The 137,831-nt window shown below is 50.0% G+C and overlaps 10 protein-coding genes and 1 pseudogene across 16 annotated transcripts; 8 read left to right on the forward strand and 3 right to left on the reverse strand.

Annotated features, from left to right (window-relative positions):
* The first annotated feature begins 1,040 nt into the window (after positions 1-1,040).
* On the forward strand, positions 1,041-34,551 carry ankrd44 (ankyrin repeat domain 44). 3 transcript variants are annotated; one of them, XM_088930017.1, is made up of 28 exons: positions 1,041-1,321; positions 10,703-10,786; positions 13,340-13,418; positions 14,083-14,153; positions 14,653-14,853; positions 15,236-15,323; positions 15,459-15,601; positions 15,683-15,895; positions 16,041-16,119; positions 16,737-16,851; positions 17,823-17,905; positions 20,430-20,493; positions 20,686-20,754; positions 20,837-20,977; positions 22,641-22,706; positions 24,446-24,557; positions 25,333-25,404; positions 25,495-25,696; positions 26,446-26,533; positions 26,832-26,949; positions 28,420-28,636; positions 28,914-29,001; positions 29,731-29,814; positions 30,034-30,179; positions 30,499-30,581; positions 30,886-30,968; positions 31,098-31,189; positions 31,670-34,551. In XM_088930017.1, exons 1-28 carry the CDS (start codon positions 1,295-1,297, stop codon positions 31,927-31,929), a joined length of 3,168 nt encoding a protein of 1,055 aa, XP_088786143.1. In that variant the 5' UTR covers positions 1,041-1,294; the 3' UTR covers positions 31,930-34,551. The 3 variants fall into 3 exon arrangements, with proteins under 3 accessions (XP_088786143.1, XP_088786144.1, XP_088786142.1); XM_088930018.1 differs by having other exon boundaries at positions 31,767-34,551; XM_088930016.1 differs by having other exon boundaries at positions 1,043-1,321; positions 20,376-20,493.
* An 844-nt stretch (positions 34,552-35,395) lies between these two features.
* pikfyve (phosphoinositide kinase, FYVE finger containing) lies at positions 35,396-67,642 on the reverse strand. Of its 3 annotated transcripts, none has more exons than XM_088930787.1 (41): positions 67,566-67,642; positions 62,539-62,729; positions 60,192-60,356; positions 59,640-59,749; positions 58,756-58,927; positions 57,804-58,011; positions 57,535-57,624; positions 56,959-57,097; positions 56,383-56,540; positions 56,047-56,158; positions 55,043-55,190; positions 54,691-54,858; positions 54,118-54,183; positions 53,447-53,576; positions 52,414-52,594; positions 52,067-52,141; positions 51,545-51,652; positions 51,104-51,244; positions 50,579-50,705; positions 49,117-50,273; positions 48,607-48,707; positions 48,357-48,428; positions 47,883-48,054; positions 46,910-47,088; positions 46,541-46,654; positions 46,164-46,272; positions 44,622-44,776; positions 44,249-44,339; positions 43,819-43,879; positions 43,300-43,458; positions 43,107-43,227; positions 42,771-42,866; positions 42,486-42,569; positions 41,722-41,816; positions 41,447-41,506; positions 41,161-41,337; positions 40,395-40,498; positions 40,082-40,210; positions 39,718-39,979; positions 39,167-39,241; positions 35,396-38,379 (listed from the first exon to the last, which is right to left on the reverse strand). In XM_088930787.1, the coding sequence occupies exons 2-41, from the start codon at positions 62,717-62,719 to the stop codon at positions 38,264-38,266; spliced, it is 6,168 nt and encodes a 2,055-aa protein (XP_088786913.1). In that variant the 5' UTR covers positions 62,720-62,729; positions 67,566-67,642; the 3' UTR covers positions 35,396-38,263. The 3 variants fall into 3 exon arrangements, with proteins under 3 accessions (XP_088786913.1, XP_088786915.1, XP_088786912.1); XM_088930789.1 differs by having other exon boundaries at positions 41,447-41,503; positions 47,883-48,057; XM_088930786.1 differs by having other exon boundaries at positions 47,883-48,057.
* Positions 67,643-71,225: 3,583 nt separating this feature from the next.
* On the reverse strand, positions 71,226-76,025 carry LOC148822319 (lectin-like). 2 transcript variants are annotated; one of them, XM_088930464.1, is made up of 7 exons: positions 75,997-76,025; positions 75,693-75,749; positions 74,956-75,024; positions 73,562-73,719; positions 72,951-73,088; positions 72,593-72,698; positions 71,226-71,956 (listed from the first exon to the last, which is right to left on the reverse strand). In XM_088930464.1, the coding sequence occupies exons 3-7, from the start codon at positions 75,011-75,013 to the stop codon at positions 71,889-71,891; spliced, it is 528 nt and encodes a 175-aa protein (XP_088786590.1). In that variant the 5' UTR covers positions 75,014-75,024; positions 75,693-75,749; positions 75,997-76,025; the 3' UTR covers positions 71,226-71,888. The 2 variants fall into 2 exon arrangements, with proteins under 2 accessions (XP_088786590.1, XP_088786591.1); XM_088930465.1 differs by having other exon boundaries at positions 75,656-75,749.
* A 7,156-nt stretch (positions 76,026-83,181) lies between these two features.
* On the reverse strand, positions 83,182-88,794 carry LOC148822320 (lectin-like). Its single transcript, XM_088929850.1, has 6 exons — positions 88,747-88,794; positions 88,280-88,348; positions 86,181-86,338; positions 84,475-84,612; positions 83,963-84,068; positions 83,182-83,256 (listed from the first exon to the last, which is right to left on the reverse strand). Exons 2-6 carry the CDS (start codon positions 88,335-88,337, stop codon positions 83,189-83,191), a joined length of 528 nt encoding a protein of 175 aa, XP_088785976.1. The 5' UTR covers positions 88,338-88,348; positions 88,747-88,794; the 3' UTR covers positions 83,182-83,188.
* A 9,621-nt stretch (positions 88,795-98,415) lies between these two features.
* On the forward strand, positions 98,416-105,813 carry sgo2 (shugoshin 2). Its single transcript, XM_088930629.1, has 9 exons — positions 98,416-98,525; positions 99,982-100,121; positions 100,480-100,655; positions 101,253-101,330; positions 101,723-101,799; positions 101,923-102,089; positions 103,277-104,926; positions 105,101-105,215; positions 105,566-105,813. Exons 2-9 carry the CDS (start codon positions 99,995-99,997, stop codon positions 105,687-105,689), a joined length of 2,514 nt encoding a protein of 837 aa, XP_088786755.1. The 5' UTR covers positions 98,416-98,525; positions 99,982-99,994; the 3' UTR covers positions 105,690-105,813.
* A 2,462-nt stretch (positions 105,814-108,275) lies between these two features.
* On the forward strand, positions 108,276-114,518 carry c9h2orf80 (chromosome 9 C2orf80 homolog). Its single transcript, XM_088930002.1, has 8 exons — positions 108,276-108,316; positions 108,767-108,848; positions 110,605-110,687; positions 111,397-111,484; positions 112,138-112,215; positions 112,304-112,391; positions 113,011-113,120; positions 113,851-114,518. Exons 1-8 carry the CDS (start codon positions 108,276-108,278, stop codon positions 113,932-113,934), a joined length of 654 nt encoding a protein of 217 aa, XP_088786128.1. The 3' UTR covers positions 113,935-114,518.
* Positions 114,519-115,027: 509 nt separating this feature from the next.
* LOC148822323 (gamma-crystallin M2-like) lies at positions 115,028-117,110 on the forward strand. Its single transcript, XM_088930610.1, has 3 exons — positions 115,028-115,051; positions 115,704-115,946; positions 116,761-117,110. The coding sequence occupies exons 1-3, from the start codon at positions 115,043-115,045 to the stop codon at positions 117,034-117,036; spliced, it is 528 nt and encodes a 175-aa protein (XP_088786736.1). The 5' UTR covers positions 115,028-115,042; the 3' UTR covers positions 117,037-117,110.
* Positions 117,111-119,376: 2,266 nt separating this feature from the next.
* LOC148822324 (gamma-crystallin M2-like) lies at positions 119,377-120,790 on the forward strand (annotated as a pseudogene).
* A 3,885-nt stretch (positions 120,791-124,675) lies between these two features.
* LOC148822325 (gamma-crystallin M2-like) lies at positions 124,676-125,489 on the forward strand. 2 transcript variants are annotated; one of them, XM_088930612.1, is made up of 3 exons: positions 124,676-124,684; positions 124,784-125,026; positions 125,214-125,489. In XM_088930612.1, exons 1-3 carry the CDS (start codon positions 124,676-124,678, stop codon positions 125,487-125,489), a joined length of 528 nt encoding a protein of 175 aa, XP_088786738.1. The 2 variants fall into 2 exon arrangements, with proteins under 2 accessions (XP_088786738.1, XP_088786737.1); XM_088930611.1 differs by lacking the exon at positions 124,676-124,684 and having other exon boundaries at positions 124,763-125,026.
* A 3,703-nt stretch (positions 125,490-129,192) lies between these two features.
* LOC148822326 (gamma-crystallin M2-like) lies at positions 129,193-130,310 on the forward strand. Its single transcript, XM_088930606.1, has 3 exons — positions 129,193-129,300; positions 129,435-129,677; positions 130,032-130,310. The coding sequence occupies exons 1-3, from the start codon at positions 129,193-129,195 to the stop codon at positions 130,308-130,310; spliced, it is 630 nt and encodes a 209-aa protein (XP_088786732.1).
* A 3,417-nt stretch (positions 130,311-133,727) lies between these two features.
* Positions 133,728-135,443, forward strand: LOC148822327 (gamma-crystallin M2-like). Its single transcript, XM_088930618.1, has 3 exons — positions 133,728-133,736; positions 133,912-134,154; positions 135,168-135,443. The coding sequence occupies exons 1-3, from the start codon at positions 133,728-133,730 to the stop codon at positions 135,441-135,443; spliced, it is 528 nt and encodes a 175-aa protein (XP_088786744.1).
* Positions 135,444-137,831: the final 2,388 nt, after the last annotated feature.

A 137,831-nucleotide genomic window follows, 5' to 3' on the forward strand; every position in this document is an offset into this window, starting at 1 on the left:
ACACAGATTTCACAGCAAGTTCAAAATGCCACATATAGTATATGAATAAAACACAATGTACACAATAATTACAATTCACAAAAACAATTAAAGCACCCATTAAACACACAGAATTGTATTAGTGTATTAAGAGAATCTATTCACGTACAGTAGTAAACACTATACATTCAGGTGGGGATCTGCGTCAGCTTGCATAGGCTGCAAAGGAACAAGTAATAGGTTTATTTTTGCTATTTTAGTTTACCACTTTTATTTTAGGTGGAGTGGTGGCTCTGTGGTTAAGGATCTGCACCTGTGACTGGAAGATTGCTGGTTCCAATCCCGCAATTGGAAGAGGAATCCTACTCCGTTGGGCCCCTGAGCAAGGCCCTTAACCCCAGCTGCTCCAGGGGTGCTGTACAATGGCTGACCCTGCGCTCTGACCCCCAGCTTCTCTCCCTGTCTGTGTGTCTCTGTCTCATGGAGAGCAAGTCGGGGTATGCGAAAAGACGAATTCCTAATGCAAGAAATTGTATAGGGCTAGTGATGTGATGTGATGTTATTTTACAAGGGAGAATCAAAATCAGGCCAGCTTGGTGCGAAGTTATTTACAGTGGGGATGCAGGAGGCTGCTGTTCCCCGCTCTGGCCACCGGAGGGAGCCAAAGCGGCGGCGCTGCGAGCCTGTCAGGCGGGCTGTCAGTCAGGTAGGCGTGATGCCAGGGCCGACTCTGTGCCGACGAGTGGCGGAGTGATTGAGGGAGGCAAGGACTTCCTGTACCGAGGGCCAGTCTGCAAGCCTGTGCACACACACACAGGCTCCTGCTCCGAGCTCACAGCGAGACCGACAGACCGAGAGGGAGGGATCGAGTGTGTGTGTGTGTGAGATTGCATGACAGAGGAAGAGATCGGCTGGACGCCTGGTGTTGAATGCGGACTGTTCACACCGCACGGAGCGGCCGTCTCTTCCTCCCGCGGCGTGGCAGCGGCTACAGCGAGCGCGGCTCTCCGCCGACTGCGTGTGCACCGCCGGCTAGCGCGGGGGACGGAGCCCGGGCCCTGCAGCGACGGCTCTCCGGGGACGGAGGCGCATCGGCAGCGCACGGCATACTGTACGCGCAGAGCGGGGTGGACAAGACAATAATTCCGGTGTCGGAAGAATAAAAAAAAAAAACCCCAAGAAGATCAAAAAAAAAAAAAAAGAGGGAGGAGAGGAAAACATCATCATCGGACCAGTGGGGTTTGTCATCGTTTATCTGTGGATCTTGGTGCATCTTGGTCCCGGGAGTGGATGTGGCGTTCAAGCTGATTCCGTTATGGCTGTGTTAAAACTCGTCGACCAGGTAAAGACCATTTTAACGTGAGAGCGCTGCGCGGCGAGAGGTTATGACCGCGGGTTTTACATCTGCAGGAGCGATGCGGCGCCGAAAGGCAGAAATTGTCGCGAAAGAGAGAAGAGGAAGGAGGGAGGCAGAGAGAAGAAGGAGGAGGAGGAGGAGGAGAAGGGGGGTAGAGACGGAGGGGGAGAGCGATTCGCTCCCAGACCTGTTTGCACGGCGTAATAAAAGCCGGCGATAATGATGAAAGCAAGTGAATAATACTGTGGACTGGGCGCTCGCTGCCCGGGGGCTCCGGCCGGTCCGCTATCCGGGCGAGCGGGCAGGGCTGAGCAGATTTTGCGATGTTTGTCATTTTCTCTCTCTCTCCGTAAACTGTATTTTTAGTTCTGTGCGTGGTTCCGCTCACTTCCTTTAAAAATAGGACAGCGGATTCCGGGTTGGCTCTTCAGTCTTTTTGTCTCCCTCTCTGAGAGAGTACTCGCGGTGTAACTTTCTTTCTTTTTTTTTTTTACTTCGTGAGTGGCAAAAGCCCTGCTCGTATCACAGCTTGAAGCTTTTCTTGCCGGCGAACACTTCTTCATCTTGAGGTCTGTCGGACTGTGGCCCTGAGATGAAGTGGAAAAGAAGCTGTTTTAGAGATCCGCTCCGGCGATCTCGCTTCAAACTACTTTTTTCAGCGCTTTGTCGTGATCAAACTTCCTAACCCACTCGCGTCCCGTAATTAGTGACAGAAGGGTGTTATGAAAGTATTTCACATTTTAAAGTTTTAATTTCTTAATTTTCACCGTTTCCGTCTTGTTCCTCTTTTTCAATTTCGCTTCTCTTCCCCTTTTTATTTTTTTTGCAAGAGTCGAGCTGCTCGCGAGCTTCGCAATCTTTTTGCCAACATTCAGATCGAAACTGCAGCTTGATTCACAGACACTGGTACTGAAGTGGCGACAGGGAGAGGAGAGACTCAGCGGGAAGGGCTGAAAGACCCAGTGCATCACAGCTCTGATACAGGACAGGACTGAGGGCACCAGGGCACCACTGATACAGGACAGCACTGTGGGCACCACTGATACAGGACAGCACTGAGGGCACCAGGACACTGATACAGGACAGCACTGAGGGCACCACTGATACAGGACAGCACTGAGGGCACCAGGGCACCACTGATACAGGACAGCACTGAGGCCACCACTGATACAGGACAGCACTGAGGGCACCAGGACACTGATACAGGACAGCACTGAGGGCACCACTGATACAGGACAGCACTGAGGGCACCAGAACACTGATACAGGACAGCACTGAGGGCACCACTGATACAGGACAGCACTGAGGGCACTACTGATACAGGACAGCACTGAGGGCACCAGGGCACCACTGATACAGGACAGCACTGAGGGCACCACTGATACAGGACAGCACTGAGGGCACCAGGGCACTGATACAGGACAGCACTGAGGGCACCACTGATGCAGGACAGCACTGAGGGCACCAGGGCACTGATACAGGACAGCACTGAGGGCACCACTGATACAGGACAGCACTGAGGGCACCAGGGCACCACTGATATAGGACAGCACTGAGGGCACCAGGGCACCACTGATGCAGGACAGCACTGAGGGCACCAGGGCACTGATACAGGACAGCACTGAGGGCACCACTGATACAGGACAGCACTGAGGGCACCAGGGCACCACTGATATAGGACAGCACTGAGGGCACCAGGGCACCACTGATACAGGACAGCACTGAGGGCACCAGGACACTGATACAGGATGGCACTGAGGGCACCACTGATACAGGACAGCACTGAGGGCACCAGGACACTGATACAGGACAGCACTGAGGGCACCACTGATACAGGACAGCACTGAGGGCACCACTGATACAGAACGGCACTGAGGGCACCAGGACACTGATATAGGACGGCACTGAGGGCAATACTACACAACCAACAGAGTCTCTAAAGTACAATCTCTTGTATTTAATGTGATACTAGGGGTGATAGTGAGAGCTATCCCAGTAGTGGATGAATCTCCTAGTGTGTGGTGAAAGGACAGAGTGCACTGGGCTGGCATGCCCCTCTCACACCCTGCAATGTCGGTTGCCTGTCCTCTGTCATTTCCTCCCTTCTCTTGACCGCCCTGTTTTTAACCCACCTGTCTGTCTCCACCATAATCCCTCCAGAGTGCCCTGCGCCTGTCTGTCTCCCTGTCCCACTTTCTGTCTGAGGCTCTGCCTGTCCGTCCTGTTCCCCCTTCCCAGCTCCCCCCCCCCCCCGAGTTCTGCTTCCTCCTGTGATTGGCCGAGAGGAGCGCAGATGGCGGATCTTTATTGCGGTTGCCATGGTGCTGTGTGTGCGTTGGCTGGGGGAGGGGTGGGGAGGAAGTGAGAAGGTGTGTGGTTCTGGTGAAGCCGGATTCTGGGAGGAGAACTTCGTCGCTTTGTTGCCTTATAAGGCTGTGCTGCAGCCTGGCACTGCATGGGTTAAGGACCCGTGGCTGAGACGGATCGCAGCCAAACCCAGTGGCATGCGGGTTCGTGAGTGTGAGAGGGGAGAGCGTCTGTCCAACGTGAACTGGAGTGATGCTGGTTTCGGTGTCTGCGTGTAGCTCATGCCTTGCTGTAGTGGAGCAGTGCACGCCAGAGAGGAAGAGATCAGGAAGTTGTTGGTTGTGCTGTCAGGTCTCTCTCTCTCTTCCTCTTCCTCTATCGCCCCCTGCGGGATGTTCCCCTCCCACTGAGCTCCCTTCTGCTCTCTCACAGTACGCCGGTGTCTCTGTGTGCGAGTGTGAATGTGTGCGAAGGAGAGAAAGTGTGTGAGTGTGAATGTGTGTGAGGAGGGAGAGACAGTGTGAGTGTGAATGTGTGTGAGGGAGGGAGAGAGAGTGTGTGAGGGTGGGAGAGGGCGTGTCTGAGTGTGAATGTGTGTGCGAGGGAGGGGGAGAGACAGTGTGAGTGTGTGTGAGGGAGGGGGAGAGTGTGTGCGAGTGTGAGTGTGTGTGCGAGGGAGGGGGAGAGCGTGCGAGTGTGAGTGTGAGTGTGTGCGAGGGAGGGGGAAAGCGTGTGCGAGTGTGAGTGTGTGTGCGAGGGAGGGGGAGAGCGTGTGCGAGTGTGAGTGTGTGTGCGAGGGAGGCGGAGAGCGTATGCGAGTGTGAATGTGTGTGAGGGAGGGAGAGAGCGTGTGCGAGTGCGAGTGTGTGTGCGAGGGAGGGGGAGAGCTCGTGCGAGTGTGAGTGTGTGTGCGAGGGAGGGGGAGAGCGTGTGCGAGTGTGAGTGTGAGGGAGGGAGAGAGCGTACCAGTGTGAGTGTGTGTGCGAGGGAGGGAGAGAGCGTGCGAGTGTGAGTGTGTGTGCAAGGGAGGGGGAGAGCGTGTGTGAGTGTGTGTGCGAGGGAGGGAGAGAGCGTACGAGTGTGAGTGTGTGTGCAAGGGAGGGGGAAAGTGTGTGCGAGTGTGAGTGTGTGCGAGGGAGGGAGAGAGCATGCGAGTGTGAGTGTGTGTGCGAGGGAGGGGGAGAGCGTGTGCGAGTGTGAGTGTGTGTGCGAGGGAGGGGGAGAGCGTGTGCGAGTGTGAGTGTGTGTGCGAGGGAGGGGAAGAGAGTGTGCGAGTGTGAGTGTGTGTGCGAGGGAGGGGGAGAGTGTGTGTGAGTGTGAGTGTGTGCGAGGGGGGGGAGAGTGTGAGTGTGTGTGCGAGGGGGGGGGAGAGTGTGAGTGTGTGTGCGAGGGAGGGGGAGAGTGTGTGCGAGTGTGAGTGTGTGCGAGGGAGGGGGAGAGCGTGTGCGAGTGTGAGTGTGTGCGAGGGAGGGGGAGAGCGTGTGCGAGTGTGAGTGTGTGTGAGGGAGGGGGAGAGCGTGTGCGAGTGTGAGTGTGTGTGAGGGAGGGGGAGAGCGTGTGCGAGTGTGAGTGTGTGCGCGAGGGAGGGGGAGAGCGTGTGCGAGTGTGAGTGTGTGCGAGGGAGGGAGAGAGCATGCGAGTGTGAGTGTGTGTGCGAGGGACGGGGAGAGCGCATGCGAGTGTGAGTGTGTGTGCGAGGGAGGGAGAGAGCGTGTGAGTGTGTGTGCGAGGGAGGGGGAGAGCGTGTGCGAGTGTGAGTGTGTGTGCGAGGGAGGGAGAGAGCGTGTGCGAGTGTGAGTGTGTGTGCGAGGGAGGGAGAGAGCGTGTGCAAGTGTGAGTGTGTGTGCGAGGGAGGGAGAGAGCGTGTGCGAGTGTGAGTGTGTGTGCGAGGGAGGGGGAGAGCGTGTGCGAGTGTGAGTGTGTGTGCGAGGGAGGGGGAGAGCGTGTGCGAGTGTGAGTGTGTGTGCGAGGGAGGGAGAGAGCGTACGAGTGTGTGTGTGCGAGGGAGGGGGAGAGTGTGTGCGAGTGTGAGTGTGTGTGCGAGGGAGGGGGAGAGTGTGTGCGAGTGTGAGTGTGTGTGCGAGGGAGGGGGAGAGCGTGTGCGAGTGTGAGTGTGTGTGCGAGGGAGGGGGAGAGCGTGTGCGAGTGTGAGTGTGTGTGAGGGAGGGGGAGAGCGTGTGCGAGTGTGAGTGTGTGTGCGAGGGAGGGGGAGCGTGTGCGAGTGTGAGTGTGTGTGCGAGGGAGGGGGAGAGTGTGCGAGGGAGGGCGAGTGTGTGCGAGGGAGGGGAAGAGAGTGTGTGAGGGCGAGTGTGTGCGAGGGAGGGGGGGAGAGAGTGCGAGTGTGTGCGAGGGAGGGGGGGAGAGAGTGCAAGTGTGAGTGTGTGTGCGAGGGAGGGGGAGAGACTGTGATTATTTTTTTGGAGCAATACTACTGAAGTGACTTGGAGGAGATTGAAGTCTGGTTAATCAGAGCTTCCTGTTCTTGTTTTTCATTATCCTAGTTAGAAAAAGACACGTCCTTTACCCATAAGCACTGAAGTGCGCTGCTTTGCTGATAGACACTCATCCTGCACGCCCACTCACGCTGATTTCGAGACGCGTCACGAGAACCGCGGCTGAGCTCGAGACGTGCGCCTCTGCGCAGCGAGGAAATTCAGCCGCTGCTGCAGCCTAGATGCAGTCTGGCCCTGAAGTGACAGCTCCTGGCCTGCTGGTGGGCCCAGGCAGGAGGCGTGTGTCAAAACCACACTCCCTGCTTCTGAAGAAATGTGGTCACCCCTGCTCGCTTCTTAACCTGGTGTGTAATCTCAGGAGGTTAGCTGAGTTTCCTCCTGCGCTTTTATAGTGTGTTCAGTGTTGCGAACGCCAGAGACGTCTTTCCTTTGACGTGCTGTTATCCCCTCGATTAGGACTTCTGCTTTGCCAGGAGGATCACCGGCACTGGGTGTTACAAGCAGGTGAACATTTTTTGAGATTCTTCATTTGTTTTTTGTTTTTTTTTGGTCATTAATCATTTCGGCCACTGAAGTCCGGAGTGTCAAGGCTGTGGTGCATTGCAAAGAACTGACGATTTGAAAGAAATCCACTGTTGGAATCTGTGACTTTTTAAAAGGCTGTGTCGTGGGCAAGAAATGAGACAGGGGCCTGACATTGTAATTGTGCTAGTATCCCAGCAGTCTGTGGGTCAGGAGATCTGAGAGTGCGGCAGCTGTGTGGTCTTGGGCAGAGCGCTACTCACGTCTTAATTACAGGAACCTCCCCCCCCCCCACCACCACCAGAAACGCCAGTTCCACTTTGAGGAAGTTGGCTTGTACTGAATGGATAAAGAAAATGAAACATCACGTGAACATCTGATTTAACACGTCTGCTTTAAACATCAGGAGAATCGAGGGTAGTGGGGACGCGCTCTGGAAAGCCTGTGCTCTCAACACGTCGCGAGTAGAGGAGAGCAGGTCTTGCGCGTGTCTCTGCTAGCTTTGCTGGAAGCAGCAGCTGGAGGAGAGAAAAGGAGAGTTGGCGCACTAATAAGTGAATGGGGCAGGACACCATTGTTATAGAGCAAAAATGAATGGATCCAGAATGGCCGGAGACTGAAGGGGTGTGCTTTGTGCTGAGTGGGTGAACGGCTGCAGGGTGCACGTACAGATTTGGTGACGGGGAGGATGCTCACCAAACCAATAGGTTGTAAGACAAGGTGGTAGGTTGGTCACTCGGTAATAGGGGAAGGCACTCTTCATTGACTGGGTGGGAGGCAGGATGCTGAGCTGTGATTGGACAGTAGGTAGATGCTGAGCCTTGACTGGACGGTAGGTTAATGCTGAGCTGTGATTGGGCAGAAGGTAGAATGGTGAGCCATGATTGAGCAGAAGGTAGGATGAGGAGCCGTGATTGCGCGGTAGGTAGGATGAGGAGCCGTGATTGGGCGAAAAGTAGGATGAGGAGCCGTGATTGGGCGGAAGGTAGGATGGCGAGCCGTGATTGGGCGGAAGGTAGGATGGCGAGCCGTGATTGGGCGGAAGGTAGAATGGCGAGCTGTGATTGGGCGGAAGGTAGGATGGCGAGCCGTGATTGGATGAGAGTGTAAAGGTTCCGTGTGTAACAATAGGCTCGGTGTTTGGCAGGAACTGGGTATGTGTGGTCAGTGACATTCTGTTGTGATGCCCTGTCTCGACTTCCACCCCATCCTACACACACAAGCACTGGCATTGTGTTGTGGGGGGAAAACAGGCCTGTGTTACATCATGGGTAGCGTTTAGTCCTGGGAGTGTTGGTATTCGTTGTAAGGGCAGTTTCTGGAACATGAATGGGCCATTCAGCTCATTAAAGCTCACATTGTTCTGCAGCGGGCATCTGCAGAAGCCTCTGACTGCTTGTCTCTGGAACCGGCCCCCTGCCCGCCCAGCAGTGCCGCGCTCTGGCGGTGCGTGGGGCGTGTCCCCTGCGTGTCAGGGGCTCCTCTGGTGCCCGCTGTCCGTGCTCCGTGGCGTGTCCTGTGACGGGCCCTTTCCCAAGCGTGGAGAGACCTGGCACGCGACTCGCAGCTCTTCCTGCCCGCGGAGGAATCCGATCCCTGACGCGGGAGCTCTTCCTACAGCGGTCTCCTGCTGCGCAGGGGGAGAGGCCAGGCAGCAGAGATGCACAGAGATCGGACAGACAGATACATTCTTCTCAGCAAGGTTATCTCTCTGTACGCGCACGTGTTTGTGTGCGCTGAGCGAGTGGATCCTTTTTGTGGTGTGTGTGTGTGCTGAGCGAGTGGATCCTGTTTGTGGTGCGTGTGTGTGCGTGTTTGTGTGTGCTGAGCGAGTGGATCCTGTTTGTGGTGTGTTTGTGTGTGCTGAGTGAGTGGATCCTGTTTGTGGTGCGTGTGCGCGTGTTTGTGTGTGCTGAGTGAGTGAATCCTGTTTGTGGTGTGTGTGCGTGTGCTGAGCGAGTGGATCCTGTTTGTGGTGCGTGTGTGTGCGTGTTTGTGTGTGCTGAGCGAGTGGATCCTGTTTGTGGTGTGTTTGTGTGTGCTGAGTGAGTGGATCCTGTTTGTGGTGCGTGTGCGCGTGTTTGTGTGTGCTGAGCGAGTGGATCCTGTTTGTGGTGTGTTTGTGTGTGCTGAGCAAGTGGATCCTGTTTGTGGTGTGTTTGTGTGTGCTGAGTGAGTGGATCCTGTTTGTGGTGTGTTTGTGTGTGCTGAGCAAGTGGATCCTGTTTGTGGTGTGTTTGTGTGTGCTGAGCAAGTGGATCCTGTTTGTGGTGTGTTTGTGTGTGCTGAGTGAGTGGATCCTGTTTGTGGTGTGTTTGTGTGTGCTGAGCAAGTGGATCCTGTTTGTGGTGTGTTTGTGTGTGCTGAGTGAGTGGATCCTGTTTGTGGTGCGTGTGCGCGTGTTTGTGTGTGCTGAGCGAGTGGATCCTGTTTGTGGTGTGTTTGTGTGTGCTGAGCAAGTGGATCCTGTTTGTGGTGTGTTTGTGTGTGCTGAGCAAGTGGATCCTGTTTGTGGTGTATGTGTGTGTGTGCGTGTGTGTGTGCACTTCTCTCGGAGCGGAAGTGCAAGGGCTCACGCTGCAGCTGTCAGCTTCTCGCTCAGTCCTGAGACAGAGGGAGGGGAGGGCCAGGAAGAGGAGGGCGGGGATGGCGAGCAGCGGTTCGTCTCTGGGCTGGGCGGAAATTCCTGTGCGCTACACGGTCAAGTCAAGCCAGCGGGTTTAAATACAATCCCCCTTTTCATTTCCACACGTAGGAGGGCCAGTTACTGACATACCCACCCAGCTGTGGCTGTTGGTCAGGGCCACAGGGGGAGCGGAGGGGCTCCTCCTGCTGCAGGAGAGGCGCACCCCTCACTGACGCCCAGGAAGTCACCCGACTGTCCAGGAGCTGAGAGAGCTGAGCACTGGCTGACTGCTCCCACCCCCCCACCAGCAGTGCTGAGTCATGAGTGACTCTTCCTTGGGCCTCGTTAGGGTGCGACCGACCCTGTCTGGCCTCGTTAGGGCGCGAGGGTCTCACCCCGGGCTCGTTAGGGCGCGAGGGTCTCACCACTGGCTCGTTAGGGCCCGAGGGTCTCACCCCGGGCTCGTTAGGGCGCGAGGGTCTCACCCTGGGCTCGTTAGGGCGCGAGGGTCTCACCACTGGCTCGTTAGGGCGCGAGGGTCTCACCCTGGGCTCGTTAGGGCGCGAGGGTCTCACCCCAGGTCGTTAGGGCGCGAGGGTCTCACCCCGGGTCGTTAGGGCGTGAGGGTCTCACCCCTGGCTCGTTAGGGCGTGAGGGTCTCACCCCTGGCTCGTTAGGGTGCGAGGGTCTCACCACTGGCTCGTTAGGGCGTGAGGGTCTCACCCCGGGTCGTTAGGGCGCGAGGGTCTCACCCCGGGTCGTTAGGGCGTGAGGGTCTCACCCCTGGCTCGTTAGGGCGTGAGGGTCTCACCCCTGGCTCGTTAGGGCGTGAGGGTCTCACCACTGGCTCGTTAGGGCGCGAGGGTCTCACCCCGGGTCGTTAGGGTGCGAGGGTCTCACCCTGGGCTCATTAGGGCACGTTGATTGAGTGATCGGAGCTATTGACTGGATGGAAGGATGTACTGGTCTGTGTCCAGACTGATCAACAGCTGAGAGAAAGACTTGCAGTGATTCTTTGAGTACTGATTAGATAAGAGGCTGTTGACAGGTTGACTTGAATATATTGATTAGGCTTGTTAATGATTGGTGATTGAATTATTTACATTTGACAGGGTTGATAGTAGACTTTATTTTTATGGCTCTATTGGCGAATATATTGTGTTCATCAGTGTTCAGGTTATTGATAAACAAATTTCTCAAGACTAGATGCATATTATATTGATTTGGGTGTATTGAGTATTACATTTTCATCTTATTTGTTTGTATGAATGAATTTCTTTCTAATTGGGTCCTCACTTGTGTCTTTCGATGACTAATGTTTGCTCTACATACAATGGTATTGATTATTGATGAGGTATATTGATGAATTTTATACAGATTGTGCGCCTGTCTGGGTGATGGGCAGTGTATAGGGTTGCAGACCGTGTGTATTGATGATCGGTGTGTATTGATTTGCAGCCCCCGCTGGTCCAGGCCATATTCAATGGAGACCCAGAGGAGATCCGCATGCTCATCTATAAGTCGGAGGATATCAATGCACAGGTGGGCATTCTGCCTCGCTTCCACTGCTCCTGCTTTTAGAGCTGTGTGTCTCAATACCAAAGCACTGTCACTGCTCCTGGAAATACAGTGTCAGTGTGCCTTAATGCTAAAGCACTGTCACTGCTCCTGGAAATACAGTGTCAGTGTGCCTTAACGCTAAAGCACTGTCACTGCTCCTGGAAATACAGTGTCAGTGTGCCTTAACGCTAAAGCACTGTCACTGCTCCTGGAAATACAGTGTCAGTGTGCCTTAATGCTAAAGCACTGTCACTGCTCCTGGAAATACAGTGTCAGTGTGCCTTAATGCTAAAGCACTGTCACTGCTCCTGGAAATACAGTGTCAGTGTGCCTTAATGCTAAAGCACTGTCACTGCTCCTGGAAATACAGTGTCAGTGTGCCTTAATGCTAAAGCACTGTCACTGCTCCTGGAAATACAGTGTCAGTGTGCCTTAATGCTAAAGCACTGTCACTGCTCCTGGAAATACAGTGTCAGTGTGCCTTAATGCTAAAGCACTGTCACTGCTCCTGGAAATACAGTGTCAGTGTGCCTTAATGCTAAAGCACTGTCACTGCTCCTGGAAATACAGTGTCAGTGTGCCTTAATGCTAAAGCGCTGTCACTGCTCCTGGAAATACAGTGTCAGTGTGCCTTAATGCTAAAGCACTGTCACTGCTCCTGGAAATACAGTGTCAGTGTGCCTTAACGCTAAAGCACTGTCACTGCTCCTGGAAATACAGTGTCAGTGTGCCTTAATGCTAAAGCACTGTCACTGCTCCTGGAAATACAGTGTCAGTGTGCCTTAATGCTAAAGCACTGTCACTGCTCCTGGAAATACAGTGTCAGTGTGCCTTAATGCTAAAGCACTGTCACTGCTCCTGGAAATACAGTGTCAGTGTGCCTTAACGCTAAAGCACTGTCACTGCTCCTGGAAATACAGTGTCAGTGTGTCTCAATACCAAAGCACTGTCACTGCTCCTGGAAATACAGTGTCAGTGTGCCTTAATGCTAAAGCACTGTCACTGCTCCTGGAAATACAGTGTCAGTGTGCCTTAATGCTAAAGCGCTGTCACTGCTCCTGGAAATACAGTGTCAGTGTGCCTTAATGCTAAAGCACTGTCACTGCTCCTGGAAATACAGTGTCAGTGTGTCTCAATACCAAAGCACTGTCACTGCTCCTGGAAATACAGTGTCAGTGTGCCTTAATGCTAAAGCACTGTCACTGCTCCTGGAAATACAGTGTCAGTGTGCCTTAATGCTAAAGCGCTGTCACTGCTCCTGGAAATACAGTGTCAGTGTGCCTTAATGCTAAAGCACTGTCACTGCTCCTGGAAATACAGTGTCAGTGTGCCTTAATGCTAAAGCGCTGTCACTGCTCCTGGAAATACAGTGTCAGTGTGCCTTAATGCTAAAGCACTGTCACTGCTCCTGGAAATACAGTGTCAGTGTGCCTTAATGCTAAAGCACTGTCACTGCTCCTGGAAATACAGTGTCAGTGTGCCTTAATGCTAAAGCACTGTCACTGCTCCTGGAAATACAGTGTCAGTGTGCCTTAACGCTAAAGCACTGTCACTGCTCCTGGAAATACAGTGTCAGTGTGTCTCAATACCAAAGCGCTGTCACTGCTCCTGGAAATACAGTGTCAGTGTGCCTTAATGCTAAAGCACTGTCACTGCTCCTGGAAATACAGTGTCAGTGTGCCTTAATGCTAAAGCGCTGTCACTGCTCCTGGAAATACAGTGTCAGTGTGCCTTAATGCTAAAGCACTGTCACTGCTCCTGGAAATACAGTGTCAGTGTGTCTCAATACCAAAGCACTGTCACTGCTCCTGGAAATACAGTGTCAGTGTGCCTTAATGCTAAAGCACTGTCACTGCTCCTGGAAATACAGTGTCAGTGTGCCTTAATGCTAAAGCGCTGTCACTGCTCCTGGAAATACAGTGTCAGTGTGCCTTAATGCTAAAGCACTGTCACTGCTCCTGGAAATACAGTGTCAGTGTGCCTTAATGCTAAAGCACTGTCACTGCTCCTGGAAATACAGTGTCAGTGTGCCTTAATGCTAAAGCACTGTCACTGCTCCTGGAAATACAGTGTCAGTGTGCCTTAACGCTAAAGCACTGTCACTGCTCCTGGAAATACAGTGTCAGTGTGCCTTAACGCTAAAGCGCTGTCACCGCTCCTGGAAATACAGTGTCAGTGTGCCTTAATGCTAAAGCACTGTCACTGCTCCTGGAAATACAGTGTCAGTATGTCTTAATGCTTAAGCACTGTCACTGCTCCTGGAAATACAGTGTCAGTGTGCCTTAATGCTAAAGCACTGTCACTGCTCCTGGAAATACAGTGTCAGTATGTCTTAATGCTAAAGCACTGTCACTGCTCCCACTGTCACTGCTCCTGGGGATACAGTTACAGCATCATTGTGTCTTAATGCTGATACAACACATGTGATACTGTGCTTTGCCACAGAATTTAAGAATTCTGTTATTAGCACATAATCCTGTCTACCATATTGTTGGGTAGCTGTGTAATATGTTGGGGTCTTTCTGTGCCTTTCAGGACACAGAGAAGCGTACCCCCCTCCATGCTGCAGCTTTCTTGGGAGATGCAGAGATCACTGAGCTTCTCATCCTCTCAGGTCTGTCTCTCTCCCTCCATCACCTGACGCTCCTCTTTCTCTCTCTCTCACCAGCTCGACAGATTCTGTCTCCTTATCTTTATCCATCTTTCCCTCTCTCTTCCCTTGTTCACAATCCTTCCTCCCTCTCTCCTCATTCACAAGCCTCCCTCTCTCCTCCCCTCGTTCACAAGCCACCTTCTCTCTCTCCTCGCCTCGTTCACAAGACTCCTTCTCTCTCCTCCCCTCGTTAACAAGACTCCTTCTCTCTCTCCTCCCCTCGTTCACAAGCCTCCCTCTCCTCCCCTCATTCACAATCCCCCCCACTCCCCTCATTCACAATCCCCCCCTCTCTCCCCTCGTTCACAAGCCTCCTTCTCTCTCTCCTCCCCTCGTTCACAAGCGCCCCTCTCTCTCCCCTCGTTCACAAGCCTCCCTCTCCTCCCCTCATTCACAATCCCCCCCCTCTCTCCCCTCGTTCACAAGCCTCCTTTTCTCTCTCCTCCCCTCGTTCACAAGCGCCCCTCTCTCTCCCCTCGTTCACAAGCCTCCCTCTCCTCCCCTCATTCACAATCCCCCCCCCTCTCCCCTCGTTCACAAGCCTCCTTCTCTCTCTCCTCCTCTCATTCACAAGCCTCCCGCTCTCTCTCCTGCCCTCGTTCACAAGCCTCCTTCTCTCCTGCAGGAGCGCGTGTCAATGCGAAGGACAACATGTGGCTGACCCCCCTGCACCGGGCAGTGGCATCTCGCAGTGAGGTCAGTGTCTCCTAGCCAGCCTAGTGAACCCTCCACAGGGACCGCTATAGTGTTAACACTGAAACGAGCTCTCCTAAGAAGGGTCAGTGCTCACTGGTTTGAGCCCAGACATTTCCGATTTTAGTTTTGTTTGATGAATTAAAAATTGTCAGGTATTTTTGTCTCACACCCACGTGATTTGGAATAGCCAAATCAGATAAACCTTCATCGACAAACCCCGCAGTCGCACACGGGGGGAATGTAGGAAGTGTAGACAGAATCCTCCCATGTGTGCTGATCGGTGTCCCGTGTGCTTCCTGTGTGTGTGTTGATGGGTGTCCTGTGTGAATCCCCAGTTTTGATCGGTGTCCCGTGTGCTTCCTGTGTGTGTGTTGATGGGTGTCCTGTGTGAATCCCCAGTTTTGATCGGTGTCCCGTGTGCTTCCTGTGTGTGTGTTGATGGGTGTCCTGTGTGAATCCCCAGTTTTGATCGGTGTCCCGTGTGCTTCCCGTGCTGTAGGAGGCGGTGCGTGTGCTGATCCGTCACTCAGCTGATGTCAATGCCCGTGACAAGAACTGGCAGACACCACTGCATCTGGCTGCTGCCAATAAGGCCCTGCGCTGCGCTGAGGTCATCATCCCGCTTCTGAGCAGCGTCAACGTGTCGGATCGGGGAGGCCGAACTGCCCTGCACCACGCTGCCCTCAATGGACACACAGAGGTACTGCAGCCCTGTTTGCCGACACCCCAACACACTGAGTCACTGCGCCCCTGTCCACTGACACCCCAACACACTGAGACACTGCGCCCCTGTCCGCTGACACCCCAACACACTGAGACACTGCGCCTCTGTCCACTGACACCCCAACACACTGAGACACTGCGCCCCTCTTTCTGTGGATGAGAGTTCTTTAGAACGTACTGTATGGAAAAGCACTGGGTTATAACAGGGTTATATTTTTTACTCTTAGTATGAGAGAAGAAATAATATGAATGTAAGGTGGAGTATTTGATCTTGTCTCTCCTCCTGTCTTCCACATTCCCCCACTCTCCTCTTCCTCTCGCCCTTGCTCTTTTCCTCCCTCCTCCTCCTCCTCCTCCAGATGGTCCGGCTGCTCCTGGCCAAGGGTGCCAACATCAACGCCTTTGACAAGAAGGATGGCCGGGCACTGCACTGGGCAGCCTACATGGGTAAGATCTGGGGGTGAAGGGGACCGAGGGGTCAGGAGGAGGCGCAGTCCCTCCTCTGTTGTTCAGCCCACGTGTCGTGGCGCACAGCGCGTGGCTCTGGGCTCTGTCCGACGGTAACGCGGCTCTGCCTCGCAGGTCACCTGGAGGTGGTGTGCCTGCTGGTCAGCCAGGGGGCAGAGGTCAGCTGCAAGGACAAGCGGGGGTACACCCCGCTGCACGCGGCGGCCTCCAACGGGCAGATCGCCGTGGTCAAGCACCTGCTCAACCTGTCTGTCGAGGTCGGTACCGCTCGCTTGCGCCCCGCCGCGGACGGGCGCGGGATGGGGGCCCCCCCTGACCGCCTGCCCGTCCGCCCGCAGATCGACGAGGCCAACACGTTCGGGAACACGGCGCTGCACGTGGCGTGCTTCAACGGGCAGGACGCGGTGGTGAGCGAGCTGATCGACTACGGCGCCAACGTCAACCAGCCCAACGGCAAGGGCTTCACCCCGCTGCACTTCGCCGCCGCGTCCACGCACGGCGCACTCTGCCTGGAGTTCCTGGTCAACAACGGCGCCGACGTCAACGTGCAGGTGCGCCCGCGGTCCCGGGGGTCCGGCTCCGGAGGGGTGGACATGACCGAAGCATTGCCAACTCGTTCTTTCCTGCTCTCTCTCTCTCTCCCCCTCTCCTCCCGCCCCGATCCCTGGATCCCTGTCGCGCCCGTGTGTCTCCCAGAGCTGGGACGGGAAGAGTCCCCTCCACATGACCGCGGTGCACGGCCGCTTCACGCGCTCGCAGACGCTCATCCAGAACGGTGAGGCCCTGCCGTCACACACACACACTCTCTGTGCCCTGTGTCCCTGTGTGTGTGTGTGTGTGTGTCAGTGTGGGCTCTGAGCCTGTCACACACACACACACACACTCTCTGTGCCCTGTGTCCCTGTGTGTGTGTGTCAGTGTGGGCTCTGAGCCTGTCACTCACACACACTCACACACACACACACACACACACACACTCTCTGTGCCCTCTGTGTGTCAGTGTGGGCTCTGAGCCTGTCACACACACACACTCTCTGTGCCCTCTGTGGGTCAGTGTGGGCTCTGAGCCTGTCACACACACACACACACACACACACACTCTCTGTGCCCTGTGTCCCTGTGTGTGTGTGTCAGTGTGGGCTCTGAGCCTGTCACACACACACTCTCTGTGCCCTGTGTCCCTGTGTGTGTCAGTGTGGGCTCTGAGCCTGTCACACACACACTCTCTGTGCCCTGTGTCCCTGTGTGTGTCAGTGTGGGCTCTGAGCCTGTCACACACACACACTCTCTGTGCCCTCTGTGGGTCAGTGTGGGCTCTGAGCCTGTCACACACACACACATACTGTACATACACACGCGCTGAGACCCGTGTCCCTGTGGTGTGTGTTGCAGGAGGGGAGATCGACAGTGTGGACAAGGACGGGAACACCCCTCTCCATGTGGCGGCGCGCTACGGCCACGAGCTGCTCATCAACACCCTCATCACCAGCGGGGCCGACTGCACCAGGTCTGTCGCTGACGGCCGCCGGGCCGGCCCGCGCTGGGCGGGCGAGTCCCAGAGAGCCAGCAACGCCCTGCGCTGGGTGTGGTACCTGTCCTGCACCTCGTGCTGCCAGGACAGGGTTCTGGGCTTACAGGAACCCTCACCTGGGGTTCTGGGCTCAGTCTGTCACAGCAGCAGAGGAAGCGGGGCCCGGTTCCTCACCCTCCCTGTCCTCTGCTTCTCCCACTGTAACTCGGAGTGAAGCTTATTGGCAGGACGTGTTGTGCAGGTTTCGCTGAAGCATTTGTACAGAATAGCAGCTCTGCACACAATGTATTGTAGCACAGTGTGATACAGCAAAGGTGACAATATGTTGTACAGTGCAGTATAATACAGTATAGTGCAGTGCACCGCAGTGTAATACAGTACAGAAATGACAACGCAGCACAGTGTGATACAGTAGAATAGATCATACTGATACAGAACAGTGATACAGTACAATAGATCACAGGGTGGTACAATCAAATAGGTCACAGTACTACAGTACAGTGTGCTACAGTACAGTACAATGTGATGCAGTAGAATAGACCACAGTGTGCTACAGTACAGTGCAGTGTGATGCAGTACAGTACAGTGTGCTACAGTACAGTATGATGCAGTAGAATAGACCACAGTGTGCTACAGTACAGTGCAGTGTGATGCAGTACAGTACAGTGTGCTACAGTACAGTGTGATGCAGTAGAATAGACCACAGTGTGCTACAGTACAGTGCAGTGTGCTACAGTACAGTGTGATGCAGTAGAATAGACCACAGTGTGCTACAGTACAGTGCAGTGTGATGCAGTACAGTACAGTGTGCTACAGTACAGTATGATGCAGTAGAATAGACCACAGTGTGCTACAGTACAGTGCAGTGTGATGCAGTACAGGACAGTGTGCTACAGTACACAATGCATTATGCTGTATTACAGTGCAGTTTTGTACCCCCTCTCCAGGCGTGGGGTCCATGGTATGTTCCCTCTGCACCTGGCAGCGCTGAACGCCCACTCTGACTGCTGTCGCAAGCTGCTGTCCTCAGGTACAAGCGAGGGGGGGCGAAGAGGGGTGGGGTTTTAGATTGTGAACTGGGGGGTGAAGAACCCCTGGAAAGTGTCTACATTGCGCTTTGGGCTTGTTGGGTTAGTTGTGAGTGCTGGCGGAGGTTTGGGGGTTATTTGTAGTCGTGAGCAGGGCAGAAGGGGGTGTTGGGGTGAGGAGGGGAGTGGGGTTCCAGGTTCGCTGTGTCTGTCAGCAGAGCCTGGGCTGGCGCTGTTTCTCTGAGATCGTGTTGGTGAAAACCAGCCTGCAGTGGCAGTAGGTATGGAGTTATGTGACTGTACAGTGTGTGCCTGGTGTGTGTGTGCCTGACTGTGTCCGTGCCTGGTGCGTGGCAGTGTGTGTGCGTGCCTGGTGTGTGGCAGCGAGTATGTGTGGCTGTGGGTGTGTACCTGTTGTGTGGCTGTGGCGTGTGTTTCTGCAGTGGCGAGAGTCCTCGCTGTGCTTCTGGTGGAGTTCCAGCTGGGGTGTCTCCAGTTGAGCGCATGTATTTGCTGTAAGGCTGCTGTGTGCTCTCTTCGTTAAGGCTACCTCTGTGCGTGAGCCCAGGGATTGCGGCAGGGGAGATGGGTGGTGGGCAGGTGTCTGGGGAGCAGGAGAACGAGCCGATGAGAATAGACAGTCATGTGGATTTATCACAGTATCAGGCCTAGGCTTGATGTACCCACTGTCTCCACCTCCTCTGTGTCCTAGTAATGCGGTCCGTGCATTAATGGCACTGTTTATGAAAGACGTCTAATACTAGCGCAGAATCTGCGTTTAACCATTTTCCAGTTGACTCCGTGTTCTGCTCTCTAAATGAAATTTGAAACGGTTACTGACGGGTATATGCGGGAGTCCCGTTGTCTGCCCATAATGCATCGAACAGTTTCATCATAACCCCTCTTGAGTTACTGTGCGTTCAGCGCTCTGTGCTGTGTGCCCGAGCACTGTTGGCTTTTTAATGACTTCTTTGCGTGACCCAGGTGCTGAAAGCAGTGAACCCACTGCAGTCCCCAGGTCCTTTTGTCACTGCGTGATTCCGACTTCTGCACCTCCTGCGGTGTCATTCTGTCCCGTGCTGTTCTTACCTGAACACAAAGGCTCCGTGTTTACTAACAGTGAGGTTTATATGCCACACATCTGCCCAGGGCTGTGTCTTGGCACTTGGCCATTCCTCCAAGCTTCGTGTAATTGGCACATTTGCCCAGCGGGTTCCAGACACCTGCAGCTGTGTATCTGTATGTGTGGACCCAGCATGGAGCCCTGAGGGACGCTAACCAACACTCAGCCCAGATCTTTCCCTCCTGCCTGTGCCTGTTCCTGCACTGGAGATAGTGTTGAATCCAACTACACGGGGAGGAAGGGTGAGATGCTGGTGGGGATCCTTTTCAAAGGCGTTGGGGGGGCTGTAGGCTGTGCGTCCAGAAGAGTCATATGGAAGTTATTTCTATTTCTGTATCCAGCCATTGGTCTGCTTGTAACTCGCGGTAAGACACATAAGGAGTTAAGCACTGTATGTTTTAGAAAAATGCACTTGTTAATCTATTACATTAATCTTGATTTACTTGTGTATATATACCACTGATGTTTAAAGTCTGTCTCACTCATGGAACTTTCTAAAAGCCTCTTGTCATTTGCTTAATGATATAGTTTATCTCAAAGGAATATCCAATTAGACTTGGGGCTGGGTGTATGGATATAAATTATGAATTCAAGAGCTTAACTAACTTAGTTAACGAGACCCATACGAGTGCCCACACAGAGACCTGTAAAGTTTATTGGAGAGGCAGGGGAAGTCGGCGGCCGTTTTTGAAATCGGCTGCTGGCCATCAGCGCAGTAGCTGAAGTCATACTACATTACCTCTGCCGCTGAAGCAGAAAAGTGGCGCTCTCGAAAGAACAGTTAAACAGGCCGTCTGAGGCAGCCGGCAAGTCGAATGAAATAAAACACATTCCCTGGCTGCAGCCTCTTAGACTGGCGGGCGCATGGAACCACAGAGCCAGGAAATCGGACAGCACAGTGCCTGTAGGAAAACTGTAGGGCCGGGAGGGTGAATTTCAAGTGAGCAAGTCGGACCTTTATTTTATCCACCCCTGACCAAAGGCCCTGTGAAAACGCACTTGCCCAGGGCCCCAAACACTACAGGTGACTGTCATGCTGGCGGTTTCCTCACATACAGGATCTCCCTCGGAATCCCACGCTGCCTGTCCCAGGAAGAGCGACTCTGGCCTGGCCTTCATGCCGGAGAGCGGAGGACACTTAACCAGACTCGGCTCCTCTCCATCAGCCTGTCTGTCTGCTTCCGTACTACTAACACCATCTCTCTCCACCTCTCTCCCTTCTCCCCTGTCTTCTCCTCCCTGTCCTGCTCTTCCTCCCTGCCTCTTTCCTTCCCTTTCTCCTCCTCCTCCTCCCTGTCTGCTGCTCCTATCTGCCTGTCCGTCTGCCGGCGTGTCTGCCTCTGCCCCAGGCCGGAAGTATAGCATAGTGTGCTCCTTCAGTAACGAGTTGGTCCTGTCTGCAGGCTTTGAGATAGACACCCCTGACGCCTTCGGGAGGACCTGTCTGCACGCGGCTGCCGCAGGGGGGTGAGTCTGCCCGGCTCGGCACTGGCACCCTGCCGGAGAGTCTGTCTCCTCCTGTGCCCGCCCAGCCCTCCTCGCCGTCGTCTTGTTCCTGTGTCTGTCGCTCGCGGCGACTTCCTGTCTGTCTGCCCAGCCCCCTTCCTCGCGCCCCCTCCGGAGCTGTGCCGGTGACGCCCCCCTGCCTGTTTCCCGCAGGAACGTGGAGTGCGTCAAGCTGCTGCTGAGCAGTGGGGCGGACTGCAGCAGGAAGGACAAGTGTGGCAGGTGAGGGCGGGCAACAGGGAGTGAGCGTGTGCGTGTGTGCGTGAGAGAGAGAAAGACTCACGGGAGCCTCTGTGCGCTGCAGGACGCCTCTGCACTACGCCGCCGCCAGCCGCCACTATCAGTGCCTGGAGCTGCTGGTGTCCTCGGGGACCTGCGTGAACGCCACCGACCAGTGGGGGCGCTCTGCCCTGCATTACGCTGCTGCCTCCGACCTCGACAGAAGGTAAGAGGGGCACCCCAGTGTCCCAGGGGTGCAGTGTCTTCTGTGGGCCTAAAATCCAGTGCTTAATTACTGATCTCCTCGCCGTGCCAGGCAGGTCCTGTCTAAACTGCATGCTGTAGTTCTGGACTCTGTCATGGACGCGGGTTTGCCCATGGAGGTTCAGTTGCCCTCTTGCTCGGTGGGGTTGAAAAGCACGTGTGCACTTGGTAAGACCCAGAACATCTTGAGGTTGTAATCCTTGAAGAGGTCTGGGAGTCTCTGATCGTACCATCGCAGGGCTTCACTGTAATACTGCATAGGATCTTAAAATACTGAACCAACAGATGCTGCTGGCGCAGAAAACGTTTCTAATGAGAGTTTAGCTGGAACCATGGAAGCAAAAAGCCCAAGTTGCCTGCCCCTGCCCTACAGCCTGGTGGTCACAGATTCACATCCAGGCTGGGATGCCCGCCCAACATACAGTACCCCCTTCCCCGAGCCTCAGACTGTGTCAGACTCTTATCTGGAGCACCAAGCATATCTGTGTTTCTTCGTGAGCTTCACAGCGCGTGCAGACTCTTGCCCTTGACCGTGCAGCTTGTGCTGGTGCTCGATCAAACCGCCACTTTCGGGCTGAGCGCTAGGCATTCAGGTCAATCGTGCAGCAGGCGCTGAGCCGGTCTGCTCTTTTCGCTCACGAGCCACGAGTCATCAATAAAAACAGCGACGTCGCGCTGCCGACTCAGAGCAGAAACTGCGGTTTTGTCAGCGCGCTCTGCGCGATCATGTCGCGCCCAGAGCTGGGCTGTAAATAGCAAGTTGAAGGTAACGTCGGCGCAGCCACCCGGCCACGCTGTAAACTGCATCTGCCTGTGTGTGAAGACACTGCTGTTGACCTGCAGGGAATGCATGTACCACAGGAGATTAGGAAGGCGGGATTAAGATTTAAAAACCAGCAGGGCACTACATGTAGGGATGGGACTGGACACACTGGATTAGGAGACAGGAAACAAGGAGAGGGGAGGGCAGTCCGTCCCCAGCATGTGCTTGACAGCACATATTCCCATAATATGTGATTCACACTGCCCACTGGGTCAGTATGGGTACAACTTACTTGATGGTGCATTGGCACTAGTGCCAGTAGGTTCTGCATTTAGTTACTGTAAAAAATAGGATAGAGTATCAGAACTGGGAATTAAGAGGGGAAAAGTGGGTATTTATTTTGCTGTCTGCGTACGGGGTGTGTGCAGTACATATGCACAGTTCGTAATCACGGCCCCCTTGAAAATGCACAACTTGTTTTTCCTCATGGGAAAACAGCGCAGACAGGCACATCTGCCCTTCAGGAGGCCCATGTAAATGTTCCAGAGTTGGGCCTTCGGATGTTCTAGCACAGGGAGCCTTGTTCCTCCCCCTTCCCAAAGAAAGTGCCCTGAATTTGGGGGGAACAGTCCGTGACGCCTGCAGAGGAGAAATTCGGCGCGAGAGGCCAAAAGGTCCCCCTGTGTGGACCCCTCCACAGAGGCGGTGCCCTGAATCTGGGAGGACCCCAGTGTTGGAGCTGGGGCAGAGGGCTGGGGGGTCAGGACGGAGGCCTTGACTCCAGGAAGGAGCAGGAGAAGAGCTGTAGCGCATAGTAGGGCGACGGGAGTGGGCTCAGCTCTGTCATGTGATTGGTCTAAAGGAGGCGCGTGGTCCTGGAGCCGGAGAGCGAGGGAGTTCAGGCGGAGAGGGAGAAGGAGGCCGCGCTGTGAGTGAACCGGGGGGTCCGCCCCTCCCAGAACTAACCCCCATCGCCGCCGAGCCGCCCGTCACTCTCTCTGCCTGTCTGTCTGTCTGCTGGCTGCGTGGTGCCAGGGGTCGTTCATTAACACTGCATGGCCAACACCTGAATACTGCTGCATACAGACTCACCCGCACACTCCCGGACTGAGCACTGCTGACACTGAGGCCACACATCCCCATACTCCTGGACTGAACACTGCTGACACTGAGGCCACACATCCCCATACTCCTGGACTGAACACTGCTGAGCCTGAGGCCACACATCCCCACACTCCCAGACTGAGTACTGCTGGCCCTGAGGCCACACATCCCCACACTCCCGGACTGAACACTGCTGACACTGAGGCCACACATCCCCATACTCCTGGACTGAACACCGCTGAGCCTGAAGCCACACATCCCCACACTCCCAGACTGAGCACTGCTGACCCTGAGGCCACACATCCCTACACTCCTGAACACTGCTGACCCTGAGGCCACACACCCCCATACTCCTGAACACTGCTGACCCTGAGGCCACACATCCCCATACTCCTGAACACTGCTGACCCTGAGGCCACACATCCCCATACTCCTGGACTGAACACTGCTGACCCTGAGGCCACACATACCTACACTCCTGAACACTGCTGACCCTGAGGCCACACATCCCCATACTCCTGGACTGAACACTGCTGACCCTGAGGCCACACATCCCCATACTCCTGGACTGAACACCGCTGACCCTGAGGCCACACATCCCCCACACTCCTGGACTGAACACTGCTGACCCTGAGGCTACACATCCCCACACTCCCGGACTGAACACTGCTGACCCTGAGGCCACACATCCCCCACACTCCTGGACTGAACACTGCTGACCCTGAGGCTACACATCCCCACACTCCCGGACTGAACACTACTGTCTCTGAGGCCACATATCCCCACACTCCTGAACACTGCTGACTCTGAGGCCACACATCCCCATACTCCTGGACTATTACTTATTAATATCTGTTGCAGTGCAATAAACCGCTAGCAGAATGACAGTGATGACTTCCTATTCTCCCATTCCTAGCTGGATTTCCTACCTGTGGCTCTGGATCATCCTGGCTCCTCCAGGGTGAATAACCCCCTTGTGTCTCTGTGTGCTCATGTGACTCATACAGTTTCTCAGGTGTCTGAATCTTCTTCCTGTGGTCCACATTCCTTAGCTCATGGGGCGTTCTGTCCTGAGCACTTGTATCGAATGATGTTGATTTCTCCTTCTTTGCTGTCTGTTTTATGGGTTTCAGTTTGCTGATTGCTGTATCATCAGAATTACAAGACAGAGCTCTGACATGTTGCTCTTGCAATTCAGATTTTTAGCCCTGAGGGGAGCCTGTTTACTGTGAGAGTGTTTTAAAACGCTTGTTTCAGTCTGTGTTTCCAGGATGAATCCTCTCCCTTCTTCAGCCCCAGTTTCTGTGCCTGTGAGCCTCTGTCCGCGCAGGCTGCGCGCGTGTGCTCCGAGTGTACTAACACCCACGCCTGGCGCTGTCTTGCAGTGATCTGGTGTAAACGCTACCCGCTCTCTCTCAACACGCTTGCACCCTGGCCGTTGTCCCCGGTGCGGCCTGGCGATCCGACACAGCGCGTGTGCTCCCCCTGCCGACGCCGGCGCGCTGGTGTCCGAGACCCCCCCGAGGCTCCGCTGCCTCACCGGCTGTCTGTCTCCGCATGCAGGTGCCTGGAGTTCCTGCTGCAGAGCGAGGCGGAGGCGACGCTGCGAGACCGGCAGGGCTACAGCGCCGTGCACTACGCCGCGGCCTACGGACACCGGCACTGCCTGGAGCTGGTGAGACGCTTTCCACAGGGCCTTCTGTCGTTCTCCTCAAGCATCATCTCGTTTTTTATTTCATGAAATAAACACTTACACCGATCTAGAACTATGATCAAATTAACCAGATCCCATTTGCAGGTCTGGAAGATGGTTCAGTTCATGACTTGCGGCCTGTCCTCCTGGGGCTGTGTGGCTCTGTGTGGCTCAGACCCCCAAGCAGGGATAGGAGGCCCCCTGATCACAGATGAACAATAGCTGCCCTTCACATCTCTAGCCTGAGCGCAGAGAGGGCAGCGAGACCCAGCAGCTGTGCAAGTCTCTGGCAGCTGGGTTAAGGAGTCATGAGCTCCTCTGTGTGGAGGAGGAGGGTCTTTCTAGTGTGTCACTCTGGACATGTGTGCCTCCCGTGTCCGGTTTCTCGTCTGGCTGTACTTCCTGCAGGGAGCCATGTGTTTCTGACAGCCCTGCAGTGCTGCACAGAGATGGATTTCTCTCTCCCCCCTGCGGTGCATCTTCTGTGCCCTGTAGAGATTCCCGAGAGACTGAGATCTGCAAGCTGCCTGTCGCAAAGCTCGTGTGCAAACCGGTGTCGGCAGCTAGACGTTATAGGCATGTTACCCTATTGTGACAGATTTGCATAGATATGAATTTGATCTGATAGTCAGTGTGTTTTCACTGGCGCGATTTGCATACGAGCCTGTAGCCGAGGCTGGTGTTGTGGCAGGTAGAGTTTGTCCGTGTCCTTGCTGCCTGCTGTTGGCTCTGACGGCGCTGTGTGCTTGTTTTCCAGCTCCTGGACCGAGAGGAGACCCGGCTGGAAGACCTGGGCTCCCCTGGATTCAGGGGCCCCCTGCATCTGGCGGTGGGTGTGAGCGGGTGTCCCCCTTAGACGGAGCGGTGTAGCCGTGCCTGACCTGCACGGCGCTCAACGCTGCCCCCTGTTGTTCCCTAGGCGTACCACGGGCAGTCCCAGGCGGTGGAGGTGCTGCTGCAGGGGGGCTGTGAGGTCGAGCGGGTGGACGAGGGGGGCCGGACCCCCCTGGCCCTGGCGGCACTGAGGGGTCACGTGGAGTGTGTGCACACCTTGCTGAGCCAGGGCGCCTCGCCCAGCACCCGAGACACCGTGTGTGGCAGGACACCGCTGCACCTTGCTGGTAATGCTCTCTCCCCCGCTGGCTCTCGGTGCAGGGGGGCCAGGGTTTCTGTCTGCTCTGTCCCACGAGCCCACCTGTCAGAGCTGGCTGTCGCGAGACGTGCTGCCAGCTCAGCGAGCTCCACAAGCACTGCGGCCTTGACTGGGCGGACCAGAGCCCACCAGAGCCCACCAGAGCCCACCAGAGCCCACCAGAGCCCAGCACGTCCTGGGGAACCCCAGTCACAGTCAGCTCATGACATGGCCCAGACATCTGGGATACAGGGCTCACCTTCTGCTCAGTTCAAGTGCTTTTGGAGAACACTATTAGTACCGAGGTAGTTCAAGCAGGGAGCTGCGTCAGCATGCATAGGCTGCAAAGGAACAAGTAAAGGTTTATTCCTCGCTGAAAAGAGAAGAAACACAGCGTTTCGGTTGTGGAGCCTTCTTCAGGTGTTGAGAAGCCTTCAGGTGACACCCGAGGAAGGCTCCACAGCCGAAACGTTGTGTTTCTTTCCTTCTCTTTTCAGCCTGGAATAAACCTTTACTTGTTCCTTATCAGTACAGACTTCAACATGCACAATAAGTCTGACTGTGCCGTCTTGAAAGCTGCTCCTGAGCCCAGGGCTGCAGTTCTGCAGTGTCTTGGTGTGTCCTACAGTGTGAGAAAAAGCAGCACTCAGTCTTTTCCTGCTGTTCTCTCTCCCCCCCCCTTCTCGATTCCCTCTCCCTCCTCCTCCCCCTCTCCCTCACTCTGCCTCCCACCCTCAGCGATGAACGGCCACACGTCATGCCTGCGACTGCTGATAGAGGCCGCTGACAGCACAGATGTGGTAGATGCCGTGGACTCTCAGGGACAGTGAGTCTCTCCACCACCACCCTCGGCTCTCTTTTATCAACTGTGTTCGTACTGTACATGTGGGAAGGAAATGGCTATTTTATGCACGCCATGAAAAATGTATTGCATTGCATTGTTGTCATTAATGGTATTTTAGTAGCAGAATTAGTAGCTGTTAAAGAGTATAATGAATAATGGTCTCATAATTGCTGGTAGTGTTCACAGCAAAAGTAGAGTCTTTGCCATTGGACGCATTATTTTCAGTATAGAGGATCTGCAGAGAGAGGCTGAGCCCTGACCTTTGCCCTCTGACCCTCAGGACACCCCTGATGCTGGCAGTCGCGGGTGGTCATGGTGATGCTGTGTCTGTGCTGTTGGAGAGAGAGGCCAGTGTGGACATAGCGGATTCACAAGGCCGCACTGCGTTGCACATTGGGGTTAGTGATAAGGCACAGTACACTGTACTGGACAGGACTGTAGTGCACTAACACTGCTCTATACTGTAGAAGACCAGACAGGACTGTAGTGCACTAACACTGCTCTGTACTGTAGAAGACCAGACTGGGGTGTAGTGCACTAACACTGCTCTATACTGTAGAAGACCGGACAGGACTGTAGTGCACTAACACTGCTCTGTACTGTAGAAGACCAGACTGGGGTGTAGTGCACTAACACTGCTCTGTACTGTAGAAGACCGGACAGGACTGTAGTGCACTAACACTGCTCTGTACTGTAGAAGACCAGACAGGACTGTAGTGCACTAACACTGCTCTGTACTGTAGAAGACCAGACTGGACTGTAGTGCACTAACACTGCTCTGTACTGTAGAAGACCAGACAGGACTGTAGTGCACTAACACTGCTCTGTACTGTAGAAGACCAGACAGGACTGTAGTGCACTATCACTGCTCTATACTGTAGAAGACCAGACAGGACTGTAGTGCACTATCACTGCTCTATACTGTAGAAGACCAGACTGTGGTGTAGTGCACTAACACTGCTCTGTACTGTAGAAGACCAGACAGGACTGTAGTGCACTATCACTGCTCTATACTGTAGAAGACCAGACTGGGGTGTAGTGCACTAACACTGCTCTGTACTGTAGAAGACCAGACTGGACTGTAGTGCACTATCACTGCTCTATACTGTAGAAGACCAGACTGGACTGTGGTGCACTATCACTGCTCTATACTGTAGAGGTCCAGACTGGACTGTAGTGCACTATCACTGCTCTATACTGTAGAAGACCAGACTGGACTGTAGTGCACTATCACTGCTCTGTACTGTAGAAGACCAGACTGGACTGTGGTGCACTATCACTGCTCTATACTGTAGAAGACCAGACTGGACTGTGGTGCACTAACACTGCTCTGTACTGTAGAAGACCAGACTGGACTGTAGTGCACTATCACTGCTCTTTACTGTAGAAGACCAGACAGGACTGTAGTGCACTATCACTGCTCTTTACTGTAGAAGACCAGACAGGACTGTAGTGCACTATCACTGCTCTATACTGTAGAAGACCAGACTGGACTGTAGTGCACTATCACTGCTCTATACTGTAGAAGACCAGACAGGACTGTGGTGCACTAACACTGCTCTATACTGTAGAAGACCGGACAGGACTGTAGTGCACTATCACTGCTCTATACTGTAGAAGACCAGACAGGACTGTAGTGCACCAACACTGCTCTATACTGTAGAAGACCAGACAGGACTGTAGTGCACCAACACTGCTCTGTTCTGGAAGTGACTGGACCGAACTGTCAGCAGTGCATCTCTGGGTGAGTGACTGGTCTGGACTGCTGTTCTGCTGTCCTGACGCAGCGGCGAGAGGTTCCGTACTGTCCCAGCGGCTGTGTGGCTGGGCCCCGTGCAGCAGAGTCACTGTTCCTCCCTCTCCTCCAGCTGCTGTGCGGACAGGAGGAGTGCGTGCAGTGCCTGCTGGAGCAGGAGGCGGCCGTGTGTGTGGGGGACGCTGCCGGACGAACCCCCTTGCACCTGGCAGCCGCTGGGGGACACGCTTCCTGCCTGAACGAACTGCTGAACATCGCTCTGTCTGAGGGCTCGCCCCCCTTCCGAGACAACAGGGGCTACACCCCACTGCACTGGGCCTGCTACAGCGGTACTGCACTGAACACACTCTGAACACACCGAGACACTGGCTTTACACTGGGCAAAGCTGTACTGCACTGAACACACTGACACACTGTCTTTATACTGGGTACAACTGTACTACACTGGACACGCACTGAACAAACTGATAGACTGGCTTTACACTGAGTACAGCTGTACTGCACTGAACACACACTGATACACTGACTTTACACTGGGCTACAGCTGTACTACACTGGACACACAGCTTCACAGACACAGTCTGACTGGTGTCCACATTTCCTCAGGTCATGAGAGCTGTGTCGAGGTGCTTCTGGAGCAGAAGGCCTGTCGTCGTTTCGAGGGGAACCCCTTCACCCCACTGCACTGTGCAGTGTGAGTGTCACTCACGCGACTTCGGCTGAATTCACTGCTGTTGTGTGATCCTGTAGCTACAGTATGAGTGTGTGTAGTGTACAATCGTGTTGTTGTGTGATCATGTAGCTATGAGTGTATGTTGTGTGAGTGTTTGTAGTGTACAGTTGTGTTGTTGTGAGATCCAGTAGCTGTGAGTGTGTATATGAGTATTGCATTGTTTATATACAGCATATATGTGTGTTGGACCCTGTACTCAGTGCCGTGCTGTGTATAATACTGTACTGGGCATTGCTGCATGTTCAGCGCTGTGTGCTGTGTGTATAATAGTACAGTACTGTACTGGACACTGCTGTTTGCTGTGTGTATAATGGTACAGTACTGTACTGGACATTGCTGTGTGTTCAGCGCTGTGTGCTGTGTGTATAATGGTACAGTACTGTACTGGACATAGCTGTGTGTTCAGCGCTGTGTGCTGTGTTTATAATGGTACAGTACTGTACTGGACATAGCTGTGTGTTCAGCGCTGTGTGCTGTGTTTATAATGGTACAGTACTGTACTGGACATTGCTGTGTGTTCAGCGCTGTGTGCTGTGTGTATAATGGTACAGTGCTGTACTGGACATTGCTGTGTGTTCAGCGCTGTGTGTATAATGGTACAGTACTGTACTGGACATTGCTGTGTGTTCAGCGCTGTGTGTATAATGGTACAGTACTGTACTGGACATTGCTGTGTGCTGTGCCCTACAGGATGAATAACCATGAGGCCTGTGCCTCTATGCTGCTGGATGCTCTGGGGTCTGACATTGTTAACTGCAGTGATGCCAAGGGAAGGTAAGGGAGGTGTCTGAGAAAAACACTGACCAATAAATAAATCAAGTGTTGCCAAAGCACATACAATTAATATATAATCTACAGACATTTACAATACAGACACGTCATAAGACATTTACATGCAAACATATGGAGCATTACTGGGAGACAGGTCGCTGTTCCTCAGGCTGGGACAGGAGATCACATGCTGGGCTGTCTCCCCCCTCCCTCTCCCTGCAGGACCCCTCTCCATGCAGCAGCCTTCACGGACCATGTGGACTGCCTGCAGCTGCTGCTGTCCCATGGGGCATCTGGGAACGCCGTGGACCAATCAGGGCGCAGCGCGGTGATGATGGGGGCGGAGCAGGGCAGCGTCGGGGCTGTAGGTACGAGTCCCGCCCTGCTGTGTATTCTACGGCCTGCCTCGATCTGTAACTCCCTCTTTCTGAGTGTTTCAGTCTGGCTCCTTGTGACGTGGTGGTTCTCACTATCTGGAACTGCCTGACTGTTTCTACATGCTGAGCTGTCCAGCGGTCTCCCGCTGTCACATTCTGCCTGCCTCTCAAACTGTGTCTGACTGCCTGTTTGAGCCTGTGCCGTCAGTCTCACCATCTTTCTTGATGAATTCCCATCGCTGTGTCTCACCAGCACTGTGTTCGTTGTTGTGTCAAATTGTGTTACAGTGTTGTACCGTTGTTGTTTCAGGGGAGCTGGTAGGTAGTGCAAAGGCCAACCTGAGCCTCACAGACCACAAGAAGAACACAGCGCTTCACCTGGCCTGCAGTAATGTGAGTCACCACCAAGGGGCGCAGTTTTTAATAATGATCATGGCTGTCTCAGTGCAGTTCACTTTCAAGTGCCTCTGCATCATTTCCTTCTCGTCTCAGGCACGTTGCTGAGAGCATTACAGACGCTTAAGATCCATCGAGTGACTGCACACACCTGTCACAGCTCGGGCCCAAGGGGCAGGAGCAGTGTGCATTAACCCCTCTGTCTCTCTGTGAAGGGGCAGGAGCAGTGTGCATTAACCCCTCTGTCTCTCTGTGAAGGGGCAGGAGCAGTGTGCATTAACCCCTCTGTCTCTCTGTGAAGGGGCAGGAGCAGTGTGCTCTGTTAATTCTGGAGAAGCTGACAGACCCAAACCTCATCAACGCCGCCAATGCAGCGCTGCAGACGTGAGTATTCGAGGCGCGTTTGTGTCCGTCTTTCTGCTGTGCATCTTCTTTCCGGCTCTACTCTCGTCTCTGTGGTCTGTTTCTGTGTACACTGCAGTGCAGTGAAGCCTCTCCGTCTCTCTCTCCCAGTCCTCTCCACCTGGCTGCCCGCAGTGGACTGAAGCACGTTGTCCAGGAGCTGCTGTCCCGAGGGGCCAGTGTCCAGCTTCAGGATGAGAACGGTACGTGAGACGCCGGCCCGTTTAAACGCCGTCGTGCAACATACAGCCGCACTGTCACGCAGCAGCACAGCTTCTCACCCTCACAGTAAAACACGACAGCGAGACAGGCCGACCCCTCAGAAGCAGACCGCTTGCCGTCTTCCCACGCCAATATTCCTCAGTACAAGTTATGGCGTCTGCATGCAGTGTCGTTGTGTAGCGCCCTGTCTAACCACAGCATGGCAGCAGGCCTGCCTCCCTGTGTCCGATTGTCTGAGGGAGAGAAAAAGCTGCTCTTGTGTCTCCCGTCTCTGTCCCACTCTGACCCGTCTTCTGTGCACGTGTCCAGTTCTGCTCCTTTCACCTCGGCTCTGTCACTCCCTCTCTCTCTCTCGTTCCGTGTCCGTCTGTGTCTGTCTCCCTGGGCCGGCTGTGTCTCTCACTAACGGGATGCTGCTTTGTCCCCCCCGCCCCCGCCCCCTCCCTGTCTCTCTCCCCCAGGTCTCACTCCTGCTCTGGCTTGTGCTCCTAACAGAGAGGTGGCTGACTGCCTGGCGCTCATTCTGGCTACCATGATGCCTTTCTGCTCCCCTTGCAGCTCTGGAGTGCCCTCCCCTGGCTCCCTCCTGAAGGCGCCGATAGCCGGGAGGGGGGGCGGCAGGGGTGCTCGGTCCCCTCCAAGCCCTGCCGGCGCCTCTGGCCCCCCCAGCGAGGGCCAGGGGGACACCACCGAGAACGACTCCGATTCCGAGACCTTCTGAGCCCACGGCCCCCCCCCCCCCGGGACAGGCGAACTGCGGCGCCGCGGGTGGCGCCCCCTGCAGGTGGCCGTGGAGGGCAGGGGCCTTTGCGGACGAGCGAGGGTTGTGGGCACGGACAGGCGTGTGTGTCTGGAAGCGGGAGGGGGGCTGGAGACGAGCGCGGAGACACCGCCCGCCCCCAGCCCCCAGCGTCCCCTTGTCCACTCGTCCCCTCGTCCCCGTGGCCGGGGCTGAAGCAGATGGACTGGCGAGAGAATCGATGAGCACTTATCTTGCTATCCCCATCAGGCGCCGGGCGCTGCCTGACGGGGTCGCTCCTCCGCTGGAGGGTGGGTGGGGCAGCGCCACCCATTTTAACTCGATTCAGATTTTAGGACTTAAAAGATGTGCCCTGCCTTGCCTCGTAGAAAGGACACGACACCAAGCCCGGAACGGCAGCAGACACGGACACACCCTCCCCTTGGAAGCGCTGGCCTGGAGCAGGCCTGACGCAGACGCTCTTGCGGTCAGGCTGTGCTGCAGAGGGAGAGTTAGGGCCAGGCCCGTGTCCTTCGGTGAGCGTGCTCTTTCTACTACCGCAGTGCTGTGTCCTGTGTATTTATATACAGCATCTTCACACGTTTCTAGAGATTTTTAGGTTATTTTTTAGCGCAGGGAGGGTGTTTTTAATCCCACTGGTGTTCTAAGAATATGTGAAATGAGTGGAAGTCAGGCCCAGTCCCAGGGAGGGCCCCCTCCTGCACAGCTCCGGGGATGGTACTGCGCTGCACACGCCTTCCGCCAGGGGGGCCGCAGCTTCCCGATTCAATCCCGTTTTTCCCACTGGCCATTGATCTTTCCGTTCTTTCCTCTCTCCTGCGTGCAGTCGCGGGGAGACTTCGGTCTTGGGTTACCGCAGCCCCTTTGGGGTGACTCTTCCCGAGGGGTGACCGTGGCCTCTGCTGTGGCCAGACGTTATGAGTACAAAAAACAAACCGCTGGAAGCTCTCCCCTTGTGCCAGCACGGTGTCAGACTGGGGCTGTATCCCCGTCTCCTGTGCCATTCACTCCTGGAGCAGGAGACCCACAGGCTCCCGACTCCCAGCCCTCCAAGAGTAAAGACCAGGAAACCGCGATCAAGGAGACCGGTTCACTCAGGTCTTGTTAAAAGTCTGGAGTGGAATGAAAATCACAGGACAGTGTGCCCTCCAGGGCCAGGGGTGGATAGAGGCCCCCTGAAAATACAGCAGGCTCTGTTAGGGGCCGTATCTGGCCCCCCTGGTACTTAGTGGTTAATTGATCCACGAATCTCACCCAGCTGTTTTTTGAATGAAATGGTTGCAAGCTTTAGCCACAGGGCTGGGCAGCTTGTTCCATGCTCCCACCACACTGTGTGTAAAGAAGTGCCTCTTGTCCTGACTGGAGGACCTCAGCCAGCCGTTGCCTGAAGGAAGCCGGGGTATCGGCTTCAGCAACGTGGCAGGGCAGCTTGTGCCCCCCCGCCCCCGGCTCCTACACAATACTGAATATACTAGAGGGAAAGGGGAAGGCTTGGTTTCAGCCGTGAGGCCTGTCAGGAGAGAACGCGCCTCCTGTAATGGAGCAGCAGGTGTTGCTGGCAGGTGTTCAGCAGTGGAGCTGGAGGCCTGCAGTGTGTCGGGGGATCAGGCTGCTGTGAGAGGGGTCACATGTGACACTGAGCTGTTAGGCGGGGGTCTCGGTACGGTTTCAGAAAAACGCCCCCCCCCAAATCCTGTAGGACAAGAAGGGTGTACCCCAGCAGGATCAGTTCACCACCTGTGCGCACAGAGGTTCGAATCGAGTACAGAAAGACCTATAAAAAAGAACCACACTGTCCATTCGTGGAAAACCCCCTTGGACCAACAGACTTGACAGGGGTAGGTGCCGGCATGACCCCCCCCCCCCTGGGATATCTGCTTCAGCTGCAGCCAGTGTCGTGCCAGTCTTTTTCAAACGTGTCCAGTGCCTTGTACATCTCTTTGTATTTTTTTTGACACATGTTTAACGTGTATTTTTCTGTGCGAGAGCGAGAGTGTCCGTGTTCGTGTGTGACAAAGCAGTCTCATCCGTCTGTTTCTCTAGAGCCATTCCGGTTGGGAGGGAGAGGGGGTAGAGGACCAGTTCACAGTCTTTTAACCTCCCGTCTCCTCTCCCCCTCTCTCTCCCTGAGGATTGTTAGCCAGCCTCTGGTGAAAACTTGGTCATTTGCACAAGTGCGTGTGTGTGTGTGTGTATATGTATATGTGTTTGGGGGTGTGTCAATTTGAATTAACGAGGATGAAATTAAATCTTGTTTTGTAATACCTGTTTTAATGTGCAGCGGAGACTAAAAGCAAATAATATTAAAATTAAACTTCAAGAATATATGAAACTTAAAAAAAAAAATGAAACAACCTTCGCAGTTATTTTGAGAGCGCTGCAGGCGGAAGTAGAACTTCTGAAGCAGCAGCGGGCCCGGCCCATCCGTATCGCACGAGAGCTGGCAGTGGAAACCTGTGACAATCTGACGAGCTTGTGCGCGCCTCTCGCCGGAGGCCCTGCTGCAGCAGTTCAAGCCAGATCTCCGCTCAGCCCTGCGGCTTGTGTTTTCTATAAATCGAATAATTATAATATAAAACTCTGGCTCACTGTGTCCGCCGTCTCATTCTTGCTCCTGCGAGGAGACCCCCCGTACTCTCGCAGGCGCGCAGTCACATGGCAGCTGGGGCGGACTGGAGCTGCGTGGCCGAGTGTCCGTTTTCGCTGCGCGCACAGTTCCCACGCCCTGCGCCGGGGCTGGCCTCTGGGCTGGGGTGTGTGTGTGTGTGTCTATATATAGGGTATAGGTGGTAGCCTGAGACCCTTTCTATGCATCAGCAGATTTCAGTGACAGAGGGAATGGGTGTGCACAGCTTCCAGCCTCAGCTGGAGGGGCGGCTGTGCTAGGGGAAGGGTGGGAGGCACATGCCACACGGTCCTTTCCCATGGCCAATTAATAATACTTTCGTGACAAGGCAGCGCCCCCTGCTGGAACAAACCATCCCAGCCTGGGGTGTCGCTTTCTTTAAAAATCTCACTCCACGCTTCCTCACCTACTTGATCATAATTGGGAACCTATCATTCTAGCAACAGTCTAGAGTTTTTTTCTCCTTTTTTGTAAGGAATCCTGTTTCTAACAGGAAACACACTCATCTTATTATACTCCATATCTTAAGATGTGTCTGTACCTATACGTGGTACGTGCATACACATGCACACATGTAGGACACTATGGAGTGAAGGAACAGGTAATGGGTTTATTCTATGCTGAAAAGAGAAGAAAGAAAACGCAGCGCTTCGGCTGTGGAGCCCTCGCACCTGAAGAAGGCTCCACAGCCGAAACATTGTTTTCTTTCTTCTCTTTTCAGCATGGAATAAACCTACAACCTGTTCCTTTGCAGCCTACACATGCTGACGCAGCTACCAACCCAAAAAAAGAACAATACTGTTTTTCGTCACCTTGTTTTTATTGTAAGTATAAATTCACGACTCGATTCAGGCTTAGTCTACGCTACTCTTGTGCTTCAGGATAAGTCGAAGACCAGTCCTCAGTATCTCCACAACTCCAAGCACATTAAAAATAACACTTAAACAAAGTTAAAATACATCAAATATTATACTTTTCTTTAATAAGAGCAATTTTATCAATAACACTCATTTTTGGAATAATTTACGTTGGAGGTGTGGAATACAGGCAAGATACTTTATAATTTAACCAGTGTACCAACTGCAGCAGTCGTGTGAACTCGGAGGGCAGGAAGGCAGGGGGTGCGACTCATACGGACATGGGCTGGGGGGTCATGGGGCAACACAGGACGCCCCGGAGCACAGAGAACCATGCCAATCAGGAACAGGGCGTCTCTTTCAGGAGCTCAGGAGGAGAACAGGAAGCAGTGCCTGAAAGCTACTCTTGTGGGTATAGTGCCTATGGGACAGTAAGGTGTATGACAGTATGATGCCTATGGGACAGTAAGGTGTAAAGTGTAGTGCTGTGTGGGACAGCAAGGTTTAAGACAGTATAGGGCTATAAGGGACAATGTGACGTATAGTATAGCACTGGGACTGGGTAGGTGGGATATAGGTGGGAAAGCAAGGTGTATGACAGTATAGTGCTTATAAGGGGCAATATGCTGTAAATTATAGTGCTTGTGGGACAGTACGGTATAAAGTGTAGTGCTGTGTGGGATAGTATGGTGTAAGACAGTATAGTGCTAGGAAAATATGATGTATGATATAAGACTGGGACAGGATGCCGTGCTGGACAGCGCATGAGACAGTACGGGGCTGCTGGGACAGGATGCCGTGCTGGACAGCGCATGAGACAGTATGGGGCTGCTGGGACAGGATGCCGTGCTGGACAGCGCATGAGACAGTACGGGGCTGCTGGGACAGGATGCCGTGCTGGACAGCGCATGAGACAGTACGGGGCTGCTGGGACAGGATGTATAGTATGGTGCCACATGCAACAGTACAAACTGTATGACAGAATAGCAGCTTGCATTTGGGCCGCTTTTTTAAAGTTATTTTAACTTTTTATTTTAATATTCATAAATCCACACAGACTATACATGCAAGAGCTCACGCCTATATGAGCTCTGACACGCAGGGTCTAAATGTAAATCCCTATTCTTCTTTCATTTATAAATCGAATTAAAAAATATCTATTTTTTTGCTCGAGAAGATATCCCTCCTTGTTCTTCAGGTGCAGCTTAACCTGGATTGCAAACCCAGCAGCACCTTCGTAAAATCTGTGTATGGGCAAGATCTGGCCCATGTGGGGCAGGAGGCACAGCCATGACCCCCGAATCTGTGTGTCCGTTTAGAGGGAGACACACTGTCGAGCCTTACTGTACCCATTTTCACACGCCCTGATACACAGTGAATATAAATTAGACTGTAAATACATACACACACATTACGTGCAGTATAGCACCAAAGTTACTGGCATCGTTACAGACACACCTTTTCCTCGTGCGCTCACTGTGGGCAGCACGGCAGAGATCCCCTCCGCTCACAGATGGACCGGCTTCTGCGATGCTCAAGCATCGGAGTAAGGACGAGCCGAACTCTCCCGGGGACACAGGAGTACACTCCCGAGTCGTTAATGGCCGGCCCTGCTCTATATTCCTACTGGATCACTTCATTACTCAGGGCGATCGTTTTACTCAACGAACTGTTTAAGGCGATCTGCCGCAGCTCTTCAGCCTGGGCCATCCCTGCTGCAGAACTGCTTCCTCCGCACGGCGAGGGAAGGCGAGCTGGTGGCACTTTGTTCTGTCCAGACGTTTTCAGCAGCTGCGTCTCGCTCGGGGAGTGATGCCAGAGGAATCCCGCGGTTCTAAATCCACGCTGCGCCACGGCCTGCCCGCGATGGCGGGCTCCCAGGGGCTGGCGCACCACAGGCCGAGCGTCGCCGGAGCCGGGAAGGTGTGTCCCGCAGGAGTCTGGCTCTGGTGCGTGCAGCAGTAAGGGACTGTGAACTGGAGCCGATCCTCTATCCCCCTCAGTGGGGCGCAGCAGCAGCGAGGTTCAGGTCCACTTGGCTGGTAGGAATGAGTCAGTCTGAGGACGATGGGAACCGCCCATCGTGAAAGAAACAATTCTCAGAAACCGGGCCGAGATCGCGGCAAACGTGCCACCGCAACATCCCGGATGCAAGCATTTTTTAATACAACCTATTATTTTAATACACAACGTGTACAAGCTCTGTACATATATATTTGTTTTAAAAGACAGGTTTCAATCATGTCTTACCAGTTGAGGATTTACAGAGTGAAGGGCAGCTGAACTGGGGCACTGCCAGGCTAGCAGCCCCAGGGCACTCCTGGTGAAGGCAGGCGACGTCATCATTCTGCCATGCACCAGTGTCTTCTGGGATTTGCTCTCCCCCGAGCACGTGATCACCCAGTGAGCCTGATCCGCCGGCCAGCCGTCCCAGCGAGGTCTCCAGCAGTGCATTTAATAAAAAAAAAAGAGGTGTGCTCCAGGAATGATAGGCCATGCTGCTCCTGGTGCGAGAAAGACAGCTTCCAGCAAACCTTTGTCCTTTGCAAGGTCATATTTCCCATGACTTCCAAATAAGGATTCTTCAGATCCCGGCAGGACAAAGCAGACCTTGAGGAACGGTGCTCCATTCACCTCCCCAGTGAGCCACAACACGGTGGCAAATTAAAACACAAACTCTCTGCTTCATTTGTGCTTTTCCAGCTTCCGACAAGGAGCACACCATTTCCGATGCAGAACCGAAGTCTAGCTTTCTGTCCGAGTGAAATTTCAAGTGAATTCAGTTGCCTCCTTCCTGTGGCGTCCCTCGTGTTCAGCAGTTCACGCCGAGTCCGGTCCAGTGGTCTGGAACCATGAGAAAGTACTTATCCATGGCTTCACAGAACCTGGCCCTGTAGAGTTCAGGGGAGACCACCGTCGGCATTTTGCCTGGTAACAAAACAGAAGCACCTCTTTAATGTCAGAACAGGTTACGTCCATTCTTTTTCGAGACGGAGCCTATCCCAGCAAGCAATGAGCGCAAGGCAGGATAAACCCTGGACGGGACGCCAGTCCATCTTGTCCATCACACAGGCACACACACCAGGGCCAATTTTACACAAGCCACTTCACACACCCTCTGCAAACTGCACAGTGACCAATTCAGTACCCGCACAGTGGCGCCATCTAGTGCGCAGCTTTATACTTTAAGTCCTAATTTGAAGGAGTAAGAGCACATCTATTTCACAGACACCATGAGAAAAAAAAAGATGAAATACAAAAAGGTAAGACATCTATGTCCTGGGGTTTGTAATCCTCAGGAAATCGAGTAAAACGGTCAAGAAGAGATACAATCCAAAATGGGTGATGGTAGAGACAGATACAAAAGCAGAAGTATTTAAAATGGTACTTTTCCCTGGCTGCCTTTTCCCCTGGTTGGAAAGACAACTCCAGTGTGATCTGCACACGTCTGTGTGGCACCGATATTAACAAACACACACAAAGTATCACTGGGTCAATGGCTAAGGCCTCTTCTAAATTCAAATCTCCAAGACTGATTAATTCATACCTAGAAAAACAAAAAATAACTTCCAAAGCCAGGGAACTGAAGCAGACAAACCTGCCTAAGTCTGGCACCCTGATTAGCTTTAAAAAAGGATAACGACAGTGAAAGTGATTTAAAATCAGGTGACTTCTGGACATTGAAACAGACAAGGAATGAGACAGAACCAGTTACCTTGGCCCCCCAGGATTCCTGTGGATTTTACAACCATTTCCAGTTTCTTGTCCCATGTGAATGTCCGGATATAATCTTTGGAATGAAAAAGCAAACGAGTCAGTCAGGGTTTAGAAACAAGTGTGCCTGGGAGCTGCAGTTAACTTGATGTGAACACCCCTCTCCCCAAGGAATGGGACGACCCATTTCCCCCTGATGCGCTGTGTAGGTGAGAGCTAAACAGACACGAGAAAACAACAACAGTTACAAACGAGACGGGGCCATGCAGCCCGCCCATTCTCTTTCTCGTAGCTAGAAAAAACTTTACCCGAAAAACTCATCCAGCTCTCTCTCGAAAGAAACCAGGGCTTTGGCTTCAATGACATGGCTGGATTGCTTGTTCCACTCCCCAACAACCCTTTGTGTGAAGAGATATACTCTGGGCAGGGGGGGGGGGGGGGGGGGCAGGTGAAGTTCAGAGGGGGCAGCAGTAAAGGAAATGGGCGCCTAGTGGCAGGGCGTGTGTGCAGGCGGGTCACGGGGCACCAGGGCGCGGCGGGTCGTCGGCATACCGATGATGCCCACGACGAGCTCGTCCGTGGTGTCGTCGCGGCCCACCAGCAGCGAGTAGTCGATGATGAGGTGGCTGGACAGGAAGTAGGCGTCGCTGTGGATGGAGGCGCGCAGGATGGCCTTGCAGTGCGAGCGGATGTACAGCGGGCTGTCGTGCACCAGCTTGAGCAGGTTCTCGTCCAGCAGCACCACCTCGCAGCTCTCCTTCCCCGAGTCCGTCTTCACGTTGCGGTTCCGCAGCGAGCCCTTCAGGTCGAATACCTGGGGGCAAAGGTCAGAGGTCAGCGCAGGGAGGTACCGTCAACTGACCTCACGGTGGCGGCAGAGCGGCCGAGGTGCACCGAGCAGGCGCCGCGTGCTCACCTGAGCCATTTTCCGCCCGTAGAAAAGGTTCTCCATGACCAGCAGATCCAGCTTCTTCTCCGTGTTGTTCTGGGAGTTTTTGTAGCCAATCCGATAGACACCTAGGATCTTGGCAAGGGCAGTCGGTCTCTGAAACACATTATAAACGATCACCATTGGCCGATACGGAAGACTATCAACACTGCAGTGTTCCAGATGTCTTTGGGGTCAGTGGGTGATGCAATGGTTTGAGCTCTGGCTGCAACAGCTCGTTCCTACTGCACAATGACAGCACTAAACCACCGAGCAGAAAGGAAAGGTGAGAGCGAAATACCTTCTGCTGCACGGCGCCTGTAATGTAGGTAAAATAGTGGGGAGCGAAGTCCAGGAAGGACTGCACTTCCAACCGGGGCATCTGCTTCAGGATAAACCGGTCGTCTAGATAGAGCAGAGGAGAGAGCGTCAGGGCGGCCCACACAGGTCACCGAGGGGAGTTTCAATGTGAAACGTTACCTACTGTACCGCAGCGTTCGTGTGTGCAATCTGGCTAAGCACCCACATCATCCGACACATTCACTTTCTTCATCTGGCGCCTCTCGTTCCTGTTGTACTGTTACTGAAGTCCAGCCAGCGTCACATCACCGGCCCCACACTGTGCCAGAACTAAAAATCCCAGAAGAATACATTGGCCGGCCGAGCTGCCGGGCAAGGAGCCTTTTTTTAAGTTTAGACGGGGCCAATCCTGTGTTTTTCACAACTCGGCTCATGGCTTCAAACCTCGCCCCCGCACACGGGGAGGAAGAGGCCGTGACGCCGCCTGTGTTCGAGCCACTTGTCTTGTGTCGCGTCACAGGAAACGCAGCTCCGTGCAGGGGCACGACAATGATCTGACTGGAGGAGAGGCGTTTCTCAAGCGTACGGGAGGCTGCAGGGCTGTCCTGAACGACTCGCCCCCACACCTCTGCGGCGCCAGTCGGAACCGCGCCGCCGCGTCTGCCGTCGCTGTGACAGTCGGCTGGGGACGCGACCCGAACCCAAACCGGCAATCACAATCACACAGGGCAGCACGAGCCACGCAGGATGCCATGGGTGGTCCTTACCTTCGGTGGCGTAGAAGACGGCCCCCGACTTGCCCCCGCGGGCCTGCCAGTTGACGCAGCGCGAGAGCGAGCGCACAAAGTCCTCCTTGCTGCTCTGCATGACCTCCGCCCTCATGGCGTGGAACTCCTCAGCGAAGTAGATGCGGCAGTAGAACTTGGCGTTGGCGTCCGAGAACTCTGGGAGGAGAAGCGCGTCACAGGGAAGTTTTAAGGCGGGGGATTTGTACCTGAGCAGCGAGGACGATCTGATCGGGAGGGGTGGAGCAGGCGGGGGTCAGACACTCACGAAGCTCGATGTGTGGGTTCCCTGCTTGCTTCTTCTGCTTGTCTCCTGCATCGCCGTCTTCTGAAACCGAGGGCAAGAAGCCAAAAGAAAGAATCGGCAACAGGCAAGAGCTCTGGTCTTTATAGCTGTAGAATGAGCTTCTGATTTACCAACTAGAAGAGTAACACTCTGCCTGGAGCTCTCCCAGGTAGCTGGGGTTGTTCACAGTGAGAGGGGTCACTGACTGTGTAGAAGCACTCAGGAGAGGTCACACAGGGGGCAGGGGTCACACTCACTGAGGGTGTCTGTCTCCACGTTGCGGCCAGGCTGGGCTGCAGCTGTGTCATTCTGTTTGGCAGGGCTGCTCATCTTCAGTCGGCCCTCTCCAGCACTGCAGTCCAACACAAACAGAGTCAAGCGCCTCGCGCTGTTAGTCTACAAACACTTTTGTAGTCATTGCAGAACCGTAATCCACTTCATTACGTATTTTATTATGAAATACTGAAAATGACTTGATCATAATTGCGTTTATTGTGAGCTTTCCGCCCCGGAGAATCCCCTGTGTAGTTTGGGGAGTCCTTTGTGGGAGGGTACCGATCCATCCATTTCTGAAGAGCAGTATGACCTGTGGGACACACAGCAGTCACTGTGCATCAGCGGCCCCCGCTGAACAGCAGATGAGGGGAGGAGTGAGGAACTGCTGCACCAGGTGATTGAAGGAGGAACTTTAGGAAGAACAGGCTGTTAAATTCTTTCCTGGGTTTACACATCAACACTGGGGTTAACACCCCTTCTGTAGTTATTGCACCATGGGACCTCTAAGAGCCAAGTAGTCAGGACCTCATTTTAATGTCCACACGCAGGGCAGCCCCTTCTACAGCCCACTGGGACGCTGATGTGGAAATTCTGCTCCAGAGGGAACCAACAGTAGCAGCAGCCTGGCTTCCCTTGCAGGTGTCCCAGCCCAGCGCTGGCCAGGCCCTGCTTTGCTGAGCTGCTGAGACCTGGCCAGAAAGGCGTAATGAAAACCAGGCAGGGCTGGAGGTGCCGCGAGCCCTACCTGCCGGGAGGCGCTGGCTCCTCTGCTGTGGTCTTCGCGGCGGGTTTGGCGAGCTCCTCCAGGGCCACCTTGTACTCTTTACAGCTGAGGAGACAGAGCATCATCAGGATGGCAAACAAGGCACTACTGCACCCTCTCAGGCCCTCAGACCCAAACTCACGCCCTCCCCCGGGCTCTCAGGTCCCCGGCCCCCCACTCAGGCCAGGCAAACTGAGGGACAGGGGAGACGGGCTCTAGCCCCGACAGGGGGACGAGTGCACGAGAGCGGGCAGTGCAGGTCCATACCTGAGAGCGAAGGCGATGATGGAGCTGGGCTCTCTCTCGCACACGGCGATGGGCACCCTCTCGTGCTCGTACATCAGGTAGTGCTTGTCCGGGTCACTGCCACAAACACGACAAAACACAGGCAGGCACGCCGCTGAGCACGCCGGCCCTCTGGCAAGCCCACAGCGCGCGCGAGCCCCGAAGACAGCGCTCGGGCAGCCCAGCGAGGTCGGCCCGAGGGAAGGGATATCTGCGGGCGTCGTCCGCCATGTAAACACAGCTTATCAGACGTTCCAAGGTTCCTATGCAGAGTCTGTTAGAGCACTAACAATAGGACATGAGAGTAAAATAACTTACAAGGGGAAAGGAATGGGGTTGTAGCTGTTTCCTGGGAGCAGGTTTGCAAGGATCGCTTTCATGGTGGACCTCTCCTTCAGCTGGCTGTCGCCAGAGCCCAGCAGGTGCCCGTCGAACACGTCTAGAGAGGACAGACCGTTCGTCAGAGACGGCACACCAGCGGGCAGAGCCCAGTGCCAGGCACGGTACGCACCCTCTGTCAAGCTGGTGGAGTCCTGGTCGCCGGCGCCAGCCGCGCCGGGGAAGGAGGGGCCAGCTGACGGAGGCTCGGAGACGGAGTCCCCCGGCGACGGCAGCTGGAGCGCGGAGGACGCGGTCACGCTGGAGGACATGTTGGTCAGGTGGCGGTCCTCTGACGCACACGACACACAGAGACACAAAAGAAGAATGATTCATCTGGCATGGAGCCTGGGAAGGGAGGGGGGGGGGGGGCGGTTTGCACGAGTTCAGCTGACACCAGTCGTGACCAGTGGAGCGGCTGACCCAAGCAGAGCTGGCTGTCCTACAGATTTTGGAATCAGTCAGCCAGCTGCATATTCAAAGGCCACTTAGGTCCAATAACGTCTCTCGAGGCCCTTGGCCTGGGGGGGTCTTGGCGGGAGCCTGGGGAGAGCGGCAGACAGCGGGGAAACGAAGCCAGTTGACCTGAAACCAAGACAACCGCCGAACCGGGGCGCCCGGCTGCCCTCGCCACGCCGAGACCTGCCCTCACCTTTCTCTTCCTTCTGCACGACGGGGGAGGGGTTGCGCGGGGACGACTCCAGGACGCTCGTCTGCGAAGACACGAGAGAGTTGTGTTATCACTCTCTACAGGAAGGTGACCAGTGTTCCCAGAAGCCCGAAAGTCAGACGAAAGAGGACACGGTCACCTGGACGCTGCCCGTTCCACTGGGCACACGATGCCTCTTCCCTGCTGGAAGAGCAGCGGACGGGCACACCTGCCCGTTTTTCGACCTTTACGAGCCAAGCTCTGGAACGCAACCAATGTCAGCAAGAGGGACCAGAAGAAGCTAACGTAAGCGTATGTGTTTGCAAGACATACATCCTGAAAGGGAGACCGTAAGACCATTAAGATCTGGCCTGCGGCCACCGCTCGTGCCTCTCGGACCCCCCTGGCCCTCGCCCAGACGACCCCTGCTGACCTTGCTCTCCTCGGTCTGCCGGTGTTTCCCCGGGCTGGGCGGGACCGACGGCCGCTTCCTGCCCTTCTCCTGCTGGAACAGGTCCTGCAGCCTGCAAGGGAAACAGCGCCGTGACGGAGGGTAGAGGAGGACATCAGGGTCTTGACGCGTACCCTGATAACTAACTAGAGGCATCATCAGGTGAGTGACTGGGAGACAGTATCTAATGAAGAGATTTTCTTCTTTACCGTCATGGGATGGGGGGGGAAGAGAGCACGGGGCCCGACTTTAGGTAAAGCCAGGAAACCTCATTCGGGAAGTATTTCAGCAGACGGTTTTTCGTCTTAAGCAAGGGCTGCTCCGGGGAGTGATCTGCCCTCCTGCTCCTCCTCACCGGGTGTTCCAGGACTGCAGCATCTCGCACAGGCCCTGCTTCTTCGCCACCACGGACTCCAGCCCGGCCTGCAGCTGCTGGGGGGAGTCCAGGCCGCAGGACAGCAGGCGCGCCTGCAGTTTCTCGATCCAGTTGCGCAGCTCCGCCTCCTCCATCTGCGGACGCAGAACAGAGCATCAGCCCACTGCGATTCGCAACAGACACGGGCCGGGAGCCAGCTCGCTAGCCCCAGCACGTTCACGTCCCGGTTCCTCAAGAGCCAGAGGGTAAAAATTTACCAATCTGGTGTTTTTTTTTTTAAGATACCATGGTGTATGAAATGGAAATAAAATAAAAATCTGTGCATAAAATAGTAATGTGTACCCCAGTTTACTTAGCACAATAAAGGAAATAATTAGAACCAGGTGATTAAAGGTCAAATTATTAATACAAGCAGGGAGCTGCGTCAGCATGCGTAGGCTGCAAAGGAACAAGTAAGGGTTATTTTCATGCTGAAAAGAGAAGAAAGGAAACACAACGTTTCAGCTGTGTGTTACACCTGAAGAAGGCTCCACAGCCGAAACGTTGCGTTTCCTTTCTTCTCTTTTCAGCATGAAATAAACCTTTACTTGTTCCAAATTTATTAATTATGTATATGCTGTAGGGTCTCGACATGTGCAAATTTAACATTTAAAACTTCAGTCTGGCCAACAGGGTCTATGGGAAAAAAAGAGCAGAACTGGGTTAAACCAAGCTGACGGCTGTTAACCACAATTTTCACGTTAGCGACTGAGACTGCGATTGTGAGGGGAATATAGCTGGTGAGAGAGCCTCTCCCGGCCCCCTGCCCAGATACCCTCTACCCAGCATCTGCATGCCAGCCTGCTCTTGTTCCTGCATGGTAGTGACCGCTCCTGGCTCCGTGGCAGCAGCGTGGGGATTAATAGACCGGAGACAGCATTACAAGCCCTCTGACAGCTTTATTGCCCGTTTCTTTACGGTGGGGCGTGCTGATCACAGAGCCAGAGAGAGAGTGCAGGCTGGATGCAGAGGAGGAACTCATGTTTATCTGACTAATTCATGAAATTATCATGATTGATGTAAGTTTGTGATTACTTTTAGTTGATCAATGTTATTTAAATTAACAGAAAGCCAAGGCATTAATACCTTATCATGTCAAGGAGGGTTACTTACGTTCTATATATGCACGCTGTAGTACATTATGTAACAGCACAGACTTGATAACGTGCAAATGTGGCTGTTCTTGACAGCTCTCTACATTCACAAGGGTTCGGTGCAGAGACCCTACTTCATAATGGTTTCATAACGCAAAAATCAAAATTAATTTGGTTGATGTTTTTATCCTAATTAACTTACACTTGCTGTGTATCACCATTTCTACAGCTGTCTATTGTACCGGAGCTCCAGTATGTGGGTGAAGTTCTTGCTCAGGAGTACCACAGCAGTACCTCAACTCTGATTCAATCGCACAAGCCTGACCACTGCTCCACACGGCCCAACACTTAAAAAAAAAAATCACAAACGTCTAGAAAAGGAAATTACGTCTTTCTGGGCGAACAAGTCTTCCATCTTTTCCTCCCGTGTCTTGCTGAAAGTGTCGGTCTTCAAGGACGTGAGGCGGTCGTCTATGACCAGATAGACCTGGGACACCCTGGGGACAGAGCACAGGGCCAGTGAGGGACACAAGCGAAAAAACATGACAAAGCCACATCCAACGTCATCACTTCCTCCTCAGAGCTGGTTTCACAGCGTTAACAGGAAGTGTGGCCTCAGAGCTGCTTCTGAGAACAGAGCAGAAAACGGCAGACAGTTCCTCTGAGCTTTCAAGGGAACCAAGGAACGCCAGCCTGGTCTGTGGGATGTTTCTTAAAGGATGACCAAGCAATCTAGAAAGTAAAACTAAACAAGAAAGCACGTACTTCTGGGAGAAGTCTTTGAGATCCTGCAGCAGCGTGGTCTTGGAGGGGCCCTGGTGTTTGATGTAGATCTTGGGCGGAGGAAGGCAGATCTCCAGTAGTCTCACGGGGGTGTAGCTAAGAGTCACACAGGGCAGGAAGGAAACCACAGCAGGACACAAAAACATGAGCATCCCACAGCTACTACATTAAAGCAAGCTCTGCGGCTCTATAAAGGCTTCAAACTTAAGTAACTCAAATCATTATGCATGAACCCTCCATAATTAAGAAATTACAGAGCTGCAACACACTGATCGATCTGGAGTTGATCTTTATATGGTGGTTAGTATTGATGTAATAATATGTGGCTGGGGAAGATGGGAGGAGGCTGACCTGAAGGAGGCCACCATCTGGTTGTAGGAGAAGTACTGGTGGTAATCCTTGTGCATGGAGTGGCCGCAGGGTTCGGCGTTGGCGCGGCGTGTGTACTGGTGACCGTAGAAGCGCAGCTCCAGGTATTTGGCGAAGGACATGGACCACGAGTCATTTGACAGGGGAACCACCGGAGTCACCTAGAAAGAAGGAGTTGCAAACTCTGCTGTACTCATGGGCTCTCTGTGGCAGCCGTCAGCATTTATTCATAATGTCTTCGCTTAAGATGGGTTTGTCTGCCGTCACCTGCTGTTATTCACCTCCTCCTTCCCAACCCGCCCACTCCTCTGCCGCCCTCTGCCTTTGCACCTCCCACTGCTCTGCCCTGCCCACTCCTGTACTGCCCTCTGCCCCACCCACTCCTGTACTGCCCTCTGCCCTTGCCCCGCCCACCCACTCCTCTGCCCCGCCCACTCCTGCACTGCCCTCTGCCCTTGCCCCGCCCACTCCTGTACTGCCCTCTGCCCTTGCCCCGCCCACTCCTGCACTGCCCTCTGCCCTTGCCCCGCCCACTCCTGCACTGCCCTCTGCCCTTGCCCCGCCCACTCCTGCACTGCCCTCTGCCCCGCCCACTCCTGCACTGCCCTCTGCCCCGCCCACTCCTGCACTGCCCTCTGCCCTTGCCCCGCCCACTCCTGCACTGCCCTCTGCCCTTGCCCCGCCCACTCCTGCACTGCCCTCTGCCCCACCCACTCCTGTACTGCCCTCTGCCCTTGCCCCGCCCACTCCTCTGCCCCGCCCACTCCTGCACTGCCCTCTGCCCTTGTCCCGCCCACTCATGTACTGCCCTCTGCCCTTGCCCCACCCACTTCTCTGCCCCGCCTACTTTCCTGCTCCACCCCAGCCTCAACTTTATCTCCCACTGCCCTGCCCTGTGCACTTCTGTACTGCCTTTCCCTTTGCACCCTGTCCACTCCCCCCCCCACCCCCGTACCTGCTTGCAGACCCTGCACCAGGAGTAGTTGAGGATGGTGTGCTGGTAGCCCGGCACGGGGGAGTCCAGCTCCTTCAGCACGATCTGAACGCAGCCGCTGCCGTGCACGAAGCGCCGGATGTGGTGCACCATGGGAGTGTCGCAGAACGCGCTGGGGCACTGGTACGAGGGCCTGCTTCACACACAGGAGACAGACGACAGCTGCTGGTTACCCTCGACAGCCGCCTCGCACCTGGCTGCAACTGCATTCCTCTGCAGCTGTGGCTGCACACCATCCTAGGGGGCTTGTAAACTGAACCCCAGAAATGCACACCTGCCGACGGGCTTAGACATGGAAACGCTTTTAAACATGGTCACTTTGGAAGACGATCTAAATGTGTCAGAATAAAGCAGTCATCACCGAACGCTTTTTAAACTTTTCCCTGTTCTGGCAATCCTCTCGCCCATGGCTCATTTTTCTTGTGTTTGTATTACCTGAAACAGTATCTTTCCAAAAACACCCCAAGGGTCAAGTCGTTCTTTCCGTAGAATTCCATGGTAACGATCCTGGGGAGAAGGAAGGGAGAGGGAATAAAGTGATCCATATCTGACGTCGCCGCAACCCCAAAATTATCCGGTTGTTTTCTTGTGGCAACTAACCCCTCCCTCCACCGGATGCCCCCCCGACACCGAGAGCCACTATTCTCGAGCGCTACCACCGAAGCGAGAGGGCGGAGGCATGTACCAGGGGCTGACGCAGGGGTGGGGAGCGTTGATGGACTGCGCCGAGGAGCTGCTGAAGAGGACGCACAGGCGCTGGTGGTTGACAGGGTTCAGGCAGTCCATCTGCAGGACCGAAGCACATGGTTACCCCTGAGACACCAACAGCGCTCGTGCTGACAGGCCGGTGGCACCGGTGCGCTAGGCTTAAACAGTCCGTCTCGTACAAGCGAACACAAGAGCTCGCTTCATTTCCTAAAAGGGGCACTAAATGCACAACCACAGCAACACTATCCCTGCAAAACTCTGCTAATCAGTGACCATCACTGATCTCCATTTATTCAACACCTGCTGTGCATCCCCGGATCGGCACACAACCGAGTTAAGAGCTTCCAGCCGGTCTCTGCAAAGAAATAAAAGCTGCGATAACAAAATAAATAAACGAGGCCGAAATTAGTTATTTTTTTTTCTCAAACATGCAATACATCCGCCAGTGCCCAGGTGGCCGCAGAGCGACCGGGGCCGCCGGCCTTACCTTCGCCGCCCAGACCATCTCGTTCTGCGCCTGCCCGCGGTCCTCCTCGCCCTCGCCCTTCGGGCCCGCCCTCGCCGTCTGCACGAAGGGGTCCACGTCCCTCTGCCGGATCCGGCCGCCCCGGGCCCGGAAGTCCGCCAGCATCTTGGCCAGGTCCTGGCTGCTGCCCAGGTGCTCTGCGATGCGGGTGCTGGTCAGCTGATGGGAGGGCAGCACTTCGATGGCCCGGGAGGCCGCGCTGCCGTTGGCGGCCTGGGCGGGGGCCGTGTCCTTCAGCAGCTGCCTCTTCCTGCGGCTGTCCAGCTCCTTGAAGTCCTTGTTGAGCAGAGGGGAGAGGTAGACCAGCTCGGGGAAGTAGTCCCTGCTGGGGCACCTCATGCCCCTGGGGGTGAGCAGGAAGGGCTCCCGGAAGGAGATGAAGGGCGAGATGCAGAGGATGACGTCCTTCAGCTCCTGCTTGAAGGCCGCGGAGTGTGACTTGAGCCGGTCGTCCGCCGAGGCCACGTGCTCCGTCACGTACAGCCCCGTGTCGTCCTGCAGGGGGTCCCGGAAGAGCCGGGGCCGCGCCTCCGAGTCGGGGGCCCCCCCAGAGCCGCCCCCCACATCCGGGACGGCGTCCTTGCCGTCAGTCTCGTCCTGTGGGTCAGCGATGAGGAAAGGCAGCGACGTGCCGGACAGCGGCACAGGGGAGATGGACACCAATGTCCGGTGGGGGGATGCGGTGTCCACTTCGGGGTCCCCCGGTCTGGGGGAGGGTGTGGCCTCGGCCCCAAAAGCAGGCACCCCTTCCTGGGTGAGGCTGCCGTCTTTCGGGGAGCCCTCCAGTTCGGGGATGGCAGGCAGTTTCTCGGGGCCACACTCCTGCTCCTTTGGGGCGCCCCCCCCGTCTCCGGCCTGGAACAAGTCGGGGCGCTCGGCCCCGGGCCCCTCGCCCTCGATCAGCGAGTGGAAAGAGCCGCTCTTGGCCAGGCTGGGGGGCATGGCGAACTCGTCCATGAGGAAGGAGATCTCCAGCTGGGAGTGGTACGCCACGCACACCATGAAGACCAGGATCTCCTTGACCCGCGCCAGCTCGTACTCCGAGGCGCCCCGCAGCTTGATGGTGCAGCCCAGCTGAGGGGGGCAGCCCTCGAAGAACATGAGCGTCTTCGACTCATCTGGAGATGGGGAAACCGGGGCGAGAGACACACAATTAAAAACCACGTGATTCTCATAATCCTGTCGTCCATGACACGACATGTCAGATACTACCTGAAACAGTACACAAAGGCAGAGCAGAAAGGCCTGCAAGAGCTCGTCATTCACATCACTACAAATAATGAGGTTATCTGCATTAGGAGTCCGACCATCCATCGGTTCTGCTCCTGAATCTCACAGCCAGGCCTGCAGCGCAAACGCGCTCTCCCCAGGTGCTGGCTGCCCGCGTGAAGGCCGCGGGGGGCCCGTGCGTGCCGGTCCTTACCGTTGGCCAGCTGGAAGGAGTGCAGGTAGAACTTGTGGCAGGTGCCCAGGTGCGGCTTGGTGAGCAGCTGGTCCATGGACATCACCAGGTCTCCCTGGGTCATCCGGCTCACTCGGTCCAGCACTTGCTGTGGAAAGAGCACAAGTCCACGTGCGTCACCGGCCAACCGCTTCACCCACCCGGCGGCTGTGTGCCAGCTGCGTACTGAGCTACACGATGAGCGCCAGCAGGGAATCGTCCCCATCAAGCATCAAGATCGATTAACATAAAAATCTAATTCTTAGATAAGAATCTCACATCGGAGCAAACGTGCCACCATCCCCATTTTAAATAAATGAAGGTGCACGAGACTGTCCATTTCCACTACACTCAGCAAAGAGCGTTAGAATGCGCAGACCCACTGACAGCTGGGCAGGCAGGCAGGCAGCAGCTGCGCCCCTCCAGCAGAACACACAACAGCAGTGAAAGGAAAGGGGCTGATCAGCTGCAGCTCCTTCCTGGTCCCCACCCTCGGGCGTTACGTACAGGCTTGACATTGATGACCAGGGTGATCCCATGTTCAAGAAGCATATCCTGGGCTATCCTGGACACCGTCTTCTCCACCAGCACCAGGTTGGGTCGCACATCCACGATCCGCTGGACGTAGTTCTTCAGGAACTCTCGCTCCTGCCAGGAACATTTTAAGGTCACCCCACAACTTTAAGTGACTTTAAGTTCCCGCTTCTTAGACACTATCAGACCTCTAGAATACAGTCGTCAGGCACACAAAGACACACAGTGCGATGGTCATTACTCACAGAGCACACATCAACAACCCGCGTACTGACGTGCAAGGATCTACTTGCTCCAGGTGCTGCTGTAACACCTTCCCAGAGCAGCCTGTGCTGCTGGCATGCGATCGACCCCTTGCATACTCCCGGCTCCCGCTGCAGGGCACTCCAGCCCGGACACAGCGGGAGGACTGACCTGCAGCACGATGGGATCGATGCAGGTGAACTTCGTCTCCTCCCTGTACAGGTACTCGATGGAGCACTTCAGCAGCAGGATCTTGGGGTTCTTAATGTGGGAGTTCATCTGCAGGCAACAACAAGAGACATCACCAGTGCGCTACTGCTCTTCCATTACTCCTGCAGCCCTTTTTAACATGCAGAGGATCGTTTCCCCCCCCCCCCCAAAAAAAATATTCAAGCCTCTACTGCTCTGCTACATCCCTGTAGAAAGGTTTATAGATATTCCAAATATTCCAGTATGGGAATGACATTGGAGACTGGGCAGGAAGAGTTAAAGCCTCCCTTTCCCCCAGAGTCTAAGCCAACTGCTTGAAATCCTAAGAATGTCTTGAGGTACAAAACTAACAAGCCAGCCGTCCCTAAGGCAAATGATTAACTCTTCGATTAAAATAGCCGGCCTGTGCAAGTGACCTTAGCTTTCGGAACAGCACTACCAGACACAACCAATGGTTTCCAAATGGTCAATGACTCTCCTTACCTTTTTATGGGCTATGTTCTTGGTGCAAACAAAGCCATTCACAACAGCCGAATCAAACTTCTTCCCTCCGGGAATCTGTGCAAAAAAAAACAACAACAACCGAACACGTTGCACTTAAACTTGAACTCAAGAGTAGCGCTTTGATAAGACCCAAGAACACACTAATCCTCCAGGAGCAGGACTGAAGATCCCTGCACCAAGGGGACTGGGAAACGTCAGGAGAAGGAGAAGGAAGTAAAAGATAGCCGACTCAACGTTTAATCTGACATTCCCAACCCAAGAAGAGAGACTCATACCGCAGGTCGGTCTCATCTTCCCGCCCCACAGTGGGTCAGCGCCGGCCTCACCTTCTTGACGTGCACGAACTGCCGGATGTCCATGTCGTCGTCGTTGCCGCGCACGTCGGGCCGCACGGTCTGCACCACCTGCCTGACCACGGGCACGATGACGTCGCGCCAGGACAGCGACAGGGACTCGCTGTACAGCAGCTGCTGCAGGAGCGCCATCATGTGGTTGTGGTTGGCAGAGCTGCATGCGACAGAGCAGGCAGAGCAATCAGAGGACATTTCAGAGGACCCAGACGCGAGGTATAATTTTAAAATGATATCTTTAATGCACTAACACCCAAAGAGGGCGGCACGATATCGCAGTGGTCAGCACTGTGTTCAATTCCAGACCTGGGCTGCTGTCTGTGTGGAGTTTGTATGTTCTCCCTGTGCTGCTGTTGGTTTCCTCCAGGTGCCACAGCTTCCTTCCACAGTCCAGAGACATACTGGTAGATTAACTGGTTTCTGGGAAAACTGGCCCTGGAGCGTGTGCATGTTTGTGGATATGTGCCCTGCGATGGACTAGCGTCCTGTCCAGGGTGGACCCTGCCTTGCGCCCGCTGCTTGCAGGGATGGGTTCCAGCATCCCAGATGACCCCCGAATTGGAAGAAGTGGTCAGGAAATGGATGGATGCTACTCCACTGGCCACTTAACACTGGCTTCCAATGGAATGGAGCAATGCTAAATAGTAAATTACGCTAATTTACTAATTACTACTGATTCGGCTGATGATACAGGCCAAAGCAACTTCCATTTGAACAGCAGGGTGGTGATACTGTATGAGTGCAGCACCTCAGCGGTACGACAGCAGCACCCCACCCGGGATTCGAACCCACAACCTGCCAGTTTCAGCACACACCCCCCAGGGTGCAGAGGATGACGTCCTTCAGCTGAGGAATGGGAAGGGAAGAGGAGAGGACTGGTGTCGCAGCAGACACCTGCAATAAGATGAGCTCTGAGGAGGTACAGCACTCCAGTTTGTGTCTACCCTATGAAAAGGTTAAAAGAGCTAGAAGAAGCGCAGGGACAGCGGGGGACACACGGCGTGCTCACAGCAGCCTCTCCATGGCTTTCTTCTCCCCGTTCTCCTCCCTCAGCTGCTCCAGGGAGCTGTGATGCCAGCCCAGAGGGGTGAACAGCAGCTCCTTGGCCTTCTCCTCCACCCGCCGGTTAAACAGGGACTCTGGCAGAGACACACACACAGAGAGAGAGAGAGAGGGCACCGTAAGAGAGACACGCACGCACACACGCACGCACGGAGAGAGAGAGAGAGAGAGAGAGAGAGAGAGAGAGAGAGAGAGAGAGGCACCGTAAGAGAGACGCACACACAAAGAGAGAGGGCACCGTAAGAGAGAGACACACACACAGAGAGAGAGAGAGAGGGCACTGTAAGAGAGACACACACACACAGAGAGAGAGAGAGGGCCTTGTAAGAGAGACACACACACACACAAAGAGAGAGGGCCTTGTAAGAGAGACACACACACAGAGAGAGAGAGAGAGAGGCACCGTAAGAGAGACACACACACAAAGAGAGAGGGCACCGTAAGAGAGAGACACACACAGAGAGAGAGAGAGAGAGGGCACCGTCAGAGAGACACACGCGCACGCGCACACGCACAGAGAGAGAGAACGCCACTGGAGATGCACACAGACAATCCAGGGGGAGGACAAGGAAGTGGAATGAGAGCGAATGAGGCTTTAACATAGACAAGTGCCGGTACCTTTAATGAAAGCATCACTAATGGAGATCGTCTGCTGCCCTCGGTCTTCAGATACCAAAAACTCAGCTGGAATTGGAAAGGAAATGATGTCAGAGGGAGGCGGGACATGTGTCTGCTGCAGGGCAACAGGTGGCACACCAGTCTGAGCTCAGACAGCCTTATCACATGCCACCGGCTTGCAAAGGAAACAGCCTTTGGGTTTTAAAAGGGAAAACTCCCTCCCCTCCAGCAGCTCCAGAAGCTCAGTCCCACCTCGTACAAAGAGATGTGGGATCACAGCACCAGCTACTCAGCCATGCTCATGAAGCCGATACCCTGCTTCTTTCAAGACACAACTGGATGAGATTCTTGATTCAATTAGCTATGAACAACCCAACAGAATGGCCGAACGGTTCCTCTCTTAAACCTTCCTTATGGAAGGGAGCCTGTAGGACATATAGCACATGCAGTGCTCCCTAAATGACACCAGTGAAAGATTTTAGAAAGAGCAATGTGGTTTCTGTAAAATGTCAAGCAGTGTGACTCAGAGTTATGAGCTGGACTGGGCAGCACACCGACATCGGGGTACAGTACCTTTCGGCTCCGCAGGGTGGGGGGGGACGTGGGGGTACTTGGAGTGCTTCTTTATGTGGAAGTTGACGTTGTCCAGCTCCACGTTGAGGTTGATGGAGGCAGCAGAGTCACTGTCCACCGCAGAGTGGAAACTGCTGACAGAAGTGCGCTTACTGGGGCTGGCGGAGTCTGAGAGAGAGAGGGGCCGGGAGTGAGAGGGAGGAGATGGGCCCTCGGGCACCGGGGCCGAGAGTCAGAGTGACACACTCGGGATGAGAATGACGTTTTTTCTTAAGAGATGGCTCATGCCAATCTAGTCTAGAAATATATATATTTTTAGAGATCTGCCACATAGCAGGCCAACACCACGTACTGGGCAAGATGTCTTCGCCCTCGTCGGCGATCTGCTCCGTGTCGCTGTCGTCGAACTTGATGTCCTTGAACCAGGAGGGCTCGGAGTGGCCTTCCAGGGAGTTCACCGAGTCGCTGTCGGGGGACGGCGTCTCCGAGAACTCCGTGCTCTGGGCGGGAGAGAGGAGGAGCAGTTCAGCGCGAGCCCACAGACGGCCACTGCCAGAGGGGAAGTTCACACTGGGGCCTGGCTGCTCAAGGACTCTCAGCGGTTTGCTTTCAGAGCAACATAAGAAGCAGTCAGAATTCTCCCTTGGTATAAATGCTCTCAGTTTCAGTTAGCCGAACCCGATTAAGAAAAGCCCGTGCAAATTGTATTTTTCTCTGCTTCAGCACGTCACCTGAGCCTTGCACGCTGCTCAGCTTGTCCCTTCCCCTTATCTCTCCCCGACGGGCTCATCCCAGTTCCTCATGTGGATTTTCCCCTTGGCTCTGTAAGTCGTGCAGACAAACTGCCTGCATTCTGCATTCAGGGGCGTGGCTGTTCCACTGATCCCGAGTCAAAAACACAGAATAGAGAGACGACTTCACGCTCATCTTGGCCAAACTAACACCTCCTCGTTGAAGCACCCCTGCGACCGAGTGCTCACTGGCACAGGACTGCTCCGCCTCACACTTGACCCCTGGTCCACCTCCCGGGGGGACGAGGAGGGCAGTGAGGAACGAGAGTGGGAACAGCTGCACATGGTGTGTGGAGGGACACCAGTGGCGACAAATCCCATTCCTCGGGGACAAAGCACTTTAATACCTCTAACCTGCTGCTTGCTGTTCAAATCCCAGCAGGTCAGGCGAAAAATCTCTGAACACAGGAGCTGCAACTCCGACGATAAATTTTTAGTTGTGCAAAAACTGGAAAAGCGGAAAAACTTCCACAGGAACGGATATCAGATATAGTCCTGATTCAGGTGAAGATGCTGTAATAAAGAGCTTCTGAAATCGTGAGCAAGCCGCTCGGCCAACCCTCACCTGCAGGGGGCGGTAGAGTGCGTATTCATCTCTGAAGAGCTGGTCGTGGTGGGTGACGCAGTCCAGCCAGCGGCCGTCCACCAGGGCCTGTCCGATAGCGATGGCCTGGGCCCTGCAGACACAGAGACGGAGGCTGAGACACAGCCACCACACCTCACCGTCTGAAACCGCCCGCCTGAATCCTGACCCCAGTTCAGCAGGAATCCGTTTAACTAACGGGCTCTTCAATATTTCTTGCCTTAGTTTTTTAGGCTTCTAGTTTGAAGCACTCTTATTCCGGAGCCAAGGAAGAAAAAAACAAAAAAGCCCACCCAAGCACAGCACATCGCTACTGACCTGGTGGAGATGTGGCCGTTTCTGAGCAGCCAGTTAACCAGCTCCTTTCCCACGATGCAGTTGGGGTAGGTGCGCAGCCAGTAGCGGTGATCCTGGAACTCCATGCCCGTGCTGTGGTGGCAGATCTTCTTCCACAGGTCTTTCAGCTGAGAGGAGTCCTGAGCGAGACACCAGGCCATCAGACTTTCCCCCTCCGCTGCAAAACCCCGCGCAGGAGGGACAACCAGCACTTCCGACGCTTTCCGGAGCGGGATATTCGAAAAACTGCCCGGGTTTAGTCTGATCTCTGCTTAGAGCTCAACACTGCAGCGGAGGTTCTGGGACATGGTACAGTGTCATAATTAGGGGCATTTACACACCAGACAAGCTTCATCAAGGAGTGAACGTTCATGATATTTAGTCTGCCTGGCACGGTCGGCACAGAACAATTTGTTTTAGGCTCGTCGACACCCTGGTTTGAAATCAATAATTCCACTGTCCTGCGGCACTTGTAAATAACGATAGCGCGACAAGCGAAGTGCTCGGGTCGTGGGCATTAGGAGCAGAACGGGAAAGGGCCGCGGGGCAGACGCTTACCAGCAGGATCTTGCGCTCCTCCTCGTTGGCGTCGGGCTTGGCGGGGGCGCGGCTGGCCTGCGGGCTGATGGAGCTGTCGTAGGAGGGCACCATGGAGGAGCCGGAGCGGTCCAGAGAGAGGTTGGTGATGCTGGCTGATCTGTGAAGAGCGGAGTAAGACCCAGAGAGAGTGAGCCACTGTGGCATACAGCTGGCATAGCACTGCCTGTGCCCCCTCCCCCCCAAGCCTCCAGCCACCCGCCCCTGGGAGAGGCGCCAGCTGCACTGAACAAGGCCCCTGTTTATAGGCAGAGGGGGAGAAGACTGGACTCTACAGCTACAGCTCCCACTGCTTCTGTCTGAATGCAAGAGAACGTGTGAGCATGTCCGTACTATATTCAGGTTCAGGACAGAGCAAAGGCAGCATCGGTTTTAACAATTAAACTGGCAATGACAAAAGACAACTGTGGCAGGGGCAAACAGGACCCAGTCAAACACCAGGTTCAGAGCGTGAGAGCAGTCTCGGTATGAGCAACTGGGAAGTGAAAAGGAAAATGCCCCCTTTGAAGTCTCCTACAAATAACAGGGGGTACATACCTCTTCCTGGCAGGACTCATGCCCACGTCCTCCTGCACAGAGGCCAGGCGGGTGCTGAGGCTGCTGGGCTGGGAGTCCTGATGGACCAGGCTGGCACGACAGAGAGACAGAGCAGGGACAAGGTCAGCGCGGCGAGAGACCGGATCAAGCGCAGAGCTTAATAAGAACCCTTGGGTCCGCACTGACTCAGATCTCTAAAAGAGGGAGCGACGGGACACTCCTGCAAGTCATTCCCGGTGCGCAAAGGCGCTCTACTGCGGCCAGCGCACCTCTGCCAGGCCAGGTCCTCCTCCAGGAAGATGTTGCGGCTGGCCTTCCTGCCCCCGACGGGCGTGCGCGGCTCGCTGGGCTCCAGCACGCACACCGACAGCGGCGAGTCCGACAGCGCACTCAGGTCCTCCCCGATCGAGCCCGAGTCCGCTGAGTGGGCGTAGCTGAGCGCGATCTTGCGGCAGTAGGTGCAGGCGCGCAGGTCCCCTGCGGACAGGGAGAGGGGACAGGGCATCGGGACGTCAGAACCTCGTGCTCGATCGGGAAAGAGTTTCACCTCACGCCCACACCCTCTGCTGCAACGTCCAGAACGCATCACTGCAGTCCAGCTGGAACTTCAATTACTCTAGCAATCCTTAAATGTGGAATGGATCTGGCTGCTGAACACAACTCCTTAGCCTTATATAGCGCTTTGCTGGACACTCCACTCAGAGCTCTTTACAGGTACTTGGGCTCCCCTCCACCCCCACCAGTGTGCAGCCCCACCTGGATGATGCTCCAGTACTCTCCCCACATGCCAGCTCTCAGTGGGGAGGAGAGCAGAGTGATGAAGCCAGTTCAGAGACAGGGATTATTAGGAGGCCATGATGGGTAAAGGCCAGAGGAAAATCTGGCCAGGACAAACCCGGCTCTACCCCTACGGCACCTTTATTACAGTAGTGCCCCCGTCACTATACTGGGGCATTGGGACCCACACAGACCGCAGGGTGAGCACCCCTACTGGCTCCACTAACACCTCTTCCTGCAGCAGCCTCAGTTGTGCTGCTGGTACATACTGTAAATAACTGAGCACTACTTGGAAAAAAGATTTGCGATTGAATCTAAGAGCCTGGCCTGCCTATGCTGCTCTACTGCACCCCTAAGCCCCAGTACCCTGGGGGTCACAGATTCAGGCCACATACCCACATCTGTCCCCTTCCAGTCCGCACAGCAGGCCCCCGCCTCACTCACCGGTGTAGCCCATGAACTTGCCGGGGATCTCCTGGTTGCAGCAGCGGCTGCAGAAGATCTGGCCGCACAGCCGGCAGTGGTGGCGGCGGCGGAATGTGGTGAACTTCTCGTTGCAGTCGTAGCACTCCTTGCACTGGCTGTCCGGCATCCAGTACTGCTTCAGATCGCTGTCCTGCGACGCAAGACAAGCCGCGGTTGAGCCCCGCAGGAAGACCTCTGGTCAGCCCTCGGCCGCGAGCTCAGCCACACGCGCATGAGGGCAAGAGACACCTCCTCTCCGCAGAGGAGAGCAGTCGGGGCCATTCAGAAACAGTCTGCCAATTCACACTGGGGCTACTTCTTTCAAACTGTGCCATCTACCTTTCAGTCTGTCTCTCAGTGTACACCTCTGTGCTTTAGAACAAGCACGTCTCCCCGTCTCCCCCGGGGATCGGTCTCCCGGCCCCCACCTGTCCGTCTCCCCGTCTCCCCCGGGGGATCGGTCTCCCGGCCCCCACCTGTCCGTCTCCCCGTCTCCCCCGGGGATCGGTCTCCCGGCCCCCACCTGTCCGTCTCCCCGTCTCCCCGTCTCCCCGTCTCCCCCGGGGGATCGGTCTCCCGGCCCCCACCTGTCCGTCTCCCCGTCTCCCCCGGGGGATCGGTCTCCCGGCCCCCACCTGTCCGTCTCCCGGCCCCCACCTGTCCGTCTCCCCGTCTCCCCGTCTCCCCGTCTCCCCGTCTCCCCCGGGGGATCGGTCTCCCGGCCCCCACCTGTCCGTCTCCCCCGGGGATCGGTCTCCCGGCCCCCACCTGTCTGTCTCCCCGTCTCCCCCGGGGGATCGGTCTCTCAGCCCCCACCTGTCCGTCTCCCTGTCTCCCCCGGGGATCGGTCTCTCGGCCCCTACCTGGCTTTTCCCCTCCATGATCTCCTTCAGTCTCTTCAGGACGGTGCGCAGCTGGACGGCGGTGCGAGGGTCGTGACCCCCCAGGGGGGGCTCCGTCTTGCGCCGCCCCTCTGCAGAGGCACACAGGAAGCAAGCGTCAGTGTGGGCCTCACTCACTGGCCCACAGATTACACACCCTGCTGCCATCCACAGGACACAGCAAGGCCTCAACACCACTTTCCACTCTACAAACAAGGAGCAGAACACCTGGCACTGTGTACTGTGAGGATGAGGAGGGCTGGTGGGGGGTCGAGTCAGACAGGCTGCGTCACGGTGTTGAAACCCGTTGTTGACAAGAAGTATGTTTATCTCAATTATGGAAAACAATGATGCAACCACAAACCCGGCTTTAATTAAGCAGGATGAAAACATCTGGTCGTCCTGCAAGATTATTCGTTATCGGCAGGTCGTGCAACATGGCTGAAGAAGTCTGACTGCACCCACAGCCCAGCCGGGGGTCTGCAGGAGGAGAGGAGCGCTGTGCGCCCGCGAAGCCCGCGGTAACGGCGGTACCTGACGCGGTGGAGGTGCGGCGGTGCAGCTCGGGGGCGTGGGACTTCCTGTGAGAGCCGGAGGCACGGAGAGGGGGTGAGGGGGCAGACCAGGACGCCCGCGCCCCCTGCAGGGGGCCCCGGACAGCCTCGGGCTTCTCCGCCGCCGCAGGGGCCCGGCCCTCATCTGGACACAAACCGGGGGACACGTCAGCGGCACAGAGCAGGCCCACGAAAGCAGCATGTATATAGCGCCTTTAAAAGTGGACTCTCAAAGCTCTTTACAGAGAGAAAAAAAGTACACAGTGAGTGGAAACAGCAGAATTCAACTGTTACAGTGAGGGCTTGGAACACAGAAGGAAAGCAAAGGGGCAGACATGGAAACAGTTAAATACAACTCCCACACTGATCCATTTCAGGGTTGTCAGCTCCCAGGCATTTTCACATGTACACAACAGCACAAATGGAGAAAACCAACAGGCATGCAGTAGGTGCACACAGCGCACACAGATCTCTCGGTATTCACAAAGCAAAAAGCAATAGCAGAGCCCATTCAGGACAGTCAATGGCTCGGTCTCCAGCTGCAACTGACAGGCTGTGAAGCGAAGACATGGGCAGGAAGGCTGCTACATCAGACAGGAAATGGAAAAAAACACAGGTGCACACAGAGCCATTAGGACAGAAGTGTGCTGTATATGAAATACCCCAGGGACACATCCAGAAATGTTTTTGCATAAACTACAACTCTACTGTGAGCTGCAAAAGAGTAACTACAGAGAGTGAAAAACGTAACAGTCTCTCCCTTCTGCATTTAGCAGACAGAGATGCACAGCTTCACAAGACGTTCTGCAGTCCTGAGCCTGAACTGACAAATTCATGCAGTCTCTTGGAGTTTTTCTTTCTACAGAATAACTCTTGGCTCTCAGCCTTTGTCGACACGGCAGCAGCCAACATTTAGGAAAACGAATACTTGTATCCATTTGCTTATTCTGTTTTTCAATACTGTATTGTAATAACATTCAGACACATAATATTTCCCTTTTCACATGCATCACAAAGAAGATCAAAAGTGAAAAGGGGAAAGCAAGTAGACAATCAAAACTGAGTGATCAAAATTGTCTACTTTTTACTCTTTGTTCAAATTCTGCCTGCTGCATCTTTCTCACTTCTTTGTTACAGAGAGAGAGATCCTACATATCTTTCCCATGTTAACCATCTTTTTTGCAAATACATGCTGTTGATTTCTAATGATAAAGGTGATTTCTCCATAAGATATATTTCATCCATTGAGACCTCCTGCTCGACCCCTTGGTCTATCTGCTTGTACTTTTTCTAGGGGCTGTGGCAGACAGACAAGCAGAAAAGGTCACCCCTGTTACACACTGCAGCTTCTCCAGTGAGGGAAGCTTGAGCACATGATACTCATTGGGATGTCATCCTAGTCACACCCCCGAGCACATGACATTCATTGTGATGTCACCTTAGGAACACCCCCCCATCACATGACCTCCCCCCCCCCCCCCCCCGGCAGTGTGGCTCAAGACCAGATAATCAGCTGGTGAGAAATCTGGAGCAGCGTTGGAGACTACTCACAGCACACCTCTCATTCATTCTGCATTGAGCCTTTCAACTTTAAAAGCAGGCATCCATAACAAGCGTACTGTTCTTGCTCAAGACCAGATAATCAGCTGGTGAGAAATCTGGAGCAGCGTTGGAGACTACTCACAGCACACCTCTCATTCATTCTGCATTGAGCCTTTCAACTTTAAAAGCAGGCATCCATAACAAGCGTACTGTTCTTGCTCAAGACCAGATAATCAGCTGGTGAGAAATCTGGAGCAGCGTTGGAGACTACTCACAGCACACCTCTCATTCATTCTGCATTGAGCCTTTCAACTTTAAAAGCAGGCATCCATAACAAGCGTACTGTTCTTGCTCAAGACCAGATAATCAGCTGGTGGGAAATCTGGAGCAGCGTTGGAGACTACTCACAGCACACCTCTCATTCATTCTGCATTGAGCCTTTCAACTTTAAAAGCAGGCATCCATAACAAGCGTACTGTTCTTCTATACCCTTTTCCAGAAAGCAGAGTTTGCCGTCGAGAGATTCTGAGCTCAGCTCTTCTGGGATCTTCTTCATTTGCCCAGATGACATGCAGAAGACAGGTGTGCTTCTACATGAACAGAGCCAACGATCTGCTCCTTAGCCTTTTGCACACACATTTCACCCTTGTTTATTCTTCTCAGTGGGCTGGATCTGTTGCCCAAGCCAGTTCTGGGTGGCTGAAAGACCCTCAGGAAGCAGACGACAGCCACGCCAGCAGACCCCCCTGCGGGACCGAGATGCGAGGGGGCGAGGGGCTTCTCACCTCTGCTGAAGCGGAAGAGGCTGACGAAGGAGCTGTAGGCGGAGCGCAGCGGGGGCTCGTCCTGCTCGGGCGTCAGCGGCTTGAAGTGCGTGAGGTGGGAGGGGCTGCCCGGGCTCAGCGCCTGGTCCAGGCTCAGCTCCAGCGTGGAGGAGGACGAGGCCGACCGGTCGTCCCCGGACATCTCCCTGCTCCTGTGGGAAGAGCCGCGCGTGGCAGGGTCACGCAACGCAGGGCTGGCGGCGGAACTCCCGCTGTGCAGCGGGCTGATCCAGCCCCGCGTCTTAGAAGCTGCAGGCTCTGGTGCAAACAGGTCTGCATCGCTCTGACTCCAGGGTCTGTCTATTCAAACGCATACAAACCAGCATGAACGCGCATGTGAACATGCAGGTGCTCCAGCACCTAGTGCACAAACAGCCCTGGGAGGAGGGTCTGACTGCACCGCACGCTCCACTATTTCAATTTGTTTCAAACAGGACAAAAAAAAAAACAAGTCTAGAAAGCCCTGGGTCACACTGAGTGGGATCTTGAACAAACGGCCCCTTACAGCTTTGACCCTTCAAAATGAACAAGCTCAGACTGACGCAGCCGATTCAGAAGGACCCCGATAATTTCTAGGTCCAGTACACAGCGTCAACTATTTTTTTTTTTAGATCAATCACCGTGTAAAATCAGATTTAAAAAACACGCAAGCGAGCCAATCATTAAACCAGTCACATCTGCTGGAAGAACGTCCCGCCTGCAGGACTGAGAGCAGGGGGCCTCGTGCCAGATGGCCTCCTGAGAACAGTTCAATCAGGAGTGCCGTCATGTGCTCCTGATTCTCCGACAGCACAGCACGAGGACCGGGAAGAGAGCAGGCTGACAAACAGCATGCAGGGCGGAGAGCACGCCCCTCACTCTCCCTCACGCGCCCGCCAGCAACCTTCTCACTCGCTCTCATCTTCCAAGAACATTTCTAGCTCGGTCCTTTTAAAGGAACTGAGAGGAAATTAAGGAAGTGGTCCTCCAGCGTGGTACTGAAGCCGCTGTACCGTGAGTCAGTAATGAGGAACGCCCACAACCTCAACATTATTCGGCATCCAAGTTGTTTGGAAGCGCATTTAAAACCAAGAGCAGGAGATGGCTCCTTACACAAAGGGGAGTGGGAGCATGGAACAAGGGACAGCTTATTAGGCAACACCTTACCAAGGGTGGAAGGTCAGGACCTTGGAACCAGATTTTAAATGCTCTGCCTGGATACAAACATATAGAGAGCCAATAGGGTTTTGCTTTTGCGCCTCTATTTTTTTGCGCCTTTAACAGTCCAGCCATGACAGTGTAATGGCAGGAGCAGCAGAGCCCTTCACATCACTGCAGGACCCTGCAGGGCTTGTGATCAGAAGGCTCAGCAAAGTGGAGACACCACTGAGCTCAACAGTCCTGCCTCCTGCCCCAGGCTGGGTTCAGGGCCTCTTCACTGCTCAACACCCCCTGCCCCAGGCTGGCCCCTTCACTGCTCAAAGGTCCTGCCCCAGGCTGGGTTCAGGGCCTCTTCACTGCTCAACACCCCCTGCCCCAGGCTGGCCCCTTCACTGCTCAAAGGTCCTGCCCCAGGCTGGGTTCAGGGCCTCTTCACTGCTCAACACCCCTGCCCCCTACCCCCTGCCCCAGACTGGCCCAGTCATTGCTCAACACTCCTGCCCCAGACTGGCCCCGTCATTGCTCAACACTCCTGCCCCAGACTGGCCCCTTCACTGCTCAACACCCCTGCCCCCTACCTCCTGCCCCAGACTGGCCCCGTCATTGCTCAACACTCCTGCCCCAGACTGGCCCCTTCACTGCTCAACACTCCCGCCCCAGACTGGCCCCTTCACTGCTCAACACTCCTGCCCCAGACTGGCCCCTTCACTGCTCAACACTCCTGCCCCAGACTGGCCCCTTCACTGCTCAACACCCCTGCCCCCTACCCCCTGCCCCAGACTGGCCCCGTCATTGCTCAACACTCCTGCCCCAGACTGGCCCCTTCACTGCTCAACACTCCTGCCCCAGACTGGCCCCTTCACTGCTCAACACTCCCGCCCCAGACTGGCCCCTTCACTGCTCAACACTCCTGCCCCAGACTGGCCCCTTCACTGCTCAACACTCCCGCCCCAGACTGGCCCCTTCACTGCTCAACACTCCCGCCCCAGACTGGCCCCTTCACTGCTCAACACTCCTGCCCCAGACTGGCCCCTTCACTGCTCAACACTCCTGCCCCAGACTGGCCCCTTCACTGCTCAACACCCCTGCCCCCTACCCCCTGCCCCAGACTGGCCCCGTCATTGCTCAACACTCCTGCCCCAGACTGGCCCCTTCACTGCTCAACACTCCTGCCCCAGACTGGCCCCTTCACTGCTCAACACTCCCGCCCCAGACTGGCCCCTTCACTGCTCAACACTCCTGCCCCAGACTGGCCCCTTCACTGCTCAACACTCCTGCCCCAGACTGGCCCCTTCACTGCTCAACACTCCTGCCCCAGACTGGCCCCTTCACTGCTCAACACTCCCGCCCCAGACTGGCCCCTTCACTGCTCAACACTCCCGCCCCAGACTGGCCCCTTCACTGCTCAACACTCCCGCACCAGACTGGCCCCTTCACTGCTCAACACTCCCGCCCCAGACTGGCCCCTTCACTGCTCAAAGGTCCTGCTCCAGGCTGGGTTCAGGGCCTCTTCACTGCTCAACACCCCCTGCCCCAGACTGGCCCCTTCACTGCTCAACACTCCCGCCCCAGACTGGCCCCTTCACTGCTCAACACTCCCGCCCCAGACTGGCCCCTTCACTGCTCAACACCCCTGCCCCCTACCCCCTGCCCCAGACTGGCCCCGTCATTGCTCAACACTCCTGCCCCAGACTGGCCCCGTCACTGCTCAACACTCCTGCCCCAGACTGGCCCCGTCACTGCTCAACACTCCTGCCCCAGACTGGCCCCGTCACTGCTCAACACTCCTGCCCCAGACTGGCCCCGTCATTGCTCAACACTCCTGCCCCAGACTGGCCCCTTCACTGCTCAACACCCCTGCCCCCTACCCCCTGCCCCAGACTGGCCCCGTCATTGCTCAACACTCCTGCCCCAGACTGGCCCCGTCACTGCTCAACACTCCTGCCCCAGACTGGCCCCGTCACTGCTCAACACTCCTGCCCCAGACTGGCCCCGTCACTGCTCAACACTCCTGCCCCAGACTGGCCCCGTCATTGCTCAACACTCCTGCCCCAGACTGGCCCCTTCACTGCTCAACACTCCTGCCCCAGACTGGCCCCGTCATTGCTCAACACTCCTGCCCCAGACTGGCCCCTTCACTGCTCAACACTCCTGCCCCAGACTGGGGTCAGGGCCTCTGTGCTGCCTCAGAGAGAAGCCCGACAGGTCTCACTTCTGCTTTCACACACAAGAACGAGTTCCCAGTGGTGTGAATGACAGGCTGGAGAGGTTGTTGCGTACGTGTGTGCTGCATGCTGCCTGTCCGTGCAAAGACACGGCGTTGGAGAACAGGAAGAAGTGATGACTGAAGAGCTGCCCCTCTGGCCTGCAGACACGAGGCAGCACAGCCCCGGAGCCAGAACACCGCGGGCGTTTCTGACATGGACCTCCCTGCCCCAGCAGGGAGCGTCACTGTATGGAAAACGCATCAGGGACGCGAGCTTATTCCAGTGCAATTCATACAGCGTCCTGAGCAATCATTAACTCCGGGGATCAAAACTTTGCCCTCTTCCGCTCGGAAATGAATTTCATATTCCCTATCCTCCTGTCCTGGTGCACACTGTCCTACATCAGCTGTTCTGCAACCAGCAGGGTGAGAGACCCCCACACAGTCAGACCTGTGCCAACAGGGGACTCACAAGTCCTGCTCTAACCTCTCTGCCTCACACAGCTCTTCTCATTTACCACTGCTCTACACACTGCATCTTCGGCTGGAGTCTTCAGCTACAGCGGGGTCCCCCCAACCCTGATCCCGGAGACCCTCCCCCCCGAACGTGCTGGCGTCCGCCCGACCCTGTGCTCGACGGGACCCTCAAGAGGTTCAGGATTAACGCAGGGCTCCCCGATTACAGCATGGGATCCCCAAACCCCAGTCTTGAAGGCCCCTTTCGCGGCAGGTTTTACGCCTGGGCAGAAGTCTTTTAACTGAAGAGCTGAAGACCAGAAGTTGCTGATGGGATGCCCTAACTAAAGGGCAACCAGCAGCACGTTCAGACACTGGAAACGACGAAAGGGTTCGAATTGTTAATCCGGTTGCTAGGCCAGTTCAGGGTTTCTGTTACGCAAGAGAACTGAGCGGGTATGGAAAGCAGGCATCAGGACTGCCCTGGGCCTGGGTAGGGAACTCCCGGGCTGAAAGCAGCCCTTCTCCTAACCGCAGCGGGACAGGTGGGGCTGCCCCGCCGGGGGCCGGGTGACCCGCGCAGTTGCAGGACAGCGCCGGGCTTTGCGATTTCCCCGATTCTGTGTTCAATTCCATTTCAATGTTAAATCTGTAAGGCGGTACTATCAACTCCACATCAGCCGTGTTTTGTGCTGTCGCTGGCTCAGACAGAAGAACAGGTTTGTTAAAGCCGGTTTCCTTGAAATAGCCGGAGTTACCCGAAAGCTTTTCCTACCTCCATACAGCAAACTATTGCGTTGCAACGTTATAATATAATAAAGGGACTTCCAACAGGTTACGGTACAGTACATTAAATTAATCGTCTACCCATGCAGTGTTACTGCAGTCAGTATTTATGTCCTGCATTAGGACTGCTGGATTTAGAAACTAAATCAAACTTGAATGTGAGAAATCTTTCATCTCCTTAAAATACCGCACAAACAGCTCGGGTCCACGTCGCAGAACACCAGATAAAATGAAAGTATCGGATGAACTTGGGCATGACCAACCGTGCAAGTCTAACACCCTATATAACGCCGGGAATACGGGTTTAAAGCACCTATGAGACCCTTGCCCGGAGCAACGTCTGTTCAAAAGAAAAAGAGCCCGCAAGGTTTCCTGTCAGAAAATGTAAAGTCAAGCTCACCTCTGAAGGTTGTATCCGCTATAGCATTACTGTTTCAGTACAGAGAAGACGGCTCGCCCGTGTTTTTCTTCTATAAATCAACCCCTTCCTGTTTCTCGGAGCTCAGCTTCTTGTCGTCATCATCGCCCTCCCTCGAATGCGCAGACTCGACCAATCTACCGCAGGCACAACCAAACAGCACAGCAGGATTGACCATGGCTCTGCCCTGAACTCTGGACGTGTCGCATTCAATCAACCGTATTACCCAGGGGGGAAAAAAAGCATCATTCCCCTTGAAGAAGTGAGAAGGCGCGATTAAGCTGTTGTTTAAACAACTGTACTTGTAGCTACACTGCGGAAGGGTTTTGAAACGCTGGACCGATACCTATAAAAGATGGCGTCTTGAATCGCGCATTCAAATAACGTAGCATCCGATCAAATCCCCGTATAACATACTACAATTTAGATTGGCAGTCCTAGATAAACTACTGTTCTGAACCGGATAAATATCATTTTGGAAGGTACTAAATTGTTTTGACAGTAGTGACAGACAAGACGTGGTATCGCTGTATTATTTATTGAAACACAGAGCCCCCTCTAATTAGCTTCAGTGTTTGGCGTTTCAAGAAACATACAAAAACCAGGACTGTCCACAACAAAACACAATGTCATCGCAATTAAATTTGACAGATAGCTAAAGTGCATTTCACCTTCATTCGAGGCATTGTGTAATTCTTGAAAATATATAGCCTGATCAATTCACTTTTAATTCATTTTTTAAATTCAGTTCGGTCTCAAAATGTTTTTTACATTAAATATCCTTAAACATGTAATAATTTGGCATTTGTTAACCCTTGCTATTCATTGAATAGAATCTAAACCTGGTGGTGTTTTTGGTGTTCAGGGACATATTAATAATAATAATAATAATAAAATAATCCATATACACTACACCAATATAGAGCTTTTATGGACACTCCACTCAAAGCTCTTTACAGGTAATGGGGATCCCCTCCACCCCCACCAGTGTGCAGCCCCACTTGGATGATGCTCCAGTACTCTCCCCACACACCAGCTCTCAGTGGGGAGGAGAGCAGAGTGATGAAGCCAGTTCAGAGACAGGGATTATTAGGAGGCCATGACTGGTAAAGGCCAGGGGGGAATGTGGGCAGGACACTGGGTTAACACCCCTACTGTTTTTGAGGAACGTCCTGGGATTTTTAATGACCACAGAGAGTCAGGACCTCGGTTTTACGTCTCATCTAAAGGACAGCGCTTTTTTACAGTATAGTATCCCCATCACTATACTGTGGCATTAGGACCCACACAGACCGCAGGGTGAGCGCCCCTTGCTGGCCCCACTAACACCTCTTCCAGCAGCAACCTTATCTTTCCCAGGAGGTCTCCCCTCCAGGTACTGACCAGGCTCACACCTGCAGAGCTGGGGTTAGTGGGGTTACCAGCTGTGAGCTGCAGGGTAATACAACTCCATGTAATATGATATTATATGGCTGGGTATTCTGTTGCAGGCTCCCACAACCCCTTTGTGTAAAGAGATACCTCCAGTTCTCAGTTTGAAACATACTTCCCTGAAATTCCCATTTCTGTCCTCTGGTTCCTGCTTCTGCTGGGTTGACTAGATGGACAGCTACAATGCAATATAATGAGCAGTCAAATATGTCTTTTCTCCTTAGTGCTACACTGTACGGCAGGGACAGCACCATTCTTTAGCCTGAAAACCTGCATATTAAGTTATCGGCATACCAGGAACAGAGGAACATACTGTATCAGATTCCCAAATTGATATTTTTTGTTTTGGACCATCTGTGAAGTATGCACACTTCATGTTGGGTATCACGCAAAAACATCCTCAACCTTAGCTATTTCCATTGCATGCAAAATAAACTTCTAACAAACACATATCGTTCTAAGGTACTGTATTTTCCCTGCATGACTTTTTCGCCACACACAGATGTCGACATTCAAATTCATCACTGCTGCCGTTAACCTTGACAGACACAGATACCCTGCAGAGTCTTCTGCACCCCAGTTCTCATTTTCTCAGGCTCTGCAGGGTAGTTCAGTGTGTAATTACAGCAGAAATCAGCATGTGAGAACTGGCTGTGTCAGCATGACAAGCTGTTATTACTGTGACGCGTGTCCAGCCAGCTGGACCACAGGGATGGTCGCCACAGCCCACGATCCCGAAGGGCCTGGGTTTCCTGCTGGGAGTGCAAACCGGAAGCCGAGCCCTGGGCGAGGAATTGTGCTGCCGTGCCAGACGGCAATAAAATAGAAACAAGAAACACCGACGCTTGTCTGAAGAAGAGCCACGCGTCCCTGTTGATTAGCTGGAAATATCGCCTTGCGCTGTTGTGCTTCTGCAGGGCTGCTGTAAAGCATGGGATACCATATGGCGCCCCCTGCTGCTGGGTGGGATCTCTTAAAAGGCTGGGAAAGCACCAGAAAGCCCAAGACTCAGTCACTCCTGATGAAAGGCCACGCAGTTACCAGCAGCTACAGGGACTTACCTGAGAGCCAGGTGATACTGCCTCTCAGCAGGCACATTTTTCTAACAAAAGAAGGTGAGATTAAGGAAATAACTTCCAGAAAAAGATGGCTTCAATAGGATCCCATGTTCCCCGGTGTTAGTATGAGAGTCCCCAAGACAGATGATGTGCTGTTGAATTTGTCATTCATCTTTGGATGCAGCCCAGTATGGAGATCCTTGGGTGTTGAGCTTGATTAATACAAACCCACCTCACGGAGCAGGGATGTTGCCTGTCTGACTTCTGAGCAGAGCACAGAAAATCCCCCCAAAATCACATTTCACATGAACAACATGCCTAAGAATTACCATTGCAGGCTTCGCTTTTCCTAGTTTTAATTTTGATTTGTCACAAACTCTCTGAGTCTGACTGTTGCCTTTTGAGGGCTTGAGGTGGAGCTGACGCGGGGTCAAGGAATGGCTCGGCATTCTGTCACTGATGTCAGTAAGAGCAAGCCGTGGAAAGGCCAGGACAGCAAAAAAGACCCTATGCATAGCGGTAAGACGAGGGCAAGCCTGGACTCAGGAGGTCAGATGATGTCGGGTAGAAACCCATGCCCTCAGGCCGTGGAGGAGACGACCTGGTGCAAGGCGGGTCACAAGATATCTGAACCTCAGTGCTGAGCGAGGAGGAGAGGGTGACCTGGAAATATATAGCCCCACACAAAGACACACTGGGAAGGACAAGCAAAGCACAGGAAACTAGGAACTGGACAGAGAAGGAGCGCCCTCTAGCTGTAGAGGGCGTGACAGCGTGGAGAATATGGTGCAACACATGAATGTAAGTCTCTTTTCTGAGCTGAATTTAAGTTACTTTTTTGAGCTGCTACACTTCACAACAAGATAGCGTCTACTGTCATGGCTTTCACTTGACTGATGCCCGTGTGTTGGAGAGTGAGAAAACAGCATCGATTGCGCCACCTGCTGGCAGCGAACTAAAGCAGCAGTCGATTGACAAAGACAGGGTTACCTTTTCAACATTTTTTAAAGCTGTATCAGAGAATTGTGTTCCAGGGTATCTAAAGTACTTTATGTGTACATGAAGAAACCAGCTGGTCAGATGTAGAACATTTAAGCCACAGCAAAAAAGGAGAAGTCAGAAAATATAAAGATGGACACTGAGGCTGATATTTCAATGCTCATCAAAAGCAGTTTATTGCTTATTTCATATTGCAGAAGCAAAGAACACCAAGTGGACACAGTAGCACAGACTCACCAGGACACAAAGACTCAAAAGAGAAGGGTGGATTACTGGAATGAAATCTTCCTTCATCACATTCTAGATGGCAGCGTGCTGGAAACACAAGTCCCTAAATAAAACCCCAGACGGCAGGTCTTCTTAGATTAAATGTGAGCTTGACCTTAGTTTAATCACGTACCAAAATGACCTTGTTGACAAGGAAGTTTGCTTTTTTATGCTTTTTTAGTTGTTATTCAAAAATGTGAATCAAGGCTAGTGCAGTTAAAAGTGCTAACCTGAGCTAAAAGGGATTTTTAAACTGGCATTAGCTTATCTTTTAAATGTATCACAAATTGTACTTGTAACTGTTATCATGGAAGCTGCTGTTGACAAATCTGAGTTTTCTGATGAATCCCTCTCCAAGACTGTGGCCTTTGTCAAATATTAATTCTTTGGAAATGGGGAAGACGACCCCCCCCCCCCGCCCATTCCTGAACATGGAGAAGGCAAGGCTGTTCTGGTCAGTGGAGTGGTCGGTGGTCAGTGGTCAGTGGTCAGTGCCCGAGGTCAGCGATGACTGTAGCACAGCGCAGAGGCAGAGCGGAGAGGTTTTCCTTTAGAAACTGTGCTTGCACACAAAGGGCTTCCTCAGGTTGCAGCTGTGGTCACTCCAGGTGCCTCGGACTGGAACAGAGACAGGAAAAGGCCCCCAGTCCCAGGATGAGCCATGAGAGATTCCCCTGCCTACCTGCACAGCGCTGTAGCGGCTCATTAGTCTGACGAGGGAGGAGGCAGAACCTCCAGCCACATTTCAAATCACGGCCTATTGAGAGTGGCTGTGGATCACCAAGAATGACATTACATTTTATCGACTTTCTGAAGTCCAGACAGTAAAAGCAAGAGAACAAACAAAACACTCAAACTAACATTCACCCCTGAAGAAAAGGCTTTTCACTGAATCTGAGAGACTTTTCTTCCTGCTGTCCTGTGTAATAGAGGTAGTGTTGCAGGTGCTACTGGTTAAATCTCCTTCCTTTGTGCTGTGACGCTCTAGAGCTCTTAACCACAGGTGTCCTCCTCATCCAGCACACAGAAATGCGTTTACTGCAGCCAGCAGTGCACAGCTGGCAGGTCCTGGGTCACTGGGAGCTTGATCCATGACCTCGTGATCCATGTCAGTTTTTACACAGATTCCAGTAGATTCCAGTTTATAAGTGCAGAATATTGAAAGTTTTACAAGCTGTCAGGCGATACAAACTGAGATGCTTCACCTTGCACATTCTGGTTATCAAGGAAGCAGAACTATTGTGGCACACTTACTGTTCCAGTTCAGCTCCACACAGGCCTGTATGAATCTTGCAGGATACCCAGCAATCCAGCGAGAGTAGTCCCATTTTGTGCCATCAGTCCATGTGAAACGACCACTCTGAAAGAACACCCCGTGGGAGTTAGGGCACAAGGCTCATACACAGACAATGACATAACTCTGTCACACTAGCTGTTCAGCAAAAGCAACACATACAGTATTCATAAAACACCCCTGGGTTAGAGGGTAGTGTACATAACCTGGTCTAAGTGCTCCTTACTTCTGCAGGGGAACTCCAGCTCTCAGCTGTAACAACAGCAGTGCAACCGGATGGGAGGAAGATGCCACAGTGTTGCTTGGCGTAGTTCTTACCCGGAACAGCTCGAACCCCCCGATCCAGACACGGGCCGCGTGGTTGCAGTGAGTGGTCAGGCATGTGACGAGCCGGTTGATCCGATAACTGTGAATGGAGGCCAGGTGTCCGTCCCTGTATTTCCGCCGGCAGAGCATCTGTGTGCAGAGAAAGCATGCTGCCTGATGAGCCCCTGAGCACCGCTCGAGTCTGGGTTCAGACGTTGTCATCAGCATTCATGAGATGATTTCCCCTAATGATTCATGAGCTTCAAGAACTGTTTAAGTTAATTGAAGAAGATGAAGACAGGAGACCTCCAAAGTGGCACAGGGGGTAAAACAATCTGCCCTGAGCGCAGAATGGGCTTTATGATTCACTGTTGCGGGTTTGTGCCTATGTGACTATGTGATTCCCCTGGTCACATTACAGAACTGTCTCAGGGAGGTTTGGGGTTTTGCTGAGCTACAGATTAACAGCTTGTCAAAGTCATACACTCAGGTGAGCATTTGTTACAATGTGGACTGGTTTCAGAAGCAGCAGGTTTCCTAAGTGCCTGTGCAGCAGTGTTCACTGATGACCTGAAGCTGGATGAGATATCATGGGAATATTCAAGGAACAAGGAACCTCATACCTCAGCATCAGTGAAGTTGAGCTGGTACGTGAAGTACGTGTAAATAGTGTGTCCCTCAGTAAAGGACTGGCTCTTACACAGCCCAGGGAAGGCAGTGGGGCAGTAGGTGTCCCAGTCTCCAACGTCCACCTCAGGGTCTGCCTGCACATCTGGAACATCTGCAGAGCAGAGACACCAAAGGACAAGGAGGAGAAGAAGCAAGATGGAAGTGAAATCTGTTTCAGTGAAGGAAATCCTCCATTTTCTAACTAAATCCAGTAGAGAATTGCAGGAGAGCTGGAGCCTCTCCCGGCAAGCAACGAGCGCAAGGCAGGGTACTCCCTGGATGGGACCCCAGTCCATCGCAAAGCACACCCAGACACACACTCACACCAGGGGCAAGTCTCAGTGCGTTATATTTTGAGATGTATTTTTTTTAAATTAAAACTTACTGTCCAGTCTTTGAGAATGAGCAGGCTTTGATACGGTGCGTTCTGCGCAGAAGAGGTATGGAGTTTGTCTGCATGATCTCTTTCCAGTCTTTCACTGAGAAGGCTGTGCGGAGACCTGATTCAAGTATTGGGAATCCTCAAAGACACCGAGTTAACTCAGGTCAACTCCTTCAGAATCAACAGCAAGACATGAACCAGAGGCACATGTGGACATGTGTCTCATCGCTCTACTGTACATCCTAAGTTGTATGTTTTTGTTTCGTTTTTACTTTTTAGTGTACTTTTTTTTTGTCTTTATCACTATGTGCAGCGTCCTTGGCTTTAGAAAGGCTTTAAAGATTAAATTTACTATGATGGTTACTTTTAAAACTGAGAGCAGGAGGCATTTCTTTACTCAAGCTACAAAACTTCATTGGCCAGATAGACGTGCCTCCTCCCGTCTGGAAACGCACTCAACACGTACGACCAAACAAACATACAAAGGCGTAAATACAAAAGGAAATCATGCGGAATTATTATAAAAAAATAAATAAAAGACGATAAAAAGACACTTGCGGCGCACTTAGAGGTGAGAGTAGGAGAGGGTAGAGATGGAGATGACGGAGACCGACTACGACTGAGAGGAAAGTGACAACTTTCTTCTTCTGACATGTTCGTATTATGAGAATGACAGGATATCATAGCATTAAAATATACTATCCAGAAACGTAATAATTAAAATGCGTTTTTCTTTTTTGTACTTAAAATACACGAGATTTCATAAACAGCTGCATTCAGGTTTAACATCAAGACGACCCGAGCTACTCACATCGTTTTTTCTAAGAGGATCTCTCTTATTTATAGTACTGTATATCTTATACTGCATAACGTTATTCGAGCTATTTTCCCACAGACACATAGATACGAAATACTGTAAGCAGCTGCAGCCGGGAGGCAGACATGTAAAAGGTGGACAGTTTATACCTGAGGCAGATACGAGCACCAGGCAGGCGAGAGCACACACTGCAGAAAAAGTCTTCATTTCTCCGATCCCTGCTGACAGAGAAAGTGTGACAGCGGTTATCAGGCAACAAGATGACGGCAGATACTGTACATTTTCTTCTGGCTGTTTAATAAGAACCTGCTGTCAGGACAAAACTCAAAACTCAAAGATGCGTCTGGACTGAACAGCGTCTCCAATAAAGTCCCTGATCTGCGACCATCATGGGCGTTTTATACAGCTTCTTACACAATACAAAGTATCATGCAAAATAATCCTATTTTTTAAGACAAAGGAACCCATTGTATTGGTCGCTGTATTTACATTTGTTCACACTAGTAATACTGTATCAAATACGCCCCTGCGCATAACAGGGATGCTAGCCGCCTGGGCTAAAGAAGGGCTTCTTCGGCTCAGCCGGCAGGATCCCTGCTGGGCGGCGGAGACCCGGGTTCGAGCCCAGGCGGTGGAGGGACAAGCGGGGGCGGGGACACAAGCCAGAGACCCCGAATCCGTTACATGACCCACGCACCCCAAGAGACTGGAGAGTGCGCTGCAATACACTTTGTAGTATAGCGAACTTCTCAAAGCGCTCATAGCAAAGCCATTCAAGCCGTATTTTCAGATACAGTAAATAGTCTCCTGATCATAAACTTGTTCCCAGTCGCTAACGGCGCGTCGTACCATTCGGTTCGGTTTGCTTGCCACTCGTGCTCCTTACCCGCTCCAAAGTCTTCCAGAATGCTTTTTTTCTTCTTCTTTCTTCCAACAGCAGTTCCTAAGAATTAGAAAAAAAATGTGATTAGTTAACATGAAGTAAATTTTTATTTTTCTGTGCGTTTAAATCGCACCTCGTCTCTCAAACGCGAGAATGCATTGAATTGGATACGACCGTACTTTTGCAATACAAAGACATGATTCCCCTCAATGTACTGAATCCCGTACATACAGTAGCAGTTAAGGTGCTTGTCCCAGGGCTGGGCTGCAGCCTGTGGGCCGCTCCCACGTGAAGGAGCGTCACTCACCCGCCTCTGTCCCGCGCTGATGAGGCTCCCTGGCTGCGCTCTTATTTATGAGGGGAATCCTGAGCTGCTCCTCGCACCTTCCTCGAAGTGTTGCTTGTAGTTCTCTCACTTCTAGGGCACGGAGGCGTGTCAGCGCTAAGGACCAAATATATATATATTACGGTATTAGGGGATAACAGTGCACTCTTTCGCAAAATTTTTTGCATTTTTACGAGATAACATTGCGCTGTTTCGCAATGATTATTAGGTTATTGGGCAACATCACGCGATTTCACAATAATCATCACATTACTTTGAGTTAATATCACGGATGGTGACCCCTAAATGCAGCCAGTGCTTTTAAAAGGTAGCTTGGTAGCCACTACATCACCTAGGACCACTTTACTTTTCATCCTATGATGTAAAATATCCCATTTTATTACATCCCTTTATCCCAAGCCTCACACATAAATATCCCTTTGGCACGTCTCTGTAAGTGCCTGCCCAACACACAGAACACCCAACACGACTTATCCCCCAGAGGCACTTACTCTGAGAACATACCCCAGCTGCCAGATCCCTAATGTCCCAGTGGAAAAGTCCAGCGGAATTGTTCTCCGGGACCAGCTGCGGTCAGTGACCTGGCGTGCCTGCTTCTGCCACACAAAGGGAAGAGACTTGGTGGTCCTGAACAATGTGCTCCTGCGTGTGAAACTTTGAGTGCAGTGCTGGGTATAGAGGGGGGAGGAAGACGATGCTGGGGCCTTCCTCCACTACTCTCTGCAGAGCCCCTGGTCTCCGAGTCCTCTCCTGGGAGCTGTGGCGCAGACTGTGTGTCCCCCAGTTTCTGCTGGCTCTGTCTGCTGGGGAGTGCACACCTCTGGGGTTTGTGAAGCACTTATCTGGCCAGGTGTGGGCAGAGCTACCTGCTCGGGGCTCAGTGATCAGCTGGCCATGTGCAGATGGCCAGGTGTAACAAGGCACTGCGTATTCGCACCCTGTTCTAGAGGTTCTAGTTAGACCTGTCTCTCAATCCCACGTCTGCTCTGAACTGTGTGGGGATTAACGAGTGTCTGTGCAAGGACCTTTGGTCAATGGGAAAGACAAACGCTCTACTCTTAACGAGACACTGGTCATCCTATGCATACCTTAAGTCAACACAGTGTCACGGTCATCATCCCTGCTCTAGAGGGCACTCCTACCTTTTTCTGTATTGTTTTTAGTTTAGTTTGACTGTCTCGTCTGGACTGTGGGAGCACTGGTGGCACTGGTACAGTATGTCTATACTACAGTATATCAATCTGCTACATTAATCCCTTTTCGCAAAAGGGAGTGTGTGATGTTTTTCATTGTATTGTTAATTTCCTCCTGTCCCGTTACTAAAACAGAACTCAGCCCCCTGCCCTCCAAACCACTGCTCCCCTCCACCCAGGAGGAATGTTCTACAGTCAGTCATGCGAGGGTTTGCAGTGATATGTTTGATCCCAAGTTTGAAACAGTCAGCTCAGAAGAAAATATACTGGGTGGAGGGATGTTCTCGATACTGACTGTGAAGACGTAGTAAGTGTCGCGTCTGTTACCCGTTGTGAATTCGTATAGTTACCTCGTGAACATACGTGTACTTTCTCAGGTCTGTGTTCACGTTCTGTTGAGTACAATGTCAAGATTGTGATGTAGATATATTAGATAGATATATTAGAACTGGTATAGTATAGATATATTAGAATATATTATATATTAGAATATATTAGAATTATTAGAATATATTATATATAATATAATATATAATATATATAGGTGGGGAGCTGTGTCAGCATGCGTAGGTTGCAAAGGAACAAGTAATAGGTTTATTCCTGCTGAAAAGAGAAGAAAGAGAACACAACGTTTCGGCCGTGGAGCCGAAACGTTGGCTCCACGGCCGAAATGTTGTGTTTTCTCTCTTCTTTTTTTCAGCATGGAATAAGCCTATAATATATATAGTATATATATTAGAATATATATTTATATATAGAATAGATATATTAGAACTGGTATAGTATAGAACTGGTAGCAGTAATATGCTATGCAGTCTTGACATGTTGATTTCTTTTGGGGTGGAGGGGGAAGCTTGTTCTGTTCTTCCCTGGGCCACTGCTTCTGTAATATTGACCTTGTCCCCAAAAGATTAGGTCCATTGTGTGTCTTGAACTAGACAAACACAAGTGCTGTTAGAGAAGAAAAGTGCATTTCAGATTAGGAACCCTGACGTTCGTCTTAGACCATTTACAAATTAAGCGCAAAGCTCGTTTTTTGAAGAAATAATCTGTAAAATCTGGGAGTATACATCGGTTATAATTCATCTTTTTTTTAAATTGTAATCTTCTAATTGCTGCGCAAGACTCATGTTCAGCAGTTTCTTGAATTTGGAATAGTAGACTTCTTGAGGGAAAAAAAGGAAAAAATGACAGGGTAACATGGATACAGGAATGTGTTTATTGTTTTGATACAGGAATGTGTTTATTGTGACTTATCTGTAAAGAGGACCTGATGCCACTGTTGACGAGTCCATCGCAGTCTCTGTCTGGCCCAAGCCAGTCGGGGGTGACGTCTAGGAGGTGTGAGCAGAGGGCCTCTGACAGGTCGCCTTGCTCTGTGGCCAGCAGCATAGAGCCTCACTGTCCTCTCACTGATTGTGTCTGATGGCAGTTTCAGCAGCAGTACGGGTGGCAGATCTGAAACAATCTCTCAGATGGACCAGTTTGATGTGTTAGTCCTGCTCTCGTGTGGTCACTCAAGGGAGGATCTTGGACGGTTATCTGTCTTGCTGGTCTGCTGCAGCTGGGACACAGTGGAGCGGCTTATTCCATAGTGTCTGGCAACGCTGTCAGATGACATGCCTGCCTGCAGGATGCCCATGGCCCTCTCCCTTGCTCCTGGTGACATTCGAGGCATTATTGAATGCACAGAAAACTGACTAAGTGTGGCCTTTTTCTTGCAGTGACCTAAGCTTTGAATTAAGGCCTTTTTAAAGGGGACCTGATCAGGCATTGTTCCACCTGGACCTCGTTGGGTAAAAGTGCACCTAACATGTTTTCGTGTGATTGGCAAGTTGCAGTGCCTCACTGCACAAGCTGTATTGCTGGTCAGAGGGCTTAAAACAAATTGACAACTTTTTGCGAAAACACATAAACTATAACTCTAGTATTCTCATTCCTGAAAATGTTGCGTTTCTTTTTTCCCATCAGTACAATATAATACACAATATAATGTACAATATAATATATTATACTGTATATATTTTACATACAATATAATAATATTGTTTATTAATTCAAAAATATTAGATGTTTATTTGTTTTACTGTCTAAGAAATATTTAAGAAAAATGAAGAGACAGCTCAATATCCAGCAGCCGAAGACGGGTGGCTCTCAGGTGGCTCTCTGATGTTCTCCCGCCGTGTGCTGGTTCCTTCTGGCAGACCTGTACTCCTTCAGGGAGCCATGCCTCAGGGAGCACACTGGGGTCACAGTGCAGGAGGAGAGAGGAGGAGGAGAGGGAGGGAGAAAAGGAGTCTGGGGATGATATAACGTCAGAGCTGGGGCATCTGAAGGGGAGACAGAGGGGGTGCAGGGGTGTAGTACTGAGAGCAGAGGGCAGGGAGGGAGAGTGAGAGGGAGTGAGAGAGGAAGAGTAGGACGGGGAATGTGAGAGGAGATCCACTGGGACAAGGAGAAGGGCTGGTGAAGCTGCCATGTCAAACTCTAGGGTCCCGAGTCTGGTGCCTGGCTCTGTCTATGTGGATGTGCTCCACACTAGCAGATATATACAGGGTATTTTCGCTGATGTAAATTTTTCCCAAGCAAATTCTTTTTAAGAAATAAGACACTGAAAAATGTACTGATAAAGAGAAAAAAATGGAGACTAACAATAATCCCATCTTTAGGATTTTATTCTGCAACACTGGGACCTCTTTCGAACAATTACAAAAAAAACCTTTTCTTTGGTCTGTGTGTTTGACCGACAGTATTCATCATACCAGAGGCTCCCTTTACAGGGATGTCAAAATGTTCTTGTTTTGTTTTTGTATTCTGGTATGCTATTTTACAGAGTCTAATGGAAAAACACAGACATGCATCACCTCCAGTGGTGAAGTATAACCGCTATGACTAGTTACACGATAAGGAGAGGGGTGGCTGTCACATTTAAGAAAATGTAACAAATTGAAGACAAGACCCATTGGAAAGATTCAATGTCTTCTAGCAAGCTTGGGTTCATTCAAAAATGCTCCAAAATGCTTTGCTCTTAGTAATATGAAATTATGTTTTAAAAAATTCCTGCAACACAAGACTGAGTGGTGATTTTTAGGAACTTTAGAGCTGCTAGTATCAAAATCTTGTATTTTGGACATTTCTTATTTTTTTCTGTTGTAAACCCAAGACAGACTGAGGGAACCCCACAGTTCTGTGAGCCCAGAAAGGCTGGGGGAGCCCTGCAATCCAGTGAGCATTGATGGGCTGGGGGAACCCCACATTCCATTAAGCGCGGATAGTCTGGGGGAACCTAACGATCCTGTGAGCACTGACGGGCTCGAATGTGTTGCAGTCAGGTCCCATTTCAGTCCCAGAACCCAAGGGGAGGTCGAGGCTGGGGAAAAGGCAGTGAGGGGTACCTGCTCAGGTGGGCCAGGTCCCCTGGGGGTTAAGGGGAGCCAGGCACTGGGAGCAGGGTGTGGGACTAAGGCACTGGGGGCTCAGTTTACTGTGTTGTTGTCAAGTATGGAGTGTTTGTGATCTTGGTTGCGTCTGCTTTCCTCTCCTTCACAGGTCTTTCTGCGGGGCCGACAGCAATCTTCACGGAGCTGGGTCAGTCAGTCACCACACAGACCCACGAGCCCTCATTCAGGTCCTGGAGCCCTGGCCAGAAAAGAGCTATAAAGCCCCAGCCAGTGGAGGTACAGGTTCACACTGTGCAAATATATATATAAGGACTCTAGAGCCTCACAGCACTAGCACAGCACTCTGTTTATGGTTAGCATTTCTGCTGTGTAGTGTGGCCCTGGTTTCAATTCCTAGGGTACTATCTGAATGGTGTTTGTGTGGATTTCCTCCAGGTCCTGGTAGGTTAACTGGCTTCTGGGAAAATTGGCCGCTGCTGTGTGTGTTTGCGTCTGTGTGTGCCCTGCAAAGGACTCACGCCCAGAGTTTCAAGTTATAAATAACTTGGAACATATAAGAAAAGGTGGATTCCATGTTCCCCGGTGTTAGTATGAGAGTCCCCAAGACAGATGATGTGCTGTTGAATTTGTCATTCGTCTTTGGATGCAGCCCAGTATGGAGATCCTTGGGTGTTGAGCTTGATTAATACAAACCCACCTCACAGAGCAGGGATGTTGCCTGTCTGAGCAGAGCACAGAAAATCCCCCCAAAATCACATTGCACATTAACAAAGTACCTAAGAATTACCACTACAGGCTTTGCTTTTTGTAGGTTTAACTTAAACAATGTTATTTTGTTTTAACGGTGCTGAGGGTGACTCAGCTTGAGGCAGCGCTACGGTGTAACTGTGCGGGGTTAAAAATGTCTAAAATAAAACGGTGTGGAGATTCTCGTATAACATTAATTAAAGTTTGTAAACACACAGAAACGGACTTTTTTTTTATCTGCTGCACTTCACCACAAGATGGCGTCTACTGTCATGGTTTGGAAAACCTCATCGCTCGTGCCCACCTGCTGGCAGTGAACTAAAGCATCAGTCGATTGACCAAGAAAGAGCTAACTTTTATAACTTTTGAATATCGTTATCAGGGCCGGTCCTAACATTTTGCGGACCCTAGGCAAGATCTTGGAAGGGGGTGCTTCCATATCACGATTTGCTCATACAGTACACGCTCCTGTTATCAGCTCCGAACCCAAACTTGTTAACCATGCAGCATTCGGCTGCAGCAGCTAAAATCATTCTCATACGGTCATAACATGAGAGTCATTTGCTACACTGACAGTGAAATAACCTGCTCCACTTACATTCACAGCTAATAATATTATCATTTATAGCTGACAAACAGCCTAGGTTAGCACAAAGGCAATAGATTGAACCATCGGAGGGATTTTTTTTGGCTCACATTTTAATGTGCTGAGTAAAAAAAGCACATGACACCTTGACAACTGAAGAAGGCTCCACGGCCGAAACGTTGTGTTTTCTTTCTTCTTTTTTTCAGCATGGAATAAACCTATTACTTGTTCCTTTGCAGCCTAAGCATGCTGACGCAGCTACCCACCTGAGTAAAAAAATGTTGTGTTGCATGTTGAGGGAGCCCCCTGCTGGCCTCTAGGGACCTAGACAGTGTCCTTCCTCACCTGAGCCAAGGGCCAGCCCTGATCTGTACTGTACAAGTGAAGTGTTGTTTCCGGGGTACCAGGTTGCTACCTGTCCCCCACCAAGCACTGCCAGCCTGTCAAGGAAACCATCTAGTAAATTACACAGCAGTTAAACCACAGCAAAACAGGAGAAGTCAGTAAATATAAAGATGGACACTGATGCAGACATCTCAATGCTCATCAAACGCAGTTTATTGCTTATTTCATATTGCAGAAGCAAAGAACACCAAGTGGACACAGTAGCACAGACTCACCAGGACACAAAGACTCAAAAGAGAAGGGTGGATTACTGGAATGAAATCTTCTTTCTGTCTGTTATTAAACATTATCATTACAGTCTAGATGAAAACACAAGTCCTTCATTAAAAACCCAGAGGGCAGGTCTTCTTAGACAAAAGGTAAGCATGATCTTATTTGAGTCAAATCAACAAGGACATTTCACCTTGTAATTTGAAGAAGGATGTTTGCTGTTATAAGACTGCACTCATAGATTTACTTTTGAAAAGGAACAAGTAAAAGTTAATCCCTCCCTGAAAAGCAGAAACAGTAAAACAAAACAGTTTAGTAAACTGGTATTAGCTCATCTTTTTTACTTCACATCTCCCATTTGTAACTTGTTATCAAGCCAGCTGCTGCTGCAAAATCTTCTACATCAATAGAAAAATAAACTTTTCTGTTTAGTCGCTTTGCAAGACAGTGGCATTGATCGAATTCTTCAGGAAATGGGGAAGACAAACTCCCCCCACCCCCATTCCTGAACCTGGTGAAGGCAAGGCCGCTCTGGTCAGTGGTCAGTGGTCAGTGCCCGAGGTCAGCGATGACTGTAGCACAGCGCAGAGGCAGAGCGGAGAGGTTTTCTTTTAGAAACTGTGCTTGCACACAAAGGGCTTCCTCAGGCTGCAGCTGTGGTCACTCCAGGTGCCTCGGACTGGAACAGAGACAGGAAAAGGCCCCCAGTCCCAGGATGAGCCATGAGAGATTCCCCTGCCTACCTGCACAGCGCTGTAGCGGCTCATTAAATCTGGAGGAGGCAGAACCTCCTGCACTGTTGTCAGTAGTTCATTATTAATATTAAAAGGAATGATTACATTTTATTGACTTTCTGAAGGGTTTAAAAAAGCTAGAGCACAAACAAAACACTCAAACTAACATTCACCCCTGAAGACAAGGCTTTTCACTGAATCTGAAAGACTTTTCTTCCTGCTGTCCTGTGTAATAGAGGTAGTGTTGCAGGTGCTACTGGTTAAATCTCCTTCCTTTGTGCTGTGATGCTCTAGAGCTCTTAACCACAGGTATCCTCCTCATCCAGCACACAGAAATGCGTTTACTGCAGCCAGCAGTGCACAGCTGGCAGGTCCTGGGTCACTGGGAGCTTGACCTCGTGATCCATGTCAGTTTTTACACATAACCTAGATTCCAGTAGATTCCAGTTTATAAGTGCAGAATATTTCAGATTTCTACCTATATTATTCTCAGCTCACATTGTCACACATTCAGAAGGAGAGCAGTTGTAAACTGTTGCATGTTATATTTCCTTCATGAAAGTTTTACAAGCTGTCAGGTGATACAAACTGAGATGCGTGACCTTGAATGTGCTGGTTATCAAGGAAGCAGAACTATGGTGGCACACTTACTGTTCCAGTTCAGCTCCACACAGGCATGTATGAATCTTACAGGATATCCAGCAATCCAGCGAGAGTAGTCCCATTTTGTGCCATCAGTCCATGTGAAACGACCACTCTGAAAGAACACCCCATGGGAGTTAGGGCACAAAGCTCATACGCAGGTGCTGCAGGCTACACTGACTCAACATGTGTTGATCAGCAGTGTAATGCATTTGCTTTTCCTGACCCTGGCAAATTTCCTTTCAAGCTCTTTCCAGCTTTACACAACAAAGGGTTGTGGGAGTGTGGAACAAGCTGCCCAGACATGTTGTTTAAGCCAATAGCTCTGAATGAGATCATCAGATCAATTAGCTGCTAACTACCAAACAGGCCACATGTTCTGAGTGGCCTCCTCTCGACTGTACATAACCTGGTCTAAGTGCTCCTTACTTCTGCAGGGGAACTCCAGCTCTCAGCTGTAACAACAGCAGTGCAACCGGATGGGAGGAAGATGCCACAGTGTTGCTTGGCGTAGTTCTTACCCGGAACAGCTCGAACCCCCCGATCCAGACACGGGCCGCGTGGTTGCAGTGAGTGGTCAGGCATGTGACGAGCCGGTTGATCCGATAACTGTGAATGGAGGCCAGGTGTCCGTCCCTGTATTTCCGCCGGCAGAACATCTGTGTGCAGAGAAAGCATGCTGCCTGATGAGCCCCTGAGCACCGCTCGAGTCTGGGTTCAGACGTTGTCATCGGTTAAACGAATGCACGCTCGTTCAAAAAGATATTTTTGTTGTTAAAAAAAATAGACAATGGCAAAAAAATCCTGAGCTTCAGTAAGTGGGTAAGACAATCGAAGAAGACGAAGCCAGGAGAACTCCAAAGTGGCACAGGGGGTTAAAGAATCTGGCTTCTGTGAAGGGCTGAAGAAGGGCTTTCTGATTCACTGTTGCAGGTTTGAGCCTCCATCATGTGACTATGTGATTCCCCTGGTGACATTACAGAACTGTCTCAGGGAGGTTTGGGGTTTTGCTGAGCTACAGATTAACAGCTTGACAAAGTCATAGACACGGGTGAGCGTTTGTTTCAATGTGGACTGGTTTCAGAAGCAGCAGGTTTCCTAGGTGCCTGTGTGTCACGATCGTAATCCCTCCTCTTAAGGGCGCTCCGGCTCTCTCACATTTTAGTTGATCATGTGCACCTGCCGCCGATCCTGCCCCTCCTTATTTAAGACGGGCGCTCCCGCTACTCCCGGCTCTGCATTGGAAGAAGGACCCCTGGGGGCCCACCTACCACCAAGTCACCCTACGCCCGCAGCTTGAGGGCACAGGCCTCCTATCGGCATCCTGACCCAGCTGAGTCCGGGGCTCAGAGTGCCTGGCCTTGTGATCCCATTTTTATTCCCTCTCCCTGCACTAGATCCCGTTCCGGTTTTTATCCTTGTCTGGTTTTTGTTTCGGATGGGTCACGATTCGGACTGTCACGATCGCTAACCCCTCCTCTTAAGGGCGCTCCAGCCCTTCCTTGTTCTGCCCCATTGTCTGCACCTGGTCCCTAATCCCGCTCCCCCTTAAAAGCCAGACGCGGACCTCACTCCTGGTTCCTCATTGATTTCCACATCAGGAGAGCCCGGGGTCCTGCTGCGTCTGGCTCCGCTATGCTTTTAACTTTCTGTTCCTAGTTCCTGGTTCCCCTCGCCGGTTCCGACCCGGTTCCTGTTCCCCCCCCCCCCCCCCCCCTCTGGATTGATCGCCTCGCTATGGGCTTCAGCCCTTGTTTCTGATTTCCCGTTTGGATTTCCTACATGGATTGTTCGGCTGGATTCACTTCCCCTGGACACCTGCACTGCATGGACACGCCCCCCGTCTCCAGACCCTCTTCCTGCATGACCATTTTCCCCCTCGTGTCTTCACTTTTCTGGATCGTGTCGTCCGCATAGGGCCCGGAAAGAACTGTTCGTGACATGGACTTTTGGACTGCTTCCTGGTTTCCCCTTCTGGATAGTTTTGGACTTGTCTGCCTGCGCCACGCCCCCCCGAGCACCGGAACACTGCCGTCACTCCCCCCTGTCAGTCATCCCATCCTGATCCTGTCGTTTTTCCCTGTTGCCCTTCTCCAGTCTCTTCCGGATTTTACCGTCTGCACAGGGTCCTGACCTACACATCGTGACACTGTGCAGCAGTGTTCACTGATGACCTGAAGCTGGATGAGATATCATGGGAATATTCAAGGAACAAGGAACCTCATACCTCAGCATAAGTGAAGTTGAGCTGGTACGTGAAGTACGTGTAAATAGTGTGTCCCTCAGTAAAGGACTGGCTCTCACACAGCCCGGGGAAGGCAGTGGGGCAGTAGGTGTCCCAGTCTCCAACGTCCACCTCAGGGTCTGCCTGCACATCTGGAACATCTGCAGAGCAGAGACACCAAAGGACAAGGACGAGAAGAAGCAAGATGGTTGTGAAATCTGTTTCAGTGGAGGAAATCCCTCCATTTTCTAACTGCTTTATCCAGCAGAGGGTCAGAGGGGAGCTGAGCCCTATCCCACCAAGCAGTGGGTGCAAGGCAGGGTACTCCCTGGATGGGACACCAGTCCATTTTAAAGCACACCCAGACACAGACAGATTTCTTTTGATTAAAACGTAGGAGGAATACCTACTGTACCATGAAATGAAAATGAGCATCCTTTGATATTTACTGTGCAGAAGAGGTATAGAGTTTGTCTGTATTATCTCTTTGTAGTCTTTCACTGAGAAGGCTGTGCATTCAAGTATTCAGAATCTTCACTGCATCCTTGACCGGCTTCACTGACTGACTGGACTCTTTCAGAATCAACAGCTAAACATGAACCAGAGCCGCATGTGGCAACGTGCCTCGATCATACGACGAAGATGATGATGATGACGATAATAATAATAATTGGCCAGAGTGCGCCAGAACTCCCCACACACCAGCTCTCCTCGGGGAGGAGAACAGAGTGAGGAAGCCAGTTCAGAGGTGGGCGTTATTAAGACATGTGCTGTAAGGAGTCTATAGTAATAATATGAGGTAAGACTGTGCGTGGAGAACTGTAAGATAAGACAGAAAGTAAGAAGAAAACCGCTGTGTTTAAGCCGCGGCGGGTGGCTGTTAAACGAGCCTTTGGGTTCGGGGTCAGTCGGAGGTCTCGGCCGGCGGTTTTCTTCTCTTGACCGGCTTCTCAGAAGAAGATAGCAGAAGAACACTTTTACTAGGGCCGGTGTCTGAATTCCCTGCATTTTACGCTGTATGTGCTTATTTCATTTTTTTCTTTGACTTTTTATTGCTCGTCTTTATCAGTAAAGTCTTCATTTCTTTATTAGTATGTACAGCGTCCTTGGGTTTAGAAAGTCGATTTACAAATAAATTATTATTATTATTATAATTATTAAAACAACAACAACAACAACAACAACAATAATAATAATAATAATAATAATAATAATAATAATAATAATAATAACTGAGAATAGGGGGTATTTCTGTACTCAAGCTACAAAACTACATTGGCCAGATAGACGTGCGTCCTCCCGTCTGGAGACGCACTTACGTGTGCGACCAAACAAACATACAAAGGCGTAAATATAAAAATAATAATATTAATTATATTAATAATAATAAAAAATGTAAAAAAACAAAACAATAAAAAAGATACTTGCGGCGCACTAAGAGGTGAGAGTAGGAGAGGGTAGAGATGGAGATAACTGAGAGGTTTAACACGTCTGCGATGAGCGGATCTCCGTTTCTGTGAGCTTAACTGCACAGAAAACATTTTCCATAGTCCGATTTCTACCGCGTGTCCATTTACATGTTTTATAGTATAAATTGAGGAAATGTACATATTAAAAAATCAAATGTTTGGTGCCTTGCATTATAATTTGATAGTATAAATATACTATACCTTTATACTATTCTCTTATACTATGCAGTAACGTAAAATTACATTTGTTTTTCGTTTTGGCACATATAATACATGAGATTTAGACCTAAACACCTACAGAACGTTCAGTTTTAAAATCAATGCCAGCCTCAAATCGTTTTTTCTGACCTGTCTTCTGTTTCTTACTGTGTTATCTTTTAAAATAACGCTTATTCACTCTGTTTTCTCACAGACACATAGCCAACTAAAGTTAAAAATTAAGATTTAGCATCTGCGTTTGTACCTGCACATAACGCAACGTGTTTTTTTAACGAGGAGTAGTGCATCATGAGCAAATTAAGCATTGCCATTTCTTAATTCCAAACATGATTCGTCAGAAGAAACGATACAACATAGATAGGATATAAGCAGTCGGGAGGCAGACATGTAAAAGGTGGACAGTTTATACTGTACCTGAGGCAGATACGAGCACCAGGCAGGCGAGAGCACACACTGCAGATAAAGTCTTCATTTCTCCGATCCCTGCTGACAGAGAAAGTGTGACAGCGGTTATCAGGCAACAAGATGACGGCAGATACATTTTCTTCTGCCTGTTTAATAAGCACCTTCTGTCAGGACAAAACTCAAAAGTCAAAGATGCGTCTGGACTGAACAGCGTCTACAACAAAGTGTGGGATCTGTATCCATCATGGGCGTTTTATACAGTTTATTACACAATACAAAGTATCATGCAAAATAATCCTATATTTATAAGACAAAAGAAGCCATTGTATTGTATACACTTTGTTGTATCGTGAGCTTCTCAAAGCACTCATAGCAAAGCCACTCAAGTCGTACTTTCAGATAAATAATCTCTTGTTCGCAAACTTGTTCCCATTCGCTAATAGCGCGTCGTGCCATCAGTGACGCGGGCTCCTTACCTGCTCCAATTTCTGACGGAAAACCTTTTTTTTCTTTTTTCCAACACCCGTTCCTAAAATTTAGAAAGAAATGTCAGTGCTTAGTTAACATGAAGTAAATCTTTTTATCTTTTTCTGTGCATTTAAATCGCACCTCGTCTCTCAAACGCGAGAATGCATTGAATTGGATACGACCGTACTTTTGCAATACAAAGACATGATTCCCCTCAATGTACTGAATCCCGTACATACAGTAGCAGTTAAGGTGCTTGTCCCAGGGCTGGGCTGCAGCCTGTGGGCCGCTCCCACGTGAAGGAGCGTCACTCACCCGGCTCTGTCCCGCGCTGATGAGGCTCCCTGGCTGCGCTCTTATTTATGAGGGGAATCCTGAGCTGCTCCTCGCACCTTCCTCGAAGTGTTGCTTGTAGTTCTCTCATTTCTAGGGCACGGAGGCGTGCAAATATTGCAGTATTGGGATATAAATACGGAAGCTGATTAGCGCCACGGGGAAAAAAATGTATTGCCTTTAAACGAGATAATATTGCGTTTTAACGAGATACTTACGTTTAAATGAGATACTTACAATAAATTGTGCTGCTAACTCCTTGCCAGCACCAGGACTTTCTTCATAATTATGTCACTCTGTTGGCTACGGCTTGTGTGCCATGCTGGAACTGTTTTCAATTTTGCTTGACAGTATCTCTTTACATGTATGTCTGTACAAACTGACACAGAAATACTTATTTTTCTTGTTTTTCCCTTCAATACCAAATAATACCAGGTTCACATATATTTATTGTAATCGTAGGCTAAAGGCTTTTAAGGTTTTCTGTGCTTAAAGATTCAACGATGGACCAACAGTAACAGTAATCTACTAATAGGTATTACTATAGTCTTACTGTCAAGTCATGGTAAATGTATTCTGTTCATTGTTTAAAGATTAGGCAAAAACTGTAAAGTACATGTTTCTGCAGTTTTACGTGAGCCGTGTCATTTCTGCTTTTCACAGAAATGGTGAAAAAGACACGTTTGTAACCCAGGAATGCTCACCGAGGACAGGACAAACGCTCTTTTAAATTAATTAATTTGCACAAAGAGGAGTGTGACGAGTTTCTTCTGTTGTTAAAGACAATGCTACTATGTATGAAATAATGTTAATGCATACATTATATATATTCTGTATATTGCAAGATATTTATATAATAGGCAATATTATTCATGAAGTAACAATCGCGTTTAAACGCAATGTTATCTCATTTGAGTGCAGCAAATATCTCGTTTAAACGCAAAAAAAGATTTGGAATGCATGAATAACATTAAGATAATATTGACGGATAGATGCGAGTGTGCATTTTACAGATAATTATTCAGATCGCCTCTAAATGCCCTGCAGTATTTTTAAGTGAACGACGTTTACAGAGCTAAAATACATCCAAAATATGTATTTGACGCTTTTGTTAGCGGACCATTCTTGCAATTAAAGGTACGATTAATTGGTTAGCAATGTAGTACGACTATAACAATTCAGTGTTAAGTCTTGTGGGAAGTCACGAATTTACAAATTAGGTGTCTTCTGGCATCGAAAATAGAATACTAATTTCGTGGGTTTCATACAAGTTTAAAAGCATCATGAAGGATCAAACAAGATCTTCAGATCTTAATATTTTAATACCTTCGCATTTTTATTCTCATGGCGCCTCACTCGATATTACCCTTGGGGCGATGCATTTACTCCAACCTCTGAAACCCACACGTGCGTGCACGTTCTTCTGCTATGTTATGCTCAAGTCCGCTGAATATTTAAAGGCAAGTTAAAAGCTCCGTGAAGTTGGCTCCCTACAGACAGCACAAACGATGAAACCCACCTCATTCGTTAGTGCTACGTTTGTGCCGGTTTGTGCCGTTGAAAGTAGCGTTTGTGCTGCTTTCGTTCCCGAGATATAGCGCCTTGGTTTCCTGCTGATCGGTCTGCCGAGTTCAAGCGCTCTGTTACAGTTTAGCTCGTACCCTTAACATTTTAAAGACAATCAGTATCCATAAACATATGAGTCTCCTTAGATGTGAATAATACTAAGACATGACGCATGCCAACAAGTTAACCATCTATGACATAAACCTGTGGTTGTAATGTATGTTAAACCGTTTCTGTTGTCAAACGCGTAACTGTGGAATACCATCGCGACAAGACCTCCGCACCATGTTATGATAGTGATACATGTATATCGCGGCAGTGTATATCACGACTGGCACCTTGCTTCCATGCCACCCTGGCACCACTGTCGCAACAAAGGTCTCATATCATATACCCAGATAGGACGTGTCGCGATATATGGACTTTGTGCCGTGACATGGGGTCAGCATCTCCTGTCAGGGTATGTCCTATCGCAATATATGGACTCCATGTTGTGACATGGGGGCAGGGCATTTTGTCGGGGTATGTCATATCACGATATACGGGCTTCATGTCGCGACATGGGGGGAGGGGGGGGGTTTGGCTGGGCATGTCATATCGCGATATAGGACCTTTCATGTCGCGACACGGGGGCGGGGCGTTTTGTCAGGGTATGTCATATCGCGATATATGGACTTAATGTCGCGACAGTGGCGCCATGACAGTGCGCCAGTCGCAATGGGTATCGCGATGTGATCGTGATGCGCGCACTCCTATCGTGACATGCTATCGGAGTCGTGAATGCGCTGTGAATGCCTTGACATTCTTTGTCTGCTAATCAGTTTTGACCTCAGTGCGACTTCTCTTAGATTGATCAGTAATTGGAAAAACCAATGGATGTGTTCTTGTATATCCAGCGTGCTCATACAGCACACACGGTTAACCGGGGCTACAGTATTTGGACCAAGAAGAACATCCATCACCTGTGTGTCTACATGTTCTCGGAACTTCCGCTGTGGCGCTGTACCCAATCAGAGTGTCGATTCTCACTCTTCACCCAATCGCGGCCCGAGCTGTTGGGGGTTTAGCCAATCACGGGTCTGAGAGCTGTTCAAGCGAGCAGCGCCAGGTGGATCGGCTTGTTTACTGTCAATGAGAATCTATTTTTACAATGCTTTGCTTATTTGCAAAATAACTACATCGGCTTATTTTTTTAACGTCTTTATTGATTCACAGTGTCCCGATCTCTTCGAAATAAATATATTTTTTATTTGCAATTTAACTGTCTCCGCTGCTTTCTGTAATGAATACATGGTATTTGAACAATTTTAATCGTATATTTAAGGTAGGGGAAACACCTTCTGCTTTGTACTTAAAAAATGAATGGAAATGTAAAGTCTATGATCATTATATTATTATGCTCGTGCTTTCATGTTTGCTTTTTATTGTTGAATTATATCTTTCTTGAAACTAATACCTGAAAATGTGAATATGGGCTCTCGTGTTGTACCAGCGGTAATTTGGAAACTGGTGTCTCTTCACCAATGAAAGGAGTACACAAGCAATACGTTTTCGAGAACGTGGTTAAAAATTAAAAGAAAACACCTAACCCAATGAACTAACATAGTAACTCCTCCCTAAATGTAAGACTGTTTATTCGCGTAAAGGCTGCAAAGTCTGGGGTCAACTGATCAAAAGATCACAACTGAAAGATCTGGTGGTCGTGACTTTGCTGTTTTGTACGTCAGAGTGACAGAGGAAACATCCACCCCACTCGACCAGACAGACTCGGTAAACAAACTGCCCCCATTGTATTCATCACAATCAGGAGTTCAAGTACCGAGTTTGTTGGTACCTGTAAACTTCCTTGTAGATAGTCACGTGATTACCGAAAAAAAAAAACAAGGCGCTATATCTCGGAAACGAAAGCAGCACAAACGCTACTTGCAGCGCCTCAAACCGGCACAAACGCAGCTCTAACGATTGCGGTGAGTTTCGTTGTTTGTGCTGTTCGACGGGCGGGTGGCCAACTTCATGGAGCAGGACAAGCAAACATGTCTGAGTCTTTACATTGCAGACTGCAGACGACTCGACTTCACCTGAGGATGTAACACAGGCGCCCATACCTGTGTCTTCAGAGGGCAGGTGAGCCCTCCCGCTGTATTCTACACCAAGGACTGGCCGGCAACACACAGATACAAGGACTGTGAGCTCATCGCTTCATGTTTGCGCATAAGACAAACACAAGGATAATGAGTTTATTAAAGAATTCATATTTATGTCCACTACTGTTATGTGAAAATAAAAAAAATATGTTTCCAATATTGCCGCGGTCTGCAGGTGTGAGGGTATAGTTACCCGTTAGCGTACCTTGTGAACATACTGTAAGCCTTTTCTTTCTCATATCAGAGCTCGCGCTCTAATGAGTACAATATCACAGATGTGATGTAGTTGTAATAGAATTCGGTTGCAGTAATATGCCGTGCAGATGAAGTAAGATATGTCTTGACATGTCGATTTCTTTTTGGGCAGGGGGGAAACCTGTTCTTAGTTTTTCATGGTAACACCTCTTGACAGATGAGCTGTACAGTCTTCCTTTGTTTCTTCTACAAATTTACTTTGACAAAATAACTTTCATGGAAAGTTACATGTGATGTACAGATCATTTTATGACATGAAAGTAATGATGCTCTAGATTTAAGATATCACGTTTTTGGTTCTTTCAGAATGACCAATGTGAACTCTTGCTGATGGATGATAAGGCATTGTCTGCGTGATGACAGTCTAGCTATTGCTGATGTCCGCAAAAGACAGGCCTCTCAGCTTCAGGAGGAATCCAGAAAAAAAACACGTTTTGCAGAACCCACATGTCTAATTGGGTCCAAAACAGATTAGGAAGAAGAAGAAGAACACAGCATGAAAGTTAAAAGGCACTGTCTCACACTGGTTGGCACTCAACGAGACTGTCAGAGAAGGATCAGAGTTCTGTAAAACTGTGAAAAGCTGCACTATGTGAGAAGTTTACTTCTCATTTCGTGAGGTTGCTAGAAAACGATCAGTTATGCAGAGCTTCACAGTGAGTTTTTAGCCGTTATAAAGCATGCTGTGTTCAGACTTTCAGTTCTGCACCCTGAGGTGCATTAGGTGAGAAGTCTTGTCTTCAATGATATACTTCAGTGAAGATGGGGGATGGAGCTGGAGAGAAATGGAGTTGGGGGTGTCTGAAGGGGAGACAGAGGAAGGGCAGAAGGGGGGGCAGGGGTGTAGTACTGGGGTCAGAGCGCAGGGTCAGCCATTGTTCAACACCCCTGGTGCAGTTGGGGTTAAGGGCCTTGCTCAGGGGCCCACCGGAGTAGGATTTTTCTGCCAGCTGTTTGAACCGGCAACCTTCCAGCCACTTCCTTAGCCACAGAGCCACCGCACCACCCCAAATTAGATGAAGCATTTAGAAAATTGGATGGATGAAAGTATTCCAATCAAGCAGTTAATTATATAATTGGATCAGCTGTGGAACAGAACGTGGATGGAACAAAAACCAGAAGACCCTTCAGTCCTGAGTCTGAGACCCCAGTATTAAACCTCCCCTTCGAACTGTCAGTGCTCGTGATTCAGTAGAGCAGGGGTTCTCAGTCCTAGCCCTGGGGGACCCCTCTTTCTGCCGTGTTTTTTCCCAGCTGGGCCCCTAATCACCTGTACTAACAGCTGCCAGGAATTGCTCTGCGTGCTTGGTGAGACTTTTTCTGTTCCCTGGTCTCTTGGTTTCAAAAATTCCCAACTTAAACTGCAGTATTTCCAACATCTCCAGCTCACAGACCGTCTCTCCTCAACCTGCTAATTAAGAATTCATTCCTTTATTTCAGACTATATAGTTCTCAATAGGTGATTTATTGAGGATGCACAGATATTTCCACATGAGTCAGTGTTCTTCCTTCTGCTTATGTCTACAGTAATTGGTTCTGTTTCAGCACCACACACCTGACTTGGGGCAGTCCTGAAACTCACAGATTACCACACATTGGTCCTAGTACAGATCCCTGTGGTTCTCCACTCGTCACACCTCTCCAATCTGAGTATTCACCCCTCCCCTATCCCTCTGATTCCTGTTTCATAACCAATTCTCAAAAACCAGACACTTGCAGTTTCCTCAACGCCCAATGCCTGCAATTTGAGAATTCATCTGTTAATGGAAACTTTCTTCAGAAGTCTTCAGAAAACCTTAATACACCAGCTCATGAGCCCTGTGTGTATCCCTTACGGATGTTGTCTAGAAGGTTCCTATTTTGGTTCTGAAATATTTTCTTCATGCTTGACAATTCTTTTGCTGTTATCATATTGGAATAACTATTCTTATTCTTATTCTTATTCTTATTCATTGCAATATTCCCGTTCCTTTCCTGGCGTTTTGTAATATGATTTTTACCTGTGCTTGCTATTCCATGTACTCTTTTTTCTTTAACTGGTTGTTTGTTAAAAAGTTAATCAAGTGCTCTCTTCTGCCTTGTCTTGAACCTAAATGACTTCTTGAACCCTTTTAGGCTATTGTGTTTTAGCTTTTGATTCACTCACTTTTGGGATAAATTTGTTATGTCCTTCAAGCTACAGTAATGATAAACTTTATTATATATGGCAGGTTTATAGGCAATCGTGACAAAGTGCTGCAATCCTGATTTCTAAGAAAAAAATCTCGTTTCCAAATCCGCCAGTTCATCGCTCGTCGTGCGATCCATAGCACACCTTCTGATGTTCCGTCTGATCTCCTCACCTGCTTCAATTTCTTCAGAAATAAAAGTTGTTATTGTTTTCCAAGAACCGAATTTCTGTTTCACATCAAAAAACGCGTCGTTATCTTTTTGTTAACACGGACTCGTTCATTTGTTGATTTATGCATTCAAACTGCGCACACCCTCACACAGGATAGATAATACTACAAATACATTGTAATACCTATTATTTAAAATATTTATTATTATACATTTATTTAAATTTAACTTTATTAAATATGTATATTTATTATGATGATTATTTTTCAGCTCAATTCAAACACTTGAGCGGCTGTGGATCTCAGCTGTAGGGATGCTCACGTGCGACGGAGGCTCACTCACCTGCTGTGCTCCTCGCTCCTCCGGCTGGTCCGCTCAGCTCTGGTTACTCACGAGGGGAAGTCGCAGCTCGCCTCGCACCTCTCTGGAAGGCGTTGTTTGGGGTTCTCTATTTTTACCGCATCTCTAGTGAGATCTGAAGTGCGGTAGACCTGTCAAATGTGAAAAACCATGTGTGTCAAATACCGTTACTCAGCCCTTTTTGTGGGGGGGGCTTCGTGAGCTCTGGAGCTTCAGCATTTTGAAATTAAGATTTTTGGTATACTTTTTAGCTTCTATGGCTCGAACCATCAGGATTTCAGTTTGTTTTTCTCTATTTCATTAAAGCTATTAAACTGCACTCCGACTTGCTTCATCGCTTGCAGTACTATGTATTCATCACGCAATGAATCGGCCAGCCAGGCCATTAACTGAGTTCTTCTTGAGGACCGAGGCTGGATCTATAAATGCCTTAAGGAGACGACACAAAAATGTACCGTAGGCCAAAATATTAAATACAGCTGGTGAAAGAGTAGAGGAGTGCACTAGTGACACAGGTACTGAAGACAACAGTAGAGTTAGAGAGTAGAGGAGTGTACTGGTGACACAGGTACTGACGTCAACAGTAGAGTTAGAGAGTAGAGGAGTGTACTGGTGACACAGGTACTGACATCAACAGTAGAGTTAGAGAGTAGAGGAGTGCACTACTGACACAGGTACTGACATCAACAGTAGAGTTAGAGAGTAGAGGAGTGTACTGGTGACACAGGTACTGACATCAACAGTAGAGTTAGAGAGTAGAGGAGTGCACTACTGACACAGGTACTGAAGACAACAGTAGAGTAAGAGAGTAGAGGAGTGTACTGGTGACACAGGTACTGACATCAACAGTAGAGTTAGAGAGTAGAGGAGTGTACTGGTGACACAGGTACTGACGTCAACAGTAGAGTTAGAGAGTAGAGGAGAGTACTAGTGACACAGGTACTGAAGACAACAGTAGAGTTAGAGAGTAGAGGAGTGTACTGGTGACACAGGTACTGACATCAACAGTAGAGTTAGAGAGTAGAGGAGTGTACTAGTGACACAGGTACTGACATCAACAGTAGAGTTAGAGAGTAGAGGAGTGCACTACTGACACAGGTACTGAAGACAACAGTAGAGTTAGAGAGTAGAGGAGTGTACTGGTGACACAGATACTGAAGACAACAGTAGAGTTAGAGAGTAGAGGAGTGTACTAGTGACACAGGTACTGACGTCAACAGTAGAGTTAGAGAGTAGAGGAGTGTACTGGTGACACAGGTACTGACATCAACAGTAGAGTTAGAGAGTAGAGGAGTGTACTGGTGACACAGGTACTGACATCAACAGTAGAGTTAGAGAGTAGAGGAGTGTACTGGTGACACAGATACTGAAGACAACAGTAGAGTTAGAGAGTAGAGGAGTGTACTAGTGACACAGGTACTAACATCAACAGTAGAGTTAGAGAGTAGAGGAGTGTACTAATGACACAGGTACTGAAGGCAACAGCTAGAGTTAGAGAGTAGAGGAGTGTACTAGTGTCGTAGGCACAGGCAAGACAACAGGAAGAGTTTGGGTCACTGCAGGTAAGCAGGCCATCTAGAAAAATTGTTGATGTTTCACAGCTCGGTCAGCAATGTTACCACAAAGTGCTCTGATTTTGTTGGATCTCAGAAACTAAGCAAGGCTGGGCCTGGTCAGTACAGGGACCAGAGACCTCGGAGTAAGAGGAAAACCAGATTGCTGCTGTAAGAGGTGGTTTGGGTTCAGAATGTCCAAACCAGTGACTTCAGTAGGGTGACCAGAGACACTCTTCTGTAGGAGGTGTCATCCTTTGCATAAGATTATACATTTGAAGTTCTGATGTCTAGGTTACAGCACTTTTTTGAAAGAGTAGGGGTGTCACAACACATATACACAATCAGTTCTCCCTAAACGTACTCCCTAATTCAGTTTGTGAAGCAGTTACTCACGGATCTGGTGTGCATTGGGGCTTCTGGTGAGTAATGGCTGCCACTTCTCACAATCCCCACTCAGCCCTGGTCACAGAGCACTTCCCACATGGGATACGGATACTCCAGGGACAGCAGTATGATATATGAGCTGATATATTGTTCAATTTGAATGGTTTCATCTGAAGACTGGAGGTCTCATCTTGTTCAATCTGAACGGTTTCATCTGAAGACTGGAGATTTCAGTTTCTTTAGTCTGATCTGTTTCATGTGAAGACTGGAGATTTCATCCCTTTTCAGCCCTGAATAAATGCTTGCTGGAAACTCCTTTGGCAGCATTAAAAGTTGTGAGTCTTACCACAGATTTTCTGTCAGATTCAAGAATTTGACTCGGCCACTGAAGGACATTCCTTTAATTCGTCGATGTGCCTTTTTAAGAGATCGTTTCCAATTAAGGAATATTTGATCTGTATTCCACGCCATTATAGGTCAGACCAGACACTTTTTTTGGTACGACATTGGGAACATTGGCATTATTATTACAACTCATTAAAAATGAGAAAAATACATACAGAAAATAATTTCTGAATGGGATTTCTCTGGAGGCGCTGATATGAATACATCACCCCTACCAAGTTAATCCGCGTCGGTAATAAAGACGCCTTCCAGTAGGTGGCAGCCGGTCGCAGCGCGTCCGGTGCGGAGGCGGTTTGTGATTGGCCGTTGGCTTTCGGCAGGGAGGCGGGACTTCACTTTTGAACCGGCTGGTGGGTGGTCGTTTGGTTTGCGCGTTGTTTGGATTTGAAGTGAGGACGTTTTAAATAAAAATATCATCTTTACCGTGGTGATCGTCTCGCCATAGTAAGTAAGACAGACTTTGCCACATGTCTGGGATAACGTGTAAGCGTATAGCAAAGCTTCAAGCTAGGTGTAGTAGCTTATGGTGATAATTTCCAACGGAGATGCGATATGTTCAAACATTTGAATTTCATAGGCAGTGACGCTATAAGGCACATTTTTCACTGTCGTCCCTAGCTCTCTTTTTAATGATTAGTCAAATAATATTAGTGTACACCGGACATTTTCAGGATAATACAGCATCTGTGCAAAATGCTTTTAAATGATTCCACCCTTGCGGCTTTTTGTATTTGAAACAAACGATGATGCCTTGCTTGTATCTTTATTGATTAGCGATTAACTACAGAGGACTAATGTTGTAGAAAGTAGTAGTAATATTGTGCCGATACGATGAATTGCCAGAGCAGCATATAATTATCTAAAAGTTTAAGACGCGCGTTTTTCATCGAGATTAATGTCCATAAAAAAGTCCTTACATGACAATTACATCTCAGTAATTGGGGGGCTGTTAACTGGCCTTGAGCTTCTCAGGAAAGCTGGGCCGCACATCGGCACAAGAATAACGAATCAAAAAGCGCTGTCGTGTAAAAAAACAGTAATGCTGCTCTCATTCATGTCATCTTGTTGAAGTCAAAACCTTGTGTGCTTCCAAGAGACTGCTGTGTTAGATCCTGGAATCAGTTCGCGACTAACTGCCACAAGAGCTCTTCGAGCAGAATGGCCTCCTCTTGACTAAAACCATTTTTCTGGAATAGATATGACTGTTTATTGGACATTGGGGATCTGTTAGGCTGCTGAGGAAATTTCAGCACTTCACTTAATGTTTAATTTTGTTTTTTATGTCATTGTTAAATGAGAGGATACCTGTTGGATGTGATGGCTGAATGCTACCTGTAGGTATACTGGGACAGATACCTACAGTGTGTGTGTCACTTCTCTCAGGCCAGGAATACTGGGACAGATACCTACAGTGTGTGTGTCACTTCTCTCAGGCCAGGAATACTGGGACAGATAACTACTGTGTGTGTGTCACTTCTCTCAAGCCAGGGATACTGGGACAGATAACTACTGTGTGTGTGTCACTTCTCTCAGGCCAGGGATACTGGGACAGATACCTACTGTGTGTGTGTCACTTCTCTCAGGCCAGGGATACTGGGATAGATACCTACTGTGTGTGTGTCACTTCTCTCAGGCAGGGAATACTGGGACAGATAACTACTGTGTGTGTGTCACTTCTCTCAGGCAGGGAATACTGGGACAGATAACTACTGTGTGTGTGTCACTTCTCTCAGGCAGGGAATACTGGGACAGATAACTACTGTGTGTGTGTCACTTCTCTCAAGCCAGGGATACTGGGACAGATACCTACTGTGTGTGTGTCACTTCTCTCAAGCCGGGAATACTGGGACAGGTACACTACTGTGTACATGTGCTTCTTCTGCTCTTTTTCTGTCTCCAGGCCTCCCCTGACCATGGTGTCTCCAAGCTACTCTGCCATTGCTGACATCCGGGAGATCATGGCTGGCAAGAAGCAAGGGCCTCTGAAAGCAGCCAAGCTGAACTTGTCGCTGGCTTCCAAGATAAAGTCCAAAAACATCAGTATGTAGAGCAGCACCTTCGCTGTGGGGGGAGGCGAGAATATGTAACACCCTTTAACTGTCGTGCTTTCACAACTAAAGTGCCTTCACAAGTTTGTGGGTGTTGTTTTGCAGGAAAAGGTCCATTTGTCTATTTCTGTCTGGCGTGCATTGTAGTTCTTGACCTAATGCGCGTTGCATGCTCTGCTTAAAATTGGTCCTTTTCGCTAGTGATGCTAAAAGCTGCTGCTCCCAATACAAATTATCTTGGGTACGGCTGCTTCGACGCCACCTGCCCTTCATAATTGTGCACCCCACATCCCTAACTTGCAATTGTCTTTTTTTTTCTTTGCTCCTCACTCCACTCGTTTCCTTCTCAGACAATTCTTCCATCTTTAAGATCTCCCTGAAGAACAACAACAAGGCCCTGGCCCTGGCTCTCACGGCCGCGAAGGAGAAGTACCGGGCGCTGGAGATGGTGACGGTCCGGCTGCAGAGGGAGGTGGATAAGCTGTTTTTCGAGAACGCGTCCTATCGGCACAAGCAAAACCAGCTGGTGGGTCGGAGGCAAGGGTCTCGCGCTCTGCTGGAGCGGTTCAAGAGCCTTGCTACAAAACGATGGCTCAGAGCACGCAGTAGTTTCTTCTTTTGTTATTGGGGTGTATTAATAGCCTTATTCTTCCCTTCTGTTGTCGTGTTAATACAGTATATCCAGATAAGGCATTGCCAGTAAGAACTTGTTGAATCAAGACTCCAAACTTAACTGTGGAGAATGCAGGACAGGCAATTCAGCCCACTGAGCTTGCTTGGTTGCTTGTGGTTAAGTGATCCCAGAGAATCTCTCATCTTGCCATTACTAGAAAGAAGCCAGGGTACAAATAACTATTATGTTTAATAACATACTGCTGTGGTATAGTTAATAAGCTGCTGAACTACAATTCTAGCGTGGGGGGAGCGTGCAGCAAGCTACCCTGCCATGTTGTTGAAGCCGATAACCTGGTTTCTTTCAAGAATCAGCTGGATGAGGTCCAGGGGTCAATTATCTGCTTGGTCCCAGGTGGTCTGGAATGGCCACATGGCCTCTCGCTTGTAACTGTTCTTGTGCTCATGCATGAAGCAAGCTCTCCCTCACTGTTTCTTTATCTTTCTGCAGCTGTCACTCCTGAGGAACCTGCTGGAAAGTACTTATAGCACAATGGCTACGGCCGCAGACCTGTGCTCTAATGCAGATGTAAGGGCCTCTTTATTTGAATGAATCTTCTACCTGCAGAAGATCTTTCTCAGGGGCTGCATTGTTTAAGCATGCAGTATATCCCAAGGGTTTTGTCAAGTTTTATGTTGGACGTTGAACGGATATGCCATGTGTTTTGTTTCAGCAGTGTTTTTAGTTTTTTGGGTTGGGAAAAGCATTCTAATCCCAATTTCTGTAGTATTAAATTCCAGTCCAATCCAAGTTTTTTTTTCTGCTGTTCCTTAATAGTGCTTTACACATTTGAATGCTCAAAGCCATCTCAAAAACGGTTCCAACAACGCACTATGAAATCAGTAGCAAAGTCTTTCAGTGCTTTTTGGAGAACGGAGCTTTCAGTGGGAATAACCAGCAGTGTTTTCTGTCCATTTAAGGACTCCTCTGATCTTCACGCCCTCAGAAGTGAGTGTTTCTCCACCAACACTGCTGGGACCCGAGCACCATCTCTGGCGTATTTATGATTTTTTTTCTTCTGTGTTAAGGAAATTTTCAAATTTAAAAGAAGTGTGACAAAGGAACACTTTTTTTCCGGCCAACAGCATCATTAACGTAGAGGTTTTGTGTTCAGTGCTAGGATGCTGACAGGAGCTTCCTGCTCCGTAGGCGGTAGCAAAGCTTCTTCCGAAGTCCAATCTGACCCGGTTCAACAGCATCTGAAACCGGGCCACAGAACTGACTTGGGAAACACCTCCGAGCCTGAGCAAGAAAAGGCTTCACTGCCTGAACAAAGACATTCCAAAGGTATCATCTGGGTATCATGCTTTTGTCTTTTATCTGTCATACGTTCAGGGCAGCTTTGAATCTATACCTTAATACTTCACTATGTTAACCTTTACAGTGCTGATATCCGATATGATCGTGTCATGGGTATGGCGAGGGGCAAGTAGACAAGTTTCTACACTGAGAATTAAGAGAGAAAAAACACTTTGGCTTAATGTTGTTCATTTAAAACATTGTCACAGCTCCCCACTCGAGCCTCTTTTAATTCGCAGAGGTGAATTAAAAAGTCTGGTGTCCGTGTTACTGTTATGCACACATTTAAAAACAGTGAAAACATTGAAGTTAAAAGAGAGGAGGCCAATAAGCCCATTAAACCCATGTGGTAATCAGTAGTTAATTGATTTGAGGATCTCATCCATTACTTGAAAGAAGCCAGGGTACAGAATTCAGAATTCTGATCCTTACCCTACCTGGGGTGTCCACTGAGCATTTCCACGAACTCTATCTGAAGTTCTCTGGGCATAGGATTTTGACATGTTCCCCAAACCAAAAGGAATGGGTGGGAAACAATCATGTGTTTTTAACTACATGGCTGTGTAGCTTGTTCCAGACTCCCACCACCCTTTGGGTGAAGTAGTACCTCTTGTGCTGAGTTTGAAACGCTCTTCCACTTCTAGTGCAGTTGTAAGCTTAAGGGGGAACTGCAGTCCCAACTTCTCGGAACGGTTAGTAAATCTTGGTAACAGAAAAAAATGACGGTTTTGCAACATTTTACGAATTTGACATCAGCTGTAAAATTGTGAACTTTGTGAAAGCACTGTATGGTTGCCATGGTTTCACAGGCAGACGAGAAACCGCTGGTCTCGCCATGGGTGAGGGCGAGAGGTTGTATGAGTTGTGAAGTGAAAGCAGCCCTTTCTGCTCGCTAGTCTCTGTAAGCAAATAAGAAACATGGTCTCCTAGCAACATTAATTATTATGAGTGTATTTTAGTTGGTTGGCTTTTTTTTGCAGTACTAAAAACTATTTAAAAAAACATGTCGCCTTGTATGTGTTGGTTTCTTGAAAATAATTACCATAAAGCATAAAGCTGGTATGCTATGGTATGCTATCCTATTCTATGCTATGGTAAGCTATTCTTTGGTGATTCGTTATAATCCTGAAATGAGTTGCAGTACACTTTTACAGTGCTCTGGTCTTTTCTTGCAGGGAGCTCTTGTTACCCTGACCCCGAAGCAGCACCAGCCCGTCCGTGCCCAGCGAGCGAGCGTCCCTCTCGAGGCCCCAGTGAGGTAGAAGTCAAGATGAAGAAATGGACAGACTTGTACACCGATGCTGAAGAGGTGCCCACCCAGGATAAGCCTGGCTGTCTCCCCGTCGGCGAGCCGGCGGGCCGCGGTACACGTGCCGAGTCCACGGCCGAGCCTCTCCCAGACGCCCCCCCGCCGCCCGGGGAGCCCCCCAGGCAGGAGTCCGCCGCCTTCGAAACGGAGATGGAGTTGACCTTCAGCGAGGCGTCCACCACCATCGTCACGGTGGAGAGCATCCCCAAAAGAGCGGCGAAGAAGAGGAGCGAGGCGGGTCCGAGGAAGAAGGAGCAAGCGGCAGGCGCTCTGAGGTGTGCGAAAGCCCCGGCGCCACCGGAGAAGAAGAAGAGGAAGAGGGTGACTGCTCACGGCAAGGACACGGGTCCAGGAGTCGCAGACGGGCAGATTGAGCCACACGGCCCTGGTTTAAGAGAGGACCGGTCGCCTACTCCCAAGCAGCAGCAGGACGACGACGACGACTGCAGCAGGAGAACGTTTTTCACCTTCCGCAACCTTAAGGACCGCAGGGATACGAGAAACATTTCAAACCAACCTCCCCAGAACGTTTCGCTGGGCAGCGGGGGTTTAGGCTGCGTGGAGGCTGACGCTTCTGGGCCGGAAAATCCAAGGAGAACGTTTGTGATCTCTCACAATGAAAATGCCCGAAATCCCAGAGATCATGGGAGGAAGTGGGCTGGTCACGGCCAACCAGGCATCCCAGCACCACCAGATGAGTGTGACACAGTGCTTGACTGTCAGGCTGCAGGCACAGCTTTGCGCGATGTTAGTGGTGTGGAAAATGCTGGGGGAAGGAAGGCTGAAGCAGACTCTTTGTTATCTGTGGCTGACTCTGTAGACAGTAGGCGGACGTACGTAATTGCTGGTCCTTGCAGCGTGACTGGAGTTCAGAACTCTGAAAGCAAAGACAAAAAGAAAATGCACAAAAAATTGCCTAAAGTGAAAAGTGAAGAAGGAGATGTTTTAAGCATGAACAAGGTCTCCACAAGTCAGAACACAGATTCTGCAGCGAACAGACTAACCTTTGTTGTCACTCATAGAGAAATGCTTGTTCCTGATGTTGTTAACCACAGAAGAACGAAAGTGCTCTTCGTGACAACAGACACCGAGTCCGTAGACTCTGAAAGAAATCACAAATCCCCCAGCTATGATCCTCTGTTGTCTGAAGATGGCAATGAAAAATCCACAGCTACAATGAAGTCAGAAACTAGCAAAAAAGCCCAGAATAATCAAGCCAGGAATCAGTCGAGTAAAAAGAAATCCCAGAGTGGGAAACGGAAAGCACCTGTTCCTGAGCACCCGGAGGACATATCCGAGCCTCAGTGGGGGCCTGTGCTGGAACAGTCCGCTGTCCTGAATGACCTGAGGAAGCTGGTCACAGAAGAGAGACCTCCCTGGGAGCTCTTTCCTGCCTCCCCAGAGAGCTGTTTCTCCAGTCCTCCCAGACAGCAGGGGGCGCTGTCTCGTGAGGAGTCACCGTCACAGCCCTCCGTTCAACAGGCCCCGCCCCCGAGAACAGCAGACAGTTTGCCAGGTATGCGCAAATGACAAGTGATGCATAAGTGACAGCTGTTTCCTCAGTGCTAAATTCTGACTGGGCAGAGGCCTTGTTAATTTGTTTTCATTCTGCCCTCACTCATATATTTGATGACATTCCTTCATGAGGCCGTTTCACATCTGCTTTGTTGAACTGTACCTCCCGCTGTAGATGGAAGAGTGCTGAAGTGTTTGATGAACACCAACCACTGCTCCGGTGAAGAGTCGGGGAGGAAGAGGAGATGTGCCTCTGCTGCTGTCTGCTACGCAGATCCACCCATCAACTGGTAAGGCCTGTGCCTGGAGGGCCGCCCTGCTGGCCAGTTGTAGAGGCACCCCAGCCTCGGTTCTCATCCTAACCTTGTACAGCACCGCTACTGGGGTAAAAACAAACTGCTCATCCTGCAAAATAGAAACAAACTATTTCCACTGCTCTTAGGGATTCAGACTCATGGGTTAATTTTTTTGTTTTCAACTTAGAATGGCTAATTACAGTTACTGTTTCAGCTAAAATTCAACTCTCTGTCAGAGACAAATAGGGTATATGGGAGCAAAGCTGCTATGAAAATGTCTCTCGGGTCCGTCTTGATATCCATTGTCTGCTGGTGTGTTCTTTCACTCTTGTGCTTTGTTGCAGTAAATTGAGACGCGGAGACAAGCACACAGACACCAGGTTCCTCAGCTCGCCCATTTACAAAAGGGGCAAGAAGCACTGCAAGAGAGAGGAAATGAAGGCACGGGTGAAGATCGAAGGAGTTTGATTCCAGGAGCTGTTGAATATTTAGTTTATTCTTATTTTGTTTTTGAGTGCCTGTTTGAATTACGTTTTAGTGTTCTGTCACAATTGCTTTAAATACCATTTTTTGCAATAAAATATGACTTTTATCTTTTGCATTTCTGCTGTTTGGTCTGGGATTTAGAATCCTGTGAGGTGGTGCTGACTTGTGATGAATGAATGCTGTGTCCCCTTCACACAGACACCTTTTATTACAGGTAATGTTAGGGACAGTAATATCTGCGCAGCTTTGTTTCAGACCCTTAGTGTCACTATGCAGATGGTCAGTAAATGTACCAGATAAAAGCATTCTGAAGCTAAAATGTGCTTGATTGTATCTGCCTTTTCTTAGATCGGTAAGAAGAAGCCTTAAAGCAGAGCTTATATTAAATTGATTGGGAGAATGGGGGGAAAGTTTCTGAAACGTCACTACATGTCACAGCATCTTGTAGGCTCTTTATTTAAAGGCATTAAGTTTTTCCTGAAGAAAGCTGGTGCGCTATGCAGGTTTAAGTGCACACTCATCAGGTGGCATGGGGAGAGGGGAGGCAGATTAAGTGTATTTAGAGTGAGCCACAGAACTGGAAAGCTGCACAGAGGGGAGGAGGTGGATAGAATTTCACAAGTGTTTTCATTCCAAGACCATGCGGCTGAGCTGATGGCCAATCCGATAGCTCTGCCAAGTGTGAGGCATTTTTCCACATGGTCACTAGGCAACCTCTTCCTGCGCAAGACAAGCGACCTGCCTCCTTTGTTGTCCCCAGTTAGTGTAATTAGCTGCAGGCAGTAGCTCGAGCTGCCAGTTAATTTTTCAGTGTTACCTGTTCACCTGCGAAACCTGATGCTGGGGGGTGCTCGCGGGGGTGGGGGTGGCGATGCCGTGCTGCCTGCCTGCCTGCCTCTGTGGTGCCAGCGGTTCCTTAGCAACGCAGCTGCTGCTCTGCGGGAGAGCGAGTGCCGTGCCTGTGGCCCACAGCCTGGAGGATAGCAGCCCCGAGCCCTCATTCTCTTCGTCTCTAACAGGTAAGTTAAAGAACGACCAATCCTTTTGATTCATCTCGGATAAAGGGGGCGAGTGCAGCACATGCGCTGTGATTGTGTTTGTAAAGGTGGGGGGGGGGTTTGGAGGCTGTTCGGATGGGTTGGTTGTGTTCACCCAGTCCACCTTTGGCAGTTGCCTTTCCAGCAACCCCATTGATTCTATCATCGGAAGTAGCGACTTGTCATTCTAAAATAGCCACCTAGGAACTTGCGGATCCGGCCCTTGTTTTAAAGTTGGATGTTTTAAATAGAAATGGGTCCTGAAAGGACACCTCCCCTGGGCCCAGCGGGACTGTCATGGCGGGCTTGATGTCTCTAGCGCCCTGCGGCTCTGCTCCTGGAAGTCTTTTCCCCGGGAAATGCAGGACAGGCGCTAGCACGCTGCGAGGTGTAGTCTAGCTCCTGTTATCTCTCTGTTAATGGCACGCAGCAGTCTCTGGGGTGTCGGCTGTGCTTACCCGGGTGCTGGGCTCAGCTCGGTCCCTGTCTATCGGGTCCAGTGTTCAGGACCTGCACAGGATGGGGGGGAGCCCCGCTGCAGCAGCCCACACTCACTAGGGCTGCTGCCATGATGTCATGGCATTCCTAGTCTCCCTGGAGAGGGATATACAGTTCAGCAGAGTTCTCTTTATAACAGGAGCACATGTGTTAAAGGCATCCAAAGGACAAGTGCTTTCCCAAACACACGAACCCTTCATGTCACTTCGGTATATAGTAAATGTGGTTTCGTAGTTTTTGGAGATGAGAAATTGATGTGTAATGATATTCACAGACAGTGTACTGTATATCTGCAATTACATTGTCTTACACCATGAGGTGTAAGTGTGAACAAGTATGTGTGAAAGATAACGGGTCTGGACGAAAGGCCTGCGTTTCACACGCAATTTTAATGTGGCCAGCGTATATGGCTCCGTGGCTAAGGATCTGCGCCTGTGGCTAGAAGGTTGCCGGTTCAAATCCCCCAGCCGGCAGAGGAATCCTACTCCATTGGGCCCCTGAGCAAGGCCCTTAACCCCAACTGCTCCAGTGGCGCTGTACAATGGCTGACCCTGCGCTCTGATCCCCAGCTTCTCTCCCCACCTGTGTGTCTCATGGAGAGCAAGCTGGGGGTATGCGAAAAAATAATTCCTAATGCAAGAAATTGTAAAGGGTTAATAAAGTGATGTTGTTGTTGTTGTTGTTATATCCCCTGACTGTGATCTTCAGCGTTTGGGCAGAACCCCTTGAAGAGATCCCGTACCGGGGCTGGGACATAGATTGGTGTCCTGTGGCATCTGCAGCACCTCTCTGGGCAGAAACTCCCTTCAGAGTTTCTCTCTGAATGGCTGCAGAGCTGCAGAGTGCTAGAAACTAATTATCAGGGCTGCAGAGGGAAGCCCAGTAAAGCAAAAGAAAGTGACCTGCTGCAAGCTTCTCGTGAGCACGGGGGTGGTTGGTGTGACTTCTCTTTTGTAAGGGGGCTGCTGTCTCTTCTCGGATGTGTAAATCTTCCGTGGTCTGAGGCACGGCGCGAGATCACCGCTCTGTGAAGATGGAAAGGAGGCGCCTGAGGAGGGACATCGAGGCCCTGCTGTGAGTGCGCCCAATGCGTGTTAACCTGCGGTTTGGTCTTCTGCTTTTTTTGGTTTCAAAACCCTTTAGTGTTCGTTTTTTTGTTCTATCTCCAGCTATCGTAGTTATATTATGACACTGCACATCTCCCTGACTGTAAATGACAAGACTACGTCTTTCACGGAGGAGATGTCTCGTCGGTGAGCTGTGTTCGACCCTTGAGAACGGGCCGGTGGACCGTGCTGAGCAAGACAAGTCCTTTCTGTCCACACCCTCCTTTATCTTGCCAACATCTAGGACATCTCGAGATGCGGTCTCGTACCACCCCACTCTTTTCTAGGCTGTGTCCTTTCCTGTAATTTGACAGTAGGAAAACACTAAAAAAATAGACCACCAGCAGGATTTTTTTTTCCAAAAAAGTTCTGAGGCTGTTGTCCACACATGAGTTTAAGCTCCCCTTTTCCTGTGCAGGGGAGATTACATTGGTCAGAGACTCCGAGAAAATGGATTTGATCCAAAAGGAAAGAGGGTTTCCACTGTGCTGGATGACTTGGTAAGTGGAATGTCGAGAGTGATGGGACTTTGGGATCCCTCTTACCCCTGCCTGAAAGGCAGATCTCCTTCATGTTGAGCAGGATGGCCTGCTCTGTGCCTGGCGTCTGTGTGAAAGGTCGCAGGCAAGGTACTACTGGTACAGGCTGATGCCTTTCAAAACTCTGGCTTTGGTTGAACTGATGAGCAAATTAGAATCTGAAATCGTCAACAACATCCGTTTTTCCAAAATCCCGAAGTCAACCGCTGGAAAATCCTCCGACTCTTGAATGAACATCTGCTGTCAGCTGTCCTCATTGAGCTTGCTCTTGCGCGTGTGATGATTTCATCTCGCCACCTGCAAGACAGATCCTTTTCTTATTTTTGATTATTTATTTTTATTTTATTTAGTCCAGCGTTATTGTCCCCTAGGGGAAATTTGTTTTATGGCACAGTCAAACACAACACGATGACAAATAAACATCACCAAAAGGGAAGAGAATACAGTAGTGTCACAGGAGACAAGAGACAAGAGACAAGGTAGTTACTGTGCATTGTTTAAGAGTGTGACTGCAGTGGGAATGAAAGATTTCCTGAGTCCGTTGGTTTTACACCTGGGGGCAGATGGGAGAAGTGTGAATTCGCAATGGAGGGGTGAGACACACACTCCATGATGCTTTTGGCTTTCTCTGTCACCCTCTGTTTGTAAAGGATACTTAAGTTGATTTGATTATTCCCGATTATTTTGCCACTCATATTCACTAATTTACCCAGCCTATTACAATTAGTGATGTTGCCAAACCAGCAAGTGAAGCAGTATGTTAAGACACTTTCAATGAATGATTTGTAGAAAAGTGTAAGAATAGTTTTATCCACCTTAAAGTATCTGAGTTTCCTAAGAAAGAAGAGTCTCTGTTGGCCTTTTTTATAGATAGTGTCACAATATTTGTCCCATTTTAGGTTAATTGTCATTTGGGACCATTTTCCCCCTATTCCTCGTATAGGAACGTATTACCTCATACAGGTAATACGATTCCCTCAGCCACAACCTCTCAGCCGTTGCCTAAGTATGTCTGCAGGTTGATGATGATATCCGTTCTGTGTTGTCTTCTGTTTTGTTGTCATTCCCCTCTGCCCCTTTCTGTCTATCACAGCGCACGTTGGTTAAAGTCATTGGTTAAAGAGACTCTGAGGCCATTTCCCCTGTAGCATCACCTTCCAGCCTGTTTTATCTCACCTTAATTTCATACACCACATGCTCAGTTACAACATCATTTGTGATCCATTAATGCATATGCAGGTTAAGATTTTCCACTTTCTTCTCCTGGTCATCTCTTTGGTTGCACTGGCTGCCTGTTCTGGGTCATTGCCCTGCTGCATGGTGAGGTGCTGCCCAATAAATATGGAAGTGCTTTCTTCTACACATGCAGACAAAATACTTCTGTAAACGTCAGAATTCATTCTGCTGCTGCCACCATCAATATAGATGAGTGATGCAGTTCCAGAAATAGCCGTACATGTCCAGGCCATGACACAACCTCCACCATGCTTCACAGATGAGGTGGTGCTCTTTGAATCAACTGCAGTTCCTTCCTTTCTCCCTGCTTTTGGCTTTCCATCACTATGATAATGGTTTATCTTGGTCTCATCTGTCCATACAACTTTGCTCCCAAACTCTCCTGGCTCACCTTTATACATTCAGGCCAATCCTGAAGGCTGGTGGAGAACATTTGCCCAGATCGTCTGGTGTACAGGAACTGTGCGCTTGCTTTTTTCAGGCTCATTATGACCTGGCCATTGCAGTCGCTCTTCATTGGCTGAATGAAGACGAAGGAGGAGACGGTGTTGAAAAAGACACAAGGTGAGTCTGTGGAGGTGTGGGGTACATCTTGCAAAGGCAACAGTTGTAGAGTTCCAATCGAAAGTTATTAATGGCCTGATATTGTTCATTCTTCTTCATTCTGATCCTCGGGTTCACTAATATCTGAACATCCTGAAGCAGATCACTGCGTCTTGTTATAATCTGTACTACAGGCAATGATGGTGATGAAGTGAGATGGCGGAACAGTGTGTCCCCTTTGTAAGAAAGCTGCACAGTATATCCATGTATGGTGCATGTTCCTTAGTGTATCAGCAATTATACACATCCTTCAATGATGCTACTGTGTGACTTTTGGAGTAAGACAGCAGAGAGTTCCTACCAGGCAGAGACATTGTGGCGAGGGGAAACTTTGCAGAACATGTACGTGCAAGACCAAAGCTCTCTGAAATGCAATTGCAAGGAATATGGCAGAAACGTCAATTTATTAGTTTGTGTGTTTCTTCATTATTTCCACATCCCTTCCATATCACTCATGAATCATTAACGCTCCAGAACCAGCCTTGAACTGTCTCTTACTGGTTCCTGTTTGGTACTGTAACTGGCTGCGGATATGTCCCATCCTGCTCTTGTCCACGAGATCGGGTGCCAGGGATCAGGCCTGTGGTCTCTGTGTTTCTCCTTGTGTGTTAAGATGAGCAGGCTGTGGGAGGGCTCTACCCTGCAGAACATGCCTCCCTTTGTATTCTAGATGCAAGGAATACCCCCGACCTGGCAGATACCCCAACAGGCTGGAGCGTGAGGCCATGATCCTGTCCTCCTTTGCTGGGACAGTCCTGGTGAGTGTGAGACGTGTCAGTTTTTTTGTGCATGCACAGCAAGCCCTAAATGAGAACTACCACGTGGAAGAGCAGTTTTTGTACGAGCCAGAAATAAGAAAATGTGATGATCCCATCATATCTCAGGAGGTCAGCATGACTGAGCCAAGTGGCATGATGGGACATCACATCAAATTCAGGTCAATCTTGTTTGTTTACCACTAGGTGACACTCTTTGTTCTGTACCAGAATATCCAGACCAGCATCCCTATATAGTGACACTGTGCTGCAGGAGGTGCTGTCCTTTGGAAGAGTTATTAAACCTCACTACTTGATCAATAAAAATCCCATGGCACTCTTTGGAGACAAGGGATGTTAGCCCTGTTGTCCTGGCTAAATTCTGCTCTGGGCTTGAATGATCTGGCTACTCTGGCAATATTTAGAAAAGGTGAAATGTCTGTTGAAAGGAGACATGAAGCAGAAGACTGCAAAGGAAACTGAAAGTAGACATTTTTATCAAGTAAGAAGACTCACCTCTTCAAGCAGAACATCAAATGTACTGCAATTTGTTCGCACTGAGATAGAAGACGGATGCTGTGCTGGTGCTGCCCTCTCAGACCTGATCTGTCATGCTTGACTCTTCTTCAGTTGTGTTGCTGGTTTTCTTTTTACAGAACAGACTCCCAGTGGAAGATGTGCTTTGCCTCTACAGGTGTAAGCCCTCCACGACGTACGCTCAGAGGAGCAGCCAGGTGAGGAGCTGGGGTGGCACGGTGGCGTGGCGGCGCCGGGCGCGGCAGTGGTTCGAGTTTGACACGCTGTTGTCTTTCGCCCTCACAGAGCCCGATCGTTCACCCCTTCACCCTCTCCTCCCACCCGTTTGCGATGCTCACTGCGTACGAGGCTGTGGAGCGCGCCAAGAAGCACAGTAAGGGCCAGTGTCTGCCTTCCTCTCTTCCTGGGCTCTCTCAGTCCTCTGCGCTCCTGCGGAGTCACCGAGGAGGGGCGACCGAAAGAGAAAGAGGGGGCAAGCTTGTACACCACGACACCTCTCGAGGTTGGGGAAAGGGCAGCATGAGGAGTGAAAAGCACTATCACTGCATGTCCATCAATCCAACAGACATTTGAGTGGGAAGGTGCCCCCGGTGTGTGTTGGCTGTGAAGGAACAAGCTTAATTCCATGCGGAAAAGTCCCTGGTCTTCCTTTTATTGTACTTTCTAGTGTGCGATTAATTTATACTTTTTGCCCAATTGAAATTTAGTCACTTTGCTTGTTTCTATTTAATATTGGAAGTTCAATTTATTATCTATCATATTGTTAGCCCGATGTTTTGCTAATCTGCATTGGTATGATTTCTCGTGCTTATTGAATACATTTGTGTATGTTTAATTAGGAAAAAGGTAGCCAGACATTCCTCTCTGGTCCAAATGTCCTTCCTGCACCTGAGAGGAGCAAATTCATCCTGCACTGCAGGAACAAGCTATCTGAGAACTGAGGGGTGATCATGGCTGACAGTCACCATCACTGTTTTGTTTGGTTTGTCCAGCACAGAGGCTGCAGTTCTGGAAATCTGAGAAGTGCAAGCTGGGGAACCCTGCGGATCAGAACCTCCCAACACAGCCCAGCACCCCCAGCAGCACAGAGCGCTCGCTCAGTGTGAGTCTCAGACCTGTGGGACTGTGTGGGCTTGAGGGCACTGGGTTGCACTGGGGCCTGTTTATACAGGCTGTTTCAACATACCTGAAACTGCCATAGGGGCTCAATGGGGAATCGTGCTTTATAAACAGGCTTGGAGCAGAGAGATGAGATGTGGGTGTCTTGTCAGATGTGTGCTGCTGCGTGGTGCACAGTGAGCTCCACAGGGGAGAATCTGTAGGTAGAAGAAGCCAAGTGGCTCTCAGTGGCCCTGCTGGTACTGTAGGTCAGTGGGGTCTCTGCGGTCACTGTTACGGGGGAAGTTACTGGGCGACTGCATGACAGGCAGGGGATCTGAGTCACGTTCTGCTCGTGACAGCGCCAAACCTGGCCTAGCGCCTAGCTAGACAGCAGGACACGAGCACTAGTATCGGCTGCGCCTCTGAAGAACTAATGCTTCTAAGAACATTCTGCAGTGCTTAGTCAGGTCATGCTGACGTTACTATGCAAGGACACTGCACACCCTTAGCTCTGCTGGTTTTCCATAAGCTTTGCCATTTTGTGAAAAGATATTAAAATGACTGTTCCGGGTCTCTTATAGAAAATAATATTTATTCCTTAAGTCCACCCGTGATATATGAAGTGATAGTGTGCCTTGGGGGCTCACCTCTTGTGTGGGACTTTAGGGAACGCTGGTCTGTTCTGAAATCACCAGGCGCTAACAGAGACCAACGCTGTCTGTCTCCCACAGGTCTCTGGTGACTCGACAGAAGAAGCAGAAGATAGAAATGGCTCGGAGGAATCGTTTCATGCCTACAGGGACACGACCGACTAAATCATGGCTCTTATTTTAAGGCCGATGGCCATTAAGGAAGAGGAAACATCTCAAACAGTTGTTGTTTTGTGAAGGCGGTCTGGCTGTTGTTGAAGTGGACTGGGGTCAGTCCACTCCTGGACTGTCACTCTGATGGCGATGGTGGCGTGTTGACTGTAAAGTTTTCTCACTGCTGACAGGAATGTTCAGTTTTGTATTCTCTCATGCTTCCCCATATCTGTTGAATTTAATACCCTAGAGACTATATTCATGTTGAAGTGGGACAGATACATCGACTCATGTTCAAACTTCTAGAGTTAGTGTTTAACTGTGTGGTGGAGAGACTGCCGAGATGAGTTAGCTTAGCCCTACAGGCCTGTATCAGTTGCCAAACTGCTCCAGGGTCTGTTACGAACGAACGAGAGATAGAGTGATCAGCTTTGAAGAACATCAGCCAGAGCCTGAGCTGAAATACCTGTCACAGACTACATGTGGCTGTAGTGTATAAAAAGGGTTAGAAAACTCGAGCGGTCTGTGTTCTTCAGGGCTGACCCCACGCTGTGTTGCTGTGTGTATTGAGCTCAATAAAAGCTGATTTTGCACGAGGCTGTCTCCTGCTCCTCTGCTCAAGAAGTCCCGCAGCACATGTCAAGCTCATAGTTTTAATATAGCCTGACATTGCGTGTCATGTGTGTGGAAATTGATCGTCCCAAGAGTCTGCCCAGAAACAAATACTGCTTGCCTGACCTCTGTGTCTGTGTGCAGGCACAGTCTCTTTGCAGCACATCTGTATTTATTTTCTCGATTAAATGATTACCAGCTCAGAGGTGTGCCTTTTGATGACTTTATACATTTCTTTTATTGGGGATTATTGGATAAAATGTCTTTTTGGAGAGACTGAAAGGGGATGAGGGTCAGCAATGTGCCAGCTAGGACTTTTACTAATGATGAATCAGGGCTTTGCCTCTATAGAAGGGATCCAGATTTTGGCAGCATTGCTGATGTTAAAATTCCAGTCATTAAAATAACAATACGTTTGATCCAGTGAACTTTAATTGAGGTGTATAAAAACGGGCTAGGCTCAGTGCCATGAGTATCACAGAGAGAGAAAAACTTCAGCCTGGACACAATGAGTAGGGTAAGAATCTTTTAGGGTTTTTTTTTTAGTTCAAATTTCCAGTGCAAATCTAAGATCTGTATTTCCCTTGTAAGAATGGGTAGTGCAAAGACGAAGGCCATTATTCTTTACTGTGTGTTTCCGGTACCCGCATAGTGGGGCTACTGTATACAGAATGCGGTAACTATTCGCGGTCCGGGTTAAAAATCTATCCATGGGTTGTAGTGTTCATTGAGTTTTGACCGATGCCTGACTTTACAGGAAACTAAACAAAAAGTTTAACGAAATAACCGTAGTCATTTTAGTATCGAAGGGGAAAAGCTGAGAAATGTAGGGCTGAACATCTGGCTCTGAAACATGTGCGCGCTTGCCTGCACGTCGACAAATTTTAGAGAAAGAGACAAAGTGTCAATTCGGTGCATTGTATATCGAGCTCCTAATTGTCTTTTCGTAAAACTGTCCTTATGCGGTACACACATACTAGTACAATTTAAAAGCAAAAAGTGCAGATCTATTTCTTTTCAGTATGTAAAAACAATGCTAGTGAAGATTTTACGATCATGGAATGATCCTGTCTTTGCGAAAATCTGTTAACGTCGAAGCTCTCCGTGGGATTTTGCAGGAATTGGTTCTTTCACTGAGAGCTTTCTCTACCATTTTCTTTTGCCTGTAGATAATTTTCTACGAGGATAAGAACTTCGGGGGGCGCTCCTATGAGTGCAGCAGCGACTGCGCCGACATGCACTCCTACTTCAGCCGCTGCAACTCCATCCGAGTGGAGAGCGGCTGCTGGGTTCTGTACGAGCGCCCCAACTACATGGGCTACCAGTACGTCCTGACCCGGGGGGAGTATCCCGAGTACCAGCGCTGGATGGGCTTCAACGACTGCATCAGGTCCTGCCGCACCTTCACCTATGTAAGCAGACGTGTGCTTCACGCTTCCTGAGCTATAAAGAACCGGCGAGTACGCTCGGTTAATCGTCCGGGAATAAATACCGAGCGCCGAGGTTGTCGTTCTTGACTTAGCTCGTGTATGGCCGACTGACACCGGTCGTCTCTGGCTGGAAGGAATGCAGTTTTCAAGGGCACGGGATTCCTCCTATAGTAATCTCCCCTGATTTCTCTTTATCACTAAGTTTGGAAAAGCGCTTTACAAATACAAGATGTTCACTACTTTTTTTTTTTATTAATGCTGCCAAGACCTTGTTATGGGGAAGTAACTGTTGTTTTTGGCCATGCAGTGATTTTCACAACTCTCAGGATTGCTGGTCTCAGTGTCACCAGAAGCTTTGTACAGGTACTCTGCTTCAATCGTGTGGTGCGTGTGTATTTGGCCCTCAGTTGCAATGCAGATTAATGGAACAGAGATTGATAGGAATTTAAAAAAAAAAATGTTTCTGTTCCTAAACAGGTCAGAGATCTCCTTTTAACCTCCTACCTGTAAGATCTCGTAATGTTTGAATAGAAAGAAAGCTTGACGAGTTGGGCTGGGTGGAGAAGCAGCAGATGTGGGGGTACTGTGGGGGTCCCCGTCTGACAGTCTCAGAAGCACGTGATGAGTCTGTGCGCTGCGTCTGCTGGAGAAACCAGCCGGAGTTAAAAAAGACAGGCGCAGGTTAGCGACAGCGTGACCGTCCGTCACACGGAAAGACAGGTAGACCTGCCTCCCTTGGGGACTGCATCTCAGGGCTGAGCAGTGCATTTCTGCCGTGTCACCGCTTGTCTTCCAGACCAGCGGAGGGCCCTACCGCCTGAGGATCTACGAGAGGAGTGACTTCGAGGGCCAGATGATGGAGTTCACCGACGACTGCGAGTCGGTCCACGACCGCTTCCGTTTCCGTGACATCCACTCCTGCAACGTGATGGACGGCTACTGGACCTTCTACGAGCATCCCAGCTACAGAGGCAGGCAGTACTTCATGAGGCCCGGAGAGTACAGGCGGTTCAGCGACTGGGGCGCCAACTGCGCTGCCACCGGCTCTTTCCGAAGGATCACGGATTTTTAGAAGAGTTTTAAATCAGCCGCAGTCTTTAGCGGTGCTAAATAAATGCCAATAATAAAAAAAAGATTTCAAATCAACTTTCGCGTTTCCTGTGCTTATCTTACTCATCAATGAAATGAGGGGATTCCGACACTGCGCTTTTTAGAACACGCCCGATAACGCGCTGAGACGCACTTCATCTTCATATACTGTACAACATGGTTTTACGGACAGAGCAGGGAGAAGACAGATCAAACACAGTAGTTCACCTCTTATATCTGCAATCACTACAGCGTTGGAGCAGGGTAATTCTGACCAGTCAGGCAGGAAATGTGTCCGGTCGAGCAGTGTAGACGGCATCTTAACTGACAATATCGCCCCTGCAGCTGCAGCTATGGGGACCACAGGGGGGCCACTCGTGACTTGATAGAAGCAATTTAATTAACTAAAGCGATCAAAGAGGTTCAGTTGGGAGCTGCGAAGGAACAGGTAAAGGTTTATTCCAGAGTGAGAGGGAAGGAAAAGTAACACAACGTCAGGCGTCACCTGAAGGAGGCTCCCCATCCGAAACATTGTGTTTCTTTTCTTTGCCTTACAGCATGGGATGAACTTTGACCTGTTCCTAACCTGATGTAAGCTCAGCGGTCTTCTATCTCCTTAACAGACTGGGTGAAAAGAAACCAGTTCAGTCTGTTGTGTTGCTGAAGAAGGGAAGAAGGTTTCTTCAACGAGCTCTGACCAGGTCTACCAGTTCTGCTCAGAAAGTGTGGCCTCTGCCGCCTGCTGAATATACAAATAAGTTTCCTATGAACCTTCAAACACATCAATCTGCGTGGTTTAATCTGTTTCAGATGACATTAAAGGAGATCTTCACTTCCTTGCCCCACTCAGGAGCAGGTCTGGCATGACTGTAGATGTCCAGATGGTCGGCTCCGATCTGGGGAAGTACATGTTTCAAGGAAGGATGAAAAACAACCTGTCAGCCCGGGGTTTCATGTTTTCTGAAACACTGATTATAACGTAGTAGATTTTGCGTTTTATTAAATCATTTAACATTACTCATAATAACTTGGATCACATATCTGGCTTCGCGGTTTTTATTTCCTCACACCGAGGAATCGATCTGTCCTCTGAAGCGAATGGAGCAGAAAGTGTCTGAGCTGACACGCTCTGACCACAAGATGGCCCCAGTTGCACAGAAGAACGAAATGGGACCGATTTTTTTTTTCCAGGAGCAGACCGAAGTGCACAATCATAACACAAGCGAGCTGAAGTTCAATACAGCCACTTGTTCCATTTTGCCTAAGTTTTTTTTTTAAAGTCTAAAGTTAATCGAAAATCAGATAATAATATGATACGTTTTTTATGACAAACATGGCACGTTGTGAAGTACATTTTGGATCATAAAAGATCATAAAATGCCCTTTTTTCCCAATATTACAACAACAAAAGAATGGCAAAGTGTCAAGTGTGTGTATCAATGGTACCAATGGGAAACTTTCACAAAGAAAGAAAGAGAAATGACTGATGTTTTAAATTAACATTTTATAGTGAATAATACTAGCTTAGAAGAAGTGGAAATGTTACAGCCACTAGAAACACTGAAGACAAATAAACCTCCAGGGCCTGATTCCACCTACTGTACTTCATCAGGAGATGTTATTCATGGGCCACTAACAGAGCTCTTCCAGCAGTCACTGAAGACAGGGTAGCGCCCAAGGCCTGGGGCATCACTGATGCTGCACCCACCCACTCAGACGGCGACAACAGACAAATCAGTCTAGACCGGTACGTCGCACTTGTGCTCCGTGCACAACTAGATGGGAAACATATTAAACATTAAAAATAAGTAGAACTACATTTCAGGATCAGCCGAACAGAAATATTTTTCAATTAAAAAAAACAAACAAACAGGCGCTGAAAGAAAGAGATGCACAGATCCATCTCACTGCGACTGAACATCATTAAAGACCATCTTACTGGACCATACAGAGGATTCTGTCAGAGAGAGTGCTGACACAGCCTCTCTGAGTCCCTGCAGATACAGTAGATTGTCCTTAGTTTGTTTGCAATCTGCTAGTTCTGCAAAAGCTTACACATCACAATGCCACCGTTTTTTCTTGTGACCGCAGAGGGCATGGAAACAAAGTGGTGAGATGCCCTGTGTGAAATGCCAGGAGTCCGTGGGGGGACAGCTATCCACCTGAAAAGGGGGATTTTGCTGATGCTGAAACGGGGGACCTGCATTAGCATAACAGAAATCATTTGCTGTATGATTTGGCTCTCAGACAAGTACAGTATATAAGGCCAGATGTCCCCTCTCTGAACGCAGTGGCTGAGGGTCTCCGATCACACTGAGACAAAATGGGCAGGGTGAGGTCCAAGGGTTTCTGTTTGAAAAATGATGCATTATCTGTGTTGAAAGTCACAAGGAAACATCTGTATGCACTGTTTTGAGGCGGCTGAGGTAAATGACCCCACTTTCTGCTTTCTAATTGCAGATCATCTTCTACGAGGACAGGAACTTCGGGGGGCGCTCCTATGAGTGCAGCAGCGACTGCGCCGACCTGCACTCCTACTTCAGCCGCTGCAACTCCATCTGAGTGGAGAGCGGCTGCTGGATGGCGTACGAGCGCCCCAACTACATGGGCTACCAGTACTTCCTGCGCAGGGGCGAGTATCCCGACTACCAGCGCTGGATGGGCTACAACGACTGCATCAGGTCCTGCCGTTTCATTCCTCACGTAGGTGTCCGGTAAAAACTGCGTGACATTGGCCGTGAGCGGCCTTTCAGTCAGTAGAGCTGCACCAGCTTTTCACCTTAGGAACCTAAGATCTGTTGAATGGAGGCCATCCGAACTGTGTGGCCTAAAGACATTAATTAGTGCAAGGATCTCATCCAGGTGTTTCTTCAGAGAAGTCAGAGTATCGGCTTTAGCAACGTGGCTGGGCTGCATGTTCCACACCCCTGCCACCCTTTCCTGTAAAGAAGTGCCTCCTGTTCTCAGTTCGTGATGTGTTCCCACTTGCACCCTCTGGTCCATGTTTCATGATGTCAAGTCATCGCTGTACATGTGTGAATTCCAGTAGCAAGAGGACTTGTCCTGCATTATGAAACAGGGAGAACATGTTTCCTGTTTGAGACAGAAGCTGAGTACTAAGGAACAAATACACTCAGTCAAATACATCATACAGATTCCAGTTGCACGATTTAGTTCTAGATGCTGCATACCCTCTTTCTCACTAAAGAAGGAAAACTTGAGTCTTGTCCATTCAGGGGAAGGCTGGTGCACAGTGACAGAGAATGATTGCATTTTCTTGCGTTGTCTGTCTCATGTGACAGTGCTAGCAAGAGAGGCAGAAGGGCCTCACAGATGGAGAAGAGAGAGGATAGGCTCATGTGCCAGCTGGAAGGGTTCTTGGACATAACTAATGCAAATGTCCATTCCTGTCATGTGAAAAAAAATCCTAATATGTAAAACCTTCTTCCTGTGGTCTACAGTACCAAGGCTCCTACAGGATGAGGATCTACGAGAGAGAAGGCTTCGGAGGCCAGATGATGGAGTTCATGGACGACTGTCCCAACGTCTACGACCGCTTCCGTTACCATGACATCCACTCCTGCAATGTGATGGAGGGCTACTGGCTCTTCTACGAGCAGCCCAACTACAGAGGCAGGCAGTACTTCATGAGGCCCGGAGAGTACAGGCGGTTCAGCGACTGGGGTGGCATGAGCCCCAGGATCGGCTCCTTCCGGCGCATCACTGACTTCAACTGACCTGGACAACACTGTGCAGTAAACCTCTGTGTTTGCAAAATAAAGTACTCTGTTTAGAATACAAGCTCTGTCCTCCTCCTTTTGTTAGAAAACAATGTCTCCACAAGGGGTTCTTCTCAGAGGTCATGATGTTTCTACACTGAGGCCTTGAGCAAATCAGAATTTAGACCCCTCCTACCACTAAGAAAGTGCAAAACCTGTACTCCACAAAGATTCTTTATTTGCATGAGGCCATCTTCTATACTGTTAAGCTTGGGTTCATTTGTGACTAGTGCATAGATCAGTGAGTGCATAGATCAGTGGAGAGCAATGCATGGCAAATTTGCCACATAAAAGTCAAAGAATGCCATTGTAAGTTTTTTTTTTATGTCACTGGAACTGGAACAGACTTGATCCCAGTGATCATTAAGATCACCATTCATCATTTATACAGTATAAGGTTGTTAACGTGTATTTCCAGGACTTCAGTCATGATCTTCTAAAGGGAGTGTCCACTGTTCACCAGAAATGTTCTAAGGAATTCATGCATCTTTACGTTTGGCCACATTTAAATAAGAGATGATAGCTCCATGGTAGTTAAGCTTTCTCTTACAACACATTAACCGTACTTACATATCGAGGTGCATTTTGTATTTAATCCTAGATGGTTGGTTAATTACTTTTGTATTAACCTGAGGTTATGGACTGAAAGAGTAGTGTGTCACTTACCTCTGTTTGGCTTGCTTTCGCAACACTCTGATCTAATCTTTCATTTCCTGAAGGTTGTCATCACTGGTACAGCTGTTCATGGGGAACACCGCCATCTTAGTGGTGTGGTCAAACCTTAATTCAGGAAGAGAAGAGGCTTTATCCGAATAAAGATCATTTTGGGGGTAACTCAGCAGGTCAAGGAGACCAACAAACTGTCTGTAAGGACTGGGCTGTCGGACACCCTCATCCAGGGGCGTAGCCATGGGTGGGACTGATAGATCCTAGGCCTACCCAATCAGTCCAAAGTAATTTAAGTTTTTTATTACCTTGTTTGCATTACGCCTTTTAATGTAACGTGCTTGATTTTTTCATCGTATGTGATTTGCTATTGGCTCGCTGTATTTTTTTGTGGCCAATAAGAAAATTATGTAAATGTCGTGGGGCGGTGCATGCGTAAACGTAGCCTAATTGGCTATCGTTGTCGTCAGACCCTCTTAGAGCTGGGTTTTTGGTTTATTAGCCAACATGGCAAAATCAATGCATTTATCTACGTTTTTCAAAAAGCCCAGTGTAGATGACCAGACCAGCCCCAAAACAAATAAGACACATGAGATATAACAGGCATCTTGGGTTTTAAGGAGTACAGCCTGGCTCCCCGAATACAGGTGTTTCTGGAACGCAAGGGGCAGTGCATGCGTTTGCTTGTAGCAGCTCGATACATGCTTGACCTGTAGATACATGCTTGACCTGTTACAAGTTTTGGAATGCAGGCATAACATTAAGATAGTATTGACAGATAGATGCGAGTGTGCATTTTACAGAAAGCTATTCAGATCGCCTCTAAATGCCCTGCATTTAAGTGAACAACGTTTACAGAGCTAAAATACATCCAAAGTATGTATTTGATGCTTTTATTAGTAGACCATTCTTGCAAATAAAGGTGCGATGAATTGGTTAGTACTGTAATGCGACTATACCAATTCAGTTTCGTTTGTGGGAAGTAAGTCATGAATTTCCAAAATAAGTGTTGTAGCATCGAAAATAGAATACTAATTTCGTGGGTTTCATACAAGTTTAAAAGCATCATGAAGGATCAACAAGATATTCAGAACTTAATATTTTAATACCTTCGCATTTTTATTCTCATGGCACCTCACTCGATATTACCCCTGGGGCGATGCATTTACTCCAACCTCTGAAACCTATGCGTGCACGTTCTTCTGGTATGTTGTGCTAAAGTCCGCTGAATATTTAAAGGCAAGGTAAACCCTGCATGGTATTTTAAATACAATATTTCAGATGGATTTTGAATCTTGCGTTCTGCGTTGTGTTCATTGTGTTTTGCAAAAAATATTAACTTTACAGTAACTCGTAAGACTGCTGTACAATCTAAAAGCACACATACGAAATACTTAGAACTGTTACAAGTAATAAGTGAAAATGAGCTATTCCAGCTTTTCTTTAGCTAAAGACAAAGTCCTCATATGAGAGACCTTTGCAAACTAGCTGTCATTTGAACGGGAATTTGCCGACTCTCTAGACAGTGACCAGATTATCGCCATATTCAATTCCAAGCCCCGGCGCCTGCGTCTGGTCTAGAAGGCCAAAACCTCACAACAGAGGCAGGCACTGATTGTTTTTTTGTGTGTGTCCGCCATGGCACAGTCGTGTTTGGCAGCCTAGGTATTTGTTGCTTAACCTGTAACGAAAGGGTTCTTAAGGACCCTATGCAGACGACACGATCCAGGGCAGAGTGAGGAAAACAGGGGGAAAAAGCAGGCGGGAGTCGGGAATGGAAACAGGGGGCGTGTCCATGGTGCGCTGGTTTTCGGGGGAGGTGTGGCCGAGGCAAACAATCCAGAAATAAGCCCAAGGGGGAATCCAAGAGAAGGCGAAAATCCAAAACCGGGCAGTCCATCCAAGACGAACAGAATAAAAACGGGAACCGGGTTGGAACCGGCAGGAACAGGAACTTAAAAGCTTGACGGGACCAGGCGCTTCCAGGTTCCGGACTTGCCTGGTACGGGAACCATTGCAGAGACCGGAACAGAGTAGGTGTCTGGCTTTTAAGGGGAACTGAAAAGGGGGCTGGAACAGGGAGCAGGTGCGGGACATTAGTAAAGAACATGGAAGGGCTGGACCTTCTTTAAGAAGAGGGGTTTACGAACGTGACATAACTTGTGTGTGTGTGAGAGAGAGTGTCAATATATATATATAAGGTTCCGCTAATTCTGCTGCTTGATTATACCCCTTGAGGACTGGATTGTAAATCGGAGGGTTCCCCCTATGCTGGCAGGACAGTCAGTTAGAACCTGGGCCACCCACTTTTGCACAGGCCCACCCAAATATCAATTCCTGGCTATGCCCCTGCCCTCATCTCTAGTGAGGAATGAGCCAGAGAGCTGCAGTGGGGGTGAAGATGGGCTGGAGTGAAGAATGTGAAAATGAAATACAAGCGAATCAGCAAGAAGTGTGATATTGATATGTAGATGGGTGAAAGAGGATGAGGTTGGGGTTTGACCTCCTCCTGAAATTTTGTTTAAAACACCATTTAATTCCATTCAAAACCCAACTCTGTCCCTAAAACTATACCTCATCTTGTCAATAATTCTAACACAAAAGTTCAGAAGCCAGTTCCTAGAATTTTGAAAGCCCTGTAAAAAATAATCCTAACTATAACCCATTGCAAGCTACAACTCATTAAGAAAACTAAAGATTTAAATAAAGAAGCATGTTACCAGACACTGGTGAACTACTAGTTAAGGAACAAGTAATGTGGTCATTTACTCTCTTTGTAGCTCATAAGGCACTTGTAATTTAAAGAGATGTCATGCACAATTAGTTTAATTGGTGATTCGATCTTTTAAGTTTTCTCGTATTTAAAACCTGACAGAGTGCTGTAGCCAGCAGCAGAACTGTATGTTGTAAGCCACAGGCTTTTCAATGGTTTACAATGCTGCAGATTGTGCTGGACAGCTGAATGTGTGGAAACAATAAGCTGAAAGCAATTATTATGATGAGTGCAGAAAAGTAAATGTTGTAAGACACCTTTAAAAGGTTTGCTGACGTGGACCAATCTGTATTTAAATAACAAATAACTCTGTGGAACCTATTCTACTGAGATAAGTATATAAGGAGACCTGTTCCAGGACTCATACAAGCAGTTAAGGCCCTGTGATCACACTGAAACAAAAAATGGGGAAGGTAACAGCGAAGACTTTTTATCACTCCTTTTTTCTGATTCATTCTGATTTTAACGCACTTTAAAACATGCTGTTCTGAATGTCTTCATCTCACTTGCAGATCATCTTCTACGAGGACAGGAACTTCGGGGGGCGCTCCTATGAGTGCAGCAGCGACTGCGCTGACCTGCACTCCTACTTCAGCCGCTGCAACTCCATCCGAGTGGAGAGCGGCTGCTGGATGGTGTACGAGCGCCCCAACTACATGGGCTACCAGTACTTCCTGCGCAGGGGCGAGTATCCCGAGTACCAGCGCTGGATGGGCTACAACGACTGCATCAGGTCCTGCCGTTTCATTCCTCATGTAAGTTGTTTTGTATTTTTATAGGAATTAAACAATCAGATTGATATATTTCAGAACTTGTAAATATAGATTTTGGCAAGAAACAGTGAATCAGTTATCTTCAGGCTGGAGTTGTTGAAATGAATCAGTGTTTAATCTAAATTATATTCCAGTTCAGTCCATGTTACGGAATGTCTTGTGTTCACAGTACCAAGGCTCCTACAGGATGAGGATCTACGAGAGAGAAGGGTTCGAAGGCCAGATGATGGAGTTCATGGACGACTGTCCCAATGTCTACGACCGCTTCCGTTACCATGACATCCACTCCTGCAATGTGACAGAGGGATACTGGCTCTTCTACGAGCAGCCCAACTACAGAGGCAGGCAGTACTTCATGAGGCCCGGAGAGTACAGGAGGTACAGCGACTGGGGAGGCATGAGCCCCAGGATCGGCTCCTTCCGGCGCCTCATGGACTTCTGTTAAATAAGGAAATAGTGTAAAATTCCTGCATTTTGCAGATTTGCCTTAAATAAAATAAAAATGTGTTGCAAACTTGTTTTGCATCTGCTTATTCATATGAATGAATGGTATGAAGAGAAATGAGGTGAAGATATTGCAGGGGACTATAGCATTTAACAGCGTCAATAATACATTGTTGAAATTGTTAAATGTTGAAGACTAGGACCTCATATTTATTATTGGGGGGTTCAAATGTGCTATAAATGACAGAGAAGGGACACAGCATTGACACTCACAAGGTTTATTTTTAACAGTGAAAGTGCTAATGGAGAACACAAAAAATGAGTGAATGGTATAGCTGGGAACTGAGGCAATTTCTGTCAAGATTAGTTGTGAATTTTGGCTACAGAGCTCAATTAGTTCAGCTGCCTTCACCATTCCCGAAGATTGATTTTTAATTAAGAGCTCTAACACTGATGAGCTGAGACACAGACAGGCAAGATTAAAACAAACAGCCTGAGTCTGAGGGGAAGACAAGCTTACTGTACTCTGCAGAGCGTGATTTTGAACATGATTACCCAGATGAAGCCCAAACCAGACAACATTCAGATCAAGTCATCTGGGCTCCCAGAGTCTGTTATGCAAAGGCAGCTGGTCACAGAAAAAGAAAACCCAGAACACAGATGTATTTGCTTTCCACTCTCTATAGGCTGTGCAAAAAAAAATTCTCTCTTGCTCTGCGCCTGCTCCCCGTACCGTCCAACACAATCGCCATGGCAGGCAGCAATCTTCCTTGACTGGAGCTCACTCTGTGTAACGATGCGTAGTTCAGGACCCTATGCAGAGGGTATGATCCGGAAGTGAGTGGAGTAGGACAACGGGGAGGAGACAACGAGGAGCAGGGCAGGTTGACAAACAGGGGGGTGTGATGACAGTGAACTGGTGCTCGGGGGGCGTGGCCAAGGCAAACAAGTCCAAGGGAGTCCAGGGCGAAGTCCAAGGTCCTAATCCAAGTGATCCATCTAACGATGAAGACAAGACAAAGTTAAAAACCGGAACGGGATCCGGTACAGGGACATTTTACCAATAAAAACATTATCACGAGGCCAGGCGCTCTGAGCCCCGGACTCAGCTGGGCGAGGACGCCGATAGTAGGTCTATGCTCTCAAGTCATAGGGCGAAGGGTGACTTGGTGGTAGGCGGACCTCCGGGCGTCCGTCTTCCAATGCAGAGCCGGAGGTAACGAGTGTGCCCAGCTTAAGTAAGGAGGGGCAGGACTGAGGGCAGGTACATGGAATAAGCAAAATGTGAAAGAGCCGGAGCACCCTTAAGAGGAGGGATTACGATCGTGACACTCTGCTTGTCTACAATTTTAACTTTTGTTCCACGGTTATTCAGAAGCCTTCATCCTCCTGCCTGAGCAGGGCATTGGCAGTGCAGTAAAGTTTAAAATGATATATTTAGCTGAAAAATACAAAGAGGACTGTTAATGTCAACACACAAGCCCCTGTTTTAACATACAGTCTTTAATAAACAAGAATTTATGCAATCTGTTATAATATATTGTAGCGCTCTAGGGTTCACGTGGGTGTCCTCACCGCTGCCGCATCAGGTCGGCCCCCCACCGTCAGGGACTCGAACCCGGGCCTCCAGCATCACTCAACAGGGACCCAGCCTCTTGAGCCGAAGGGAAATCTCCCATCAGCTGTGGTCCCTGCTATTCACAGGGAAGGGCAGTGACGTCACCGGGCTGGTAAGCCAGCTCTCACAAGAAATGGAGGCCATTTGCATTACACTCTCCCCCGCTTAATTCACCATCCTCGGCAAAGGGCTATCCCATCCCACTGCTGACACCAATGTAGCACTCCAGGGTTCACGTGGGCACCCTCACCACTGCCACATCAAGTCAGCCCCCCACCGTCAGGGATTCGAATACAGCCCTCCAGCGCCACTCAACAGGGATCCAGCCTCTTGAGCCAAAGGGAAATCTCCCATCAGCCCAGCAGCTGCTGTCCCTGCTATTCATAGGGAAGGGCGGTGACGTCACCGCTCTGGTAAGCCGGCTCTCACAAGCAATGAAGGCCATATGCGTTACAATATTTTTATATTTATAATCTAATATACAACATTCATACTGAATACTACTTAAATTAACAGTAGACATTTTCTTATTATCTAAATGTAATATGAATATAGCACCTAGTGTATTCATGGTTGTGGGTCAGAGTGGAATCAGATGACAGATTTAAATTTAAAAATAATAAAAAAATATATTACTTACATTACTTAGGACCTTCATTGTACTGTTAAGAAGCAAATATATTATAAGTATTTAGGCTTATTAAGCAATAATTACACTGCAATATTAAGATAATTTAATATTAAGCTGGTTGAAAAATCATAGAGGTAATTTCTATTCTGTTGATGAAAACATGCTTGGGCCCTCATAGAAGAAGTCTTTTTAAAGTTTCTCCAAAATTGTGGTTCACAGGTCATGGATGAAAAACTAAACAGGCAGCACAGAGAACAAGCACAAGAGCACAAGACAGGTCACAAACGAGACAAAGCCATTCAGCCCATTGAGCCTGTTTGGATGCTTGTAGCTAATTGATCCGAGAATCTCTAGCAACTGTTTCTTGGCCAGGGTACTGGCATCAAACCACACGGTTGTGCAGGTTGTTTTCCACTCCTACAGCCCAATCAGTGTTGCCAGGACATCAGGAAGCAGGAAACATTGCATACTTTTCCAAAACCCCACAACTTTGCAGGACAAACGGATGAAAATCTCATCTCTCAGAAAAGCTCATTTCTGCTTTTCTTTTCCTGACTGCATGTGAATCTGTGCTGCTCTAGACACAGCCTGATGATGCGTGAGAACTCATCCCAAGTCTACTTTCTTGCATGCTCCTTACTGAAGTGGGACATGTATATATCTCACTTATCCAGCATCAAAGTATCACAACTTAAGCATTTTGTGAGAGCTGTTGATGGGGTCTGTTAATTTAGCCTCAAAGAAAATTTACAGTAAGATGCCATAAAGCTGACTTGCTTTAGCAGCCCCAGTGGCTTAACGCTACATAATAAAAGACAGGAACGACACCCACAAACAGGACACAGCAGACCAATGCCTGCTGCATATCAAAGGACAGAACCTAGATCGAAGAACAGGACAAGAAGTAATTACATATCAAAGAACAGGACAAGCACTCAGATTGTGAAACAAACTTTCTCCTGACTGTATATAAGAGCTGGGAAACCCTTGCAGGATTGTCCTGTCCTGTTGATGTCATTATTGAGCTCAATAAAACAACTGAATCCACGAAAGACTGTGTCCTGCTCCTTTGATGAAGGATTTCCCACAACACTCTCTGCCATGTTTGCAGATGATCGGATTTTAGATTCACGAAATGTAACCACAAGTAAATACAACAATGGATTTCTGCATTACACATCTGAACCTACAAAGTTACCAAGGCATTGCACACAAAAGTACCTTTTTCATTAGGTTAACAATAAAAATAATTAAAGCCTTTCTCATCTGTTGCAGGCACGTGTTTATTGACAAAGGCTTTGTTACGTGGATCACAATACACGTTTTGCATTAGCTGTACACTATAGTGGTGCTGGAGACAATGGGGATTTTTTTCTTTCCCCTTCATGAAACCATCAGTTAATGACAATGGCACAGGAACTAAGCACTTGCTGACTTGCGGACATTTGTGTTTGAATGCCCCATGCACAGTCTGCAATTCCCGTTTCCTATATAAAGTTGAAATTGTGTCTTCGAAAAAGACGTGGAAAAGAGAGGCAGTCTGTCAACGTCAAAATGGGAAAGGTAAAAATTAAAAACCATGGACTATTTTGTCTTGGATCTTTCTGTTATATAATAATACAAAACATGTTTCTGAAATATGAAGGATTTCCATTCACAGCCCTTCTTCTAATATTGTGGCGATTGTGCTTTTGCAGATCATCTTCTACGAGGACAGGAACTTCGGGGGGCGCTCCTATGAGTGCAGCAGCGACTGCGCCGACCTGCACTCCTACTTCAGCCGCTGCAACTCCATCCGAGTGGAGAGCGGCTGCTGGATGGTGTACGAGCGTCCCAACTACATGGGCTACCAGTACTTCCTGCGCAGGGGCGAGTATCCCGAGTACCAGCGCTGGATGGGCTTCAACGACTCCATTTGGTCGTGCCGCATGATCCAACCAGTAAGTTAATTCTGCATGTGGTAATTATGTCATTTAGAAAAGTTATTCCCAGGGTCCTAATTTCAGTTATACAGCCTGACTGTTATCTTTGTCTCTCAACAGAAGAGAAACGGTCCATAAAATGCTTTGATATTCCTTGATGACATTGAACTTTCAGCTGATTTTCAACTGTTAGGTCTTAAATATTACCCTCTGTGTTTATAAGACTCTTTGGACTATAATAAATGACTGCTTTCATGCCTGTTTGTTATATATTTTTAGTTAAATGTCCCACAGAACTCTTTATAAAGGGTCCACAGGCATGCCTTTAGATTTTTTATCACACCTGACCGTGCCCCTTCTGTTTTCCAACAGTACCAAGGCTCCTACAGGATGAGGATCTACGAGAGAGCAGAGTTCGGAGGCCAGATGATGGAGTTCATGGACGACTGTCCCAATGTCTACGACCGCTTCCATTACAATGACATCTTCTCCTGCAATGTGATGGATGGGCACTGGCTCTTCTACGAGCAGCCCAACTACAGAGGCAGGATGTACTACCTGAGAGCTGGAGAGTACCGCAGGTTCAGCGACTGGGGCGCCATGAGTGCAAGAGTGGGCTCTTTCAGGCGCATCACTGATTTTGAATGTTAAACCTGAAGTGCTCTTAAAAATAAAGGCATTATAAAATACTTTTGTTGACTGTTGCTTGGGGGAATTTCTGGGCAGGATTAAAAAACATACACGCCTATGTCGGGTTACCTGATACAGATCCACACCTGGTTGCTATTTGACTAAGAGAATCACAGTAAATCCAGGGAGTGGTGAAAAGATCACAGACAGGGCTATGAGGCTATTGCTGCCTAACCTAGCCTCTCCATACTGCCCCCACACACGGAAAAACACATCTAGCACATGTAACAGGGCTCAGTGCTACTGAACACATCATCACTGAACACAGTGGGTGACATCACCCCCTTGCAAACTAAACAGGGCAGAAGGGTCTCGCCACAGCAGGCTGGGTCTTGTGGCACAGCAGAGTGCCGCGCTGTCTGGGGCGTGCTGCCATGTCTGCTCGGAGCCCACAGGCGCCCACAGTGGTGGAGTCCCGGCGGGGGCAGAGAGCAGCTGCACGCCTTTCCCTTCTCACCTTTCTAAAAACCCGTCAGGCCTGGACAGGTAATACTGCCCTGGGTTAAACAGTGCTTACAAGGGAGGGACGACAAGAGCCAGGATCAATCGGCCTCAGCTGCCCTAAATCGTGACGTCATTTACTCAGGTTAAAAAAAAAATGTCATCCCCTCCTCTCCCTCTCAGTCGTCTCCTGTATCCCTCCTCCACCCCCCATCTCCACCTCTGCAGCTGCCCCTTGGTCACTCCTCACTGCGCAGAGGGGTCCCAGTCTCTGTGTCCCATGGGCCAAGACTTGGAATTTACTGCCACTAAAACACTCGATAAGCATTTCCAGCACGCTTAATTCTCGGCTGTTGTTATTCCTAGTGAAGTAATCAGTAGTGGCAACGTGTAGTTTATGCCCAGGACAAGGAGCACACGAATAAATATTCACAAACAAAACAAAATAAAATAAAAAACAACAACAACAACACCTGAGACTTTTGACAACGGCTATGATTAAAGGTTTTACTTAACTTTACATTCAGGAGTCTTTCGCTACGTCTGCACGTGCATCTGCAAAAAACCCCAAAATAAACAAGAACACCTTCTCATCACACACACACACACACCACGCCGACTGCCGTGCCTCTGGTAGCTCTGATCATTCCACTTCTAACCTGTCCCAGTCTCTTTTCACCTGTCCCGTCGCGTTTTTTAAAGGACTGCGCCGAAGTGCAAATCTCTGACCTCTACAGAATGGATGTGACTGTATTTCTGTTTTCTGCTGAATAAAAACAGCGTGGGGTGTTGGTTTTAAAACGATGCAATAGACGAAATGATGCGTCTCATACAACGCGTTCTCGTCCAGGCGTGTGCAGATGATTTCGGAGAAGGATCCTCTTCGGAAAAGCTGGTTGATTTGGCCTGGCCATGTGTGTGAAAGTCGGAGAACTCTCTGCAAAGCAGGGGAATTACTGGGTGACCGGAGCACCCAGGCGACCTGCAGCTTGATGTACAGTACAGTAATTACACAGGAGCGATCCGCTCTCCTGCCCCGCGTTGGACTGTCCCCATACCTTTCCTCCTTTACCCCAGGTTTACCCCCTTTTCTCTCTATAACACTGCGGGAAAAACCGAAATCCCTGCTCTTTTTTTCCTCCCGAGTCTAGAGGTTGTAATCCGTTTGCCCCACGCCGCAGAAACCGAACCGGGAGAGTTCGTTACAGTAATTTTTGGTTTCCTGTCTGAGGCTGGGTGTTTCTAAACCTACAGTACACGGCCTGTAACAGTAACAGTAAACGATCATACTGTATGAGCGCTTCTACAATTAAGGTACCGTATGCACTGGCGGTGCGAGGGTCTTAAATGCTTTACTGTGTTTCGAGGATAGCGACAGCAGCACAGTTGCACTGAAATGGTTGTACACCGTCACTAGACTGGGGTATTGGGACCCACACAGACCACAGGGGTAGCGTCCCCTGCTGGCCCTACTAACACCTCTTCCAGCAGCAACCTTAGTTTTTCACAGGAGTCTCCCATCCAGGTACTGACCAGGTTCACACCTGCTGAGCTTCAGTCGGTTGCTAGTTGTGAGCTGCAGGGTGATCTACTGCTAGCTATAAATAGATATACTGACTTGGTACAGTATGTTCTCCCCTGCTTGTGTGGGTTTCCTCCCATAGCCCAAAGACATGCTTATAGGTAAATAGGCTTCTGTAAGTCGTCCCTGGTGTCAGTGTGTTGGTGTGTGCCCTGCCTTGTGGCACTGCTGGCGGGTTTAGGCTGTGGCTCCCCTTCGACTCTGAATTGGATAAAGCAGTTAAAATGGGTCAAACATACCTGACACACTTGGCAAAGTCTTTTGTCTTCCTATGAAAGTATAACCAGGTGTGAGTGGTGAGTTGAGAATTCGGCCCATAGTGTATTATTATTGCTTGATTTAACAGAAATCTGTGAATGAGCTTTTGTAATAAAAGAGATAAAAAAAATTTTTTTGGCCCGACCAGACACTGACTGTATGTACCTCCGTTTTTGCTGCCCAGCTTTGAACCATATCTGCTATTTCAATGGTGTGTCTGAGCCTCACAGCCAGCAGCTGCTATGATATGATTGCTGTTATTGCCAGCACTGCCGCTGAAGGTTGTATAACAAGAGCCATGTGCTCGTTTCCTTAAAACATTCATTAATTTCAACCATAACTTAGTGCATGATGCATCACACACTTCAATGTACTGTTCCAGGTTCACTCCTGATGGTACTGTTTATTATAGTCACAGTAGTTTTTATTATTGGTCATATTTTGCAATCTCCTGCTGGTATATAGAGTAACAATTACCTTGTACTAACTATAAGTTAAAGGCACCTGCTAAATGAATGAGGTACTATTACCGAAAATAGCTGTTCTAATTCATTTGGCTTTGTAGTGGTAATGAAGTGAGGATTTAGGTGACAATGCCCCCCTCATGCTGAGACCTTGTGTACAGCACCCAGTCCAGAAGTGCGTAGAAAACACAGGGTGAAAGAGAAGAAAGGATTGAATGGGGAATCTATAGATGGTGGGCTTTAGTGAACAGTGAAAAGGACCCCACAGCTCTGAAGTTCCTGACATGTTTTCCACAGTTTTGTCTTGGTCAGTGTTAGACTGAGATTTCTGCTGACATGCAATATGTGTCTATGTGTACCTACAGTATGTGCGACAGTAGAGTTTTTTTCCCCTACGAATACTGATGAATATGTAGAAACTGAGGAAGAACAACAAGGTCAACGTTGGACACATGAAGGGCCAGCTAATCATAATCCCGTGTTTTTAACCCCGCCACTGACACAGAGAAGTGGTTCTTTAAAATCATGCATTTGCATGACAAAGGCCTGCGCGTGGCCATCACACAGCTGGTCCTATAAAAGCCCAGAGATGGAGGCGCTGAGCAGTAAGCAGAGACCCGGCAGAGCTGCACGATGGGGAAGGTAAATGCAGAGATCCACCATAGGCTTCACAAACTCAGGGCATACTTCTCTTTTTCAAGCCCCCGTTGCTTTATTTAGGTTTCAGCAAAGGTATTGCACTGTAAAGTACATTTCTGAGTAACACTGTCAGTAGTTACAGGATGACTGACAAAATAATTGCACTTGTTCATTTCAGATCATCTTCTACGAGGACAGGAACTTCGGGGGGCGCTCCTATGAGTGCAGCAGTGACTGCGCCGACCTGCACTCCTACTTCAGCCGCTGCAACTCCATGAGAGTGGAGAGCGGCTGCTGGATGGTGTACGAGCGCCCCAACTACATGGGCTACCAGTACTTCCTGCGCAGGGGCGAGTATCCCGACTACCAGCGCTGGATGGGCTACAACGACTGCATCAGGTCCTGTCGCTTCATTCCTCATGTAAGTTCTTTTTCCTTCTTGTCTCTAGAAAGGAACTGCTGTCCCAGTGAACACTGTGCATTCTGCGCATGTGGAATGCTGTGAGCTCATTGTGTTGTAAGTGGGAGCATGTGAGCGGGGGGGGGAAGCAGAGGCAAACCAGATGCTGATCCAGTGGTGCTGTGAACTGCCTGAATGATTTGATTTGCCTGATTGCTTCGTATTGTGCCGAATCTGAAATGGGAGTTCTGCAGTCCACTAGGTATGCTCATCAGTGCTGCAGAAGGGTTAGAGTTACAGCCATGTTGCAATCATTCCTTTAGCCTGTCTAGAGCTAAACTGAGGGCAAGACCCGTAGAGCAAATGATACTGAACAGTGCTCTTAAAGAAGATAAAAGTTGTGGATTGATGTTCTCCTGGTGTGTATGACCACAGACTCACTAATAGCAGAAACTGTGGATCACTGCATCAGATGAACAGATGCAAAGTCAGAGAAAGAGACAGATGAAGAAATACAATGAGGGACAGGACACAAAAGCAGTTACTATGCAATGAAAAAGACCCAGTTTATTATGTCAATATTAGCAAATATATTTCACTACATGTAGAATAAAATGATGAGCTTGTCTAGAAGAAGCGACCCAGTCATGTTATTGAAGCTGGTACACTGGCTCCTTTCAAGAAATGGCTGGATAAGATCTTTGAGCAACCAAACAGATGTTCCAGATCCAGATGTTCCAGGGCTGCATAGCGTCATCTCTTCTGCAACCTGTTTTCTGTTCTTCTGAGTTCAATTTGTGAACTGAGATGATCCTGTGCTACGTGTTCACATTTCATACAGCTAAGCAAACCAAGCAAACAGAAGCAGCTCTTGTCTGCACCTATGAAATAAGTATAGCACATTGGTTGCTGAAAATAATTTCATGTTACCGTGCTCATTTCATTCTGAATGCCTGATGCCTGCTTCTAATTCATGCAAATTTTGCCTGAATGAAAATCCGATTTACCTGTAATTAATTTCTAACTGCTTACAGTACCAAGGCTCCTACAGGATGAGGATCTACGAGAGAGAAGACTTCGGAGGCCAGATGATGGAGTTCATGGACGACTGTCCCAATGTCTACGACCGCTTCCGTTACCATGACATCCACTCCTGCAATGTGATGGAGGGCTACTGGCTCTTCTACGAGCAGCCCAGCTACAGAGGCAGGCAGTACTTCCTGAGGCCCGGAGAGTACAGGAGGTTCAGCGACTGGGGAGGCATGAGCCCCAGGATCGGCTCCTTCCGGCGCATCATGGACTTCAACTAGCGTGGGAACCTTACTGTAACAGTAATAAACCACGTAAAATATAAAACACTGAATTGTTTCCTTTGCTTCTTTAAAATAAAAAACATGAATTATTCCAATCATTCCAAAAATTACCTACCTTGCTGCTCCCTCACTTCACATGACTGAAGCACCAGTAGGTTGCAACCTTCCAGCCACAGGTGCAGATCCTTAGCCACAGTGTGTCACGTTCGTCAACCCCTCCTCTTAAGGACGCTCCAGCCCTTCCTTGTTTTCCACTCATCTCCCGCACCTGCTCCCTGTTCCAGCCCCCTTTTCAGTTCTCCTTAAAAGCCAGGCGCTCACTCTACTCCGGGCTCTGCTCTGGTTTCTGTACCAGGCAAGTCCGGGACCTGGAAACGCCTGGTCCCGTTAAGGTTTTAGTCCCGGTCCCGGTCCCGGTCCCGGTCCCGGTCCCCGTTTTTAAATCTTGTTTGTCTTGGATGGCCCGCCCGGTTTTGGACTTTTGCCTCCATTTGGATTCCCTCTTGGACTTTCTTCAGGATTGTTTGCTTCGGCCACACCTCTCCCGATCACCAGCGCACCATGGACACGCCCCCTGTTTCCATTCCCGACTCCCGCATGCCTTTTTCCCCGTGTTTTCTCACTTTACCCTGGATCGTGTCGTCTGCATAGGGTCCGGAAAGAACTCTTCCGTTACACAGTGCCACCGCTCCGCCCCTTTATGTGGTGTTAAGGCAGCACTAGAGCTGACTTGTGACTGCTGGGACCACAACCCTACACATTTTTTGTGGTGTTGTGCACCATCATTAATCTCCCGAACAATTAAATAATAATTGTATGTGATAGAAAAATGTACAAAACTGACCAGAAAAGAGCTGGTTTGAGCTTTATGTGTATGTTAAAAGGATTTTTAATAGCTGTAAAATAATTCTGTAACACTGGTAAAAGTGCATGGAACTAAAGAAATGTGCTTAATGGTGTACATCTAATTTTTCCATCTTACTGTCAATCAATTTACCCTCGTGAATCATATATAAGGAACCTGTAGTGGACTCATGGGGCACACCAAAACATGACAGGATAATGAAGAAATCTATGTTGAATAAATGTCTTTTCCATGTTACAACTAAGACACATTGCAGTGATTTAAAAGTCTCTGATCACATCTGAAATGCCAAAATACTGCTTAGTCATATGGTGCCTGAGAACCAGAAGCAGCATGAACGTGTTCCCAGTGCTCTGCCCTGTGGAGACAGGTTTGAGTTATGTGGTTTCCCCTTTTCAAGTGTAGAGCTACTATGAAAGAACTATATGTGAATTATGTGAGGTTTCTGTTAGTTTACTTGTGTGACCAGTATTTTCATCTTTTGCTCACAATAATGAGACACCAGTGCAGAGAGGTGTCTAGTTATTAGCTCATTTCAAGTAGCTTTGCCAATTTTATAACAATTTGAGAACAGCTTCCAATGAGAGGAGACCATGTAGATCATTTGATAATTAGTAGATAATTGGTTCAAGGATTTCATTCAGCCATTTCTGAAAAGATGCCAGGCTATCAGCTTTGATAGCTTTGATAGCCTGCCTGAGCAGCTTGTTGTGGAACTCTACCACCCTTTGTGTTAAGATGTGCCTTCTGTTCCCAGTTTTCAATGCTCTTTCACAATAACTTCATACATTCCCACCAGTATGTATGCTGTGCATGGTGGCAGAGTGGCATGATGGTTAACATTTCCCCCTCACACCCCCAGGGCTCTGAGTTAGATTCTGAACTGGAGGGCCTGTCTATGTGTAGTTCGCATTTTTTCGTGGGGCTCATGTGAATTTCTACTGGGAGGTCTGGTTTCCTCCCACCTTGAAGGTTTCTAAAGGGGTTTCTTGCTTGTGCAGATTGTTTCCAGAGATAAGAGTTCAACTTTATATTGTGTTGTTTATTAGCTAGCTAGTGCAAGAAGGAGACCCTTTCTATTACAGATGTCTTATGTGGAGGAGGGAATGGAAAATAAATTCAGTACATTGCATTGCCCACAGTGCACTTGATATAAACACATAGTGTATCTTAGCTCTTACATAGTAACACCTATATCATTAATTCATTTTCTAAAATGATGTTTCCTGTGTGTATCTGTTGTTTAGCTCTGGTGCACCAGGACACAGGACACTATAGACACAGACAATAGACATGCGACATCTGCAGACCCGCCCTGATGTACACTTTCTATCCTCTGTGCATGCCACTGACCTCTCGCTTCATTTCTGCCTATACAAACTTGCTGAGTTTCAAGCCGAAGCCCCCGCCGAGATTAACGTGCTGCATTGTGGTGTTATCTGTCTATACCATGAGGGATAAAGCATGTGTGCTGCTGACTGGAAAAAGCATTGAGTCTGACAAACAATAGTTACTGCACT

This window comes from Atractosteus spatula, chromosome 13 (genome assembly GCF_055471065.1).
Source record: "Atractosteus spatula isolate fAtrSpa1 chromosome 13, fAtrSpa1.hap1, whole genome shotgun sequence".
In the NCBI taxonomy this organism is placed as follows: domain Eukaryota; kingdom Metazoa; phylum Chordata; class Actinopteri; order Semionotiformes; family Lepisosteidae; genus Atractosteus; species Atractosteus spatula.

Coding starts and splice junctions, on each gene's coding strand:
- LOC148822320 (XM_088929850.1), bottom strand. CDS start 88,337: ATGAAGACTTTATCTGCAGTGTGTGCTCTCGCCTGCCTGGTGCTCGTA. Junction 86,339..88,279: donor GGTGCTCGTATCTGCCTCAG/GTACAGTATAAA, acceptor TCTGCTCTGCAG/ATGTTCCAGATGTGCAGGCA. Junction 84,069..84,474: donor GGGGGTTCGAGCTGTTCCGG/GTAAGAACTACG, acceptor GTGTTCTTTCAG/AGTGGTCGTTTCACATGGAC.
- sgo2 (XM_088930629.1), top strand. CDS start 99,995: ATGGTGTCTCCAAGCTACTCTGCCATTGCTGACATCCGGGAGATCATG. Junction 101,331..101,722: donor ACCTGTGCTCTAATGCAGAT/GTAAGGGCCTCT, acceptor TGTCCATTTAAG/GACTCCTCTGATCTTCACGC. Junction 105,216..105,565: donor GCAGATCCACCCATCAACTG/GTAAGGCCTGTG, acceptor GCTTTGTTGCAG/TAAATTGAGACGCGGAGACA.
- LOC148822323 (XM_088930610.1), top strand. Junction 115,947..116,760: donor CCTGCCGCACCTTCACCTAT/GTAAGCAGACGT, acceptor CTTGTCTTCCAG/ACCAGCGGAGGGCCCTACCG.
- c9h2orf80 (XM_088930002.1), top strand. CDS start 108,276: ATGGAAAGGAGGCGCCTGAGGAGGGACATCGAGGCCCTGCT. Junction 112,216..112,303: donor ACGCTCAGAGGAGCAGCCAG/GTGAGGAGCTGG, acceptor TCGCCCTCACAG/AGCCCGATCGTTCACCCCTT. Junction 112,392..113,010: donor GGAGCGCGCCAAGAAGCACA/GTAAGGGCCAGT, acceptor TGGTTTGTCCAG/CACAGAGGCTGCAGTTCTGG.
- ankrd44 (XM_088930016.1), top strand. CDS start 1,295: ATGGCTGTGTTAAAACTCGTCGACCAG. Junction 10,787..13,339: donor CGGAGGATATCAATGCACAG/GTGGGCATTCTG, acceptor TGTGCCTTTCAG/GACACAGAGAAGCGTACCCC. Junction 15,602..15,682: donor TGCTCAACCTGTCTGTCGAG/GTCGGTACCGCT, acceptor GTCCGCCCGCAG/ATCGACGAGGCCAACACGTT.
- LOC148822325 (XM_088930611.1), top strand. CDS start 124,763: ATGTCTTCATCTCACTTGCAGATCATCTTCTACGAGGACAGGAACTTC. Junction 125,027..125,213: donor CCTGCCGTTTCATTCCTCAT/GTAAGTTGTTTT, acceptor TTGTGTTCACAG/TACCAAGGCTCCTACAGGAT.
- pikfyve (XM_088930786.1), bottom strand. CDS start 62,719: ATGTCCGGGGACGACCGGTCGGCCTCGTCCTCCTCCACGCTGGAGCTG. Junction 55,191..56,046: donor CACTCTACCGCCCCCTGCAG/GTGAGGGTTGGC, acceptor TCTCCCGCCCAG/AGCACGGAGTTCTCGGAGAC. Junction 50,706..51,103: donor TGGTCATCAATGTCAAGCCT/GTACGTAACGCC, acceptor CTCTTTCCACAG/CAAGTGCTGGACCGAGTGAG.
- LOC148822319 (XM_088930464.1), bottom strand. CDS start 75,013: ATGAAGACTTTTTCTGCAGTGTGTGCTCTCGCCTGCCTGGTGCTCGTA. Junction 73,720..74,955: donor GGTGCTCGTATCTGCCTCAG/GTATAAACTGTC, acceptor TCTGCTCTGCAG/ATGTTCCAGATGTGCAGGCA. Junction 73,089..73,561: donor TCAACTTCACTGATGCTGAG/GTATGAGGTTCC, acceptor CTCTGCACACAG/ATGCTCTGCCGGCGGAAATA.
- LOC148822327 (XM_088930618.1), top strand. Junction 134,155..135,167: donor CCTGTCGCTTCATTCCTCAT/GTAAGTTCTTTT, acceptor AACTGCTTACAG/TACCAAGGCTCCTACAGGAT.
- LOC148822326 (XM_088930606.1), top strand. CDS start 129,193: ATGCCCCATGCACAGTCTGCAATTCCCGTTTCCTATATAAAGTTGAAA. Junction 129,301..129,434: donor TCAACGTCAAAATGGGAAAG/GTAAAAATTAAA, acceptor GTGCTTTTGCAG/ATCATCTTCTACGAGGACAG. Junction 129,678..130,031: donor CGTGCCGCATGATCCAACCA/GTAAGTTAATTC, acceptor GTTTTCCAACAG/TACCAAGGCTCCTACAGGAT.